The sequence below is a fragment of the Hydra vulgaris genome, chromosome 09 (genome assembly GCF_038396675.1).
Source record: "Hydra vulgaris chromosome 09, alternate assembly HydraT2T_AEP".
Taxonomy (NCBI): Eukaryota; Metazoa; Cnidaria; class Hydrozoa; order Anthoathecata; family Hydridae; genus Hydra; species Hydra vulgaris.
Genome location: NC_088928.1, coordinates 40,555,638 through 40,699,816, shown reverse-complemented (window position 1 = coordinate 40,699,816; position 144,179 = coordinate 40,555,638). Strand labels below are relative to the sequence as shown.

The following is a 144,179-nucleotide window of genomic DNA, read 5'->3' as shown; positions in this document are numbered from 1 at the left end:
TTATTATTTTTTCAATGTGTGGCAAAAGTGTCAAAGATCGTTGTTGTCTGTATATTAAAAGATGGATAAAAATAGTCTTCCAAATTCGCTTATATAATCTTACAATAATGCTCATCCGTTTAAAAAAAAAGCCGATAGTCAAAAAAAAATTCTATAAAATATGGAATGAGATCAAGCAAAAGCAAGATATGGAGGTTCAAGTAAAGACTCTGATCCAAAAGTATACCTCAATGGTCTTGAAACAAAAAGGTTCTTTAATGTCATTTTGGGCCCATTAAACAATCAAGCAATCTGTTCCTTTCCATGCCAGTTCTTCCTCTTTAGAGTTCCAGCTTTTTTCAGATCAATTTATTGAGCCAATAGATGTCATTTATACCACATCAGATGTCTCTCGACACGACATTTTGAGCACAGTTCAAATTGAGACGAAGAAGGCCAAGACTCATGCTCAAAACACAATCAAAGCAGAGATCGTTGTTTTGAATCAAGAAATAATTGCTATGAAGAGCAGAAAAAGAAGTGGCCTATGGACCATAGCTGAAGATGAAACTATTATAAAGAAGAAGGCCAATGTCCAGGAACTCACGAGTAATCTAAACAAGTTGATTGGAAAAATGAAGTCAAAACAAAAATCAAGGGCTGAAAAGAAAACTTTCATGAATCAGATAATATTGATTGCATCATATAATAATAAGTTACAATAATAATATTGTAAAAGATGAACATTAACTAATTTGTATAGTTCTTTCGGTACTGTAGGTGTTCGCTAACCACCTGGAAGTGAAAAAAGCTCTTAAAGCACGTGACGGAATTGGTCACCCTACTATTGAGTTAGAACAATCTAAGATAATGCGTGTCATCATTCAACCTGCTGAACATGGATCTCCTGCCCACGAGAAAAGACAATCTGAAGTGTATAGGGTCAGAGTATAACTTTAGATTAAAAAAATTTTAATGGGCTATATTAGGCCTCAAAATAACTTTTCAGTCTCTGAACTTATTCACTGATTATTTTTTAATTACTTTTAAAGAGCCTCAAATCGTTGGATGAGCATGGTGCCGAGCTCAAAAAGAAAGGTTACAATCTTAGCAGAAGTGCTTTATATACTCGTTTTCTGCCAAAACGGAGCAATTTGCTTGAAGGAAAGAGACACGTCCACACCGTTCCAGTCAAGTTGATGCGGGCTCAAAAAAACCTCCATTCAAGTCACGTGGATGGTCCATTTCGTCCAGCAACTATACAGAATATGGAAGAAGTTTGTTCTTTTTTGGGTCCCAAGGATATGTGCGTTATAAACTAAGACGATAAAGCTTGGATCCCTATTAAAATCACCGCTGCGAATGAGCTCTTACTTCCATGTTATTCCTGGTCAATTTCCGTCTCGACCTATTCCAATCAGCCAGTCAGAAGATGGCTTGAAAGCTGTATCCATTTCAGACGTCGCCAGCAAGAATCGTTTTCCTTCTGTATTTTTTCTTATCGCTTCCAATATTCAGAGCACCATTCCTTGATCATTGAAATCATTCAAACCTCCTCCTTACGATCTGTTTTGTCCCTCTGTACTATCAAGTTTGTCTCAGAAAATCTGCTAGCATTGTAACTTGTACTTTGCCTCCCAAGTCATGCTCAAAAAGCATGTCAACGTTACTCATTCCGATGTTATTAACCGAATGGCTATTACTATTTAGCAAGTAAGGCCTGTTCGCATTGCCGCCAAGCACAAAAGATAGTTAATGACCGTAATTGCTGTAGAAAAGAATGCGGCCTTTGCTGAATGGCTCAATGAGGACAAAATCAAATGGAGGGCCTTCATATTCCGAATTATTCAACTATTTCAGACGAACTGGACTGCTCTATTCCAATTGTATCAATTAACGATCACTTAAAAAAAAATTCTTGGATAGATGATGATTGGGGCAAGTTCCCATGATACACTTTGATTAAATTTAATATGTAGGATAAGACTAAAGTAATATTAAATAATTTTTTTTTTCAGAAAGGCAAAAGAACAAAAACATACGTGGAAATACCTAATCAGATTTTGAATGATATTTATAGGAGGGGAGAGGGAGCTGACTTTTATGACGTCTTTTTTAATGGAAGTGGGTCTAGGAAAAAAGGACAATCGGTGACAAAGGGGGGAGGGGGTCAAAAATGCTTAATAGATGATAACGTTGTTTATAGACGGCCCCTTTATACTTTTTAATACTATATATTCTTTATTCACTATATGTATTTTTAAATATCATATCTTCTTTTTTGACTAATTGAAGGTGTTTGTACTTTTAATTTATACATCTTTTTTTTTTTATCTATTTTTATTTTTAAATATTATATCTTCTTTTTTACTATTTCTTTTTTTTTCCCTAAATTTTCCACTTGATTTATTAACCATATTTTACTATAATTGTTATGATCTGTAGGGGCTCTGTGAGGAGATTAGGTTGGTGTTTTGCCATCCATATCTTCTTTGAGCCCCTGTCTGTTTATTATTTAAACATTTGTAATTTATTTTTTGTGAAATGAAATTGTAATTTATATAAACAGCAAATTAATATTAAATTAACAAATAAAAAAAAAAGTGTTTAGAAATTATTATTTAGAGTGCAATTTTTTTGCATGACATTTGTTGTTTCAATGCCTCGAAAAATTGAGACTGTTTTAGAAGTTTAAAGAGCACAAAGTACAAAAACACGTTTTATACTACAAAGCAATAAAAAATGTTTTATTCTCATATACGTTATTTTTTGAATTTTCTTTTTGCGTTTTTGCGTTTTCTAGTACGTACACCATACAGTACAAAAACGCTTTTTTGCTATAAATATTAGATAATCGGTTCTTGTTGATTATAAGTATTGGATGGCCAGATCTTTTTGGCCTTAACTGTTGTATCAACGACTATTTATTATATAAATCAACTCAATTTTTAAAAAAAGATGCTTTCAGTTTATATTTTAAATTATAAAGCTATTTTTGTCAAATCGATCTTATTTTTTTTCACATACAAGTCTACTACATCACACTTCTTTCAGAAATATGGTTGAAACACACATTTCCGTGAGAAAAATACTAAAGTTTAAACTTGAAATATATTTTTACATCTATTCCCTTTTAAAGAATTAAAATAAAAAATTATATAGAAAAAAGCAGTTCTAAATAAAAAACAATTTGTTAAAAGATTTATGTTAGCTAAAAATATTATTTTAATTTTATGCATCTTATTATAGTTATTTAAGTCTTATGCAATCTAATTATAATTATATACTATTATATTATACATAAATTGATATATACTAAGCAACAGTTGGCTCGTATAAGGTAGAACTTTTCGAATGATAAAAAATAGGTTCATCTGTTTTGCATCCATGCTCACAGTAACCGCAATCGATTTGTTCTAGTTGTTTGTTTAGGCAAACGTAACCAGCAGAGAGAACCTGTTTGGAGTGCTGGAAAAGAAAATGGATTAATTTAAGCGCTGGTGATTTTTCCATTGAACTTCAGAAAGTTTTATCTCTATTAGCATCATATTTGGATCAAACTTGAAACTTAATTTAAAAATCCTTTTTTTAAATAGCTACCTATACATAATTAATATATATATATATATATATATATATATATATATATATATATATATATATATATATATATATATATATATATATATATATATATATATATATATATATATATATATATATATATATATATGTGTGTGTGTGTGTATATATATGTGTGTGTGTGTATATATATATATATATATATATATATATATATATATATATATATATATATATATATATATATATATGTGTGTGTATATATATACACACACATATATATATATGTATATATATATATATATATATATGTATATATATATATGTGTGTGTGTATATATATATATGTATATATATATATATATATGTGTGTGTGTGTGTGTATATATATATATGGACCATTATTCGCAGCCGCTATAAATGGAAAGCCAATAATTTTACGACCTTTTAATAGTGGTTAATTATCGGCAAGCCAATTTTGGCGGCTGTCACTAATGGTCCACTAAGTATCCGATGACCAAATCTACAACGGTCCGCTCAAAATGCGTATGTAGGTCCACGGAAATTCTGCTATAGCATGTTTGCTGGGTGTATATATATATATATATATATATATATATATATATATATATATATATATATATATATATATATATATATATATATGTATATATACATATATATATATATATATATATATATATATATATATATATATATATATATATATATATATATATATATATATATATATATATATATATATATATATATATATATATATATATATATATATATATATATAATGAATCTAGTTAAATTTCTTACCTTTATACCAGAGCATTCAAAACACACCTTTGCAGAATATCCACTTTTTAATGCCTCCTCAATATCAGAAAACTATAAAAAAAAAAAAAGTTAAATAAATAGAGCCTTGTTAAACAATCCGTTTATAAGTTGAGTTAAAAAACATATTCTCTCAATACCAAAATAACAAAATTTGTTTTGCAATATAAACCTGGTAGCTTGAATCAGTTGACGGAACAATTTTGCTTTCGCTTAAAACTCTAAATACAAAATTTCAGCATTTGCAAACGTTACCAAAACATGTAAATAAAACGTATCAATTAACTGAGATGCCATTAAATTAACTAATCAATTAGCAATCTTATTTAATGGCATTCATTGAGGCGTACAAGTAGACGTTTATACTCAAATAATAAATAACATCATACCTCATTATATCAAACTTTTCCCTCAATTCTAAAGCTTTTTGGAAGTAATCGTGCTCTGTCTCAAAACCTTTAACACTTGAAGCACATGTTCCATGCTTCTCGTATTCGTGTTTCCTTAGAGTAAAGAAATGCAAGATTAACTATTTTTATTTTAAGTAAAAGAAGTTTACGTCAAAAGGCAAAATCATACCAAAAACTTTGTGGGGTAGTTTCAACAAAAATATTTGGCCAATACAACTCCAGGTTACCTTCTAAATCCTAATAAGAGTTATTAAGGTTATTAAACTATCTTCTAAAATCTTTATAATAAAATTTTTATTAAAACAAAATAAAGTTTTTAAAAAAAGTTGTTAACAATGCACTTAGATGATAAGATAAGGTAACACAAAATTTACGCTAACCATGTAAGAGTTTTTAAATATACTCTGTGGCAACAAAGTTTAAAAACTTATAATATTTGAAACACTTATAATTTATAACCATTAATAAAAACTTAAATTATTCAAGTAACTTATAAAAACTACATATTACTTTCACTTTGTCTTCATCAAACTTCCACGGTTCACAAAAAAACGGTTGCTCACCCTTTTCAACAGAGGGCCATAATCCATGAATTGTCCACCCGTTAACAGCATCAGGTATAATACAAGTATGGTGCTGATGAGTAGCCTAAAAGTAGATAAAAAGTAAAAAAGTTTAGATATGGAAATAAATTCGTTTTTCAAATTAAAAAGTGTATTCAATTGCTCACATTCACATATTCGCATGAAGATTGCGGCCATTCTGTAACAAGCATAAAATAATCCCATTCAATTGCATTCACTTTGTCCGGATTGGATGACTCTTGATGAATTCTATAAATAATTTTATGTTTTATGTATTATTTCTTAAAAAATTTGTATGAAAAAATTAACTCATCAACAGCCATATTTGCATTTCTTTAGCTTAACTGGTTGTTATCAAGGATTTAGCTTTAAAGTATTTTCATTAGGATCATAAAAATTACCGGCCGGCTTGTGGCAGACCTTCAAACATCCTCATAAGCATTGCAATTACAAATATTGTCAATTGTTGGAATGCAAACATTTTACTATTTTATCTAAACATAAAATCAAAAAATAAAATGATGTAGTTTATAATAAAGTAATTGGCTATTATAAAGTATATTGTTGATGTGCGTTATAGTCCTATAACTCTGCGGAAAAATAAAAAAATCAACTCATAACTAAACCATTAATAAAACGATAACTTAATATTAAAATATATAACTTATAATAAAATAGTATAATAGTATAATGATAAAAATAATACAATAATATAATAATAAAAGGCAACTGATAATATAATATATAACAATAAATAAATATTACGTCAATTAAATATAATTAAATATAACAATGAAACAGTTATAAATAATAAAGCAATTATAAATACGATTTTATAAATACTGAGAAAATGTAGAACCAAAATTTAGTATATATATTTTTTGTGAGCATACTATTCAATTAATATGCATACGTTTTAGTCTTATCTTCTTTGATTTATATTTTATCCTCTGTAATTTGGTTATACTTTTATTTTTAATCTTTTTAATTACCATTTAACAATAATTATAATATAAGAAAATTCTTTCTAAAAAAACATTTCTTTATAATATAAAAAACTGATATGATTTTATGAAGTTTTAAATCGGTGGCTTCTTAACAAATGTTTAAAAAATTGTGGTGTGATATGAAGTTTTAAATCAGCAAGTGATGTATGAAATACTTGTAAAAAAAACTGTCTTTTGACATAGTTTCAAAATTTGGAGTAAAATGAAGTCATTTGCAAAGCCACTCAAGTCATGAAAAGTTTTTACAGCCATTATTATATATAAACCATTTAATATTTTCGTTTTTTATGTTTTTTAACGGCTCTGCTCTAAATCAATGTAATGTGATATTATGTTATATGAAAGTAAAAAAACAAATGTATTAGCAACTTTTTTACAACATAAAGATATATCAACATCAAAACTTTTAAAATATCTAAACGTTCCCGATTTTTTCTTGTCATAACATATGAACTATACCAATAAAAACTCAAAGGAAATAAAAAATAAACACACAGTTATTACCCAGTCAAAGTTGCACAGCGGTAAAAGTTATTGTTGTAAGCAAATATGGAACATAAGTTTATATCCTTTACGTGCCAAAGTCAATTTGTTAAAATATTTTTTAATTTCTATGGAGATAAGGTTTTTGGAGATAATCTCTAAAAACGCAGTGACACTTTCATTTTTGTTTCACATAAGAAAATAAAAAAACAGATAAAAAACAAAACAAAAAAACAACAAAGTACTACATCGTAATGGTCTAGCAACACTAACCTTGACACGAACTCGATCTCTAATCTGCTTTACTTTTTAAATAAAGTTATAATGGATATAAAATTAAACTAGCATAATAAATATAATATGGTAGAATGAAATCAAGAATGTAAGGAAATAGTTATAATAATGTTTGTTCTTTGAAGCCTTTATTATAATTCCATCTTATTATATCTTTAAATACTTGAATCTTTAAAAAGCTCTCGAAAGTGATGCTAGTGATCAGTGAACTTAAAAGGTATACTTTTATAACTTACTACGTCGTCAAAAAAAATTTTTCAACTAAAATTGCTATTTCTGTTAAAATGTTATGAGTTGATAACGGAAATGGAAACTAAGGAGTTAAGTATGCTAATGCGCTAATTATTAACTTGTTGAACGGGGTTTTTATTTATTAATTATGTCTGAACTAGTTTGTTAACCGGAAAAGTTTAAACAATTAAATCTTCAATATTGCAACATAAACTTAAACATTTAACTTTTGAAATAAAAGTGAAAAAAATTATTTTGAAACAGTAAATTGCCGAATAGTCACTTTCGGAAGAAAATTAATAGAACACCTCATAATAATTGAATTGGTGAAAAGAAGAACAGTACTAGTCCAATATTTTCATTTCGAGATAACCAATGTTTAAGTTTTAAACAGTTATAGTTTATAAACTATTTATCAATCTGCTTTATGGCAATAAATAATGAAAGAAAGATGGACTAGTATTATTTTTATAGTACATAGAGAGATCGACATAAGTTAAATGAAATTTTTTTAAAAAGTGCAAATAACAAAAAATGGGCTATTACTGTTCTTTTTCTCACCAATTTAATTATATTTAAATAAACTTTGTAAGTTAAAAATGGCGGAAGAGTTTATTTAACGGTGAAAAGGAAAAGAAAAGAAAAGGAAAGGCGAGGGAAATTTTTTGAAGAATAAAAAAGATTAGTTAGAAATAAAGTAAAATGAGCAAATTATTGAAAGGTATAAACAAATTGGAGGATTGAAGAATAATAAAACACGAAAGTGAATAAAAGAATTAAAGAATAAACGGATTTAATAAAATAAAAACAAAACAGAGAAATCGGAAGCAAAGTACCAATTTACAAGAAAAAGGTTCGAAAAAAGTTCGAAATAATATTAGAAAGAACTAATTGGAACGTAAAGATAAATCGCTACCAGTTTTTCTACACTTTTTTTTTCCGGCAAAAGTGGCAAAAGTTTGTTTTTTTTTATTTTATTTTGTAAGGGTTTTTGTGTTTGCATTTTCGTTTTGTGGTTTTTGCTTTCATTTTGTGGTTTTTGTGTTTTGCCTTTTTATTTGTGTGGGGTCTGTTTTTGTTTGTGTTGATTTGCTAATTATTTTTGTTTTTGTTTGCTGTTGTTATTGAGTGTTTTTTTATTTGCTGTTGTTATTGAGTGTTTTTTTGTTTGCTGTTGTTATTGAGTGTTTTTTGTTTGCTGTTGTTATTGAGTGTTTTTTGTTTGCTGTTGTTATTGAGTGTTTTTTTGTTTGCTGTTGTTATTGAGTGTTTTTTTGTTTGCTGTTGTTATTGAGTGTTTTTTTGTTTGCTGTTGTTATTGAGTGTTTTTTTGTTTGCTGTTGTTATTGAGTGTTTTTTTATTTGCTGTTGTTATTGAGTATTTTTTTGTTTGCTGTTGTTATTGAGTGTTTTTTTATTTGCTGTTGTTATTGAGTGTTTTTTTATTTGCTGTTGTTATTGAGTGTTTTTTTGTTTGCTGTTGTTATTGAGTGTTTTCATATTTTTTGTCTTATTATTTAACTTATTATAGCTTTGTTGTTCTTATTTTTTTTTTTTAAATTAATTTAGTTTGCGCGTGCTTTTATTTATTATTATTGCTGTTAATTTTTTTTTTGTTTGTTTGTTTATTTTATTTAGGTGTCACTCCAATGACTAGTTTTTAACTATATGAGTGACACCTAACCTAACTTTGTTAAATTATAAAAAACTTGTAATTTTTCAATTTTTGGTTGAATAAATGGATAAATGGATAAAAAAAAAAAAAAAATACTCTTAAATAATAACTTAATGTAACCTATTTATTAATATATGAATGGTGTGCAAGCCAATTAGACTAACCAATTTAGACTAAAAATTATTGAGAAGACAGTTTTTTATGACTAACTTTATTATTTATTTTTTTTTTGTCATTTACTCTTCACACTTTTCAAATTTCATTGCTATTTTTAGACTGATATGATTAAATCTTGGTACCGCCTTTCAACATTTAGGGCGTGAAAATAAACACTGACCAAGATTCAATCATAAAAAAACTATTCAAATTTTGTGTATTAGTACTCTTGACTTGCACATCATCCATAAAATTCCGTATACTTTTACTTCAAATCTGAAGTCCTGATGACTTTTTTTTCCCAAAAATGGAGACGTTAGTGTTATTTATGTTATTTTCATTATTTAATACTTGCTGATAAAATGATTGAATTTTAGTAGTAAATTATATTTCTTAATAAAAATGTATACAAAATACTTTTCTTTTTTTTGTTGCACTGTATACATTTTTTATGAAGAAATGTAATATACTTCTAAAATGTCATTCAATCAACAATAATCAAATAATGAAAAAACATAAATAGCACTAACGTTTCCAGTTTTGGAAAAAAAAATCATCAAGATATAATTATGAAAAAAATGTAATATACTTCTAAAATGTCATTCAATCAACAAGAATTAAATAATGAAAATAATATAAATAACACTAACTTTTCCATTTTTGGGGTAAAAAGGTCATCAAGACCTTAGATGTGAAGTAAAACTTGAATTTTCAAGTTTGTTTCTCGCATTCGGAATTAATTTTTGCTTTTTTAAGTCTGAATCAAAAACCGCCAGTTTTTAAGTATAACTTGAGTTTAAAATTGCTCTTTATTAAATTAGCTTAAGTCAAATTTAAAATATGACTTCAAATTTCAAGTTCGCTTCTTTCATGTAAAACTGCAAACCATTATTTATTTCCTCATTATATCGACCACCTTGCGGCAAAGATTAATGTCTTTATCTTGAAAAACATTTCATAACAAATGAGTAGACATAATAAATGTATACTTTTTGCAGGTGATATAAACATGGATGCTTTAAGTTACAAAAAGTTTTCCAACATTAAATGTTTTTTTAATTCATTAATTTAATATAACTCCTACTACTTTTAAACAAACAAGAACCGCAAAAAAATTTTTGTGGCATTCAATCTCATAGTGATAATAAAAAATGCCTTGTTACTAAAAGAAACCTTACTAAAGTAATTTAGACAATTTAAAAAAAAAACTGTTTGGGGAGTCCTAATGTAATACTCAGCTAAGAATGCAAATCAGGCATTTAATTATTTTACAGTTACTTTTTAATGTATTTTTGATACTATTTGTACAATAATAACATCTGAAGTAAAAAATTAAGTCCATGGACGACAAGTAACATTATAAATTCATCTATAAGAAAACAAAAACTTTATATAAAAAATAATACTTTGATATAAAATTTTTGAAATCAAAAGATGAATGTTATGAAAAAACACACAAAGCTTTTAAACAGTTTTTTCAAAAAAATGTCAGACAGCTAAAATAATGTATTATTGTATTCTGCCATTTAAAAATAAATTGGACATAAAGAAACATGGTCAATTATAAGCGAAGTAACTGCTAAAGAAAAAAAAGAAATCATTTAGAATACTGCAAAAAATACTTTGTATGTTCTCTAAAGGTTATGAAAAAGTAATCTACAATCGAATTATTAATCGAAAATTAGTTTGTTTACAGATTTCGTTTTAGTTGCCAACTGATGAAATATGTTTTGAATTTAGTAAACTTTCATGATTTGAACTTTACTTTATTGATCATTTAGAGGAGAGTTTAGGATGTTGAATACAATCAAGGTAAGAATAAATTTTTTTATTTGAAATGCTAAACAACTTTATTACTTAAATACCTTAATTGTATTCATAACAATTTGTTTTATTTGCTTGAAAAGCTAAACAACTTTTATCAAGCGTTTTAGTGATTGCAATGATTATTAAAATCATTGTTTACCATTTATTTTTAATTAAGTAGCCATTTTGTTAAGTAGCCATTATGCGTGCCGCTCCAAAAAATAAAGGAGCGGCATATAAAATGTCAACAAAATTCGTATATTCGGACATCTTTAAAAATATTCGTACATCTATAAAGCATACCAAAGAACATGTTACCAACCAAGCAGATGCTTTTAAACTTATAAATATAAAGTTAGATTACACTGCAAGTACTGTTGATAGTTAGTCTTCCCAGAATCATTCCAGTTCGCATTCACAGATCATTAATCAAATTAGAATATCAATTATAATAAAAAAGGGTATTTTTTTATTTACAAATATTTTCTTTTCTTCATCATATTAACTTTAAATTTTAAACAATTTCTTTCTCTTTAATCATGGTAGATTATTAACAGTTGTATAGTTTTTACATTTCATGCATGTAAGTGTAAAACACAGTTTAAGGTTTTATGAATCTATAATTTACTTGAAACTATATGTTTATAAGGTATTTATAAAAAAGATCTCGCTTGGATAAGTGTTTTACATAATCAGATAATTTTTACATAATCTCAAGGAGCATATTAATAAGCATTATCAATAAGCCCCACTTGGAGTTACATCACACCAAATATCATAACAAAGCAGTGAATAAAAGCTTAATAGGATTGTAAAAATATTTTCACGAGTACTTTTACATTAAAGGAATGCAATATCTGCTTTTATAACGTATTTATGATTTAAAATGCTATTTGTGACATTTAATTTGCCTGAGTTTCTACTTAGAGATATGTTTTAAGCAGAGGCTGCCTTTGAACTTTGGAGGCCCTGGGCAAGATCAAAATGTGCGGCCCCACTGAAATGAAAATTTTTTTTTTTTCATTATTTTTATTAAATTATTATTATAGTCATGGCTTCATTTAAAATTGAATTTACGAGCTTTAATATTAGCAAATGTTTCAACTAATGCACTAATATCTATGTTCTTTAGCTCGTCAATTTCAATTGATATCTCAGGTAAGCCTGTAAGTCTGCACTGTGACATATTTGACCTTAAGTAGGTTTAATTAATTAAAGTTTTTAGAAACTTCTTTCTGCGGAAGCAACAGTGAGTGACAATGTCAATAAAATTCGTAATGCTATAACTAAGTTTGGAAAAGATTGTTCGTAGTGATTTTCTAAAATAAACTTGATCAGTGCCTTAGGGAGCAATTTTCCTGTAACCATACTGGATATTGCTTTAATTTCATCAAATAATTGATTTGAAATCACATCTGAATGTCCATCTTTAGTTAAGGCAACCTCTAAATCATTGCTATGTTTCTTAAGTGCTTCAGTATTTTGGGTGACTTCTGGAATTTTATATAAGAATCCAAAAAGCTCAGAAAGTTCTTTCAGTTGATTAAATCGACTTGTTAAAGATGATAGCACTTGATCTACCAGTACATTGAAAACTTCCACCACATACTGTATTTCTGGATTCAAGTTGGTTTATCTGCAGATTCACAGGAAAAAACAGTTGTTTTTTTTCGGGGACGAACTGTGTTTTCAGCTTCAAACTGAGGACTTACTTCTAATTATTCTGCAATTTCCATAGCAAAAAGTTTGGCATCCTTAATTCCATTATCACGAAAGTCATTAAAATACTTAATTAATTGGTCAATTTCGGTTTGTGCTGTTGATAGATCATAGTCTGGAGACTGCATTTTTTTGCTGACCAAATTTACTTGAAATAATATGAGGCGTTGCGAACGAAAGGGGCACACCAACCAAAACCAAGTTTTGAGTAAGCGCGTGAAATTACATTTTTTCCTACCACGAGGTAGAAGAGTTTACACTCCCTCCCCCTTTGTGGTAGTTGGTGGTTTTTTTCAGACCCCTTCTCCCCCTCCCCCCCCCTAAGCTACCACATGGTTTTGAACGCTCCCTAAATCGCGTTTGAAGTTTCTAGACTGAAATTTGATTGATTTTCAGTCAGAAAGAGGCCCAATGACACGTTGATCTTGTATTACATTGTAGATGACAGACTAAAGTAAAAAATGGTTAAAGAAAACGGATTTTCGAAAATTGGTTGGTGTGCCCCTACGTTCGCAACGCCTCATATGTCATATCATACACTCAAGCTTACCATGAATGTAAATTTGCACATTTGCTTGGAAAGATTATTTGCCTTAAATTTGGTAGATGTATCATACTCTGAACTGTTAGCAATTTCAATTAGAGCATCATAAACTTTGGAATATTCATATTTTAATGTCTTTAAGCTTTCCACTCGAGACTCCCATCGAGTATCAGAAAGTGGCTTCAAAGTCAAAGTTTGCACTGATTTCATTTAAATGGCCCATCTGATATTAAAACCTGAGAAAAAGTTATAAACTTCTTGTACCAAACCAAAAAATGACACTGCTTTTGAAGAAGATTTTGCAGCATCACATACCATCAAATTCAAACTGTGGACACTACATGGTACAAAAAACGCTCTAGGGTTAATGTCTTTTATTCTTTTTTGCACTCCAGAATGAATCCCTTTCATGTTTGCTTCATTATCATATGATTGACCTCGACAATTTAATATATCTAGGCCTGCTTCTGTCAAATGTTTCACGAAAGTTTCTGTTAAAACTTCACCGGTTGTCCTATTTACATCAACAAATCCAATAAAATGCTCTTCAACTGCAAATAACTTGCAGTTGTAAAATCTAAGAACTAGGGTTCTTAGACTTGTAAAATCTAAGAACTAGGGTTCTTAGATTTTATTGTTCTTGGTGAGTTACGTCTGTAGTGCAATCCATAATCATTGAATAATATTTTGCATTCTGACAATTTAAAATTATAGATTTCTTTCTCTCTGAACCCAAAAGTTGAATAATTTGGTTTTGAATGTTTTTGCCAAGATAGTGATCACTTACTTCGTGTGATTTAATTTTTCTTAGATGCTCTTGAAGTATTGGATCAAATTCTAAAATCATTTCAATCAAGCCCAAAAAATTTCCATTGCCTTTAAAAAATGATTTATCAGTGTGTCCTTGGAATGCTAAATTGTGAGAGGCAAGAAATTTTATAACTGAAATTATTCTCTTCAAAATGTTTTGCCAATACTCCACTTCTAATTTGATTTTTTTTAAGTTTCATTCATTGACAGTCTCATTTTCCTTCATTCTTGCAGCCAAATTCATCCACTTTATAAAGCATTCCTTGTGGTTTACGGACTTCCCATGGTCCTTGAGATCTAATGTTATATATTTCCAATCAGAATATCCATTTTCAGTTAATTTTGTACTCTTTTTTCCAATAGAAAATATTTTGGAAGGAAAAAAAATGCTGTTTGAATGCTTGGAATAAACTAACCATATTCTTTCATAGGTTTCCCTATTTGGAAAATGCCCTTTATAATACATCACAGAGAATTTTCGTCCATGGTCATCTTCTGGAAAATCTTCCTCTTTCAGTTTTAAAGGACTTTGTTGAACCAGAATTTCTCTATATGAATTCATTAAGATTTTGGACCAAAGAACAGGGTCCTCAATTCTGAAATCTTCTCTTATGAAAGATAAGAAAGATTTATACAGTAGTGTCTCGATTATCCGAATAATACGGGACCAAGAGGTGTCGGATAAGAAAAAAAATTTGTCAGATAACAAGGATATGGAGAATGAAAAAAAAAAAAATGTATACACATTAGTAGGTTACAGTTCTTAATGTGATTGTGCGTATTTATATTATTTAAATAACGCAAAACAAGGCAAAAATATGCAAAATATCAATAGAAACTATGAAAAGGAAAGGTAAATTAACAAATAAAAAAACAAAAAATTGGAAAAAAAAATTCTTTTCGGATAACCGAGTGACGGATAACAGGGACTGTACTATTTTCATACAAAAATAATTTCCTACTTATTGTGATGTTGATGGAAACGTAATATTTTCTTCAACAAGATTATCTTCTGGAACATAGAGGAGCTATTGATCATCTTCGGGTTGAGGGACATGAATCCCATTATCATCTTCTTCAAGCTATATTGGACCTGGATTGTCTTCTCCATGATAATGAGGTAATGTATCTGGCTCATCTTCAAGCGCAGGAAGATAGTCAAGATCATCTTGAGGTTGTGGATCTTCAAGATGAGGGGTATCATCAGGATGAAGAAGATGTGCAACTTTAGAAGTAGCAATCTCTTGAGTATTTGCATCACTCAGTGGCTTAAGGTGACGCAAAATTGAATTCTTCTGAGTGGCGAGGTATTTTTCTTCCTCGAGTTTTCTTTTTCTCTTATTATGACCAGATTCAAACTTTCTCCCAGTCATAATTACTGTCTGATGAATTTTGATGCAGCAAGCAATTTCCTTCTGCGCCAACAAGGATGGAGAAACAAAACAGAACTGACTGAATGAAAGTAAAAAAGCCAAAATATTTTGGAAAAACGAGTATATTAAACGAGTATATAGTTATAGAATATTTATTCCGGTTGGTATGCTTTTCTCATTCAATTTGTTCAAATGTTCAAAGTTCGCAAATCTAAAGAAAAAGATTTGACAGACATGTAAAAATGTTAATATTTTTATTAAAAAATATATATTTAAATTTTAAAATTACGAGGCCCTAAAAATCCTTAGGCCCCGGCAAAATCCGGAATTCCCCCCCCCCCCCCCCAAAGGCAGCCTCTGGTTTTAAGTGTGTTTATGTAGCCAATCATCTTTTTGCATTTCAAATACGTTTTTTGTCATTCATGGAGAAAGTTTCAATTATTTTGCGCTAAAAATCATTCAAATTCTACTGAACACGCTACTCTCCAAATAACGCGCAATACTGGCGATTCCTTTAAGAACTCTAAACAATTTACACTAAGCATATTCATTGATTTGTCAAAGGCTTTTGATACTGTTTATTAGCATATTTTATTGAAATGCTCGAATGTTCTGGTAATAAAAGAAAAAACACTTATTTGGTTCAAAAGCAATCTTAGTAATTGTAAACAATTTAATTGTAATAAAGAATCTCTGTTGCAATTATTAACAAATAAACATTCTTAATATACATAAATGATCTCTGCAAAACTTTTAATTCAACAACCATGATTTTTACGGATGATATGAGTTTATTCCAGTCACACGAAGACATAATAATACCTTTAAATAATATGACTAATGAACTAAAAGAAACATTGGTTTCAAAAAAATAGGTAATCTTTAAATACCGATAAAACAAAACGGAAACTTTTTTATCTAACCTCTGAAAAAAAGAAAATGATTTTTTTATGGACAATACAATCAAAAATTTATAAGATTCCTATTAGTCATTACAGATAAAAAGACAAAAAGAAAAAAACTTATCTTGGAGACAACAAATTGATAATATTTCCATAAAAACTGTTAAAAGTATTGGATTTTATAAAAAATTGAACATATATTAAATAAGCGCTAATTAACACAACTATGTTATTCATTTAATCATTGCCATATAAACTATGCAAATATAAACGTTGGGTAAGCGTTCGCGAAAAAAAACTTAAAGAGCGTTTACAAAAGAAATTAATTAAAATGGCATCAGAAAATAAAAAAACCGTAACTAAAATTAGACGACTAACACTTTATTCAAATATAGATAAACTAATTACTTTTCTTTGGATTGAGTAATTACTTTTGATTGGATAGAGAAATTACTTTTGATCGGATAGAGAATTCTCTATCCGATCAAAAGTAATTTCTCTATCCAATCAAAAGTAATTTAAATTACTTTTGATTGGATTGAGTAATTACTTTTGATTGGATAGAGAAATTACTTTTGATTGGATTGAGTAATTACTTTTGATCGGATAGAGTAATTACTTCAATAGTTAACAAAAAAAAATATAGCAAAAATATAGCCAAAATCATCAAATCAATAGTCAAACTATTATAATCTAATAAAAATAAAGCTTGAGTGAATTGGACCCGTGAAAAAGTGTCTTGGTCTAAGTTAAGAGATTTGTGATCTATTAAAAGGATACCTTAGCTCCAATATTAGCAAAAGGAAAATTAAAAAAATAAGTAAGGCTCAAAGCAAAATTTTTAGTGCATGGCAATCAAAAATAGCTTTTTTTTTTTTTTTTTTTAGCTATTTACTCTTTATTTAAATATTTAAGATTCCAAATATATAAAAAAGAAAAACTACAAGTAAAAGTATCGTAAAAAAGTAAAGAATAAAAGTACAGGGTTATGCGGAAATATAAATTAAATTATGCGAAAATATCAATCGGAAATATATATGCGGAAATATGCTTTATGTTAAGCGGAAATATGCTTTATGTTAAGTTTTGCGGAAAAATTCGGAATTGTAAATTTAAACAAGAAAATCAAAGTAAGAAAATATAAATAAGAAAGTATGAAATTAAAATAACAAATACAAAATAAATAGTATTTTTAAAATTTAAACTCATATTTCCTTTTTTATATTTTCTCATTTTGATTTTCTTGCTTTAATTTATATTTCCGCATTTTTTAGTTTATAATTCAGCATAGTTTAATTTATATTTCCGCATAAACTAATTTATATTTCTGCATAATTAAATTTTTATTTCCGCTGCAGATAAGGCGATTTACAAATCATTCGAATTTCTTTTAGTTGCAATTAGCGAGATTTTATCAGCGTATCATGTCCTAACAAGAGCTTTCGGTGTTGAAATTTTTTTTGCTTCAGGATTTTTACTATTCAAACGAATTTTTCTTTTTTTATATATAATTTTCAAAACCTTTTTACTACCCCTAATAGTGAGTCCAAGAAACGCCATTTTGGAGTCTTTAGATCACTTTTGCTCATTGGCGTTAACAGGAACTTAGTTAAAATTTTTTGAAAAATTGTCTTAACGCACTATAGATCTTAGTTTTAATCGGTTCTGACGTATATTAAATATATATGGTTGTCAAAAACATTATTTCTACCAGTTTTTACAAAAAATGCTAGAATTCCGACCAAGAAAGAGCTTATAATTAATAAAAGTTGCCAATAAAGGATCAGAACAGATCATTGTATTATTAAACTATGATTTTCATTTTACCAAAAAAATGTGTTTATTTAAAATTTTATTCAAATTCGGACAAGCGATTATGATTTTAAGAAAATTTCTTTTTTTTAAAAAAAAAAGAAATTACGAAAAAAAAGATTTTTTTAAAAAAAAGAAATTACGAAAATTAAGAAAGGAACCTTTGGACTGTTTTTTTTTGCTACAAACATTTATACTTTATGATACCGCAAATTTATCTTTTTAACTATTTTCGTCTTTTTATAATTCACAGACCTGATCATTTAACGGAAGTATGTCGTGGTCAACAAAATATCAAACAGACACTATAATATTTTAAAATTGCTTTAACTACACCGAGCCTGTAATAAACGCGAATACTCAAAAAAGACAATCAACCAAACTACTGAGACTTTTGAATCGTTGACTCATGTAAACAATAATAATTTTCAATAACAATTTTAAATAATTTTTAAAATAAATATCCCTTCTTGCCACCATTAAATTTTTTTTGTTAAATATAATCTTTGAAATCTCATTTGTTGAATATAATAAAAATAGTTTTGTACTGAGGTGCTTCGATGGAACTACCTCATGGAAGTACAACTACAGTACAATTATAATTTAAAATACTGTATTACGAAATTATTTATACTTTAAAATTTAAGAAGTCAATAACAATCTGGAAGAGTATTTGGATCCAAATACACTGTACAGCATAAGTAAAGTGACATTCATATGCAATATCAATAGAACAGCATTAATTAACCATGTTAAGAAAGTACATTGAAACAATTTGGACACCCACCCATTTTGAAAAGAGAAGAAGAAACGTTCTTTATACAATTCAGAAACTTGGAGACTAGGGCTTTTAGGTAGATTGTTGCAATGCTGTGAGTATTTTGCAAGATTACATAAACAGTTGTGGTAGAGCCAACAACTTTAAAAATGGTAAGCCTGCAATTAATTGGATGCGTGTAATAAGGAGAGATGGAAAAAAAAACTTACTCGCCGGATCGGATCTTTTCCTGCTAACCGTGGGTATGCATCAATGTTAACATAGTTTATAACTTTTTTGAAAAACTAGCAGTTGTTATTGAGAAAATTCATCTACAGAGAAAGCCACAAAATATTTTTAATGTAGATAAAACAGGATTTCTAACCGAAATTGGCAAGCAGAAAGTTCTCTGCAAACGCGGATAAAAGAATCCACATAAAACAGTCAATACTATAACTAAAACACAGTACAGGTATATTGTTTTGCTACCGGTCAATTTCTATCATCATATATTGTTTATAAAGGTCTTTACCTTTACAGTACCTGGTGCTATGGCGGCCCGGAAAATGCACGTTACAACTATTTTCCTTTAGATTGAATAGAATCTCCCAATTTATCTAACGGTTTGAAAAGAAATTTATTGCCGAAACGAAATAATTAGAAGGATAGAAGCTTCTAATATTTGACGGACACAACTCTCACATATCAAAAACTGTTGTAGACTAAGCTATTGCAAACAACATTGAGCTATTTTGTTTACCTGCCCATTCAAGTAGTATTTTACAGCCTGTAAAATACTACTTGTATGGGCAGGTTAAACTGTTTGAAAACCTTTTATGATACAACACGATACAAAACTATAGATAAAGCAACTTTTCCACAACTGCTAAAATTGATTACAGACAGTGGGGAATTCGGTCGAAGCAATGGTATAATGGCTGTTGAAACTTGTGGAATTTTTCCACTAAAAAGCGGCTTCAATTTACTTTTGTGGATACTACTATAAGCAATGTTAGCATAATTAATATGACAGTGAATAAAAGAGTAACATAGCTGAGTTTATAAATATTTGTCTTAAACTCTTCTCATTTTATGTAAAACTCCAATACCAGAGGCGTAAAATGCGCTGGGGTTCTGGGGCTAGGGCCTTTTGCGGGAATTTATCGTTGCGGTTTAGCTCCACCCGGAAAATTTTATGAAGCATTTAAAAAATTATAAAAAATAAAAGTCATTATTTACTTAAACATAAATAAAAATAATAATTTAAAAACAAAAAAAATTATATATAACAGACTATTCTTAGAAATTAAAGAAATGGATAAATTGTCTTCAAAAGCTAAAGTAAACCTTGCCTAAAACTAGTAACAAAATTTGCCTAAAACTAGTAACAAAAAGACTTTGTTCATACAACGCTTTGTAAGCTATGCGAAAGTATTATGGATTCACAATTCTACATGGTACTATAGAAAACAATCCATTATAACTATCACCAGTAACCATTCCACTATCATCAGCTCGTTTGAAGATTATGAAAATCTTTCTGATAATTTAACCAAAAACAAGTTATAAGCAGCAGGTTACCTGGAACCTTTTCGTAAGTTCGACAACTTTTTCAAATTGGAAGTTTTCCAAATGATCTTCACAATAATTGAGGATGCTAATACGGTAATATTATTTATTTTTTAATAAAGGTAAATATTATTTATTCTTTAATAAAGTTTTTTTCAACAATATACTTTATTGAAAAACAGCTCAATTTTTGCACAGTAAAAAAAAAAAAAAAAGCTAACAACGCGCTAAAGAAGGTGTTGAAAGTAGGTCGGAGTGATACTTGCTTCAAATTTTTATGGAATGCGGCCGTTCTAGTAAAAGAATGTAGTTGACAAACTGAAGATGCCACAGTACGTAAGATTACATCATAATTTAGTGGAGTTCCATACTTTGCTACGATAACTTAAAACTGGATTTGCAACCCAATTCGTACCGATAGAGGCCACTAAGTATTTAACCAATGATAAGTTTAACGAAAAATTTATCATTGGTTAGTGCTTGAATGTAAGATTCTTTGAGGCTTCTTAAAAAAATGGCTTTGAAGGTTATCGAAGGCTAAAATGGTATCGCGATATAATCGTGAACCATGCCAAATTCAATAACATTGAACTCAATAACATTGAAACACTCTTGATCTTGATCCTTTGATCAATAATTTTGTAAAGCGTGCCTCTACGTATGAACGCAATTTACTTGGCAAAATAAATTACGTTTTTTGTCAATTGAAAAAACTTGTCATTTTTTATTATAGATTTTCAACTTTCACCAAACAGTTTGAGCATCATCCGAGTAAAGTAAAACTATAAACCTATTTCCAAAAACTTTTTGCAATTTTGGTTGCATAAGTGTCCGATGTAAATCTTCTACGATAGATTTTCATCTATAATGATACATCTGAAAGAAGATTGCAAGGATCTTCTCGTCAGAACCTTAAATAGGCATTTAACAAAGATAAGATAAAAATAAAAAAAAATAATAAACTTTTACAAAATTGCAAACAATCTGTGTCTGAAAATAGATCAATAGGATCTTCTCATCAGAATTTTATACAAGAGTAAACCAACATATAAATTCAAAAGTAAAAAGTATAAGAACAATAAATAAATAGGAATAAACTTCTATAAACGTAAACATGTATAAAACAATAAAAAAAATGTAGACTAAATATATCTTTAACTTTTACTACTAATAATAACTCAATGTATTATCTAATGAAAGAATGAAGTTTTTCAGTTGTTTATTTAAAAAGGCAAAAAGTAATAGGTACTTCAAAATTAAAATTTGGCAAAACAATTTTTTTCCAAAGGTGTGGCGCTCGATAGGTAATACAATATTGATTAAAGTTTGTTTTACAAAAAGGTTCATTTAAAAAGTTATTATTTCTCAAAATATATTTACTGATTGGTTTAAAAAAGAAAAAATCTTTGAAGATAGCTAGGGATAAGTTATTTATCCACATATATACAAAACATAAAATATTAAATACATTTAACTCGTATATATTCAGAACTCTCAATTTTGCAAATCGCTTCGAATAAGGAAAGCGATTTGCAAAATTAATCAGGATTGCACGTTTCTGACGGAGCTAAAGACATTGCAACTTTTTTCTGTACTTCCCCAAGTAATATTGGCATAATTTAAATAACTATGTGTAAATGAGTAATAAAGTTGGATTAAGACTTTTTTATTGAGATAGACTCGTGATTTATATAGAATCCCCATATTTTTAGAAATTTTTGTGCTTATATAATCAATATGATGATTCCAAGTAATGTTTTCATCAAGATAAACACCTAAAAATTTTGTAACAAAATTTCAATACTTTTTAATTTATTTTTCATACAATAATACATTTTAACAAAGAGCTTCATACAATAATATTGAAAAGTAAAAGCCTAAGCTTCTCATTTTAAATAATATACAACATAAACAGAAAGGGACTTAAAAATGGCATTGATGTCAAGACTATTACCTCAATCTTTTCATAGAGTCCCTTCGACAACTTTTTATTAAAATTATAACAACCTGTTGTTTTTTGATATAACAAGACTTTAAAAATAAAATTTTTAAGTAACAATATTTATAAAAACATAATTGAAAATAGAACATTAAAAATAACATAAAACGAAAAATAATAATTAAAAAACAAACAAAAAAAACACTTATGAAATGTGTTTCCGTTATACACTAAATTTTTTAATTAAAAAAATTATTACTGCAAAATGAAAAAGAAAAACAAATAAAGAAAAAAAAGAGAAGAAAAATAAGACCGGGAAAGATTGCTAAATGATGTATGTCAGGAATTGAAAAGTTCTCGTTTAAACGAGGACATGTTATTTAAGTCTTTTATACAAGTATTTTTCATTTGATTCCATAATAATGGGCCCAGAGTCTTTATAGAAAAATTTAATTGTTTAGAATTTTTCAAATCTAAATAATAGTCTTGGTATTTGACCGATTGTACTTCTAAAAAAATTTAAACAAAAAATATCGGAAAAAACGTTTAATAGTAAGTTATTTTTGTACTTATGCATAAATATTAATTTCTTAAAAGAGTTTAATTTAACTATATCTAGGACTTTCATTATTTTTATTAGATGGGTAGCATTATCTAGTTTATTTAAATAATTAATTGCTTTACATGCATGGAATTGTAAACTTTGTAATTTATTTAATTTTGTTTTGTGGGTGCTTGCCCATACAGTATTAGCGTTATAAAGATGACTATGAATAAGGCTAAAGTATAGCTTTTTCCATGATCTATAGGCGTGCTATATAAATCAAGATCAAAAGATCTTGTTTTATATGGCTCACCTATTGCAGAGGACATTTTTGTTTCTAATAGACCTATATGATTTTTCCATGATAAATGTTCATTAAGTAAAGTTCCTAAAAACTTTTTTATTGATAAACAATTTTAGTAACTTTAATGGAAGGTTAATTGTCTTGTTTTATGAAACAGTGTAAAGCTGGTTTTTTTCACAATTTAAAGACAGTTTATTAGCCCTAAACCAGAGGTTAAAAATTTTTAGTTCCATGTTCATGGTTTTGAACAGTATCTTTGTATTAGAGTGATAGAAGGACAGGTTAGTATTGTCAGTATAGGTTATAGACAATATTTTAGATAAAGTTTTATGTGTATCATTAATTTATATTAAAAATAACAATGACCCAAGGATTGATCCCTGTGGGACACCACACACTATATCAAGAGTTCTTGACTTTTGCTCCATAACAAATTGTTTTCTGTTACAAAGATAGTTTTTGATCCTCTTATAATTCAGACCAAAAGCCATGTAAAAGTTTGGTTTTGCAAGTAAAATACTGTGGTCCAAATTTTAATCTCGAGCAAAAGTTTGATAGATTACTTTCATAAGTTTGAAAGATAAACCAGTCAGAGATAGATAATATTTTTGCCATGAAAAAAACCATTACGATATCCTGTTTCATTTTTCTGGTTTGCATCGACTATATGAACATTGTCAATTTCGTCCCCAAAAAGCTAATAACTATTGTAATTAGTATTCCAAAGAATAAATAGATATAAAGCTATCCAATACAATATCTTTTCGGATAAATACACTTCTGCAACCTTTTTTCAAAGGTTTGACAAGCAATTTCTTATTTAAAAAATGCATACACGGAATAAACCAAAGCCTTAATGAGGAATTAAATCGTATCATATGGTCACGAAAGACGAAAACTGTTTTTGTTAACAACGATATTATCGATTTCAGTGTAAATTCAGATGTTAATCAATACTTTGACGGTTGCTATGGTGTACTTGCGCGTTTAAAGCACTTTGATTTGATAGTAGTTTTTCCAAAAACTGTTTAGTGTTTTAGTCATTTCATGACTAAGATATTAGACAATTTGCAAATAAATCAAAAAAATAAAAACAAAAAAGAACACTATCCTCAACTTGGACTACTCAACTTGAAAAACTTTTTCGGCCATTATGGACTTGTATGAATAACTTTTCTAACCGTTTTTGCTGAAAAGACGCAGGTGGTATCAATATTACCGTTTTAGCAAGATAAAAAATTACGTACCTGATGTTTCGTTTTTTACAGCCTTACAACTTTTCGAAAGTCACGGGCCCCCACCTTCCTGCGGCCGAAAACGTTTAAACAGTACGAAAAAATTCCATCGAGTTGTGTAAACTAACTCGAGCTGAGCATTAAGAAGATTTAGGGGGTTTTATAACATTTTATTAAAAAAATATCAAGCTTTAAAAATAATTAAGTTTATTGAAAAATTTAAATTAGAGTGATAATTAAATTTTTAAGAGTTTATTTATTTAAGCAAATTAAAATCTTAAACAATTTTTTTTTCAAAAAAGTTTAAAACGACTGTATTACTCTCGGGTTGTTTTGCAAAGTTAAACATAGTTGTTCTTCACGCCATGCGTCTATAAGCCTTGTGTCATTGAGCGAAGATCTAGGGCCGACCTGGTAAGGCACAGTTCTTGTGGAAGGTTAAATTAAAGTTATCATCTTTATGTTTCATAGTTTATGATATACTGAAAATAAGTCAATACTCTTTAAATATTGCAATATTTTCGGTAATGTAATTAAATTTAGTTAGCTAAAATTAATTACTGCAGTTTCATTTTCACCTTCAAGATGCCTTCAAGCGTTGATCTTTTGCTTAGCATTTATAAACATATTTTGAAGTTCTCTGTGTACTTACCCTTGTATATGTGTAATTACCCGTTTATCTACAATTATTATTATAATATTTATTTTGCTTGAAATTATTTAAAAGCGAAATGTGTGTAGGTTTCATTAGTTAGTATTATAAGTTAAATAGTTTACATTTGCATATAAAGTTTAACGCAGTAACTTACAACAAATCTATTTTACTAAAAGTTTATAGTTCTGTGTTAATTTTAAAATGTTTAACTTTCAAGGTTTAATTAAAAATGTCTGAAGAATACTCTTATCGAGAAGATGATGTGCCAGAAGAAGGTGCCTACACTTCCTCAAGAAAACGTTCATATAATGATGAAGGATCAGAAAGGCACAGTTCAAAAAGAACTCATACAGGTAGCATGCTATAATTTTATAACTAAAATTTTGTTAAGTTTTAACACTATTAGGGCTTATGGGGCTTATTACAATTTTTAACACAAAGGTTAAGAATTGTAATAAGCCCCAATAGTGTTAAAACATTTGCTATTCATTTTTCCAATTTTTATGATTCTAATTTTCTATTGCAGTTCTTAATTGTCAACTTAACAGTGCACATTATTATTAAAAGATAAACTATCACTATTAATCTTAGTAACATATTGTTATTAAAAGATAAATTATCACTGATAGTTTACCTCTTGACAACAATGTGTTAAAAAGATTATTTTTTGTTTTATTTAATTTTGTTGGTAAATAAAATGTTCATGTATAAGTATATATATTTTTATTTATAAATATATATACAGCTATAAAAGCTTATATATATTTATGCATAAATCATGCTTAGATCAGCCATCTGACATCATGCTGAATGAGGGAGGTGTAGGACCTTTAATGCATACATTGACTGACAGGGAGAACATGCAAAGAAGTTGCTTTTAGAAAAAACTGAATAAGTTTAGGTCAGCAAAACAAAGTGAATGTATATCTACATGCGCTATAGTATAAATATATATACACATATTCATATACAGGGGCTATTCTAGACTGTTTTCGACAGCATCAACTGTAATTTGGTACTGCCCAAATTAAAAATTAAAGAGCTTTTTTTTTCTTTTTTTTTATGCAAATTTTATGGTAAATATTGCTTTTTCCACACAAAAAAACACCTATATATTCAGCAACATTTTAGCTCAACTTCGCTGGGATGGTTGTTCAGCTGTCCAAATTTTTTCCTAGAGTAATCCCTGATATATATGTGTGTATATAAATTTACTTGAAGGAAAGGCCTTTTGTTTTTAGTTTTTTCTTTAAAAAAGTATTTTCTTTAGTATTCTAAATACAATCAACTAAAACAAGTTCTATAGAACTATGATTTATTAATCCATCTCAATAAGTTGAAACATGTTTCCACATTCATTGACTAGTTTTCCTTGAGATATCTTTTATGAGAGCTGCCTCTCCTACTGATAATGTATAAAAATTCCAACTATTTTATGAGCTTTACTAATTAATGTCACAAAAATTGTTTTTGTTGTAGATAGCCGATTTCACATTTATAGTTTATAAGCACAGCAGCCTAACCAATCGATTCCAAAAAGTTATGAATGTTAGGGCTCAAATTAAGGGTTTCGTGATTGCTTTTTGTGCCTGTGCAATCAAATTTTTATTTTAAAATTATTTTTTATGTTTTGTTATCTTTTTGCCTTTTCAAAATTAGCTTTTTTTGGCCATTTTAATATATCTTTTTTTTTTTCAGCCAAAAGTATAGAATGTTTTTGTCTTAAATTTCATTAGGGGTCATCCGTAAAGTAGTCACGCTTAATTTAACTTTAAAATAGAAATATGATCAGATAGTGTTAGTGAGGAGAAAAGTTTTTTGAATTATAGATATATTTTGTAAATGCATCATTAGTTTTTGTTTCTTAAAAATAATTTACAAAGTAGAAACATTCTATTACAAACAATTAAAAAGTGAAATTAAAAAAATTAGTAATTCCAGTGGCATGCTGGTTCCGAAAAGCCCTTGCAGGGTTTTTCTTTAAAGGCCTAATCATGCAGAATTTTACCACAAATGCATGATCTGAAAGTCCACAAATATATAATCACTACTGTTTTATAATAGTATATAACTTAGAGTAAACTAATTAGAGTTACATTGCATTATAGTAAGAGCTGACTTTTATCATCATTATGGCTTAAAAATGTAATAGTGATAGATTTAAAAAGGTAGAAAAATCAATAGATAATTTTTATTGCCCATTTTTTTAACTTATTACAATTATTAAGATGTTAGATCATGTTCGCAAATTACTATGCAAAATACTAATATACTTGCTCTCAAACTTAAACACAGACCAGATAATTAAAGAATTCAGTTTGTGAAAGCACAAATACAGTGAATATAAAATTATTTATCATTAAAAAAATACAGTAAAATAATTTTTCATTTCCAAAAGGCCCTTCTAAGATTGAGGCTCATGCGGAATTCCCACATAGCCTCTGGGGCCAGAACACCACTGAATAATTCTATTTGGTATATATATACAGCGTGGAAGATAACAACTAGTCAACAACTACCGGAAAAGGCTAAAGTTGCTATTTCGATCTCCCAAGATGAGTTCTTGCCAGTCATGTTTGACCAGTTTTTGACAAAAAAAATCAGTTGCAAATTTTAATAATGTAATGAAAATTGTATATACCAAAATTTCATAAAATCGTTTAAATTTTAAATAAGCGTTTAAAAAAGTTTTAGTGTTTACAACATGCTATTTTAATTTGCTTTGTTGAAAAGTTAATTATGTAACTAGATTTTTTTTAAAGTTCTTAAGTTAAATTTTTAAAGTTCTTATTTTATTATTGCTTTAATAAAAATCAAAAAAAAAGTTATTCAAAAGTATGTCAACTGGTTCTCAAAGGAAGCGTATTTTCATAGAGACATGAATATTTTTCCTTAAAATTTATTGACAAAAAAGTAATATGTAAAAATGCTAGATTCTTAAAAAAAATTTAACAAAATGTTTCTCAGCAATAATACAAAAAGTACTTATTTTTGTTACAAAGGAATAATATTTTTAAAATCTCTATGAAAATATGCTTCTTTTGAGACCCAGGTTGACATACTTTTAAATAACTTTTTTTTGGACAATATTAGGGATTTTACCCCAAATGCTAAAGATTTGAACCCAAATATCTTTACAAGTTGAGTCTAGATTCTCTTTAAAAATCTGGAGTCTCTTTAAAAAAGTGGTTTTTATTAAACTTGTGTTAGATTAGAAAAAAATTATGACCTCCTCAACTTTAGAAAAAATCCTAAAAATGTTAAAATACATCAAAATGAAACTAACTGTAGCATTATTTTTTGTTCATCCACAAGTCTTTACAGATAAGTTTTCTGATTAGCTACTACTGTCTCAAATAAATGGGCAAAGTTTAGAACTCAAATATATCTCAAATGTCCACTTAAAGCCTAAAAAGTCCAATTTTCAGCCATTTTGAGATGCTTGTAAATTTTTCTTACACTTTGTTTTGATCTTAGATTAACAGCATATAAGACCATTAGACCCAACAATCTGAAAATGCAAACATTATAAACTTATCAAATCCACACCAAAATGCCAGCATTTTTAAATCACCCTATTTTTCAATTATCAACGGTTGAATGTGTTACAAGAAACCAGTGCCCCTCTAATCTGCCAATTGGCCTATGTGAAGGGTGCAATTAATTTTAAGTCATTTCTTAATAAAAAGAAAGATATGGTTGGTTTTCCTCTCCTTGAGCTGGTCTTTATAGTAGATAAGGGCACATATAAAGGAGGCAGTAACTGTTTATTATGGTTCAAATGAAGGTCTCTAAATTAATTTAGATATTTAGATACTTGACCCACTAATATTAATTTTGTTTTTGCAATAAGTCAAATATAAGTTATACTTTTAAAGCATTTACTTATTAAGCTTGTTATTTCTATTCAGTTACATGTTTTATAAATGGTTAAATATAAAAGCATTCATCTATGTGAAAATTAATTTTAAATGGGAAAACTCAAACAACATTTATAACTCAAGTTTAAGTTATTTTAAATTTATTATATTTTGTTAACATCGATTAACTACATAAGCGTTAATCACACCAGTATTTAAAAAAAAAAAAATTGAAAGAGCCAGGACTTACCTGCAAGGAAAAAATTTTTTGTGCTAATATTTCAATAAATACTTTGCTTTGTAATGTTCAATTAATATATAACTTGTTTTTTAAGGAATATTTAAGATCACTTTAATTATTTTGGGGTCATTTCATATAGTCGCGGTCGTGACATTTCTACTGCAAAAGATGAAAATATAAGCAAGGAACTTAGTATATCTTTTTTTGTGTGGAAATATGTACATTTAGTCACAATCTACTATCTGGAAAATTTTAAGTAAATTTTATGCTTTAGTTGCATTGCTATGTCAAAATAAAATCAGTCGCAGTCGTGACAGCTGCAGAAACAGAACTTGTTTAAGTCATTTTGTTTTTCTGTAGAAAACTTTCAACAAATAAAAAATTTAATCTTTTTAATTATTTTTTATAGAATGTTATATTAACTATAATACAATTTTTTTATAATTTTTTGTTTGTTTATGTTTTACATAAAATGGTAGCTAGCAAAAAGTCGTGATCGTGACAAAATATTGTACTATCAGATGACATTACATTTTAGATACTTTAAAGGTATATTGCATGAAGGTGCATTGCCAAAGTTTTTAAAAATATATAAACAATTTAAATGTTTTTAGTTATCCTTAGAAAAATAAAAAAAACATCAACATGTTTTTAATAAAAAATGTAACAAATCACATTATTAAATTGCAATATTTAGGACATTTAAATAAACTAAACAAATCAATATACTAAATGACTTTTTGTTTGCTGTGTTATTCGTCTGATAGTAATGATATTTTTTAATCCTAAAAGTTTCATTCTTAATTTTCCAGTAATGGTAAAGTCTTAGTACTTTCTTTCTCTATAATCTTTACAAACTTGTTTGTGCGATTTCAGCATTGTTTTAAAATTTATATCTAACCTGTATTTTTATTTAGAACCTTTTCTGCTTGCAGTAAAGTTTTGCTTAGCTGACTTTAATATTGATTGATTTCATCTTCAGTCAAATGAATTAAATTTACAGTCGAATCTTTGCATAGCTTCATAAAACTGCCATGCATTTTTAATAATAACTTGTCTTACTTTAACCTTACTTTGCCATGCTATTCTTTTTAAAGTTCCTCGTACCCCATCAATGGCTCCTTTTCCATGAGCTGTAGCAAAAAAATTCCACTCGAAAGTTAGAATATTAAATGTCACTGAATATTAAATGTCACAGTTGGAAGATTATATGTCACAATACTTCAGGAATTTTACCATAAAGCGGTTTTTAAATTGAGAAGATGAACCATCACTCCACAACGTTACTTTGTGTATAATTGAATTCGTTGCATAAGTCTTTAAAAGTATATTACAAATGTTATGCATCCCTCGAAAATAAAGAATAAAAGATATACAAATTAAACTGTTTAAGAAAAATTCCTTTAAAATAATTCAAGGAAAACACTGTTGCATGTTTTGCTGTGATCGTTAACTGTTAAATAAGCAACCAAATTTTTTAAACCTTTGTCATTAACAGCTGAGGTTTGTTATTTGAGATTGACTCCAATAAGCACTTTGAACTTGTTCCTAATGACTACAGCAATAGTTTAAGCTAAAATCAAAGTGTATTAAATCACCATCCATAATATTATCTATTTGGTGGCGATAAACAGACGCTTGGTGACATTTAATTAAATGGTGAAACTGATTAGCATTTTTAAAAACTCTGTACATGTTGCATACAAAGACTGTTTTGATCAATCCCTGCTGTAGACGATTTGTAACCTTGTCTTTGTACCAATTTATGTAACTGACATCAATGCATTCTTTGTTTTGTTCTTTGGATGTTGGTAGCATTCGGTTGTTAGGACATTTAGCACAAAAACTACATGATAGTAAGAGGCAATCTGGAGTGAAAGGGTTGTTAAGAATTCATTTGTTTACCCAGTTTATATTATAAAGTTCAAATTTAAGGTTTGAGGATAAAGTGTTACATATATTAGTAAAATTTTCATGAATTAGACAACAACAGGCTTCAAGAGGCGTCTCAGAATATGTTAGCCGGACGAAGTGCGCAAAATTTTATCTGGCTACCAAATTTTTCTGCGCACAGGGCATAACATTTCCTTAATTTAATTAACAAGTAACATTTTTGAAATTTTTTACCATCAATTTTAATAGTCTTTCATACCTGGAGTTCATTAAGATATTTCTTCGCGGTGGTAAAATTCTAGTACATGATTGAATACACTATAAGATAAACGGATGTGCTTTTTTGTCTTTGATATATCTGATAAAGCGATGTTCATTTCTATTGCTAACTGTTTAATGACATAATCTGCTTTTCGTGGCAACTTTAGTAAAGCCAATTTAACTTGGTTTACAGCACGTGCTTTTAACAAACTTAATGATAGACAGGTTCTTCCATTTGAATAAAAGAAGAACAAGGAATATCAATGATACCTTAAGCTTTTTTAATATCTCTGTTTACGCTGTCGTTATTTAGCAAGCTCCTTATTTTTCAATTCTTGCTCTTGCATTAAATGTTGGCAGCAAATATTACTTGGTTCTTTTTCTATTAATTTTAATTCAGTTTACTTTCTTTCTCTTATAATCTTTACAAACTTGTTTGTGCGATTTCAGCATTGTTTTAAAATTTATATCTTACCTGTATTTTTATTTAGAATATTTCAAATAAGTTATTTTAAATTAGTTCATAACCTTTATATTAATTTAACAGTATATTAAATTAACATATACTAAATTAACAGTTACATCAATTGTTAAAATTACTCTTTATAACACATGTTTTAATTAAGGTTTTTCAAATTCAAATCTTCTTCCTTGATACATTTGAACAATCGAAACATCCGTTACGTCGTGGTCGTGACAAAAAAGAAATTGCATTTTACATTTTTCTAACTTATTTAATCATTAATGTTTATTCTTAGAATTAACAAAAACAAAATAAAAAACATTTAACTCAACTCCATGTTAAAAAATCCATGTTTTTTATATCATAAAATATTAAAAATGCTACCAAATTTTAAACATCTTCTATGCATGCATAAAAATAAATGATTTAGATGCACTAATGTGTCTTTTAAATTAAAAAATCTATTTCTAATATTCAGTTTAAATATTTTTGAATTATGGCAATTTTATATGGAATGACCCTTTGACTATTTTCCCTAAAAATCTAGTTTAGTTTAATTTTTGGATAATCTCTCCAATTATGTTTTTATGATATAAATTTTAACGCTACACAATAGGTCTACTGTACATTTAAATTTTAAAACCATGTTATGGTATGATAAAATGATTTTTCTCAATAACTTTTTTGCTTAAAAGTATTTTTATAGTTAAAAAAAGAGTTATGGAGTTTACTATGTGTTTTCATAACTTTTTTGCTTTTTACTCTTTCTTGCAGAATTGCCTATATGTATATGTGTATATATATATTTGTATATATTTATATATATTTGATATCTTCACTTTCAACAAAGCTGCAAGCAACCACTATTAGAGTTGGAAGTTACTGGAGGAGAAAAGATAAAATTCACAGAGCAAGATAACAATTGACAGATGACTAGAAAGGTTGCAAGTTATGTGAATCAGGAAAACAAGATAAAGGAAGTGAATTGCTAAGACTGATGTTCAAAGCAAAAAACTTGAAGAATAAAGATTTTTGAAGCACTTAATAACAGTTGCAGTAAAAAGATAAAGCTTAATTGAATGACGAGTAACACAAAAATGAACTTTAGTGGTAAAGGCCCAAGAGACGCTAGCTCTTTAGAGCAGTGCCCTTAATAGTATTTATAGAAAAGAGAAAGAAAAATATTACAATGATGTGATTATGGTTTATGGAAATATGGTAAAAGATTACTACATCTGTCCTACAACATCTGTAGAGTAGTCCAATATCATCTGTACACTTATTCCAAGATAATCTGTATTTTTTTTTACTCCAACATCTGTCTAATATCATCTGGAAGTTTAACGATCTCTGGCAACATCTTTAGGAAGATGTAACTACGTCTGGTAATTTTTCTCTTAGTCCATTAACATCTGGAAAAAGTTCCTCCAGGTGTATCTAAATCTGAAAAATAAAACCATATTTGATATTGCATCTGGTTAAAATAATGCATTATAGTTTAATGTCATAAAATTCTGTAGTTATATTTAATATAATATATTAATGCGGTAGTGGTATAGTGGTAGAGCGCTCGCTTCATAAGCAAGAGGTTCCGAGTTTGATTCCCACCACGTCCCTGGTAGTACCGCGCTCAACTTGTTTCTACGTGCAGCAGGCTTGTTCCTCAAGGTTTGTGTTTCGGAGTTGTAGAGTTGAGAAAGGGTTATAACCACAAGTAGCCTCCTCATCTGTAGTGGCCTTCTCAGCCTTGGGGAGGTGAATTATAAAAAAAATAAATATAAAGATGTAACTACATCTGCAGGGGGGTGTTAACCAGGAATAAATTTGATACAGCGTTTTAACAAAATTAGGAATTCGTCAAAATATTTCCCAAAAATTCCCCCTCCCCTCACTGTGATTAAAATGTGTACCGGGAATGAGTAGGGTCCTTTTCTTATACTCTTTCTTCTACTCTGTTTCAGCACTGCATACATTAATTGGAAAGCGCATAAATAAAACAAAATACTGTCTAACATCAATCTAGAAAATCCCTAAAATCGCTTGGAAAATCCCAGTCTCTAAAAGATTTTCCCAAGACACATTTTTGCAGTTATGCGATCGCGTAATTATACCTATGGCAGCAATTTTATTTCAAGTTTTACACAATAAATTAGAATTTTTTATGTCATTTTTCTATTAGTTTTTAATAATTAATTTTCAATAATATTTAGAATTATTATTTAACTATAATTTGGCAAACTTTTTTTTGGAGAATTTGCTTTTTTCACTATTAAATTAGGAACTTTAAATTTATAAGCATTTGGGAATACCGCATTCAATGGGGCCCCACAGGTCTAGTTTACACCCTGACCTGTAGAATTTACAAATGTAGTTATTCTTAACATAATTGAAAAGATGTAATCTTTACATATGTAATCTTCACTGGAGATTTTAAAGATACTTCTTTAAAATCTCCAGGTGTAGTTGCCCGATGTTGTTATACATTTATATGTTATAATTTAAATTACAATGCTAAAAATAGCAGATTCAAAAACAAGTTTAAGATGAATCTAAAAAGTTTCACATGTATATATATATATATATATATACACACACACACACACACACACACACACACACTGGCGAGCAAAAAAAAGTGAACAGTACAATTTTTCAGTAAATTATGTATTATTATTCAATTAAAAATATAATACATAAAATATAACATATCGCTTATGTTAAATACATATACATACACATATATACGACTCATTTTGAAAAAAAATTAATATTTTGTGTAGCCACCACTATTTTTTATCACTTCATTTAATTGACGTGGCATCGACTCAATTAAATTTGCTATCAAACGGTCAGGTATCGTAACCCAAACTTGTTTTATGGTTGCCCAAAGATCATCCAAAGATGAAATATTATTTTTATGGACCTCTTTATCCATATAGTCCCACAAATTTTCAATAGGATTAAGGTCTGGACTTTGGGCAGGCCAATTTTCAAAAAGGAAGATATTGTTATCCTTGAGCCATTTTTTAACTTGTTTAGACGTATGGGCAAGGAGCATTGTCATGTTGAAAGTTAATTTCATCCTCTTCTAATTCTTCCAGTGTGGAAAAAAAGGTTCTGGCAGACCAAGAAAAATGACGGAAAGAGATTGTCACAAGTTAAAATTAAATGTTTTAAAAAATCGAAAAACCACTATGACGCATATCGCAGAAACTTTTACGTGTTCTGATGATAAAAAGGTTAGCCGATGGACAATTTTGAGGCGTCTTGAAGATCAGGGGTTCAAAATACACCCATGTAAAAAGTACCTCTTCTTACAGCACGCCATAAAAAGGCAAGGTTAGCTTGGGTAAAATATAATAAAATCACAGACTGGACAAAAATAATATGGTCAGATGAATCAAGATTTTGTTTGCATTCAGATCGTCCACAGATGTGCATTAGACGTAAGAACGAACAATTAAATCCAGATTGTATTCATCAAACGGTAAAGGGTAATCTTGGAATTATGGTTTGGGGTTGTTTTTCTACCAAAGGTGTGGGCAGATTGCATAGAGTCGAAGATGGATTACGAATAAATTCCAAAGAATACATTAGTATTCTACAAAAATTTTTGCTGCCCACACTGGAAGAATTAGAAGAGGATGAAATTAACTTTCAACATGACAATGCTCCTTGCCCATACGTCTAAACAAGTTAAAAAATGGCTCAAGGATAACAATATCTTCCTTTTTGAAAATTGGCCTGCCCAAAGCCCAGACCTTAATCCTATTGAAAATTTGTGGGACTATATGGATAAAGAGGTCCATAAAAATAATATTTCATCTTTAGATGATCTTTGGGCAGCCATAAAACAAGTTTGGGTTACGATACCTGACTGTTTGATAGCAAATTTAATTGAGTTGATGCCGCATCGATTAAATGAAGTGATGAAAAATGGTGGTGGCCACACAAAATATTAATTTTTTTTTTCAAAATGAGTCGTATATATGTGTATGTATGTGTATTTAACATATGTGTATTTAACATAAGCGATATGTTATATTTTATGTATTATATTTTTAATTGAATAATATTACATAATTTACTGAAAATTGTACTGTTCACATTTTTTTGCTCGCCAGTGTATATGTACATACACTTACACAATAAATAATATATTTTGCACATTTTTATTCACTAAATGTAGACTTTAATTTTTTCAGAAAATTAAGGAAAAAACAAACATTAATGCAAAAAAAACTTTAGCTGTTCTGAACTGTCATTCAATGTACCATTTCTCCTGACAGATAATTATTTAGTTTATAGTATGATGTCATCAGTGTGTATCTAATGCTGCATTTCTCTCTATATATATTTTATAAATATATGTACATACATACATATATATTCATATATACATATATATGCATATATATATATACATATATAGTTATACATATATTTATTTATATATATATATATATATATATATATATTTATATATATACATAGGGCTACCATATGAAATTTTGGAAAAATCAGGACATCGTGTCTTTTTTAACCTGTCAAATCAGGAGAAATATAAATAAGCAGAAAGTCTAAATCAGGACAAAAGCTTGTCACAAATGACAAAAAATACAACATTAAAAGCCAGCTTTATTTTACATTTTTGTAATGACTACAAGAATTATTTCTTTTCTTTGCTTTTAAACCAGTCATATTTTTCACTAGAGTGTACTTTTTTCAGAAACAACTGGTCATTTTTTATCTTTTCATAGAACTGTGAGCAATTGAAATCAATATTTAACTTGCAAAAAAGCAAACTTTTCACAGTAGAAACTAGCAAAGAACCTCTTTCAGGAGACCAAATATTGTTCATCATTGAAAACACCCTTTCCACAGCAGCTGAAGTTCCAGGAAGACTGAAAATGTATTCTAACAACAGTGAAAAATTTGCTACTGAAATGCCCTTTTCTCCAAAATGTTTCATCATCAGGACCCATTTTTCTTCACAACTCATATCATCAGATTTCCAAGTTTCAGAATTAGTTGACAAGTATGCCTTGACCAAAACAACTTCATCAAATAGTTCATCAAAACATTCAAAAACTTCATCAAAATAGTTCATCAGTATTTATTGCTGTACGTCCAATTTTTCGGTTAATTCTTTCTGCAGCTTCTTCCAACTCCGGAAATGTTATTGCACTGTTTTGAATCCACATGAACTTTTCAGCATCAGCAAAGCTATCTTTCCAAAGGTCAATATAAGAAAGACATCTCTCGTAAAAACCAGTAAATTCTTTTTTGACAGCAATTTCGTCAATAATTCTGTCTTCAAATAGTTTTGCAAGTATATTTTTAGCTTCCAATAAGTTTATTCAAATTATTCTCAAATCTCTCCTCCAGATTATTCTGCAATACTTTTATCTCATTAACAATATCACATGCACTTGCTCTTGTTTTTTCAATTCTCAGAATTGTTTTGTTGAATGTTTGAAGCTGACCATGAACAAACCAAAGATACATTTCACCACGTTCATCGCTAAAGAACTTACTAATTATCACTGGAGATTGCTCTTGAGAACAGAAGAAAGATTTTAGTCCCGCAAAGATTTCCAAAATTCTCTGAATTGCGGCTAGTAAAGAAAGGAATCTTGTGCTTCCATGCTGCAAAACTCTCTTGTAGTGAACATCAGCAAACTCGCAGAATTCTTGCAGTTGAGTAACTCTGACAGTGTAGATGTGAACATTTTCACCACAAGAGCTTCAACATCAATTGGTAAAACATCGACAGCTGTTTGAATGCAGTTGTTAACTATGTGAGCTCCACAGCCAATCCCAGCTATCTCTCGACCAAAAAACTTTTTCAACCGACTGTAAACATTGTTTTGTCCTCGTCTTTTCACTCCACCAAAGTTTGTGTTGCAGTTGTCATCACAGAATCCAATCACTTTCCTTGATAAATCTTGGCTATTGATGGCAGATTGCAGAGCATTGCACAAAATTTCTGATGTTTCACTAGGTACATTTTGAAATTCCAGTAATTTAACTTTTACTCCTTGATCAGGCACAAAATATCTAACAAAGACAGGAAAAAGTTTCAGTTCATTTCGGTTAGATGTATCAGTTGCAGTGGTGATGAAAGTAGCTTTCTTCAACTCCTCCTTAATTTCTTCAGAAATCATTGGTAGAATAACATTGAGAATAATAGCCTCGCATTTTGTTCTTGCAAGTCAGAACTTTGGTTCAAAAAGTTTTGAAATTAATTTGATAGAGCAATCAGCAGTTTTAAAGCTCAAATCATGAACTGCAGTGTGAAAAGCAAAAGCAGCTTCCTTTGCTGCCAGAACTAGATCTTTATCTCTTAAACTATCAGTCTTGAAGAACGATGTTATTGATGCAGAACTTGCTGATGCTTTCAAAGCATTTGTGTCTCTCCGTTGTTAAATGCTTGGTGATGTCTGTCCTTCCGTCATTTGCAACAGAAAATTCAGTCTAACAATCTCCGCATCTAACTTTTTCACCACTTTCATAAACTTTTTTCAGAAAAGGAAATTCATTCTTCAGAGTTTCATTAAAATGGCACTTTCTTTTCGACATTTTAACTTTAATAAGGGATTTTTTTTTACTTTAGGTTAAAGTAAAAGTTTAACACTAAAAAACTCTCTGTCACGAAGTAGAAACTTTGTAAAAGTGGAAAGTACCAAACCAGCAAAAACAAAAGTAAAGTACTGCCTCATCATGTCTGCTACCACTGCCATTTTTTCCAGCACTGCCTATAATTGCAAGAAAATAGTAAAAATTGAATGGAGAAGTTGGAGTTGCCAAGTCAACATTTTTCTCTTTGCTTTTTTTTTTTTTGTTTTTGTCAAAATGATATTTTTTACTTTTTTGTTATGGTTTTTTAAAATCAGGACATTTTGGTATCTGATCAGGACAGTCAGGACAGACCCTTTAAATCAGGACTATGGTAGCCCTATATATATACAATTTTGAATGTCTTTAAAAATTTTAAATGTATTCTACAAAATAGAGTGCTCAATGTCCTTGAACAGAGAAGTAATAAATTTTAAAAGTTTGACAAGTGGTTTTCTACTAATTTATCTATATGTGTGTATATATATGTGTGTGTACACGTATATATGCAGGGGGGCACCAAAAGCATTTTTTGGTCTTTGAGATAGCTAACTTCAGATGTGGAGCAAACTCCAATCATTTATATGTTTAATCTTATGTCAATTAAGGATGCTTTGCAAAAAAATTGCGATGATTAGAGCTTGGCAACAAAAAAGCCCCAAAATTTTTCCAATTCCATCACACACCCCCCCCCCCCCCTTTCCCCTATCTATCTGCATAAACGCGAGAGCAACAAGTTGCTCTCGCGTTTATGGCACAAGGTGAAATATTTTTTGTACTATTTTCAACAAGACTTATATTCATTGATAAATTTTCATTGAATTTCTTAGTAAAATATTTTAGTTTTCAAAATTTATGACCATATAAAGTTCAAACCCCCTTAAAATTTATCAATGAATATAAGTCTAGTTGAAAATAATACAAAAAATATTTCATAAATTTGTTGCTCTCGCATTTGGGGCAGGGGGGCATAATTTTGGGGCATTTTTATTCCCGAGCTCCTATCATCACAATTTTTTGCAAACCATCCTTATTTGACATAAGTATAAACATAAATGTTTGGAGTCTCCACGTCTGGAAGTTAACTATCTCAAAGACCAAAAAATGCTTTTGGTGCCCCTGTATATATACGTAAAGATATGAATATGGATATATAGATATAGATATATATTGAAAATTTAAGTGATTCAAAAATTATTTATATTTTAGAGAACTGATATATTTTTTTAATTTTTATTTTAGAATCTACTCCTTTATTGAAAGTTTTAATTCCAAATTATGCTGCTGGAGCTATAATTGGTAAAGGGGGTGCAAATATTGGAGAGCTTCAAAGTAGATATGGAGCAAAAATTCGATTGTCTCCAAATGGTGAGTTTTATCCAGGGACTGAAGAGAGAATCGTTATTCTTACTGGTGATGTTAGTCAGATAATTGATTTGCATAATTATATTATCGATAAAGTGCATGCTGATTCAATGGAGGGTCCAAAGGGTATGCGTGATGAAGATCGAGGACAAAAAGTAAAAATTGTTTGTCCTAATGCTACTGCAGGATTAGTTATAGGTCGTGGAGGTTCAACTATTAAATCTTTACAAGAGGAAACAAAAGCTAAAATAATGATATCTGGTCGCGACGAATCGAAAGTAATGGGTGAACGTATAATCACAATAGCAGGTAATACTGAACAAAGAATCGAAGCATCGAGACAAGTTATTGGCAAAATTGCCGCAGACGCTGAAAACATGAGCAACAAAAATTTAACTTACTCTGGTTCGGGGAGAAATTCCAACGGAGTCTCAAACTATTCTCACCTTGGAAATAATGATATTGGTCAGACTTTGCAAGGAAGTTTTTCTGCTTTAGGAAGTATGCTCGGAAACCTCCAACACAACCAAAAATCGCAACAGTTACTCAGCAGTCTGACTCAAAACCCTTTAGCTCTTCTCTCACAATCTGGACTTGCTAATCAACTAGGTTTAGGCGGCTCGAATTCAGGCGGTGGTTTTGGACAAATGGGACAAAACTTTGGTAGTGTAACGAATCAAATTAAAACCACAGTTTCAATTCAAATGGAAATTCCGGATGTTCTTGTCGGAGCTATCTTGGGTAAACACGGAAAGACTGTTCATGAGTTTATTCAGTTTAGTGGTGCGAAAATTCAGTTCTCTGCTAAAAACGATTTTGCACCAGGGACAACTGACAGAATTCTCACGATTCAGGGTGATCTGAATCAGACACAGATAGCATACTTTCTTATAAACCAGAAAATAATGCAAGCAGAAAATGAGTTGGGTAGTGGTTTACAGCAAAGGCGTTGAGTCTTTTTCTCTTAAGTTTTCCTCAGTTACTGGGGATTTTCTGCCACTTTTTTTTTAATAGATTGATGCCAGTCATTCTGATCAGGATACATCTGACCCTACATACATACTTTTAGTTCATATGCTTGTTTACCAATATAAACTGCTCATGGTAAATGACATGCACCTGCGTTTAAATTGTCCTGCAAAGTCATCTATATCAAAACATTAACAGACATTTACATCAGTTATCAAAAGGACATTCATAGAGGAAGTTATGAAACCTGAGACATTTGGCGGCATCTTTTTTTTTTAACATATCACGGAAGTTGTTATTGTCATTATTCAATTATGTTACTTATAAATTTAATTCTCTTCATGTGCATTCATCCACATTTTCTTTCACCCATTTAATGAAAGAATTGCATTCCCTGGGTAACTTTTACAAAAGTTCATTTTGGAGATTTTTCTTATCAAATTTTAAGATTTTGTTCACTGTTCCACAAACTATTGCATGTTAGTTTTTTAATAGTATTTTCAAAGAATTAAGCGCGTGTCTAGTTCACTAAGTTAACAAAATGAAAGCGCGTGCGTTCGGAAAAGCCTCAACTTAGCTTAATGCGTATAGTTGTTCACCGCGAAGGTAGAATATTCTCTTGCTATTAATTTTTAACCTCTTAAAAACTATTTAGCTCTACCTTAATGTAATGTTAAATGCGTCTTTCGGCAAAAGCGCTTTTATTAAACTGTCCTTAAAAAGTTTTTTTAGTTGTTTATACTTTCTTGTAAGAAGTTAAAGCCATGTTTTATTTTACTTAAATTTTAACTTAAAGTCTTGTCATCGCGAAATTAAAAAAAAATTATAACCTTGTCTGTCTTGCGTCAAGACCAGCTGGGGATTTTTTATTTCTGGAATGTGTAGTGTAATTAGCTTTACTATTTTGACATCAAGAATAAGGCTTTTAAAAAGTTTAGTTAACGTCCCATAACAATTTATTCTACATACTAGTGATGTTTTCTGATTCATTAGTCCTCAACTTTTCAATAAAACAGATTTACAAACAAATTTCGTGTTCGGTCATGTATTGAGCAATTACATAGAAATCGGTATCTCGACGGAACTATTTAAAAATTCATAATGCAAATTCGGGCATATAACGGTGTATGTGTAATGTATAAATTTTTTTTTCTGAATTCGTTAGTTTGATCTATTACTCTAATAGAAATAATTCAAGATTTTATTAAATTAGTTGAAAATTTTTTTTATTGTGTCTAAGGTCTAGTAAATTTTTTAGTTAAATTTATCTACCCCATGTCAAGAAAACACTGTCGCGCTTATTAGCGCGTGCGCTATTATTCTGATGTCGGTAACTTATCGTGAGAATTATGATTGTGCGCAATTAAGTATTAAATTATTTAAGAAAAAAATCCAAAACTTAACGCACTTATCCATATTGAAAGTGTCATCTCGCTTTGTCGTCAGGAAAAGTACTTCGTTGATATATTAGTCATCTTACTATCCCCTCAGAACTTGGTTTCGTAAATTTTTATTTATGGTATAAATATTTTAACATTTAAGCGTAATGAAATTGTTTTTTATTTCATGCGTTGGAGAAAGAAAAGGGAAATTTCTCTAAAGCAAAAAATTGCGAAACTGTTTTGCATTGCTTCAAAATTATCAAACGGATTTATTAGCTCCAAGGGAGAGACTAATAGATTAAGGAACGTTTCCTCTCTCCTTTATTTATTTCAGGTGGGAGTAAGTCACAAAGACATATGGAAGCCTTAAATGTTGGAACGTTTTAATGATTTCAAAAAAAGGTCTATTAAATTTTTTAGTTCTATAATATTGTGTAAGATTAACCAAGAATGTTTGCTGTTTAATTACTTTTTTTAAACTCCATCAGCTTAACAGGTACGAAATATTCAAATTCTTTATTATTTCTACAAGTCACAGTAGGTTCCAATAAAAATATAAGGTGAAAGTTACCTTGGTTCAAGGATAGTTGTAAATTAAGAACGTTTGCATTGTTTTTTTGTACCCTAAAATCATATCGAGTTATACCACATCAATCTTTCCATCGTGTCGCATAGCGTTTTAGCGGCACTAATTACTTTGCAGTCGCAGTAAGGGCCGCCGAGAGCCTCTAAGGTGGTAGTCTACCTTAAAATATGAAAATTTCAAATTGTGCTGTTTTACCCAATATTACCAAATATTATACCAAATATACGTAGTAAATGATGGTGACATTTGTTTTTCAAAAAAAATACTTACAACTTATATGATTGTATCATTAAATATAGGTGGTATTTTTTTTTTTATAAAAATCGCATAAATTTTGCGATTTCAGAAAATTAAAATCGGATCTTAAAAAAATTTAAAAAATGAAGCTTACCTGAACTTGTTTTAATCATTGGTAAGCATCTAAAAGTAATCCAGGACATCCACATGTAGTTTTAAAGTATAACCAAAAGTATATCTCGAAATATATTCGAAAAGATTTAATAGAAGCATGCTTTTGCTGCTATATTTTTGCTGCTATATTTTGCAGATATATTTTGTATTTATATATTATTATAATTCTTAATTTACTATAACTTATTTGATTCGTGCTAGAAGTCCTACTTGTGTATTCAGTTAGATGATTATGATTATTATTCAAATTTAGAAAAAAATAATAAGTATGGAAAATAAAAAACTTGATGCTGGAAAAAGACGAAAGGCAGGAGGATCAAGAATTTTCAAAAAACGACGTTTTCATGGCAAAAGTTTTTTTAAAGCTCTTGAACCCAACATTGATTTGGAAAATAGTCTTGTTAATAACATACCTTCAACAAGTAATTTAAATGCTTCAACTTCATCAAAGAAACTTACATTATTAAATCATAAAGCAACAACAGTATCAACGAAACGAACTTCATTACCTAATAACAAATCGAATTTTCCACACAGTCACATCATGTTGGATAGCTTTGTTTTAAAAAGTAGATGAAATTGCTATGTGCCCTGAATGTCAATCGAGGAGTATTGAACTTTCTATAGATTTATCAAGAAAGAAAGGACTGTCTGTTTTATTAGAGTTTACATGTACAGCCTCAGTCTGCTCATGGAGTAAAAGGGTTTACAGTAGCCAAAAAATTGATGATGAATCTCGTGGGCAATATCAATCGGTATGTAAATATGAGATCCATTATTGCTATGAGGGAAATAGGAAAGGGGGATGCTGCTTTAACAACTTTTTGTGGTTTTATGAATTTACCTCCACCAATGCATAAAAAAACATTTCATGATATTCAAAGGAATATATTAGTGGCTTACAAGCAAGTTGCTCTAAACTTTATGAATAAAGCAGCTGTTGAGATTTAGCAAGGTCTTTGTGAGAACAAGACAGATATTACAGTTTCATGTGATGGTATCTGGCAAAAGCGAGGATTCTCTTTGAATGGTGTTGTAACTATAATTTCAAGCGATATGGGAAAATGCATTGACTACCGCATTAAATCTAAAGTATGCCATCAATGTGATAAATGGGAAACAAAAAAAGACACTGATGAATATGATGAGTTACTTAGTACACATGAATGTAGCATTAACCATAAGGGCTCATCAGGCGCAATGGAGGCAGCTGGAATTGTTGAATGTTTTACATCATCAGAGTCAGTCAGAAATTTACGTTATGCTTATTATATTGGTGACGGTGACTCAAAATCTTATCTAGAAGTTGCTAAATGTAATCCATAAAAAAATCTTATTGTCCAAAAGTTAGAATGTGTTGGACACATACAAAAAAGAGTTGGTAGCAGACTTCGTAAATTTAAAGCCACTTATAAACTAAAATTGTCTGATGGGAAACCACTTGGTGGAAAAAATCGTCTTACCGAAAAAGAAATTAATAAACTTCAAAATTATTTTGGAATTGCAGTACGTCAATGTAATGGTGGAACAGTTTACCAGTTAAAAAAGCAATTGGTACAGTACTTCACCATTGCTCAGATGCACTTACATTAGATAGACGCCACCAAATGTGTCTGAGAACCCCTGAAAGTTGGTGTAAATACCAGTCTGATAAAATAAATGGTATAGCCCTGTATAAAGAAAAACCAGGACTACCCATTGTTGTAAGAGATATAATAAAACCAATGTTTCTTAGTTTACGTGATGATGATTTACTAAGTAAGTGTTTGCATGGGCAAACACAAAACAACAATGAATCGTTAAATGGAATTATTTGGAAAAGATGTCCGAAGGATATTTTTGTTGCTAGAGACACATTAGAAATTGGTGTCTCATCTGCAATCATAAATTTGAATGAGGGAATAAATGGAGTTTTAAATGTATTGTTACATATTTGCTATGCTAAATATGTATGATGAAAAATTTACGCAAGAGTTTTGCTCAAATAAAGATTTTGTAAGAGTCGCTAATAAGTCTACTCCGAAAGTCAAGCTTAAACGGAAAAAAAAAGAGCCCAGCGTAAAGGATTTGCAGATGTCAATGAATAAATGAAAGGAATAGTATATGAGACTGGTCTTTTTGAAATTATTTTTTTCTACGTCATTATACAATTTTTTCTACATTATTATATATAGCGTTTTACTAATTTACAATTTACTAATTTATTGCTTTATGTATTTTTATTCTTTTCTTGTTTTTAAAGTGGTTTTTAAACTTTGAAGTCTTAAAAAAACATTTCCAAAGCCAATAATGATTTGAAACAGTTTGTTTTTCAAAAATAATGCTTTGTTAATGCAATTTGTGAGTTTTTGGCTTAAATTAGACTAAAAGAGTTGGATTTTATTTTTATTTTCTGCTTTTCTCAAAATAAGGTTTTTTGAAACGGTGCGATAAATAACTTTTCTCAATTAAATGCTATGGACCTGAAATTTAGAACATTGATTCTTTTATATATAATCTATCAGCTGAATTAAAAAAAATTATTTGACTTTTTTGGTTCTTTAGTTAATTGGGCTCAAAATCTGTATTTTGGGTCAAAATTTTGCTGCCATTTTGAATTATCATTTAAACAAAAACTTTTTAATAATATTTTTTTTCCTTAATTCAGCCAATTCAACTTCCTTATTAGTTTAAAATTCCCAAAGCAAATTTTATTATTAGATGTACAAAAAAATCCAGAACTTTATCTTTAATCGTTCTTGAGTTATTTATCGTAGCGTAAATGACCTTTTTTTGGTCCCGCGGACCAAAAAACAGTGTTCCAAAACCAAATTTGAAAATTTAAATTCCTTAGTTTTGTAAGGTTTTTTATATTGCAGCTAAAAATTGGGTTTTTTTATACAAAATTCCAGGATTTAGGTTTAAAGGTAGACTACCACCTCAAGCCGCCCGGTACAAAATTTATTTGGCGCCCTTATAGTTTTCGCTTCATATATATACTTAGCATAGAAGCAAAAAAATTTATTATGCCTTTATAGCTACTTTAACTTTATTTCATTTTTTGCTAACTAACCACAGCATAAACATTTCCTAATTAAAATAAAATTTTCGAGCTTTTTTCGAGGCAAAATTATAAATTACTTTATCACATGACAATGATTTCGCGAGATCATTTTCAATAGACAACATAAGATTTGAAAGTCGCTCTTGTCCCATGGTGGCTCTGAAGTAGTTTTTTATAATCCTAAGTTTACTAAAAGATCTTTCACGCTCTGCAAAGGATATTGGCATTGTGTGAAAGATGCGCAAAAGTATGCATATCGACGGGAAAATTGATTGTAAGGAATATATCTTTTAAATCAAATATATTCTTTGGAATATACTTAATTTAAAAGATAGAGTGAGTTGCTTCTATTGAACAAAGAAAATGCTTTCAAACGGTCAAAGTGACAAATTTCCTCAGCAAGATCATCTTCTTTAATGTCATTTGAATAGAATTTCGCAAGTTGACGTGCTTTGTCATCTTGTGAAGAAGGGTCTTCAGACTAAAGCCAGATATAGGAAAACTGAGAAGAAATCTTTTTCACCACATTAAACCTTGATTGAATTTGTAGAATTATGTGGTCCAATGCCACGTTGAAAATATTTACTTCAAAATTCTTTTCTGTATTGTCAAGGTAGTGGGCTGTATTTGATGGTTCCTCGTGGAATTTTTTCACTCTTCTTGTGCGTTTCACTTTAAATTCTGTATCAAAGTCTAGGTTTTAGCCATTAGTTTGCTTCAGTCAAAATACAATTCCACGACGAACAAATGCGACCTAGGTCATCTAGAAGTTGTTAAATGAGGATGACTTCTTCAATGGTGGTTGACTCCGACTGGAGACATCGACTAACACCATCAATATTTTGCAGTGTCTTATACCAAACGGTCAGGAGAAATACTGATTCAAATGATTTAAACTATTTTCCCAACGATTTCGCTTGATTTAGCATGTCCGCAGTTAGGTCAAGTTGATTAACGGTTCTATCCAAAGCAGCAATGATTTCTCGTGGTTTTTTCACTTAAGGTTTTACAGCTGCAATGTGGGCTGACCATCTATATCTGAGAGCTTGTGAAGTGATAAAGCAGTTTTTTCAAGAAGAATTTTCTATCTTGCTGGGCTGCAACTAAAGAACACGTAAAGGGCTTGGATATTGCCAAAAAACGCTTTGATCTCAGCGCAAGACTCAGCAGCATGAACTCCAGCTAAATTTAAACTACGCGCACCGGAATGTATAAAGCGAATGTATAAAGAAAACGGATTTTTTTCCAGTATATGAGCTTGGGCTCCATTATAGATTCCAGCCATATTAGAACAATTGTCGTATCCTTGGCCTCTCAATTTTTATAAATCTTAAGTTCTATTAAGCAAAGTTTAAGAAAAAGAATATAATTTTTCTTTTGGATTTTTTGACCAAGTACGTAAAACTAAACAAAAAAAGGCTGTGCTAATTCAACACTTTTAATAGAGTTATAGTTATTGGAAAAAGGCGGATAATACTGATATACACTTTGATTTAAAGTTTAGCCATTACCCACAACTGTGTTTTAAAACTGATCTAATGCCAAAAGAAAACAAATTATCGTTGCGCAAAGTAGTTCTTTCTGCAAATGAAAGTAAAATGTGTCTGACCATATTTGTAACACTGGTAAGGATGAACATCCCGGTTAAATGCCATTCGACGGAGCTCAATGATAAAACCGTTAGGACTTCCTGGAGCACCTAAAATAACTAAATAAAAATTGCAATAAAAGCTTTTAGGTGGAAATGCTAAAGCTTCATTAAAGAAACTGCGGTATTTCAATATCTTAATAACCTAATGTATAATTAATTTTGTTCATCTGCGTCATTTAACATTTTCATTAATCAAGTGCCATGCAATTCAACATATTGTTCTTACAAGTTATTGATCAACATAAAACTTGTTATCCAACCTTATATAGTTTTTGAGATTTTAGAGGTGTCAAAATTGATCTAATTTTTTCCCCTAAAATTTCCCCAAAAGGAAAGTTCCCAATGCAAATTTTAGCTTTATTCAATTTTTGGCTTGTAATTCTTTATGACAATGAAAAACTGGTATAAATTATTTTGTACCATTTGTAAAAAGAGAGTTTTTTAAATCAATTTTTAATCTTCAATAATAAAACCCCGCCATAGGTTTTTTTTGTCGCGGTAACTTATACACTTTTATAAACATTTATTTTATAACTTATATAAACATTTTATTTTTATAAGTGACAACAACAACAACAACAACAACAACAACAACAACAACAACAACAAAAAGTAATGGATGCTTACTAAAATCCAGATTGACTTTAACTGACTCTTAAATGCCACAAACTAAATTATTTTTTAATGCTCATTTAATAACATTTAATAGCTCATTTAGTTCTCTATACGTTAATTTAATTGTATTTAGATACCTATCAAAAATTAAAGAAATAGTGTCCAAGTAAGAAGAGTTAAAAAAAAAAAAACAGATTTATAAGTACTATTTGAATAATATTAAATTAAAAGCTTATCATTTTGGCGACGAACAAATTTCAAAACACTAACTATGATATAGTTGTACGTGCTGTAAACAAATCTGGACTCAAAAGTGTGTAAGGAAGTGTGTGTAAAATGCAACATCTAGTGGCTGTTAGCCAAAAAGTGTTGCATTTTACAGACCGTCAAAAATAACATGGAGGTCAATATTAGATAAATGGAAAAAAAGTTCTAAGAAGTGCATTATAATTACCAAAGACAGGTTTCCTTTGCTTTAAAAAAACTTTGTTTAGAAGTATGCGAACAAGATCAAAATTTTAATTTAGTTATTATTCAAATTTATTGGTATGGTTTTATGTATATATATATATATATATATATATATATATATATATATATATATATATATATATATATATATATATATATATATATATATATATATATATATAAAACAATACCAACAAATTTAAATAATAACTAAATCAAAATTTCGATTAAAAGCAAACATCACTTTAACTTATTCTTCATTTTGCTTGTTTTGCTTATTTTATTTTGAGACTTATGGGTAATATTCTTTGATATTGAATATAGGTAGTATTCTTTTGATATTGGAGATGCCTTAAGAAATAATTTAAAACTCTTCGTACTTTCAAAATTTAACTGATAAACAACGGTTTGCATCTCAGACAAATTAGTTGATAAGTTCAAAAAATAAATTAATAAATATTTATTAACATGGAAAAACGTCAAAAACTAAATGTATATTTATCTAATGAACACTTGTATTTTGCTTAATTGCACAATACAAGTGTTTGTAGAACTTATTTGAAGTAAACGTTTTATTTAAAACATTATTGTTAGGAGTAGTAAAAATAAATAATGGAGGATTCCAATGAAAACAGATTTTTAGAAACTATTATAGAAAAAGCTAAAGATATGGGTTAGATTTTTAAAGATTTCTATTTTTGTATTCTATTTAATGATTGCTTTTAAAATATTTAATCTTTTAGGAAGTCTCTTTATAATTGCCAGCTCTGTTACGCTGAATCGTTCAATACTTTACTGCAGCGTACAATTTTCGGAAAAAATAAAACTTTTACGTACTGTAGTACTTAAAAATGATGCTTATCTCGATTTCATTTTTGGAAAACAAACTAATATACATTCGATTAAAAGATATAAGGAAGCCATAGATTTAAACAAGAAAGAAAATGTGGAGATGGTTCTCTATGATGCGTCAGGTATTTTGATAAAAATTAAAACCTTAAGATCCAAAAATACGATATTCTATATATTTATTTCATTCAATAGGCTTTAAAGCATGGTATTTAGTGTCGACTATTCCTGTATTCAACTGCAACCTTGAACCAACGCTTATACTGATATTTTTCAACGAAATAGGACATTTAAAAAAATCTTTAAACGGTGAGTGCCTTTTTTCTCTAGTCAATTTAAAAAAAGTTGTATCATAATTTATTAGAAAACTGCAAATATTTATAAATGACCAATTTTTATCTCAAATACTGGTTTATTATTTGATCGTTTAATAGATTTCAAGATTTCTAATGCTTGTTCTAATTTTCAAAAACAGGATACATTTGACTAAAATTTTAACTCTTCTAAATATTTTAACATAAACAACCCAGCAAACATTCGGCCAAAAAAAGACGTCTACCAAGCGTATAAAAATTGTCTAATATATTTAAAAGACGTATTAAAAACGTCTTTTTTAAATGTTTTTAAATTGTCTTAAATCTTTTAAATATTTGTTAGGAAATATAAATTTTACAAAGATTATAGGTGTCTCTTTATCTATAAAATATTAGTTTGTGCACTTCTCATCAAAAATTCTATAACGGAAATTTTAATAGACCTATAAATGCATTTTGAGTGGTTCACTGTAATTTTGCTAATGGACTACTTAATGGACCATTAGCAGAAGTTGTCAAAAATGGCTCGTATGATAATTAGACACTATATAACATGTTGGAAAGTTATCGGCCGGCCATTATTTGTGGATTTCACTAATAGTCCACTAAATAACCAACGATCAAAACTCCAATTAATCTCGAAAAAAAGCCTATATAGGTCCACTGTAAAATCCACTTTAAAAATGTTTGCTAGGTTGTTACTTTTTACGTAAACCTTTATTTTACGTACTTACTTTTCAGAGCTAGAATCACCTAAAACAAAATGGCGAAACATTGCTAGGCGTGTAATGGCAAAAAACAAAATGAAGTTAGAAAATAATAATTTTGATAAAAAGAAGTCATTGGAAGAAGTAAGTTTTTTGTTTTTTTAAACATTATTTTGTTGAGATTTACAATGTTTTTTTTTCCTAATCAAATTTACAAACAATAATTACAAAAATAATCAATAATAATGTTGCAATCAACAATAATGTTGCAATCAAAAATAATGTTGCAATCAATAATAATGTTGACCCCAATAATAATGTTGCAATCAACAATAATGTTGAAACCAATAATAATGTTGCAATCAATAATAATGTTGACCCCAATAATAATGTTGCAATCAACAATAATGTTGAAACCAATAATAATGTTGCAATCAATAATAATGTTGAAACCAATAATAATGTTGAAACCAATAATAATGTTGCAATCAATAATATGAGGATAATTGTATTTAGTTTTCAACAAAATTATTATTATTATTTTAAAGCTAATATTAAAAAAAAAAGACACAAAAAACAAAGTTAACAAAGTTAAAAAAACACACAGGCAAAGTTAAGAGAGTTATCAACTCTACATGTGGTCAACACCTCTAACACACAAATAGATTTTTAATAAATTTTAAATGTCTGAAAAATAATAAATATGTTGCATTGAAAAAATTAGCCTGAACGTAGTTAAAACAATGTTTGATATTATTGAGTTGTCACATTTTTTAACTTTCATTAAAATTTAGCATTGTACCGGAGAAATTAAAAAATTGCAAGTACCCCAAACTCTTTTAAAACTAGTGACGACACAAATAACTCCAACTATAGGCCTACTTATGTCTTACCATGTTTCTCAAAATTATTAGAACCAATGATGTATGTATGAAAAATTTAATGATTATTTAACTGAGAACAATATATTATATAATAAACAAATCGAGTTTAAAAAGAATCGTATAACAGATCAGACAGTAATCGAACTTATTTAAACATAGCGGAGGAATTTATGACCTTGAAATCGTTAGCTCTTTATTTTTATTGTTAACTATATTTTTAAATAGTTCAAATTTAGAAAAAAATTTTTCTTTACTTTTTGTCTTTCATTAATCAATAACGTCTTTAAAATACTTTGTAAAATACTGTAAATATTCAATCAAATCTTTTTATATATAATTTTGACAGTTTTTAGTAACTTGTAGGTCAATTTAATAGATATTATAAAATGCCCCTTCCCCTTCAAATTATTCTAAGCCTTAAACAAAGCTTGCACAGCAATGAACATCAATATGCTAGCAAATAACAGGATAAAATAGTTTTATAACTCTTTTAAAAAATTTTGAAAATAAGTTATCATAGTCGCTACTTGAAATTATAATAAAAAAACTCAACAAAATACCCAAAAAAGTGTTTTTCAAAGGGGGCTTTGTAAAACTTTTATAATCTATTTCACAATATTTTACCTTAAAATTTTCTATAACAACTGCCTAAATAAGACATAAAATTCTACCTTTTTACTTATAAAATAACTTATCTTTTATTGAAAATTTCCAAATTTTTCTGAGTTGAAAATTTCCGGGAAATTTTCAACCCTACCCTAGAATCTTATTTAAAACTCGGTTCATTTTAAATTCAATATTGTGAAACATTTGTATGGAAAAACGTTTTAAAAATATTAATTAAAAAAAGACTCTATTTTAAAGAATTCAAAAGAGAACTTAAACATTTCTTATTAAAAAAATTTTTTTAATATTTTTTTTAAAACTAATGCTTAAAGAGTTAAACTGGAAAAAGTCACCACTGCTCATTTTTTGCCTCACTTATTTTTGACTTAATATTATTTATTTAATATTAAAATAAAAAACATTATTTTACTAATTTTTGTAAAACCTAAAATATATTTTATCATTTGTAATATCTGTGAGGAAATATATTGCATTTTAGTTTTTAACTTTCAACTTGTAATTTATATCACAAATCCACTTTTAACTTCAATAAGTATTTCTCGCGCAGTAGATAGTAGCATAACAACAGGTATAACTTATTAAGGTTTAAGCAAAATGAAATGTCGTTCAAAGTATATTTGTTTGACAGGTTGGTTAATGTCTAAATTGTTTGAAGCATTAAGTTGATGCCTTAGGGCAAAATTTTTTTGTTTTTTCTTTTCTTTGCTTTTTTTTCTTTCATACCTTTTATAAAACTTTTAACTTGTTCATTTCTTGTTGGTGTGTCAGTAAATATCAGAGTTTATAGAATTTTTTCTTTTCTTTCTTTTTTTTTTTTTTTATACCTTTTATAAAACTTTTAACTTGTTTATTTCTTGTTGGTCAGTAAATATCAGAGTTTATAGAATTTTTTCTTTTCTTTGCTTTTTTTTTTTCATACCTTTTATAAAACTTTTAACTTATTCATTTCTTGTTGGTGTGTCAGTAAATATCAGAGTTTATAGAATTTTTTCTTTTCTTTGCTTTTTTTTTCTTTCATACCTTTTATAAAACTTTTAACTTGTTCATTTCTTGTTGGTCAGTAAATATCAGAGTTTATAGAATTTTTACTTTTCTTTGCTTTTTTTTTCTTTCATACCTTTTATAAAACTTTTAGCTTGTTCAATTCTTGTTTGTCAGTAAATATCAGAGTTTATAGAATTTTTTCTTTTCTTTGCTTTTTTTTTCTTTCATACCTTTTATAAAACTTTTAGCTTGTTCAATTCTTGTTTGTCAGTAAATATCAGAGTTCTAGAAAATTTTGTTTTTGCACTTTTTCTCTTGACCACCTCTCTCAACCGTTTTTTGAAATGGTTTATTATCTAATTAGATACATTGGATACATAAAAAGAAAAAGTTATTTGGACTGCAGTCCGACCATAGTTGGTAAGAAATACTGCTGGACAAACTGGGTGATGAAGTAGAAACGGGAAGTAATAATCACATAAACTATTCAAATTTTCATAGACCAATACTGGTATGTTAAGTGGTTCGAAAGTGGATACTGTGAAAGTTTTTGAGATATTTTTACTTGCTCTTCCTTCACTATTGACAATATTTGAAATTTAACAAGATGAATGTAGGGACAAGGGTTGACTCTTACATAATTTAAATTCAAAATTATATTTAAATAAAAGGATTTTGTATAATATCAGTTTAAATAGTCATTCAAAGTTACCCCACAAATTTGGTAACTTTGAATGCGTTTTTTGTAAAAACAAAACCTATTCAAAAACGCATTGTTTTGTTTTAAAATTTAATAAAAACAACAGCCTATTTTCACATTAATTTATTATTGCTAAAATGATATGATATTATTTCATAACAAACACCCATTTAGTATTTTATTTTGTTTTAACGGGTATGTTTTAAGTGGACTAGCATAAAAAAGTCTCATTTACATTAGTTTCACTAACAGACTATGCAAGTGGAACATCTTTACATTTTGCCAAAATCCTCAAAAAAAATATTTTTAAAAAGGGCTAAAGTAATTTTTTTTCTTCCCTTTGAGCCTGCTTTTTCCTTGACATCAACATGAAAGAATTGTTAAAGTACATTAATTACTGCTTGGCTTACTAAAATTAGAACTAACATCTGGCAAATGATTGAAGATGATACTTATATCTAATGGGTAAATCCCATATTTTTTCAAAACTAATAAGCTACTAAGTTTCTGATTACCTTTTGACCTGAAAAATATGTTTATAAGTAAAGAAAGAACAAAGGAGATTTGATTTTTGTAATTGCCTGTGCTTTTTTTGGAACAAGAGGTTTTCGATTGATCAAGTATTTTCCTCTAATACTTTTTACGAGGTCCATAAAATGTAACATCAAGAGGTTGCAATAAATGGGTAGAGTTACCAGTTGTATAAAAGAATACTGTTTTCTTTGCAACAAGATACTATTTTCTTTAGTAATTTCAAGTACCTTTTTACAGTAAAGATTGCTTAGATTATAACTAACATGAACTTTAGTTCCTACATTTTGACAAAAAACAATAATAAACCAGTCAAAAATGTGAATATAATCAAGCCGTCCTGACTTTCATTGTATTGTACATTTGGTGGTTCACTTTTGGTCCTTGTTGTCCATAAATGGTCAGCTTTATAAACGTAACCAGAGACAATTTGACCAGAGACACTAAACATGATTGACATTACAACATGTTGTACAACTGCTAATTTTTATATATTTGTAAAAACTATGGATTTTCCATGTTTTTTCGGGTAAAGTTTTTTAACTTTATTATACAAAGTGACAACTTGCACCCAATGAATATCGCTTTCATCGAATAATGTTTATTGTTACCATAAAATTTGAAAACTGTGACTCAGTATAGTTTATACACTGCCTTGTATCAATTTATTTTCGTATAAACGTGGAATAGTAATGCTATAAACTGCTGAATAAAAATAAATTTAAAGATGAATAACAGTACTTTCAACAAATTTAATTCAACACAATATTGAATGTATACACACTTAATATATAACAAATTTTTTATACAAGATGTTAAATTTATTAGTGTTCTGAAAAAAAAAGCATATACACTGCACACACACACACACACACACACACACACACACACACACACACACACACACACACACACACACACACACACACACACACACACACACACACACACAAAAATATATATATATATATATATATATATATATATATGTATATTAGGGTGGTCTATAGGTTTATGGAAAAAAATGAACACTATGTTATTGCAAGTTGGAAGGTGCTAAATGAGTCCAATATATAAAATATTAAATCTGTTGAAGTTTTGTATCATTCGGTGAATATTAAGAGGTTGCACAGAGTCTTTGAAGTTCCACCGGACATGTCATTTTGCTTTCGATCAGTTCGCAAATTCGCGTTATTAGATGCGTTACTGGATGACAGTTATGTAAGTATTCACCATATTGTTTTATATAAGAGTTACTATGAGAAGTCCATTAATGTTTATGATTGCTTTGTGCAGAACTGCATTGCTGCATAGGTTAACTGGTTCATTCAATGTAAAAAAGGATAAATTTAATAATTTGGGTTGCTAAATTCAAATTGAACTGCTGTTACTGCATGCATATTGCAGGTCACTATAGTTGTTTAGTTTAATATATCTACTGCATCAAGTTTGATTACTTACTTAGTACCTGTTGTTTACTATGTACTATTGTATCATTCATTAATAATTCAATATTCTATGATGATGTCCGCAGTAGCAACAATATTAAATGTGTAGATGTGTAGATAATGATTATCTGATTCATATAATACAATCAAAAAAGTTGGATTCTGAATTATTACACAACTTACACAAGTTATTACACTACATATTATTGTATAACAATGTTTTTTTTTGAAGCTTAAACATATACAAAATATCCATGACAAACTCTTGTAACTATTATGAATTTATACACAATGTGACAGAGTAAATCAGCTCCACGGGGTTGGAGAAATTACAATTGAAAAGTATGCTCTTTTGCTAAATTATCAACGCTGTATTATTTTTTTGTTTTTTCAGCGGTCACCGGTTTATAATGACCACCACCACAACTACAAATGATGAAGCCATGAAGAGAAGACATCAGTCTCTAACGTGGCTGATTGGAGAACCAGCTTCTAACCTTAACCAAACTAAGAAGTTGCCCTTATTGCAAGAGACTTTGTCAGTCTTCTTTTATTACCACAAAGAACTGAAATAGTGTTGAAAGAAAGTGCCGAGGTAACAGTGCAACAAGTTCTTGACGTTTAAGAGAAAGCTGATATCCTAACTGCCCATTGGTAGGATTCAGTTAAACGAGTTCTGAAAATCCACAGCGAATGGCAAGGGCTAAAAAAGGCATGTAAACGTCGAACTGTTATTCAAATAAAAAGGAGGAGGCATTTTGTGAACGTTTGGACCAGATTTTTGATATCGCTCACTAGAATGCACAAGTACTGATCAAGATCCCCGAGGATTGGGCCTTCTTGAACGCTCAGAGATAAGGCAGAAGGAGTTACATAGCAGAAGTAGATAATAATTATGAAGCAGAAAGTGGAATCAAAAGAAAGTAAGAGGAAAAAGGAGGAAGCTCATCTTATGAAATCAAAGAAAGATATTGAAGTTCTAACTAGCAAGGTTCCATTATTGTTGAGCAGTAGCACTGAGTTAGATGAAAATGATGCAGCAAGTGAGGAAGAACCAGTTGCTTTTAAGAGATTGAAAGAGCAACCATGGTCATTCAAACCAAGCAAAATCACACTTATTACAAAACATGTGGCGGCAGCTTTGGATCGAACTAAAGTAACAGACAGAGAAACTCCTCATCTGTTGGCTGCTACAGCTGATGCTCTTGGCAATGACATTCAGGAGTTGCCACTAAGCCGTGGCTCCATCCGTTGAGCCAGGATGCAATATAAGGAGGCGTTCACAATAGACCTGAGAAGTAAGTTCACTCCTAGTTTTATGTTTTGACACAACACTGCTAGCAACACAAATCAGTATGCAGGTGCATGCAGTCTAATACAAAAAGCTCTTTTACATCTTGCATGTAGGCATCATATTATGGATATTGTAGCTGATAAGGCCTTTATTTAAAGTTACCCTTTAAGTTACTACCTTATTTAAATTTACTATCTTACTACCTATTTAAAGTAACTACCTTATTTAAAGTCAGCTCTTTATTTTAAACCTTATTTTAAGTTATTTAAAGTTATATTTATAGTTGCATAGTATGCAAAAAAATGTATACAATAAAGTATGTTATGCTATAGCAATGGAACATAACTATAGTAGGCTAACAAACTTCTTTAGATTTTACATGCTCAATAAATATATAAACAAAAATTAAGTAACTTAAACAACAAGCTGGTACACTAGCTGAGGAAGTGTACAAAGTGTTCTGACTAATTTTTTTAGAAAAATATCCGAAATATTTAAATCGTTTTTTAAGGAACAATAAAAACCAATAAACAAAGTAAAACTTTAAATAATAAAAATATAAACTATTTTGAATACTTTGATTATTACAACTTGAAAAAAAAAAAAAGATTTGTATTCAAAGTCACTCCGGTATTCAAGTAACACCGGTTTACGGTACGAGAAAATATCAAAAACGATCAATAGAATTTTCAAGGGGCATTTATATAACCCACCATTTTGACTATGGTTCCTTTTTCAGCAAAAGTTACCTGTCATAATTGCTTTATCAATAATCATTTTTGGCGGCTTATTTGCATTATTAATACTGTAATGCAAATATTAGTTATTGTAAAACCGGTTTCACCAGTACTGTAAACGCAACCACCAATAAATCTAAAGCGCTTCTGAATATTATCAAAGTTTTTGAAGAAGACATCTATATTTGTGCGATTGAAGTTAGTTGTTCGGCTAAGGCTGGTAGCATCTGATGTACAAATAGTTAACTTTATGTAATTTAAGAACAAATAAAACCATTCAGTGCAAGCTTTTTCATTCTTTTTCCAGTCTAGAATTTTAATGTTATTTTTAGCTGCATATTGATATAAAAGTTACTTTTTTGGTTTACATCAAGTCCGTAATGCATAGCAGATGCTTGACAAAGATATATGGAAATTTCATTTTCCTAAGCCTCATTAAAAAAATACTTCTTTTTTTTTGTTGTTAAAATATAAGATTCTGAGACGTTTTTTTATTAATCTTCATTCCCCGATGTAAACTTGATTTTAAAATTTTATCTTAAAATTAATAATCTGCTGCTTGTAGTGAGAAACTGTCAGATTCGACAGCCATCACACCGGAATTTACTGAATGAGTATCAGATTTTAGTCAATTTTATAATCTCAATTGTAATTTTAATCTCAATAAATTTCAATCAACACAAAAATTAAGCACTATTTATTATCACTCCATAAATTTTGACTCTAAGCAAAATAATATAGTAGAGCAAGCCTATAAAACTTTAAATAAGATTAAATTAAAACAGTGAAGACCCTACTGCGATTGAGCTACTTCACTCCGTCGCTTGTAGATTTAATATAAAAAAATAAGATAACATTTTTCTTTGCAGTTGTCTCAACATAATCTGAAACATGTTTTATCAATAATTAAATTTTACATCCATGCCGACGAAACTAGTTTCGAGGTGGATGGGCACAATCGTCAATTTTTAAAAAAATCCTTTATACCTAGAAATTTCTAAAATAATAAAAAAAAGGTCTGTTAGAAAAAAAGTGTGTGTGTGTCGTCGGCCCTGTACATTACAGATTAACTCTAATATTTATAAAAGTTTTTATGGTTAATCTGTATGTAACAAAAATATCTGAAATACAGTTCAATAAAAAATATTTAGACAACAAAACATTTAACAAAATATTTAGACAACAAAATATTACTGTTAGACAACAAAATATTTCCTGTTAAAGAGTCTTCGTTAATCACGGTAAAACTTCATGACAAAGCAATCCTATTTTTTATTTATTTTTTCCTGTAATTAAAAGCACTTAAGCATTTAGGTTCATTAAGTTCTTATCATAAACATAAACAAAATATATCTGTTTACCTGTCTTTTTTTACAAACAATTTTATTAAACTAAAAGTGTGTTAAATTAAAAAGGTGATGAAATGCTCCTTTTTACTCTAATTCTTCTGTCAAAAGCCACCCCATCACAAACAGTTGCGAGAAAATCTTTATTTTGTAAAATTTAGATGTCTTGACCAAATACTAACCAGTAATTAAATAAGACATTGTGGCACTTTAAAAAAAAAATGTATATATATATATATATATATATATATATATTAAAATATACAAAGCAAGAAATTTGGTAAATAGACATGAATAAATTTAACTTTATTACTCACTAACCAATGTTATATAAACTATGAATATTGCATAAAGTAGTGCTAAAACAAGTCTATTTGGATGACAATAGAAGCATCTAGCACGTCTAATATACTTTAAAAATCGTTATATTTATTTTAAATGTTTTAATGTAATTTAAATGTAAGATAAACTTAACCCCTTTATCATTCCAAAATTCATATGCCCAAAACCAATTTGACCAAAAAAATGACAATCTTATTCATCAACAATATTTGTCTAAAAGATCTCTTATATCATATTGCGGAGCTTTAATTTGGAACCAGATAGCTTTAAAAAATGTTGATTTTTCCCAAAGTTGGAATAATCCTACTTTCAAAATTAAACTGGAAAAATGGATTTTCTTAATTGATACAATCTTTTAAGAAAATAATCTTTTCAAGTTCTTTTGATCTTGATCCTCTAAAATAAGTGTTTCCTAAAATTAAAATACTAGGTGATATTTATATTGTATTATTAAGCATTATTTTTTATGTGGTTAAATGTTTTATTTGGACTTATGGAATGTTCAGCAATATTGGTGACTGTGCAACCGCATTTAAAATCAGCAAACCAACGTTTAACGGTTGTTGTTTATAGATCAGACTGAGTAACGCTTTTAAAGCATTGACTGAGCTTAAACAGTGTTTTCCAAAAATTAAGCGAGACTGCATTGCGTGTAATACAGTTTCATTTTGTTTAGGAACTTCTTTGTAAAGTTTATGAAATGGGAGGAAAAAGAAATCATAGCCTAATATTTAATTTGCTTCTGAAATAGTAGTTTCTATTGCAAAAGCTAATTTTTAGGCTTTAATAATAATAGTTTTTAAACTGACCTTTGCAGCTTATAGTTTTTGCTTATAATTATACCGTGCATGATTTATTTTTAACACTTTTTAAAAAAATTTTTATGAATTTCTAAGCCTGCATTTTTATGAATTTCTAAGCCTAAATTTATTACATTTCCGAAGCATCTCTTGCGATATTGAATGATCGATTTTTACATAGCATAATGCAGTGATCACATTTTAAATGTTATTCCATGGTATTTAATACAATGAAGATAAACTTTATCGTATATTTAAAAAAATTATTATCAGTTGTTACACTATAATACGTCTATAATACTTTAGGTGATGAAAAGTTTTCTGTTTTCTTAATAAATATTCCGTTACATAGTTTAGGTTAGGCAATTATGTTAAAATTTGAGCTTCTTAGTTTTTTCTTAGCTTTCATAGTTTTTTCTTAGCTTTCATAGTTTTTTCTTAGCTTTCATAGTTTTTTTTCAGCTTCGTAGTTTTTTCTTAGGGTACTCTAGATATTTGGGCGTTGTAGAAGGTTTTTAGCTTCGGACATCTATTTCAATGTTGCATAGCAAGCATTAAAAATGTGTTCATTGTATTGATCCAATTTAACATATTTCTTACATTCTAATTGTTCCTATTTATCTGACACTACTATTTTTCTTTTAGTAGCCATATTTTGTTTTGGAGCTTTTTAATGACAGTTAAAAAGCTAGTCCAAAAAGGAAGGTCTTTGTGTTTTTAAAAAGAAAGGCCGTTGTGTTTTTAAAAAGGAAGGCCGTTGTGTTTTTAAAAAGGAAGGCCGTTGTGTTTTTAAAAAGGAAGGCCGTTGTGTTTTTGCAATTTAGGCCTTTGGTCAATAACTGAAGCCTGCACGCTGACAAATTAAAGGCCTCATTTTTTACCGATGTAACCCCTCCTATAAAAGTGTATAAGCAAGAAAAAGATACTTTTGTCTTATTGCTAATATCGTGTTTCAACTTCATAAGCTGTAAAACGGTCAAACGATATAAGATTATATTAATTAGTTTATAAAATCCTAAAGAAAAAAATGTGTAACAAAAGTTATAATCAATATTTTGATAATAATAATAAAAATTTATAAATTAAAATCTGTGCGCGCTAAGTAATAATAAAGATTTATTTATTTAACTTGTTGAATCAAAACCGGTTAAATACGGTTTTAATCCTGTTTTAAATTGTTTAAAAGGAACTTTCTTTTCGGAAGCATATGTTGGAACATATTCCTACAAAATTTTCAGTTTTTGAGATCGGCCCAAACATTGCTGCTGAAATTCCGACAAGTAACCATAAACTTTGAAGTTTATTTCAAAGCGACTGAGACTATTAGTTTTGACATATTAAGTAAAGTAACGTTGTTTATTAATGTTATAATTGAATCGATGTATACAAAAACGTTCTAAGTCATAAAAACTATTTTTTCGGGGAAAGAAAAAAAACTTATTAAACCAAAAATTATTACTTTAATAAATTCAAAAAAAATTCAGGGTGCCTTTTGACATCTTTAAATATTAGATTTGTTAAAATATATATCAAAATTTGTGATATATATATGTGTTATACATAGTTAAAGTTGTCTGACTTAGAACCTTTTTGTTTACATTTGTTAAGGATAATAACAAAAAGCTTGTCTTTTATATATTTATTCATTTTTTGTACCAAAAACTATTAAAAATCAAAGTTCAAACTAATACACATGTTAAATCACACAATGTATGAAAGGACCGATTACAAAGCCTTTGTAGACACCTCACTGGATATTGTGTTCCTCTTCCCGCCATTCGCCTCGTCGGTTCATCATAAAAACCACTGAAGTCATCCAGAACATATTGCATTTGCTTCCTAATATCCTGCAGTTTCACTCTTTTTATCGGAACATTACCCAATGGGTAGCACACATTTTGCGGAAACTCGACGATGCGATCGACGGCTTGAGACATCTTGTAAGTTTAGACCATCAGCCCATCAATGAATGGCCTACAGACAATTACACCTGGAGAAGTCCCGTAAGTAAAGTGCATTCGAGAACTTATTCTAAAACTTATCTTATCCTTAGCAGGAACTTAGCAGCACTTTCCCCGTGTTTCTTCCGAAATGCAAGATTTTTTGTAGAATGTTGGCCACCACTTTTGAAAATCTATAATATCTTCTGATGCAACTTCTTCAACAGTAAACTTACCAGTAATACTAGAAGTAATGATAAGTTCAGTTATCTGGTGAACAGTGTATACCCTGTCATACTTTTTCAGTTTTCTCTTTATTACAGCGAAGTCCCGGTCTCAAGGTAGGTACGAGTGACCTCTTATCGGGTAGTACTGCTCGATTCGATCAAATCGGCCAGTATCTGTGAGAGCCAAAAAGACTCTGTTTAGTGTATGGTTTTTATTTTGGCCTCCACAGTTATCTGAGTAGACATGGACTTCAGTAAACTGTGGTGGAGCAGACATTAGGTAATTGTATAAAAAAGAGCACACCTAATCAGGGCTTTTTCTGGCTGTGCCTTCATGGTACACATAAACATGAACTTTATTGCATTTCACATCGTGAATAGAGAAGAGGTTAACAGATAGCTGTCTGAGGTAAAAGGTTTCCTGGACTGGTATCATCGGTAAAGGGATATTCTGCATGTAGTCAAATGCGATCGCTGAGACATGCAGCTCATTTAGCTTAGTTTCTGGGTTGCTTTCATTTTTTGAGTTTGTTGTAAAACTTTTTTGATCGACATTTGTGCAGCATCAGTTCAGCAGCAGCATTTCTCTTTGCTGCATCACTGAGATGAGGGCTTCGTAATTTTAAATTAAGCTCCTCACAGGTGCAACAAGAGTCTATCTGGGGACGGCCAAATCTTAACGTAAAGTTGTCCTTAAAGTAGCCTAGAAAAAATTTGTAGCTACATTTTGCTTCAGGATGTTTTCCTTTAAACATTGAATACAAAATTTTAACGTTTAGTCTACCATCTAGATAATTGATAGTTTTACCAGCATATTTGCTCTGTTTCACCGGATAACTTTCGATATGTTCTCTTATGAGAAGTCTTACATTGCCCCTGATTGCATTCGTTCCTAATATTTTCCCTCTAAGGTCCTTTGGTGATTTTCCTAATACCAACAGGGAGCGCAATTGTCGAATACGACTAATTTTAAAACCATAAAGGCTTTTAAAGGCATCCACACAAACCTTTTCTTTGGCATCCCCCACCAAAACCTCGTAAGTAAATGAAAAGTCATGAGCTACTCTTCTTTCGGCACCTTCCTTTCTGGGTCGGTGAGTTTTTACCTTCATGCTTGTAATCAACGATTGTAGAAACATATCTTGCTCGTTCTTTGTCTCTAACGATCTCATGCGTGCGAAGATCTCGTCGCTCTGGTTTTTTAGACGTTCCGTACATTTCTTCGAGCATCTGAAAGCAAAATATTTCATTAGATTATGCTGATATTAATGTTCGAGGTAGGCCTAAATGCCATAGCCAAACTCTAAAAAATGATGTTTGAGTAATTCGGCTTTAACAATTGGCTACTGTTTAAGGTCAATTCACTAGCCTAAATGGAACGATATGGAACGTGTTGGATTAGTTTTGTCTAAGACGTTTTTATGAAAACATGTTGCATGGTATGTAATAAAAAAATTGTTAAAAGGCTAATTGGGTATCGAAATTGCAATACAAATTTCACCTGCAATCAGTTCCAACAGTAATAGCAGGTACAGTTCTTCCCTTGTAGTCAATGTACTCTTTACCTTTCATTCTAGCTTCTTTAACAACATTCCTTTTCCACATAGCCTCATTTTAAACCTTTCTTCCACTGCGAGTACTAGGTTCTTCATCGAATATAAGTCTTTTTTATTAAAACAACGAGATGCATTGTAATAATTACAATTCATAACGCAATTTAAATATTAAATTGCGTGGGAGAAACCCTGTACGGCGGATTTGACTGACGTAGTTTCCTTGTGGAAATATAAATATAGTCTAAACGGTTTTTTTACGAGCATATTTGAGGTGTTTTTTAAAGTATAAGTTGAACGAGGAATTTTTGTAGAGTTTTTTTAATAAGTAAAAAAGATCTGAAATTGAAACATTGTGTTCACTGCGATAAAACTACATGAATAATAAAATAAGCCCAAATAACCTCAAACTCGTAACCAAAACAAAACAAAAATTGGATTAAAAACATCTGAACGCTACCAGCAGAACACAGCTCGTTTTCTCAGTGCTGCCAACAAAAACCTTCTAAGTCACTGACCTAGAACCTTTTAGTTTACAGACGATATTTCAGCTCTCTATTTAACGTGTACGGAGAGGTCTGATTTAGAATGTTTTACTATACAATGGTGGAACTGTCTTCAAAGAACAAATTTTCATCAAAAAGTCAAATATTAAAAAAAATGACTTAGAACGTTTTTGTATACATTGATTCAATTGTAGCAACGTAGGGTATACCGGGGCAGGCCTGTAGCAACCGGGTGGGCAGCAGAGGCATTCCCCTCCCCCCCCCCCCCAATAATTTTCTAAATAATAAAAAAAGGTCCTTAAAACTATTTCGGGGTAGTACTGCCCCCCCAATATAATTGTTGTTCCTACGGCCCTGCGGGGCACGTTGGTCATTGATAGTTTTTTTTTGTTTTTTTTGTTTTGTTATTTAGGTGCCCCAAGAAGACCTAACGGTCTTGTCACAGAACACCACGGAAGTGCATTTAACCAGGAAGTTCACGCCTCCTTCCTAACCTAAAAATCTTCCTATCCTAAAAATACGTCTGAAACTCGTTTCGAACCTGGATCTCCTGCTGATAAAGCAAGCGCTCTAACCGCTGCGCCACGGCCGCTTTAAAAATATATATATACTCTAAACAATGAGAATGGGGCAGATCGGCATAACGCAAAAGGGGCATTCTAGCTATAAGTGAAAAACAAGATTGATTTTTCAAGATCAAGTTGCTTTTTTTTTCAGAAAAAGTCACACTGAAATTTTGATCCAATATTTTTGACGATTGCTGTTGCGTAACAACGAATTTGCATTGCAAAACCTTTGCTAACAAAAAGTTCGAGGAGCAAACTTTTTGTTGTCATGGCGTGATCTCTAAAACATTACGAACATTATAAAAGCAACGCAGAAGCATTATTTTTATCAGTTTTAAATCGATATGACTATCGATTATATTAATAATATGGCTATCAAAAAAGTTGTTAGAAATTTGGACAAAATTAAATTACAAATGTCATAAAATTTATTTAAATTGTTCATAAAAAATTGATCCTTAAGAAACACTATAGGTAATTGTCATTTAATTTGATTTTCCAGTATACCACCAGGGGCAGCTTTTTTTTTTAAGGGAAGGAAGAGGAGGAAGGGGTGTGTGAGGTTTTGCGCCGCACGAAGGAGGTAAATTAATAGGGACGGAAAATATTATCAGTCACAAGTCTTAATTTTCTAATAGTAAATTAAAAATGAATGATTTAACCTTTACAAAAAAAAAAAAAACGCGATTTTAAATCTGAACGACAAAAATTACTAAATTTACTTAACAATATAATTAACGCACGATTTTCTATTGTAATTTGTAGTATCATTTGTGCGTTATTTACCCTTGGAGCCATTTTGAAAAGTTGCACAATTTTTTTTTTAAAGAAGTTCAAAAGTTCATATTTTTTGTTTATAAAAGTTGACTTGATTTAAACAATTTTTAAAAATCAGTAAGTTCTGTTTTGTTTTATCTTTTCAAGAATTTTATCAATGTTTCTTGAGAACTCTGTTCAATTTTTTTTTCCAATTATAGAAAAAAATTTTATCTTACGAATAAAAAATAATCTGTCTCATGTCACATATTATTTCAAATTAAAGGAAAAAGTTGTCTGGGTTTGAGTACAGAAAAAGTCCGAGAAAGATTAAATATTTGAAAAAATTAAAAAATTTATGAGCATTGAAAAATATGTTGCTTATAAAAAACATGACTTGACTTAAACAATTTTTAAAAATCAGTAAGTTCTGTTTTGTTTTATCTTTTCAAGAATTTTATCAATGTTTCTTGAGAACTCTGTTCAATTTTTTTTTTCCAATTATAGAAAAAAATTTTATCTTACGAATAAAAAATAATCTGTCTCATGTCACATAATATTTCAAATTAAAGGAAAAAGTTGTCTGGGTTTGAGTACAGAAAAAGTCCGAGAAAGATTAAATATTTGAAAAAATTAAAAAATTTATGAGCATTGAAAAATATGTTGCTTATAAAAAACATGACGAAGGTCGTGAAGATTTTAACCCTGATGCTTCAACTATCTCTACGACTATGTCCAATGAAGTAGATGATGAACCAGTTATTTTAAAAGAATCAAATGATTTTTCTAAAGATTTTTTACAAGAAACACCAAATATATTGGAGGTAAGTAGCCAGTTTTTCGATCTAGCAACATTGTGAAACATTTAATTAAACTTGGTTCTTTTCAAATTACAAAGGAAATGGTTGACATTTTTCTAGCGTTTATTACAATAGAAAGCTTGCAAATGGAGAAACCTTTTGCCGTAGATAGTTAGTTTATTCAGATTCTGAAAACTCCGTATTTTGTTTTTGCTGTCAGCGTTTTTAATAATAATTCAAAGTCTATGATGGGTTAGTCTCTGATGGCTTAGTCTCTGATGGGTTCAATAAATGGAGACATTTAACTGAAACATTGGGAATTCATGAAAATAACGTCTCCCATATGAAATGTTATCAACAGTGGGTGGAAACTGAATAAAGATTAAAAGCTGGAAAAACTGTAGATAACGAAGAAGTTAAAATTATACAAAAAGACAGTTTGCGATGACAAAATGTTCTTCTTTGGTTAATGAATATCACTTTTTATCTAGCTGAAAATGATATGGCTTTTTGAGGGAGTTTAAGTAAACTGTTTACACCTCAAAACGGAAAAATTTTAAGGACTAATGCAGATACTTGCAAAGTTTGATCTTGTGATGCAAAAACATTTAGCAATTGCAATAAAAGTTAGCACTTCAAATCATTACTGCGGGAAAAATATTCAAAATGAGTTAATAAATTTAATGTTGCAGAAGGTTAATGATGAAATAATAAACCGAGTCTTGAAAGCCGTTTACTATTCAATCGTTGCCGATTGTACACCTGATATTTTTAGAAAAGAACAACTTTCTCTTGTAATTCGAATTGTTGACTTGTCATTAGACATTCGAGTGGAAATTAAAAAGTACTTTTTAGGATTCTTTTCTGTTTCTGATTCTACAGGCTTAGGCTTACTGAAGTTTTAATCGAGTTGCAAACTAAGTATGGACTTGAAATCTCTAACTGCAGAGGTCAAGGGTATGATAATGGAGAAAATATAAAAGGAAAAATTAATGGGGTACAAAAAAGGGTTTTAGATCTTAATCCTTTAGCATTATATGTTCCCTGTGGCAACCATAGTTTAAATTTAGTAATAAGTGACTCGGTACGGTCTTCAGTAAAATCTATAACTTTATTCGGTATTCTCCAGAGATTGTTCACTCTATTCTCAGCTATTCTCAGTCGATGGAAAATTTTAAAGCCGATGTAAAAAATTTTTTGAAAGATTTTAGCTTTCTTGTCTCTTTAATTGTCTGGTATGACGTTCTTTCTCAAGTCAATATTGTTAGTAAAACTTTTGAAAAGAAAAACATAGACGTGACTCAAAGTGCAAAATTAGTGAAAAACTGTTGTTCATTTTTAGAAAACGACAGAAAATATGGTTTTAAAGATGCAATTATAAATGAAAAGTATTTGGCCGTAGAATTACAAGTGGATCCTACTTTTTAGACCACTTAAAAGAATAATACGAGTGAAACGCCATTTTGACTAACCAGCCTAAGATGGAATTTATTCATTTTCTCCTGAAAAAAATTAGAAATCAATTTCTTCAATCCTCTTTTAGACACATCTCTAATTTCAATGAGAGAACGATTTATACAGTTGGAGAATTTTTCAGAAGATTTGGAGTTTTTGTATAATGTTGATAGTTGCAAAAAAGAGAAGAAATTCTAAAATCATATTTAGCTCTTCAACGTTAACTTACCGTAAATCTAAAATCGGACATTAATGGTATTCTCCTTTGCGATGAACTGATGAGCATTAAACCTTTTCTTTCTGAAATGGTCAAGGATAAAATTACTCCTATTATTGTTTTAAACTTTATAAAACAGCATAAAATGCAAGATTTGTATCCACAAACATGGATTCCGACAGCTTAAAATGCAAGATTTGTATTCAAACACACAGATTGCTATGCAAATTTTGCGAACAATACTTGTCACTGTAGCGAGTGAAGAAAGAAGCTTTTCCAAAATGAAACTAATAAAAACCTGCGGTCAACATAGTTGCAGGATAGACTTTCAAGTTTAGGAACCGTTTCAATTGAAAACGATATTACTGAAAACCTTGATTTTTTTACACTAATCAAAGATTTTGGTTATAAAAAGGCCCGAAAGATTAATTAAAAAAATTAAATGTACTTTGTGTAAAACACAAACAAAAAACGTTTCTTTGTATTTAGCATTTCATTGCTAAGTATTATTTTTGAATTCGATTTTTTATCATTTTGCATGAAATTACCAGCAAGTTTATAAATTGTCAGGGGTGGTAGGAAATATTTCGCACGAGGGCGGGAAGAAGGTTAAGGCCGGCACTGTATACCACATACTTTGATGCTTTCAAAGAAGTTGCCTTTTAAGGTAACTAAAAGCAAGTTAATTATTACTATTATATATAGTTATGAACAAAGAGATCCGACCGCCCAATATTAAATGCAAAAAATAAGTTTTTGTGCTGTAAAGTGTACACATTTACGAACATATGAGAATAATAAAGCACAAAACATGTTTTAGTACTTTGAAAGGCTTCTCAAATTTTTAGAACAGCTTTTATTCTTTGCCGCATTAAATAAAAATATTTTGGCGGAATTTTATTGTACCACGACCTTATTATGCCCTCTGTCAGACCTATTTTCAAGGTTTCTGTTTAAAAGTTTACTGGTTTCAATTTTAGCCAACAATGTTTGATAGGGTTAAAATTGAACGAATTGCCTGGTTACGAGAGAGACAAAAAAAATAAAAACAAAAAAAATATTATTTGCATTTTTTTGAGTCATGTTCTAACAATTTTATCTGTACAGCAAATTTCCTCCTTGTAATTGAAAATATCACAGTTTTTAATTCAAACGTTTGAACACACTATTCTTCAAAGCTTTTTAAAAATTTACGATTTGAACAGTCTCTCCATGTCGTAAATAGTGTAAACCATTCAATTTTTAGTGCCATAGTTTTTGGTCATCTACAAGATTTCTCTGGATTGATGCTACTTTGTCAGCCAAGAACCAAAAGGTCGTATGTCCATTTTTGTGTTTCCAAGAAAATTAAGTTTTAAAAATTGATTTGTAAAGACTTTCTGTCAGAATGCCCAGCTAATTTTTTATATATTTTAAAAAGTTGTATAAAAAGTTGCCTCTTGGTTCTCGGCTTACGATTTGTTAACTTGGCGGGCTGATTGACATAATTAATAGATGTCTTAGGTTCTTTCAAACGTGAATCTGTCGCAAGTTTAGACTAACTGCCTTTTGCTAAGAGCTGTACGTTAGCAAGTTTGGCCATAGATGTTGTAGTCAATATTAATGATTGAAATACACATGGTTTTTATTATAAAGAGCATATAAAATGTTTTACTATTGGTTAACAACTACTTTATCATCCACGGCTTTGTTGTTTAGTGTATTGGCAGCGCGCATATTTTGCAACTATAATTATCTATAATAATTGTGAGCGTTCAGATATTTTGGACCATGACCTTTAAATAGATGTATTCTACAATATCCTTTTAACTTAAAAGATAAATACCTTTTTTTTTAGATGACCCGCTTTTATGAAGAAATGTTTATACCATTCTATGGACGAGAAAAAGTTAAGTTACCACGGTATGTTATTTCTCAGGATCACACTTTGAAAAAATGCTGGGATTCATTTATGCTGTTCATTATCGTATACACTGCAATAGTTCTTCCGTTTTCGATTTGTTTTAGAAAATATACTAAAATTCTCAAAGTGTTTGATACGGTTTTTGACATGGCGTTTTTAGTCGACATTGGGTTGACTTTTTTTACCACGTATGTAGACAAAAAGGGTGTTCTAGTCACGGATTTAAAAAAAATTAAGTCAGATTACTTAAAAGGATGGTTTCCGTTGCATACTGTTTTTGGGTTGTCATGTTTGACATCATCTTTCTTCTATAATGAACGCGTAAGTTTTTTTCTGTTTTTTTTGTTACTATTGTGATTTTATTTTTACTTTATTTTTCCCTTCTATTATAAATATAGCTTAAAATAAATTTCAAGATATATAAAAGCAAAGTTGTTTGTGAACAACCACAAGAGTTTGAAATAAGTTATAATTGAAATCATGAAGCTGTTTTTTTTTGTTTGTTTTTTTGAAAGGCTTTTAAAAATTTGGGTCTTATTATTAACTTATAATTTATAAAATACCGAGACCTATATTTATAGCTATAAAAAAATTTAAAATGATTTTAAACAGTTTTTATCTATATTACATATAGTTCAAATATATTTTCAAATTTTTTTTCTATCAATGTCATGTTCAAAGTGTTCTTTCCAACTTGTTTGTTTATCAAGTATAACATCGAAGAATTTAAGAATTTGTAACCTTTGAGGGAAAAATGTCAGATTTATAAGGTTGAGAAGTAAATTGGGCACCGGCATTGTTGCTAGTTTTGTTTTGTTTTGTTCATTTTTTATTATAATCTTTGTATAAATATATAATGAAAAATTACAAATGAAGATATCATTACAAATAAAAAATGAAAAACCCAAAGAAGGCCACAAAGTTTTTTTACCGTGAACGGCTATAACTAAACTACAACAATTTCAATGTATTGGTGTGTAGTACTCAGGTTTCGATGCATAACATTTATGTAGTCATCGTCCCACATCTTCATCACACCTCACATCATCATCACACCCCACATGTCATCATCACCTCACACTAAAAACATTATTTAATTACTGAATCTTCCAAAATCAAAATTAAATAGGCATAATTGAATTTTACGCGCATAGTCTGTAGCCTGCACTTTCTTTTTAACTATTTTTAAAACTGTATAAATCCATAAAAAAAGTTCCACGAAAGGAAATGCAGAAGACGCAGGAGATGCAGAAAAAGTGATGGGCATTGTATCAACACAAAGTCTATAAACCGTATTTAAACATAAACATTAATCATATTTATGAAACGTAATTAGGGATGCCAAATATTTGGGTTTTCAATATTTGTACAAATACCAAATAGTAAAATGTGTGAAAAAAACCACTTGATTTCAATTCAAATTTTAGCTTTAATTTAAGAAGTGATACTTTAAAAATACAAGCATATTCAATTTTTCTTCTTTCATTCTATTACAAAGTTTAGTCTTGAAGTTTCCAGCTACAGAAAAGACTCTTTCAACGTCTGTTGATGTTGCTTGCATAGTTAATAAGGCATTGTAGATCATCTGAAGTTTATCTGTACGTTCTTTTGTTCCTTCAAACACCTTAATTTCATTTTCGATCAAAGTTTTGACTGTTTTCTGATGGTTTACAAAGTGGTTGTGTCATCAAGCTTGGATGTTGTATTTGAATCATTTTCATCATCATTTTCCTCCAACAACGATTCTGCAAATAGTCTTGTATTAAGCTCCTTAATTTCTTTTCTAATAGTTAATTTTGACGAATATTCAAAATAATCATTTTCCTTTGGATAATCATCAGTGTGAAGAAAAATCAATGTTGATATTAAATCGATATTTCTTCGTGAATCAATTCGAGTTTTTAAATTTTCCAGTATTTTTTGCGAAATATCACTTTCCTGTGCGTTGAGTGGGTTGAATAAATAGAAAAATGATCCTTCTCCCACCATCAAATTGCAGCATTTAGTGCCTAATTTTATAATAACTTCTTCAACAGGAATCAAACAATCTATTATGTCTTTAACTTTTGTTTCAATGCTGTCTTCATATGAACCTTCAAATTCAATTATTGCAGATTTTACAATTTCTTTCAGTTCATAAAATCTCTGCAACATAGGAAGTACATTATTCCATCTTGTCTTGCAGTCAATTAATAGAGTTAACTCTTTTCCTGTTGTTTCTTGGACATTTTCTTTAAAGCGAGCAATTTTTAATGGAGATTTTCGAAATTTTCTCATATATCCTCGAACAACTGATATATCATCAAAGTAGGATTTTTCCATTGGTAAAGAGCTTTCTTGTTCATCAAAATCTAGTTTTTCATCAAAATCTTCATCTTTATCATCAAGTTCAACATTATCATTATATTCATCCATCTCTTCACGATCATTTTGATATAAACAGTCAACAATAGCTAAATTTATTCCATGATTGTAACAAAGTTGACTTTCAAATGGCATCAAGGTGGCATATTTTTTCATTACGGAAGCTCCATCGTTTATAGTTGGGACAATATCTTCTGAAACGTCAAGTTTGATGTCCTGGAGTTTTTTTCTGACAGTTGTTTTTAATTTTTTAGCATTACAACTACCTGACCCAACAGAGGTTAATGCATATTGCTTGGATTCAGTGCCGTTGTGAATTTTGATATTTATATATCTCTTGAATGTATTATCAGTCCACTCATCAATTATTGTACTAAATTTCTTTCCCATAACTTTAGACTCTTGAATTTTTAACACAAACTCATTAAAAGCTTCTTCGTAGTATTTTTTAATGCCTTCCCAAACTGTTGATCTTGATTTAGGCATTTGATGACCGCGTGATGACAAATATGATTTAGTAGCATCCGAATTTATTATTTGATTAATTGAAAATCCATCTTTGGCTGCACATTTTGATATTAACAACTCTCTAGACTCTTGAACTGTAAAACTTGTTATTGGACGTTGAATTTTTTGATTACTTGGAAGTTCTGTTGATTCTGATGTATTCTTTCTTTTAAGAGATTTATCCATGCCATGTTTCAATTTTAAATGATTCATCAAATTCGTTGTTCCATAATTAACGATCGTACAAACTTCATTACAGTTGCCAACTTGACATTTTGCCTGATTTTTACTGATTTTTACAAAACGTTTCCACACTTCACTCATCATTTTCTAAATAAAAATTTAGTTTAGTCAACGGAACCTAAAAAAGCATGAGACTCATACCTTATAGTAGTATTTATCGTACTTTTTTGTATAATTTCAATAGTTACTTGATTAAATTCACAATTAAACATAGATAAATTTTAAAAAATTTCAGTAGTAGTGAATTTATTATGATATAAAATTCACGGAAATTGCGTAACTTGGAAATTGAATTAAAGGGTTCGAAACAAATTAGATTTTTAAAAATGTGACAGTTATTTTTTAAAAAAATGCTGAAAAATAATTTAAAAATTTTTGCACTATTTGCATACAAATATTTGGGTAAAAATACAAATATTTGTGTTACCCCAAATAATGCTATAAACACCAAATACCCAAATAACAAATAATTGTGTTCGATATCCCTAAACGTAATATGTATTTGACATTTCGGAAGTTATAATTAAGAGATAAAAGGTATTTTTCAAAACATTGCAAAAACGCTATGTGTAAATAGAAACTCATACGATGTAACTGCAAAAGACATAGTTTATAGAACTTTTTTTTTTATTACGAACTTTTATAATAAATTTTAATGCTGTATAATTGTATTTGTAATATTTGTCATGATAAATACTAAGTGCAGTGGAAATTTACAAAAGTTCAAACAACAGATCTTTTGAAATGAGTTGGAACTTTCAGAAATGAAAATATCTTATATACCACATCTACAAAAAATAGTACCTTCTGTTAGTTGTCTTATGCCTAAAAATTTTTCAATTTTTGCACAGTATTTCTAAATATAGAGCTATTACTCTCTGGCCTTGACCTTGGCTTTGTCTTAAAGGCCAAAAATTAAGGCCTTGGCTTTGGCCTTAGCTTTGAAACTCTTGGCCATAGCCTTGGTCTTGGACTTGAAAACTTTATTTTAACCATGTTTTTTGATAAAATTTGAATTCCCGCTGACGACCTAATTATATGCTGATTAAGAACAGCGTTAGTTTTAACGAATCTTCTTTTTCGTTCAACAGATTTAACTAGCTTATTACTGTGGTTTAACGATGATAAAGCATAATTTTTTTGTAACTAATTTTGTTGCATGTGTTGCATGTCAACATGTTGGACAAGTTGGTCTTTAAAAGAATCTGTAGAATCTGTATAACTTATAGGTTTTACCCAACTAGCACACATACATTGAAACAAATATAGGTATGGTATTGACATGTAACTAGGGATGGCACTTTTACTTATTTTGATGTAAAAACACGATTTCCTTTTAAGCGTAAATTACTTAACATAACTCATCTAAAAATGTCAAACATGTAAAAAATATGTAATGTATGATAAAGTAAAAATTGTAAAAAAAGTTATTTATGAAGTAAACTTACGTAAATATAATATTTAAAAGACATAACACTTACTTTACAAAGCAAAATTAAACTGCATCATTACAACAAATTACGTTAACGTGTAAAATTAACTAGTTAGCAATAACAGCTTACATAAAAGTATTTTGAAAAAAATTGTTATTTACTTTTACAAATAAAAGTAAATTTTTTCTTTGAAATTTTATGCTTTACTTTGTAAGTAAGTAAAATGTAAGTTATATTATTTACTTTCTCAAAGAACAGTCATTTCATGTTGATTTAATATAAATTTTGAGATAGGTGGCGTATTCAAATCCATTGCCTATTTAAGGGCACTACTGGGTAATACTTCAGATAATACTCTGAGGTATGTGGGCAGTGTTTGTGGTGGGGCATTGAGAAAGAATTTTTTTCACGTATATCTTATAGGGTAATTCTATTACAATTAGGGGCAAATATAGTCAACATGCGTCTATATCAGTAGTGTAGAAACGGGCTCCCTGCCGTATGATTGCTAATAGCGGCTGCTAAATAATCATTGACTTTTTATTTCTTTTTTTTTGTTGAGCAGAAATAGGTTAATGGCCATAATGAAACTTTGGCGGGAGGGGAAAGGGGCATAATTTCTAAGCTATGGTTAATTCATGCATGTGTAAACCTTAACTAAGTCACTGTTCGTTAAAGCGCGCTTTTTCTCCAGTTTTTTTTCTTTGTATTTGCCTTTTCAATCAAGTACTTTGTTATGGTAATATAACACAATATTACATTTTTGATTCCTTAAGGACATCGGCAGCTAAAAAAATTTTCAAAAAATTATGTTAAGTCAACATAATTATATTAAATTAAGTCATTTAAACTATCTGATATAATTTATATGATTAAAGGATTGTTTACCAGATATAATCTTTTGTTACGTTTTATCATATATAATCCATTTGAAAAAAAAGGTAAGGAAAGCTGTTTAATCTTCTACCTTCTTTTTGTTGTGATGGTGTCCAAGCCGTAAAAGGATGATTAGAAAACCAAAATCTTATTCAATTAAAATAGTGTTTTAGAATAAACTTACATTTTTTTTTCAAACGTCAGTTTGACTTCACAAGATGTTTGTCGGTTATGGGGGGAGAAGACTTCCTTCACCCTGCGTTCGGGACGGCTCTGGTTGTAACAACTACTCTAACATAAATAATTTTTTTTTTTTTTTAAATTTATTTATTAATAGCTATTCATAAAACTGTTGTCTGGAATGAACTAATTTCAATTAGTCAATTCCAGACAACAATTATTCCTTTATTATTCTATCTAACAATTATTCTAATTAGTCATTTCCAGAAGTAACTTTCATTATGGTTAGATTAGTTTTTAACAACAACCACGCTGAATAAATGAAGCCAAAATACAAAACTTAAAATAAAATACAGAGCCATTTCCAAAGCAAGAACAATAAACCAGACAGTCTTTTAAAAATAATTTTAAAATAACTGATGTAAATAACATCAAGATTATTTAAAAAAAAAAAAGTTAAAGTTAAAAAAGTAAAAGTAATGAACTTAAAATTTATAACTTTTCATAACCACAACAACCGCTTATTTTAATTTATTTAATATAGCGAATTTAGAAGGATGGTTCAAAAAAGCACAATTTCAAATTTAAAATTATATGGTCGATTGCGGAGTTGTTAACAAGGCCAAATGTAGGAAGGCCAAGGCCACAAGTTACAAGGCCAAGGTCAAGACCAAGGCCAAAAGTTACAAGGCCAAGGACAAGACCAAGGCCGCATGTAACAAGGCCAAGGTCAAGAATCTGAGTTTCAAAGCCAACGCCTATGCAAACATTTTTAAGACCAAAGACTTAAATTTTTGCCTTAAATTAATAAAATAGTTACATAAAATAACGAATTATTAATTGCGTAACTAATTACGTAAAATAAAGAATGAAAACTTTTAGTTCTTTATTTTTATGTATTTTTTTTATAAAGGCCAAGGCAAAAATTTTCAAGGCCAAGGCCTTATTTTTGGCCTAAACGGCAAAGCCAAGGCCTAGGACTAACAACTCTGGTTGATTGTGAAGAAAAGTGTCTTGATGTTATTTATCATACAGATGAAAATAACTTCAAGTTCTTTTAATTTCAGTAAATTTTTGTTACTTTTTTTACTTTAAATTTTCAAAAATTTAAAGTAAAAAAGTTAATAAAAGTGCAAGTCACAGTGTTTAAACAACCAGATTCCAATCAGATATTTAAAATCAGGCCCGTAGCAAGCTTTTTTTTTTTTTTTTTGAGAATTTAACGTTATGTAACTACATGGAGCAAACTCCAAACATTTATATATTCACGTTTATGTAAAGTTTTTCAACGGTATTGCAATAATCAGAGCCTGTTAACAATAAACCCCTAAAATGTTAACTTCCCTTTTATGTCATTAGTGTGAGAGCGATGAGTTTATAATATTTATATATACATTTTTTTTATATTTTAAGCTAAATTTAGGTTCATTAACAAGTAAATAGTGTCATAAACAAGTAATAATGTCATGCAATAATCTCTTAGTGTTCAAAAACTATGACCATATAAATTTTGAGCAACCTCCCCAATTATTTAAGGGATTTAAAATATTATCTTTAATTAAGTTATAAGTTCGTCTGACAATCAAATCCTGTTCCTCATTCAAAAGTTTGGAGCGAAAGTTAATTTCACCGAAGAATAACGAAGAAAATTAAGTTTTTATAAGTCTACATATATTTTTCAAACAATATTATAATATTGTTCAAATTATTCTTATTTTTACTACTATTAATTTGATAATTATTAAATTAATTCTTTTCAAATTTAATTTCCTCATTTATTTTGTTTTATTTATTACATAAAGACATTTTTAATGCAGTGGTTGATTTTTAATTTTTATGGTTTTTTATTTTTCTAAATTTGCCGTTACAAATAAATACTTTTCTTTTGTAAAATATACGAATGGCGGGGGCAAGAAGAAGACAAAAATAGTCTTATTGCCAAACCCCTAAATATTCGTCCATAATTAAGTCACTAAAAACTTGTCATTAAAAATTGATGGTTTTGTGTTTTTCTGAAGTTTGAGTTTAATAAATTTATTTTAGTTGACAAATATAGTTTTGTATTTTTGGGAATATATCTAAAAAATTTATATATATGTAGCTGAAATACCAAATTCTGCTGTTTTAGTATGTTATATTTAGAAAAAAGAAATCTTTTTCTAAAATCACATACTTAAACAGAAGAAATATTGCATAAATAACAGTAATTTTGAATAATTTTATTTTTTTAACATAAAATTAAAATGATTTTAAAAAATATTATGAAAATGTAAATTAAACAAAATACAATATTCAATTTTAAATTGATATAAATACAAGTATTGAGTGGTATTATACCACGTTAAAAGCAATGTAAAAAAGGTTTCATAATTTGAAAATGCGGCGATTCCTTTTATCACCAAACTGATTAGAATAACTTAATCAACAGCTTCTTTAACTCATAATATTATTAATAGTTACGTACAAATGAGGTCTTTTAATGTGTTATTAAAAACCATATTAAACTCATTTAAAGACTTTATGGTAACCAATAACATGATGTCTACTTGCGTAAATTCTGAGATGTAGGGGAGAGCAGGGTTGGTTGTCATGCGGGGTTGGTTGTCACAAATGTTATTACAGGAAATGTAGATAAGGTTTAGAACTTTAAAATCGCACGATCGAAATTTTATATAAAAAAAACATTTTCACTGTAATTTTCAGCTTGTTTTAGCGAGTAGGAAAAAAGATATTCGTTTTTATAGGTTTTTAATATGAAAAAAATAAATTTCGCTCACTTTAAGAACAACAACAAACAAATAAAAAAGCATAATAAAATAATTTTCTTTTACCAAACGAAAATTATTTTATTATGCTTTGAATGTGCATTTTTAAAGTTTTTTATTCATTCGAGTAACTTTTTGGTAAATTTACTGGTGTTTTGCAACTTGATTAGAAGGGGTTGCTTGTCACAAAATATATGGGAATGGTTGTCACAGTTTGAAAATAATAGGCTCATGGTTTCTTAAATAGTTATAGATTTATGTCTGATAGTTGAGATGCTTTATCAAAGAATTTAGCAAAAGACCAGTGCAAAAATATAGGAAAGTTATATTCAGGTGAAAAATTAGATTTGTTACTAAGAAAAGGTATATACCCATATGATTCGGTTGATTCTATTAAACAATTGATTCTATTAAAATTAATTTAATAAGACAAAATTACCGCCAAAAGAATCATTCTTTTCGAGATTAAACGGTGAAGGAATAAGTGATAACGATTACTCGCATGCGCAAAATGTGTGGAAAAAGTTTAATTGCAAATTATTTAGAGATTACCATGGTTTATACAACGTTTCAGATGTGCTTTTGCAAGCTGACGTCTTTGAAAGTTTTAGAGATCTTTGTATTAGAAACTATGATTTAGATCCTGCTTGGTACTATACAGCGCCAGGATGAGCGTGAGATGCTGCATTAAAGATGACAGAAATAAAATTAGAATTACTGAGTGATTACGATGTATCACTAACGATAAAGAACGGTATAGAGGTGGAATTAGTATGATATCTAATAGATTTGGAGCTTCTAATAATAAGTATATGGGTGATTCGTATGATTAAAGCAAACCATCAACCTATACACAGTATCTATACAGATGCTAATAACTTATATGGATGGACAATGAGTACACTAATTCCAACACATGGTTTTAAATGGATGAATGAAAATGAAATAGAAAACTGGAAATCAATTCCATGTATACTAAAAGTCGATTTAGATTTTCCTGAATATCTACATGATGAACATAATGATTATCCGCTCGCACCTGAAAGAATAACCATTAATAGTGTTGAAAAATTAGTTCCTAATTTAAATAATAAGAAAAATTATGTCATTCATTATGATATCTTAAATTGCACGAAAGATTAGGATTAAAGATTACTAAAATTCATAGAGGTGTAAAGTTTCAAGAAAGAGCGTGGTTAAGTGAATACATTGATAAAAATACAAAACTTAGAACTAAAGCAACTAATAGATTTGAAAAAGACTTTTTTAAACTCATGAACAATTCAATTTTTGGAAAAACAATGGAAAATATTGAAAACAGAGTTGATATTAGATTAGTAACAGACAGAAATGAAGCTATTAAATTAGCATCAAAACCTAACTTTGAAAGTAGAACAATATTTGATGAAAACTTAATAGCAGTACATATGAAATGAACAAAATTAAAATATACTAAACCAATATACTTAGGAATGTGTATATTAGATTTGAGCCAAACACTAATGTACAAATTTCATTATGATTACATAAAGAAAAAATATGCTGAGATAGCAAAACTATTGTTCACAGATACAGATAGCTAATGATATTGAAAGCAAAATTGATACAAGTGAATTTGATGAGAATCATCAAGCCATTAATAAGATAGGTTTTAAAATTGGAGTAAATAACAAAGTAGGACTTAGATCAAAGTTGTATTCTTACAAAGTGCACGGAGAAGAGAAAATGTAAAAATGTAAAGGAGTAAAGATAAATGTTGTTAAAAAATATATAACACACGAAGATGACAAAGATTGTTTATTAAATAAAAGAGAACATATTAAACTGATTACAAATACTACTATAAACTGATTACAAACAAGTTTTCAAGTTTAAAACTTTTGCAGTAAAAAAAATTTTTTTCATTTTCTTTGTATAATTTTTTCCCATTCTTTTTGATGCATGTTTCACCTCTAGTAACATTTATAAAGACTTTAAATTGTATTTAGTAATTTTAAATACAATTTAATTAATGAGATTTTTTAAAGTGTTTATAAAAAAATGAAAACAAATTATTAATTTTGAATATAAAAACAATTTAATAAAAAGTATTCATTTTTTTCTTCAGAACTCGATTTACGTAGTTCAAGCATTAATATTGATACGATTGTTACGATTAACGTTTGCTCCTAAGAAGTTGGTTCCATACTTGGATAGCAACATTTTTACATTAGTTTTATGGATGTTCATCTTTTTGATATGTGCTCATTGGTTGGCTTGCATATGGTATTTTAAGTTATATTTTTAGCTTCATTTGAAACTAGGATATACATATATATATATATATATATATATATATATATATATATATATATATATATATATATATATATATATATATATATATATATATATATATATATATAGATGCTATATTATATTATTTTTTAAAATCCAGGAAAAAAGTGATTAACATTTTCAACAAAACCTAAATTAGATTGATGTCCAAATATTTCAATTCAAAGTTTTGATGTTAAAATAATGTATTTATATTTTCATCAAGAAATTATGTTAGCTAAAAATACGTTCCATTTTTATTTGAAAAGCAATGCATGAAAACATTTATTTTCGATTATATTTAAAGATTTTTGTGTAATATGAGCATGCACAAGTTACCCATTGTTTTGTTTATTGAAATTACTTAGTTTTTTCTCCTATATTTGCAGTGATTTTAATTGCTTTTTGAATAAAAACAAATCAAAGTAAAATATTTAATATTTTAACAATACTAAAAATCGTTCTGTAATTTTAATTCAAAAAATTTATGTTTTTATCGTTTAAAGGTTTGAATTAATAAAATTGAAAAAATAACTAACGATTTTTTGTTCCTTTTTTTTTTTAAAAAAACAAACAAAGTAGTTTTGTTTCAATAATAAGTGGTTTAAAATTTGATCTTTTAATGATAAGTTTTGTTAATAACGAATCATTATATTCCACAAATTAGTTCTAACTATCAAATTGGTATTTTTTTGCTTAATTATTGTCATTTTTGAGTTTATTTAAAGTACTTATATTACCAAATTTATCTATTATAAGCACTTTTGCTACTCTTTTTAAACCTCTGTGTTTTTAAGAAAAAATTTTGAGTGCCCAAATATCTAAGTGGATCATAAGAAGTGATCCCTAAATAATTTTTATTCGCCAAAATTTTAGATTCAGCATTAAAATTTTGAAAATTTATTTCAATTTTTGCTTAAGGTACTCATAATACTCTAATCTTTCATTTTGTTCAAAATAAATATTAACTAATGCGGTAAGTTTCTAAAGTTTTATAAATATACTAAATAGCCGAAATGACTCAAGTCTTTCATGACTCAAGTGTAGTCAAACTGATGCTTTTATACTAACAAAAACAAACTGATGATCTTATTATCGTTATTTATTTCGTCATTTATAAAGATTTTACAATCTTTTTATTTTACAATTTTCATCAATAAAATTTAAATAAAATATTCACTCTCTGGCCAACAATGATATTAACTGATGGTACTAACAAGCTACTTGGTTATTTCTCAATCATTTGAAGACGTATTTTAAAATTTTATTTTTCAAGGTGAATCCTTGAAAATTGAATTTATAGATTAAAAAAAACTTGTTCTTGCATTTATAATACTCAATGCATTTATAATATTCAATTCAATTTGACAGATATGAAAATGAGAGAATTACGAAATAATCAAAATGTTAGTTACATCTAAAGCTCATGCGTTGAATATAAACATACCTGAGTTTATTAAAAATCAGGAAAAAAGGCATAGCATTATTCAGCACAACCTTCCTCCAACTTAACAAAAAACATTTTCAAAAGATTTCAATCTTGAAGTAAGCAAGCATAAAAATTAGTTCATGAAAATTTTATTCTGCTATTAAAACAGTGCTATGCTAAACAGTCACTTACAAACATAATATGAGTCATAGAGCAAGAGTGGTGGAACATGGGTACTTCAGGGGTTTCAGAAAAACTAAATTCTGCATATGTTGAAGCAACCGAAATACTAATGGTAAACAGTTTAGATCTTTCAATGAAAAGTGGATTATAGATTACCCTTGGATCCATCTGTATTATTCCAAAAAGGAATTGTTTTGCTATATTTGCACTGGTGCTATCAAGAAAAAAACTAGTATCTTTTTCCAAATAAGGTGAACAAAATTTTTTTATGATCGGTAATGACATTTGCAAAAAAGCAGTAGAAAGATTGCGAAAACACAGTTTATCATTATTTTATAAGCAGACACAGGAAAAGTTAATTAAACTACGTGCATCAGGCTAAAAAGTTGTACATCAAATGATAATTGAAATTCGTGATATGCAATGTTACACTCATAATGCTCACATTATTGGTACCTAGTTCGTGTAATCACTCAGCTGTGGAGCAGTAGTTAGTGTTCTACCTTAGAACCAAAAAAAAATCTTTACATGAAAATGTGTCACTTGACAAGGCTTAGCTATTTGACGTATGACGAAATTAAAGGCAATCTTAATTAGTTACTCTTAATAAGGAACGAAGAACATCCACCTCTATTGAGCTGGCTGTCAAACAGTAAGTACATGCCTCAGTACGTAAGTAAGTACATGATATTGTTAACAAGATGGTAAAACGAATGGCAAAGTATGTGCTAAGAAATGTACTTAGCGCTATTATATCAAGAAATATTTTTGCTATAATACGTGATAAAACTCGAGACATTTCCAATATTGAACAAATGGCTATGTAATCGATCTGTTTCTGAAAACTTTAAAAAACACAAAGATTTTCTTTGTTTTTATGCAGTTGAAGCCACCAACAGTAAGTTGCTATTTTGAGCACTTTAAATGATTTAATAAGATGTGGTCTAGACAAGAAAAATAATGCGTAGAAAAAGTTACGAAGTCAGAACATCTAAGTTGTGCTTCAATTCCAAAACATCTAAGTTGTGTTGTCAAACTATTTAAAGATGACGTCAATGAAGCAGTTTTTATACATTGTAATGCAACGTTGTTTTTCAAGATACTTGTAAACAAGTTAGATATATGAACAAGGGACAAGAGCAGGGCCGTCCTGAGGAGATCTTAAAGAGGGATGGGGGGTGATGTATAATTGCCGACTGCTAACAGATCTCTACACCTGCCCCCTTGGAACGGCACTGGACAAGAGTTGTGCTACCAATTGTATAATTTCATTTATTTAGAGATTGTTTAAGAGGCTGGTAAGATTTTGAAAATTACAATTTTATATACCTGACGAGGATTACAAGCAAATCAATTTAAATACTCTTTTTTCAATTCGTTTTGTCACAAGGACTGTGATGAAATGAGTTGGACAAAGTCGTTTCGTCACTATTATATGGCTCAATTCTGAAAAATTTTCAAATAATTGTTTCAGAGCTTCAAGAAGTTTCTGAATCAAATGATCCTAACAGCTAAAACAGAAAGTTTACTTGAAATTTATTATCATATATATTCCAACTATATTTCAAGCTTTGCCTGACTCATTACGTATTTGCAGCTGCAGAGCAAGTCTCTAGACATTTTCAATCCGTTAAAGTAAATGCTCAAGCAATTGCTTCATCACTAAATTTATTTAAATTTCATATATCAGGTATGAGGCCAGAAAGGCTTTTTAAATCATTTTTTGAATCTTGTGTTAACAAAGGCAGTTCACTTCATGATTGCATTCTTCGCAGACATTTTCACTTAATCTCGATTCAAAAGCAATTGAATCATCTTTTACTTCTTCAATTTTATAAATTGAACACCGCCGAAATTGATCTAAAAGCCATAGTAAAAGATTTTATAAATAAAATAAGAAAAGACACCAGAATTTCTTACTTTGTAAATTGTTAAAGTTACTTCTAATTTAGCGCCATTTTTTTTTTGCTTGTTGTCTTAAAGATTCATTTAAGTTCTTTTTAAAATTTAATTGAAAAATAGAATTTTCCTTCCCCCTCCTTCCCCTTCACCCCTTTCTCCCCTCCCCCCTCCTATTCCTTCCCCCTCCCACAAACACACATTATTTCCATTCCGCCACTCCTGATCTAGAGTACTGCAAAAGCTAATGAAATGAGCTACTGCGGATTGGCCAAGACGCCACTGAATATTAAGAGTGAATAACCAAGTCAATATTTGTAACTAAAGAAAGATGTATTTCAATCTAATTTATTCTTTATATAAAATAAGTTTAGGGCGTATTCCTATTTATATTATATTTCCTTGTGGTTAGTAACTTGATTAAATTAAAATACATTTGCATATTTTACGCTAAAAAATATGTTTACTAACCTGAGGTTAAAAGGCTCATTTAATCTTATTGATTTATTATTTAAAAATTTGTTAATATGATGTTATTTATTTAATTTTTTTTTCTAAAAATAAAAGTAAAAGCTATGTCTTATGGTATTGTACACAGTATTAATGTAGATAGATTGCATAAATACTCTAAAAAACTTTGGTTAGTCACGTTCATTTAAAAACTTTGGTTAGTCATGTTCATTTAAAAACTTTGGTTAGTCATGTTCATTTAAAAACCAAAATGCTAGCACAATAGTATTTTAAGAAACATTTTTTGACTCTGTTGGCAATTCCTTATCATTGTGTAAAGGTAGTATTTGTAACGAATTTTTCTAGGTACCTGATTGGATTTCAAATTGATGTCGTTGTAAAGCAAAATAGTCATGGATGGTTAAGTTATCTAATGTTAATAGAATATTCATATGATGGTATGAATGTTACAACATTAATTGCTGACGGAAAAGGTCCACCTATTGCAAATTGCTACGTTACAGCTTTATACTTTGTCGTAACAATTTTGTCAACATGCGGATTTGGAAACTTGGGAAATTCTCCAAATACCTTAACAGAAAAAATGTTTACAATAATTGCAATGGTTTTTGGTTGTGAGAATAAAATTTTTGTTTAATTTTCTTTTAATTAACTTATGTTAGTTTTCCGAATTTTAGAAAAATAGTTTCTACTTTTTAATAGAAAAATATTTTTGGGAGGAAAAAATCATTAAATTTAATTTAGAGATTTTTTAACTAAAAAGTTTACACATTCGACACACTTTAAACTTGGTCTTTTATTTTCATGTTGATATTAAAAGAATGTTTTGCATAAGTTTCAGTTAAAATGTTTCTTAGAGGAAAAAAAAAGTAAAACAAAAAAAGCTAGGGCTTGGCAATAGTAAGCGACCGGGTTTGATATTTGATTTTGACTGGGGCCCTGATTACTTCCTACTTGGCAACCGGTGAAAACCGATTAAAAACCGATAAAAAACGGCTAACCGGTTTTTGTCCAGTTTTCTCGAAACCGAAAACCAGTTTTTCTTTCGGTCGTTAATTATGCCTCACTAAATAGATAAATAGTTTGAAGATTTAATGAAGTGAAAAGCTCAAATATTGTAAAAATATATAATTTTATAAAGCACTTTAATATTGCATTTAGTTTTATTCATTTTTTTTCTTTTATTTTTTTTTCTATTTGGTACTTTGAATTAAGCTTTACAATGTTTATACAACATAACAATATAAATTTTGAAAAATTCCAACTGGAGCTGGCAGAAGACATGGTCTTATCATCAAGCCCCGTTGTTACAAATTTAGATATAATCTTGTGTATAATATATTAGCGAAAACTTTTTTTTTTAATTTAATTTAATCTCTTTTTTACGTCAATATAATAACATAACTTGTAATCCATACACTTGGAAAATAAAAATAAAAACATATTGTTTCAACATATAAGATACTAAATAACTAAGGTTAAATAAAGGTTTTAAAAGTAAGTTAATAATTGTTATAATCAAAATCAAATATGTCTTGTTTTGTTGCAAGTTTAAAATGTCGAATGGAAGTTATAGTCTTTTATTACTTTTAAGAACTGAGTTCCACAATCGTGGCCCTCGGCAAGATATTAAGAAGCCAGGTTGTTTTAATAAAGTTTTAGTTGTGACAAAGTTGTTAATTGGATTCTTTGTATGGTAACTGTGAGAGAGATAAATATTTTTTAAACAAGTTGTATTAAAAAGATGCTTTGATTTATGCATAATTCCAACAATTTTAGAAATTTTCTTTTCCATTATTTTGATATGATTGCTTTAGTTAACAGTCTCATAAAGAATTATACCTAAAAAGTTGATTAAGTATTCTCTTTTAAGTTTAGTTTTGTAAATAATAAAAAAAGTTGATTAAGTATTCTCTTTTAAGTTTAGTTTTGTAAATAATAAAAAAAAATTGATTAAGTATTCTCTTTTAAGTTTAGTTTTGTAAATAATAAAAAAAAGTTGATTAAGTATTCTCTTTTAAGTTTAGTTTTGTAAATAAACAGTTTAGGAGGTTTTAAGGGAATGGTGTCTGAATCAAAAAATTTTGTAAATAGATTAAATTTGCTTTTTTCTACGTTTAGCGAGAGTTTGTTGGCTTTAAATCATTCGTTTAAATTATTTAGTTTTTGATTAACCGTATTAAACATTAGGTTAATGTTTTTGTGGCTAAAAAATACTTGTGTATAGTCAGCATTAAAAATAAAGTTGAGTTTATTGAAAGATGAGAATGTATCATTAATATAAAAATGAATAAATTTAATTCTAAATTCTTGGGGCATTGCCCCTATAATTTAGAATGGCCATACTTCAATATTTTTTCTACTAATTATTATTAGATTACAAACTGTCAGAACCTTTCAACAATATTTAAATTTTAAAATACTTATAATAATTAAAACAATTCAAAAAAGACAAGTACCACTCAACTTTTTTTTTTTGATATCTTTATTTGTTGTTTCATTACGTTTGTTGTTTAATTATTTTAATTTGAGATTGTTAAAATAAAAAATAAAATAAAAATAACAACCTCAAATTAAAATTATTAAACAACAAAAACAAATTTGTTGTCAACAAATTTGTAATTTTAAAAAAGAATAAGGATCGGAAAAGAAAGAGTTTTAAAAAAAAATATATCAAAGTTCATTCAATTTGAACTAAATTAATAATGAGTAATAAAGATGTTAATGTTACATTGATTAAAATTAATGTTTAATAATCGATAAAAATAAAAAAATGTTATTTTAAATTTTTTATTTTAGCTGAAGTATGAAAAATTTTCTTTAGTTTACAGCGCTAGTTCCAGTATATCAATTCCGTAGGTTACATTGGATTTATAAAGCAATAATAAAAATTTGCTTTTATGTTAAAAAAACCGGTTTGAAACCAGTTACCCGATTTTACAATTTAAAAAAACCAAGAAATGGTTTTGAAGTTTCCCAGCTTTTGCCAAGCCTTAAAGAAAACATTGGCTAATATTATTAATATCAATAATAATAATAATATTATTATTATTATTATCAATAATGTCATTATCATTATCAATAATATTTATATTATCATCAATAATATAAATATTACTATCAATAATATTAATATTATTAGCAATAATATTAATATTATATTATTAACAAAATTATAAGTTTAGTTTTCAACAACCGTAAACAACAGTAAAAACGTTTTAATCAAAATGAAAATATAATTGGAATATAGCTAAACTTCTTATTAAGTTTGATTTAAAAAACTATTAAAAATATATGAAAACTGTTAAAATTATATTTGTTTACGTTTTTAAATTTATGTTTGCATATTGCTAAAATTTTATGCAAAATTTATTTGTATACAATGTTTTGAAAACAAGATCATTATTATATTTCATTTTAGTTTATAATATTAGCAGGGTTTAAGATGCTATCGAATTTTTATTTTTTCAATTATTATTACTATAAACAATTAAACTTTTCAATTAGTATTACTATAAATAAGTATACTGTGGCCAACATTTACAATAAAATAAGCAATAATAAAATTAGCAATAAGTGACTTTGTATTTCTAACGTCTTTCGTAAATACATCTCATTCATCTAACAACGAAAAAAAATTAATAATTTTTATTTTTAAATTGGTGTTTCCACTCCTTTTCCACTAAAAATTCTACAACAGTTTTTTGAATGATCAGCGACAGCTTTTCTCATTAGTTAATCTGTTGTTAAATTTTTAAAGTTGAATATTTACAAATAAAAAATTCTCCCGCGGAATCAAATTTTTGGAGGCTTTTGTTAATTTGACACCAATACAAATACACAGTATAAATATACAACCTTTAACAAAAATATTTTACAAGCGCTTATAGTATATTCAGAAAACGTCGTATAGACATCTAACGGGAATAACACGCATCTATGCAAATACATTGCATTTGTATAGATTTCTTACAGATTTGTTTTTAAATATTAAAAACGTCTGAAAGAAATCTATTATTCCTTACAAACGTTTATCTATATTTATTTTTTTACATTTTAATTTAATAAATGAATATATACCAAAAAATAAACGCACTTAGGGGAGAGTGGGGTATCGGCGAACACCTAAGCGGGAATGCGAATTAAAGACACCATTTCTACAAAATTGATCATATTTATTGCTTATCAATTAGTTTAACTATTCAGTCACAAACCATCAAAAGCAATTTTTAAAAATCTTTAAATAAAATAAAAATATATGGCAAAAATAAAACCATTGGTGTTCGGAATTACCCTAGCTACGTGGGGTAATTCCGAATACATCGGGTGGAGGGGAGGGGGGCAATTACAAACACTGTTGTGTAATAACGAATAAAATGCAAATTGTAATAACTAAGTCTAAAAATTATATTATGCAACAACAACAACAAAGAAAGGAGTGGCTTTATTTCCATAGAAGCTACAACAGAGTGTTACTCAAAAAAAAAGTTGCATAAAATTATTAGAAAAAGTTAAAATCAAATTATAGTAAACAACATCCGCAGCTTTATTACACTGCTGCACGTCTGGGCAACTGAGCATAGGATCCCTTCTCAGCAGGTAAAAAGAAATTGTCGAATTTATTTTTTTACAATGCTGTTTTGACCATGTTCGGATTTAACCCGCATTCGCCATGACCCCACTCTCCCCTATATACTCAACTATGTATTGAATGTGTCTTGTACTTTATGTTTTTAGGTGTACTGTATGCATTCATATTCGGAAAAGTTAATAACATCATTGCACAACTTTACCATGCAACAAATAAATATTCAGCACAATTGAATGCAATACAACATTTTATTAAGACATATAAAGTCCCAAATAGCATAGGATCTCGACTTAAAGATTACTTTATAGCTACTTGGACCGTAACAAAAGGAGTAAACCAAGATAGAGTATTTAAATTCAAAATTATTAAGTTTTTAAAAAAACATTTTTTTAAATTTTTAAAATTTTTCTTTTATCTTTTTTTTAGATAATGAACAGGTATCCACGTGACTTGCAATCTGACCTCTGTTTATGCATTCATAAAAAAGTTCTTGAGAAAGAACCATGTTTTAAAAACATGTCTAAAGAAGCTCAGCGATCAGTTTCTCGGTTTTTTTGGGTCTTAAGAACACCCCCTGGCGACATACTTGTTTCCTATTGTGAAATGGTAGACTCTATTTACTTTGTGATTTCGGGAGCTTTTGAAGTTAACTGCAACGAAGAACTCATTGGTCTCATTGGTAAAATAATCCATTTTAAGTATTTATGCACTAGTTTTTAACACTAGTTTAGTAAATGCAATTTTGAATATTTTTTTTAATTTTTAGATTTGAATAAAAAATACCGCTAATAGTTTTATTTTGGTAAACTGAAAAAAGAAAACATTTAAAATTAGTTTTTGAAAAAAAATAAAAATCTTATTTTTAAGTTTTGTACAAATAAGGTTTTAGATTAATATAAGAAAATTGACGATAAGAATCTAAGATTCAGAGATTGCAAACAGTTTGACGATAAGAATCTAAGATTTAGAGAAAACATTGCATTATTATTATACTACAATAGACAAATCACACAAAGGATTGAACTCGGTCCATGCTTTTTTATATTAAGTATTAGATGAGGAAACTTATCTATAACATATTATGTGAAATAATATAGATAACATACGTATTAAAGATTTTCAGGACCTGGCGACTCGTTTGGACAAAGACTTGTTGCTAAACCAGAGAAATCAACTTGTGAAGTAAAATCTACATCTTATGGTATTGTACACAGTATTAATGTAGATGGATTGCTTAAAGCTCTTGCAATTTTTCCTGAAGAACTAAATAAAATGAAATATACTTTAAAATTATCTGTTGACATAACAAAAAAGGTATAAGCTTCATTTATATTTATCACAAGTTTTATTTTGTTTTGTTGTTTGGTTTCTATCCTTTTTTTATTCATTTAATATGCTTCATTAAAAGGTTACGTTTTTCACATAATGTAGCCTACATATAATGTAAATTAGCAATTTTTTAAAATTTTTATAAAAATCAATTGGAAAAAATTAAAGTTAAAATGTTTAATAGAAAAAAAAAAAAAAAAAAATGTGCTAGTTATAGATAATTTTAGAATCATATTATTAACAAACTTATTGGATGTGTGCACAATTTTCTTTTACACACACCTTTTCTCAAAAGCCAATACCGACTCCAAAACCTGAACTTCATCCAAAAAATGCTTTCAGTGTGGTGCGGCGTAACTGGTATTGCTTAATGGAAGTTGTTTCCAATAAATACAAAATATATATAATATAAAATATATATAATATAAAATAAATATAAAAGGTCAACTGTGCTCAACTAAAAAAGCCTTTGCAAAAATTGTTACTTTTATTTTTCTCTCCATTCTTTGCATACATGTTGGCAAATAGTCTAGACATTACTCATTTATAATTAAGATTTGTTTGTTTATTTTTTATTAATAATATATGAAAAACGCAAAAGTCTCAAATTATTTTTGCAAAAACTGTAGACACGCACCAACTTTAAGCTGTTTAGCTGACAAACGTAAAATAAGTAAAAACATTATTACCAGTAATAAACAGACAAATAGATTGATTGCAACAGCAACGTTTATGATATGCTTTTTTATTTAATTATATTGTGTTATAAAACTGTTTTTTAGATTCAGAAAGACCGATACAAAGTTAAAGAAGTCATTTTGAACAACTGGGTAGCATCAAAAAGTCAATTAGCAGATATTTCACTTGAAACTGAAAATCAGGATGAGTCCACGTCTAAATTAAAACCGGGAAGTTTACTCAATGTGAAAATCCAAAAACTACCAATTGAGCTAAATAAAAAAGTTGCTCAAGAAACCTTTGATGTCAAGACAAAATCAGTTGCTATAAAAACACAAACAAAAGATGCACGAAATGTTATAATTAAAAAATTTAATAAAGTTACCCCTGAACTAGCGAATCATCCTATTGAACTTGAAAATAATTCTAATGAGTTAAACTGCTTTAGAAATAACACAGATAAATACTTCTTTGCAAATGGTGATTCTTCAGTATAGCGAAATTTTCTAATCTACTGGCATAGTCCGAGAAATAGGTTTTCGATTTTGTCTCTCAAAATAGTGATATATTTGTCAACCAATCATTACAAAGTAATCAATATAACATAGTTTAAAGTTAAAACTTGAAAAAAAAAATGAAAAGTAGAAGTATTTAACAACTATCCACCGTGATCAAACACTTTTAAGCTAGGAGAAAAATTAAAGTTCAAAAAAAAAAAAAAAACAACCATCATTCAAAGCTTTGTTCAACTTTATACGTTACTTTTTTTTTTATTTAACTAATTTTAGATTATTTATTTTATTTTGGTTTATTTAATTAACTTAAATATAACCTGCTATTTTTAATTTGTTATAATATAACCTGCTATTTTTAATTTGGTTTATCAGTTTAAGTATTTGTAAACTTAATATAACTTTTAAAATGTTACTTTTTAACTTTTTATTCACAAATATTTTGATTTTATTACAATTCAGGGCTAAATTGCACAGTTTTGCTAATGAGATAAGCCAAAGACAGTCAGTTTAACAAGCGGAGCTAAAGGTCGAGTTATTGGGGTGGAATTAAACTTTTCTTCATTTGCTTGATATCTTTTGGGTGATTTAAATTCTCAAGTTATCTTGTGAGCAAACTCTTAAGTAGTCTTTGAGTTAATTAAAGTTAAAAAACTTTCCACTATGTTTGCAATTATTTAAGTATTTTTTTATTGTCATTTTTGTAATTTAACAAATTCACTAACTAGAAACAGTGCTGTAACATGCTGTTATTAAGACGAAAAATAAAAAAAAGCTAATTATTTAGGAGCTTCAAATAAATTTGTTCAATTTTAATTATAATTGATGCCTAGAACTATTGATATTAATATTAAAGCCCGGTCAAAATAGATATTCAATTTACAATAACTCGCATAGAGCTGAAATTTGTTCAGACCTTGGGGACATTATTACAAATAAAGTATTAAAAGTCCCCACCGACCACCGAAAAAAGTTATTCAAGTTCAAAGGTTGAAAAAAATAGTTTTTATATTTTTCTGGTAAACGGTAAGTTTTATCGAGAAAAATATAAAAAACTATTTTTTTTTATATTTTTCTGGAAAAAACTTTTGCTTAATATTTTTTTTTTTTTTTTTTTTTTAAAAAAAAAAAAAAGAAGAAGAAGCAAAAGTTTTGGATCATGAAATTAGCTACCAAAAATTGTCTTTATACTTTTTTTACTAAGAATTACTATTTCTGAGATTGTAAACCTTAAAATTGAAGAAGTCTAGTTCAACATAATCTGTATATTATGTTTTATATATTAGTATTATTACTATATATTATTATATATAATAGTATGCTATATCTTCTTCGCTTTGTTCTTCTTCTACTTTTTCTTCATCTTCTTATTGTACTTCTTCTTCTTTTTTTTTTTTCTAGCTGGAAATTTGAAAAAGATACATTAGCTGTCTTATCATTAATATTATCAAAATCTTTATTTGTTGAAATTGATTCAACACAGAGCAAGACTGGCTTCGACAATTAGTACATACTGGTAAACACAATAAATTGACTTTTATGCAGCTACATTTTGCACTACAACCCTTTTTTGTAATTGAAAAAGATGGTGTTGAAAAGTCTTTCCGGAGATGGTGGGAGTAAAGTTTGAACTGGCTCTAATTACCTACTAACTTCCAACTCCAGTCTGCTGGATTCAGTTGATTGCCAAGCTATACTTAAACTTGATAGTATACTTGACATAAGTGTTGACAAGCAGAAACAGATGTTGGATGAAGACAAGATAATTGCACTTTTTTGCTGTTCCGTGGATTTTTTACAAAACTTTAATATTTATATTTGTCTATGCAAACAACCTTTTTTTTTAGCTCCATATAGAGCAAGAAGAAAACGAATCCCGTCTGTGATGGTGTCTTGTGGATTAGAAACTTTTTAATAAACTTTTTGATGAATACATTTCTGTTGGTTGTTGAGCTTGTTCTGTTGAGTTGTATTCGATGTACTTAATTGTTCTCTATAGCTGTTTCAATTAAGAGGGCATCAGCGTCATTATCCGCTTGCTTCACTATAATATTTGCAGTTGATAGCTTTTCTTATAAAATGAAGCAAGACCTGTTGTTAGGTCTTGGAGTTAATTTTGGCTTATTTAACAAGGAGTTAATTTTGCCTAGTTTGCACCGTTACAAATTGATCACAAATGAAATCTTAAGATGACGATGTTCTGCAGCTTTAACATTATTCTTTTATCAGTATAACCGTCAAATGCTCTTATAGGGACTTGATGACCAAAATGTCTATGTACATACTAAATTTATTTATCAAAAATAACGTTGAACGTTTCTTCTCGATCCCACACAACGTGGCGTAATAAATATCCTTTATCAATAATGTAACTGGTATTTGTGTTGTCAATTTTAATGTTCACTGACTCAAATCAATCGTAAATAGCTGATTTTTGTGTTTTTTGCATTACAGTTTCATCAAACAGTAATAATGGATAGGGGGCTAATTCACATTCAAAAAGGTTTTTCAATTTCATCAACAAATGTCTAAGTAATACTCATACGTTGAAATAACAATATTTGATCTACAGGTACTTTTTTTATCAATAAACCTTTAAAATGTTACTCATGGTTAAAAAAGAGAGTATTTTATCAGTGCGTTTTAATTTGATATTAAACGTTTTTCCCGCCCATTTAGACATTTAATAAAACCACTCAGTATCTCTAGAAGCTTTCTTTACTCGTGAACCACTCAGGGCCGGTTTTAGGACTTTTTTTTGTATATGCCAGATCAAGGTTTGGCGCCCCTTATTATAAAAAAAAGTATAGTCATTTAAAACTCTAAAAAGTATTTTTAGGGTTTAATATTTTTTTAAGTTTTTAAATAATAAGATGAGTATATTTGTATGTGATTGTTTCTTAAAAATTAAATGAACAATCAAATATATTTTAGTAGAGTAGGTTATATAAATAAACCAATAATTTTTCACGACAGTTGTAATAAAAAAATCAAAATACAATGGTATGCGTATCATTAACTTATCATAAAATGTGTTTTCGGTAAATTGTGCATACTTATTAAAACCTCTAGAATACATCACAAACATAAATAATATATAAAGTATAATAGTAAATATCATACTTTACACAATACATAAAGTAGAGCTATATATTATACAAATATATTTTAGTAGAGTAGGTTATATAAATAAACCATTAATTTTTCACAACAGTTGTAATAAAAAAATCATAATGGTATGCGTATCATTAATTTATCATAAAATGTGTTTTCGGTAAATTGTACATACTTATTAAAACCCCTAAAATACATTACAGACATAATATTCTATTAAATGTTTACCGTACATTACTTAAAAACTGAATACATAATTAAAAGCGCCGTAAAATTAATTTTTAAACAAAGAAATTAACAAAAAGATATATTAAAATATATATATATATATATATATATATATATATATATATATATATATATATATATATATATATATATATATATATATATATATATATATAAACATGTTGTCTATAAAACTATCCAATGGAATAGTAAATATCATACTTTTTATGAATAAATAAATAACCCTAAAAGTATATTTTTTAGGTAGATTAATAATACAAAGTGACATTAAACAATAAACATCGTAAAATAACTTTTATAGACAATGTAAATAGTAAATCAAACATTGTATTGAATAATAATTTTAAAAAGTTGTAAAGCCTTTAACAAACACAATGCTTTTAGAAACTTTTAGAAATAAACTTTTCTTGTCTTAACTTTAGCAAAGTCTTTTAGAAATGAATTGGTTTCATTTGTACTCAGAACCTGGTGTTCAATTGCTAATGTGGCCATCCCACTAAGGCGGTCCTGAGAAAGAGTCGATTGAAGGTAATTTTTGATAATTTTCAATTTAGAAAAACTTCTTTCTCCACAGGCCACTGATACAGGGAGGGTAAGCAAAATTCTCAGTTCTAGATACACTTTGGGAAAGATGTCAATCAAGCGTTTTTTTGTAATATAAGACAATGTTGTTTTGGGGTAGCTATCGTTTGGCAACATTGGAGCTAAAATTGCAATTTCACAAAACAATTCATTCCCATTGATGTCACTCTTGCCATCAACTGTCAAAATGGATTGCAGGTTTTTGCACTTTTCTTTAATTGCATATGTTTCACATTTGCCTATTTTTTTCAAGTTATAGAGGAATTCGAAATGTTTGCTGCGATTTTCCATCAGTTCAAATCTTTCTGACAATAAATTAATTGCAGTGTCTAAAACTACAAAAAAGAAATTTACTTAGAAAGACTCTTTTGTCGACTTCAAAGGTTCATCTTTGCTTTCATAGAAAAATTGCCTTTTGATTTTTCTTGGCCTAACCACTACTTCATCAGAGAAATTTGGATCGATGTTCAGTTTTTCGGCTAGTTCCTTTGCATCTTTAATAACGTTATTCAGTCCATTTTCTGATCTCAAGTTCTCCAAAAAATACTTAACACTTTCAATTAGTTTCAAAGCAATTTGCAAATCAACAGTTTTCATCTGAAGTGTTTTGCTTACTAAATTAATTTTGAACAAAACATCATACTAAGTGATCAAACAGCAGAGGAATTTGAAATCTGTGATTTTTTTGGCAATTTTCATAGCGGTACATTTTCCAAAAGCATCAATCTTAGAATCTAACGTTGATTCATAGACAGCGTCATAAATCTCATCAATGTGGTATCGCAAAGGTTCAAGGGCGTCTATCCTGCTGTCCCAACGGGTTTCACTTAAAGGTTTTACAGTCAAGCTAGTTACATGGTTTGTTAAAATATTCCATCTATAGTTTGATCCAGAAAAAAAGTTATAAAGTTCCTGTATATTGTTGAAAAAGTTAACCGCTAAAGTGCAGGAAAGTGCTGCATCATTAACAACAAGATTTAATGAACGACTTCCACAAGGAACAAAAAAAGCTCGTGGGTTAAGGTCAAAGATCCTTTTTGTACTCCTACATTCTTTCCCTTTATATTTGATCCATTATCATAACCTTGGCCACGCATATTTTGTAAAGATATTCCTTTTTTTGAAAGCTCGTCTAACAAGCAATCTGTCAACCCTTGCCCAGATGTATCTGAGACCTGAACAAATCCAAGAAAATATTCGCTTACGTTTACTTCTTCACCTGAAACTGCATAGACAAACCGAACTACAAGAGTCATTTGTTCTTTACGACTTACGTCAGGAGTGCAGTCAAAAATTATAGAATAATACAAAGCTTTTTTCAGTTCACACACAATATGCTCTGTAACTTTAAAGGAAAGAAGAACAATAAACTCATTTTGAACTCAGAAAGGACAGTGTCAAATTTTGCAATGTGTTCAACAAGTTTTAAAATGTTTCCATTGTTTTCTTTGAAAACTATTTCACTTGTTCCACGAAAAGCCAATCCTTGAGTTCCAAGGAATTGCACAATACAAACAAGTCGTTTTAAAACTGCATACCAATGGTCAGTTTCAGCTTGAATCATACGTTGATGTTGGGAATCAATAGTATTGCCTAATTGCAATCTCGTGGCAAGTTCTCGAAAAGAAATGGTCGCATTTCCGTGAGAGGTTGACCTTTTATGTGTACGTAAAACATTTGACATGTTTTGCCAATCAGAGTACCCCTCTGTTCCAGAAAGATATATTTCATCAGTACTAAATAGCTTTCAAAAAAAACAAAATACTGAATTTTTAGATATTGAATACACTAGCCAATCCCTGTCAATGTCTTCTCCATTTGGCAACTTAGTTTTGTAATTGACAACTGTGAACCGTCTGCCTGAACTACTGTCGATAGGAAAGTTAATATTTTTTAACCTTTTTAACCTGCACGGGTCCTTTTACAACAAGCACTGTGTTTCTGGCTGACCACATTCCGCAGTCTTCAAGCGAGTCCCATGATAGTGACGAAGTGACCGCATTTTCCTCGGCACCAGAGTTCTAAAACAATAACGATGATTATTTTACTAAATGAGGTTTTATACAAAAACAACATTATTTTTAAAGTTCATTTTTAATAGTGGATGAAGGATGATTATTACAAAGGTTTTTAGTTGATTTTTTCCAACTTACATAACCCTACTTTTTTCACTTTTTTAAAATGACATAGAAATCTTTTGTTTGTAAAATTTGTTTAAAGTATTTTTTTATATTTTATCTTTTATTTTTGTATTTTTTGTTTGTTTTTTATTTTTACTAATTTCAAGAATTGTAATATATGCATATATTTATATGCATACAAAATAAATATACAACTGTATTTTGATTTAGTTTTTTTTAACTCACTTATTTGTGTGAAGAGTTTAATTTGTTGATTTTAATTAGCTTATATATTTTATAAAACTATTGTAAACATTCAACTAAAAATAAAGTTTTTAAATAAATAAAGACTAACGTGGTGGAAAAGTCCGCTTAAATTCTTTGTAATCTTATACAATTTACACTTGTTTAAGCGATAAACATAAATAAATGGAAAAAAAAAAAAATACCTTGGCATTATATACTTATATTTTTAAAAACATTTTTAAATTTGCGGCAGATTTTTTTAACTAAATTCAAAATAGATTTCATTGGAGAGGAGTTAAAGTTAAAGTTTTAATTTTAAAACAAGAAACTTGGTACTTTCGAAGACTTGGTACTTTCGAAGGCCTTTCACTGTATTTTTATTTTGAAACAAGACTTGGTACTTTCGAAGACTTGGTACTTTCGAAGGCCTTTGACTGTATTTTTATTTTAAAACAAGACTTGGTACTTTCGAAGACTTGGTACTTTCGAAGGCCTTTGACTGTATTTTTATTTTAAAACAAGACTTGGTACTTTCGAAGGCCTTTCACTGTATCTGAATATAATTTTGAAACAAGACTTGGTACTTTCGAAGGCCTTTCACTGTATCTGCATATAATTTTGAAACAAGACTTGGTACTTTCGAAGGCCTTTCACTGTATCTGTATATAATTTTTTTAACTAAAATGAAGATGGTGAACTTGACGTACTCGTACTTGGTTGGTAATGTAAGCGTTCTCTTAGAGAAAAAGATTCAACTCCTTCTACAGGAATGTCTTTTAAAACTTGAGACTGCGGACTTTCTTCTGACATCTTCTGCTCCTAGAGTGCAAGTTATTTTTTTTTTTTTTTTTTGTTGTGACTTATAAATATGGTTGAAAGTACACCCAACACCCAATATCAATAAAAAAAGTGTTGTGAAAATAGCACACAATGGTTATTAAGGCTTAAATAACGGTCTATTATCTCTCTAAATTATTATTATTGTATTTATTAACTAACTTGATAATAATATATGCACTCTTGTATTATTTCTTACCTGAAATTGAAATCTCTCCATATCTGATTTGCGTTTTCTATAAAAGAAACCCGAAGGTTTCTTTTTTTCTGCCATAATAACTCACCCACTTATTTTTTCAAATATTTAACTAACGATTACTTTTAGCTGTAATTGTTTTTTCATTTAAGTACTGAGCAAATACTTACAAAATCAATAGTTTAAAATATAAACTTTGGCGCCCCTAATATGTAAATATACAGTTACAATAAACATTTAACACACAAAAACACGGTGTATATAAACAATAAACTAATAAACTTATTCTTTCAAACAATCACCTAACTACTACTTTTTGATTTAATTATTTTTTTCATTGACGTGCTGAGTATTTACATTGACGTGCTGAATATTTACAAAATCAATAGTCTAGCGTATCAACTTTGGCGCCCCTAATATGTACACATTAAAGACGCCAAATATTATTTTTAACTTTTACTTGTTTAAATCCAAATTAAAATTAAAAAAAAAACGAAAAGCCAGAAAAGCCAGCGCACTATGCGACCCCATAATTCGCATAGCCCTTGCACCGGCCCTGGAACCACTTGCATCTACATGCTCAACTGTTGTTTCCATTCTAATATCAACAAGATCTTCCAATCCTTCACGAATAGTATTTATTGTATGCATGCCATAAACCTATTTATTTATAACACTGTCTTTTTTGCTTCTTCCTCGAGCAATACCTTCATTTTTCTTCATTGATTTCATCATTGGTTGCTCGATTATGGTGATCCATTGAAATACCACAACTGGGTTTATCTTAACGTCTAACAGTTAAAAATCCTTTTTTTTATTAATTTTATATAGATGAACTTTTGATAAACACTACAATTCATTAGCTTCTCTTATTGTAGCATATCGTGCAAATACAAGTGCGCAGGCTTAGCATAAAGAAAATGTCCTGATGCGTGGAAATTAGGAAGCATTTCTTTAATGCTCTTCAATAAGCTTGCCAAACTTCCATGCGTTTAGCTCTTATAAAATTCTTTGCAATCGAAACCGTATTAAAATATTGTATTCATAGTTTTAATGTTTTTAAATTATTTTAGTTTTCCATTGGTAAGGTGATCCTTTGCATATTTCATTATCGTCACCACTTTTGATATGAAATTATATGAAATTATATTATTTATAACATTTTTAATATTTGATATTAAGAATTGCATCTAACTCGTCATAAATAACAAATTATTTTAATATTGTTATTGCTAAAGTGAGCTGAAGTAATGTATGTGCTCTAACAGCTCTCACTGTGAGAGCCCATACAATGGTCATTGAGCATTTATTCTAATGACTTAGATGCATAAACTAACGAATGCACCTCTTGTATGCCACTACCTTGCATAATATAACAAATTGGTGCAAAAAATGAAATAATTAAATGAAATCCTCCAAGTCTTATTACGATCTTCAATAGTTCAGATCCGTCAGGTGTTTCAAATACAATTTCTCGAGCTTTTGCATATAGAGATTGATCGAAAGTAATAATGCATACTTTGTGGCCATAATTTTTTGCACTTTGTAAAGCACAAAGTAACGTAGTGCATACTGTAGTTACTTGTTGGTTGGTGAAATGGTAAAAATAAAATTTTGGATTTAGAAAAACTCATCATATTACTTGTTAAACGTTCAACAAAACCATTCTAACCGGGTAATGATAAATTCTTGCTTTTACCATAAAACTATATGACGTCTACTTTTTGAAATAAAGATACTGGTGCTTAACTTTCATAAGAGAAGTATTGCACATTTATTTTACTATAACCGACTACACCATCATTTTGATAGATTTGTATTGGCACATAAGCTTTTGCTGCGAAGTTTTTTGCTGAAGGGATTAGGGTCAGGGTTAGGGTTAGGATTATGGGTTAGGGTTAGGGTCAGGGTCAGGCTTAGGGTTAGGGTTAGGGGCTTATTGCAGAGCACCGCGCATGTGCATGTACTAAGAAATTTACGCTGCCTAGTTTAGTGCCTAGATTAGCATTCAAACTTCTTTCTTCTCTAGCTCTCTGTACACGCCTAATTATTGGATTTCTTGATCTTGTGATATCATTGCCAGAAGAATATTTTCTTGATGACCAAAGAATGCATTTGTTTGAATAACTTTGTCTACTACCTTTTGTAATGCATCTGGCCTATCGTGTGATTTGGCTATTGTGCTACATAGATGTTTGCTGCCGTGAAAAATAGAAGACTTCTTCTTGATAGCCAGTTTTCCTGGGCTGCACTATTGACATAACAAGTACCACTAGGTACAGCTTGGCAGATGTTAAAAATGTAAAGCTGATCTGTAATGAGCACTTTTCTGTCAACCTCCGGCATTTCTACATTATGGTTTATAGGTTGAAAATCAACAACCTTTAAGATTTCACAAGTTTCAAGGGACTTTCCAATAGAGCCTGAATAGTATCTAGGACCAGATGTTATTCCATCCAATTCTGAAAACAAATGACATAGTGGAAGCTTATTTTCCATGTAATATAAAAATTAAAAAGCCCCCTACAGGTTCTTAAATCAAGAATGTGTACTCTTCAATCACTATGGTTTTCTTCTTATTAAAATTATTTAAGAGTCTGGTTTTTTTTGACATCAAAATAAAACGCTTTTACTTTGGCTTCACTAACTTTCAAGTTATCCATGGCTTTCATGCGCTCACGTTTTATTTTGCTCCAGTCAATAACATATTTTTTGTCATCATTTGAAATAATGCCAATATCTTCAAGTACAGCTGATGCCCAAGCTGCAGCAGATCTTTTTGAGAGTCCATAGCTGTCGCAGACTTATGAAAGAGAAGGGAGAGACAATTGCGTTTTGCTTTGAAGATGATAATGATGATGGTGGAGTGTTTTCATCTATAGCAGGCCGTTTTAAAGTAATAGGTGAGAAAGAAACAATAGAATCTTGTGGAACTGCATCGTTAAGGCTTGAGCTCTGTTTGCTTTGGGTATTCTGCAATTTTGCTGTAACTTCTTTGTCAATTGATCCAATACCCATATTACATTTAATCTTTTGATCTTCCAGAAAAGTGTGCTCCATAGCTGATACCATATTAACTTTTGCACAGCAGCATTTTTTAAAATCTTTGCATTGGCAAGAAGATATATCAAAGAGTTTAGCTAGTTTACCCTTATAGAACTGAACTTTTTTTTTTCTCCGTCAGCAATTGGAATTTTTTTCAGCTTTTTGCTCTGCTCAAATAGGTTATAAACTTTTTCAATGATGTAAATGATGACACAATAGGTATGTTTTATTTTTCTCAAATTTTTAAGACCTGCATTGCTGTTAAAGCTCGTTCATTCTTTTTGTTGGTTTTTCCTGGAAATTTCTGTAAAATTTTATTATATATTTAACTTAAATATTGTTTGAAAAAATGATATGTAGTACAGGTTGCTTACATTTTCTCGCAAATATTTCATATGCCGCATCATATTTGTTGGCAGTTACACTACAAAGAGCGGCTTTGAAAATCCAAACAAGGGATGATCTGTTTTAGATCTTAACATTCTATTTACTGAAATATATATAATAAAGTTTTTGTATATTATAGTATTACCATTGTATAAGTAAACATGGCATAGTATTAAACTCTATATAAAAACATAACATGTCAACACAATCCATATTCGACTAATTAAAATTCATAATAAATATATTATACATTATAATAAATTTGTTATTCAATTATTAATAATACTATTAGTTAGTTAGTTAGTATTTGTTGCTGTAACTAGATTGGCCAGTGAGCATGCTTTAACCACACTGTGACAGCCGCTTCAATCGGTTGTTGTTCGTCCAACAGTCGAACCCTGCTTTAAAGGAGTTTACAGACGATGATTTGACTAGTTTCAAAGGCAATGAGTCCCACAAGTTTGCCGATCTATCGTAAAAAAAATTATGCCTTTGTAGATTTTTTGTTGTTTCCCTATGATGTTTAAAACAGTGACCTCTAATATGATTTTGAACAGTTTTTATTTTATGTTCTGTCTTTTTAATGTTCAAATTTTAAATAGTTGGATTATATCACCACTTTCTCTTCGTTTAGTTAGAGTTTTCAATTTCAAAACTTTTAATCGATCTTTGTAACCGAAACACCTAATTGATTTAATCAGTTTGGTTGCTCGAAGCTGAATTTGTTCAATTACTTTAAAGTCAACTTTTTGATACGGCGACCATACTGGTACTGAGAACTCTAGAAAATGACGAATAAAAGTTACATATATAGTAATTTAAGTAAATTTACAAACAAAATATTCTAACTAACATTTAAAAATATGGTTTGTATTGAAACTTGTAGAACATGTATTTTATTAAATTTTATGCCAAATATTCAATCTTTTTCATTGAAATATCTTTCTTTTAAATGTATTTTAATATAATTTTTTAATACAAAAGTGATTATTTTGGTCATAATACTAATGGATAATTCAAACAATATGTTTTCTCTTTGTAACTTCTACATAAAAAAATAATTTTTAATGCAAAATTTGCGCTGCCTTTAATAAATTCTAGTCCAATTTTGCTCATTTTGGTCTCGTTTTTTTAGTTTTCTTATAGCTAATATAAAAATCAGGGAGACAAGTTGTATTTCTGAAAAATGTTATTTTCACTCCACCCTAATGTGTAATCGGTGGGGACTTTATATATTTTATTTTTAATAATATCCCCAACGTCTGTACCAAGTTTCATCCTTATGCAAAATATTGCATAAGGATGCAATATTTTGCATAAGGATGAAACCTACCACTATTTTTTTGACTATTTTGATCGGAATAATTACAAGTAGAAAAAGGACAAAAACAACGCTTTCTTCTACGCTTTGTGACGAAGAGCGCCACTAATACCATTATTCAATCGTCAGAAAATGATTACATAACGGTTTCATTTCTTAAACCGAATTTTTTATTTTTTTATTTGCTAATTCACCTCCCCAAGGCCAAGTAGGCCATTTCAGACGAGGAGGCTACTTAATTATGGTTATAACCCTCTCTCAGCTTTATAACTCCGAAACACAAACCTTGACAAACAAGGCCGCTGCACGGAGAAACAAGTTGAGTGCGGTACTACCAGGGACGTGGTGGGGATTGAACTCGGAACCTCTCGCTTATAAGGCCATCGCTTTACCACAACGCCACTACCGCATATGTTGGTCTTTTTTAATAACATTATCATAAGAAAAAGTTTCTAACTTCTTGATTAAGTTGCATAAAAGTTGCATGTTTTTTGGGGCTCGGATATTGAACGTGCTTTATAAAATTACGCTTTTTACGCTTTTTAGTATTAAATAATTGAATGAATAAATAAATAAGCAAATACATATATAAATAAATATGCATAAATAAATACTTAAAATAAAAATTGTATTTTTATTGCATTAAAAGTATTTATACAGTAACTTAAATGTATTTATAAAGCAACCCTACGGGTATTTGTAATTTTTAAAAACAAATACCCGTTAGGAAAAGTGTGGGTATGTAATTATAACTTCTGATGACACGAGAACTATTACTGTTTTGTTTACAGAATATAGAACCAAATATAAGGAAGCATTTCAACTATAAAATTATTTTTCAAAAAGAAAGAAAGCTGGTTTCATAAACAAAAAAATTTTCAAATTGATGCAAAGCGTGAATAAATCAACAAACCCGCCGGCAACATTATCTGATAAGTCAAAAAGAAGAAGAACTGAGGAAATGAGAACAAAGTTCAGTCCGGGAGGTTTACTGTTTGTTACGCAAATAAGATTTTAAGGTTCAGGGCACTCAGGCGATGTGAAACGAAGATACAAGAGACGATACACTTTTAAGTCCATCCAAGACAACAAAATATACGAAAGACTAGTATCTGGCACAATTGCCAGCCTTTTATGATGCAAATGAAGTTCTAGCACTTCTATTTGACTTAAAATCGGCATAAAGTTTTTACCAGCATTTGAGTAATCAGGTAAAAGCAGAATGCATAAATGTACTTTATTCACCATATTAGACTGCATTGGCAGCAAAAAAATGTTGCTACTGAATAGACAACACCCTAAATTCAATCAGAAAGTCGAATATGACTTTGATTTATAATTTGGGGCTTTGACTGAACCTCCAAACAAAGCATTTATTAAATGACTTTTGAAGATCCAAATATATCAAATGCAAGTTTATTTTTTACTTTGCTTCTTTCATTGCAAATTTTAGTTGTAAATCAAAAAACGAAAGAAAAAATGATTTTATGAAACAATTCGAAGCCGTCTTCAACTTTCTGCTGCAGATCTCTGAAGTTAAAATTTACAAAAGAAACCGAGAAAACTGAAATGCGCTTTTTGACAAACAGACTGAACAACTCTAGCTATTAATATACTATATATAGTATATATAATAAACAACCTTTCATATAAAAAAAAAATTTGGTTCGATACAATTTAAGTATGACAATTATAGATGGTTAAGTATATCATGCGATCACCAACACCAAATCTATGCAATGGTATTATCTTTGCACGTAACATCTAAGCAATTTAATAACAAAGTTTAAAAAAACCGAAAAAAAGGCAAAGTTTTGAAAAGACCAAAAAAAATAAGTTGGTTAACAATATCGTTTGAGTTTTCATCAAAAGTTTTCAAGAATTGAGACTATGAAATAAATTTTTAAGACACTTTTGGCAACCACAGATACCTACGTTTTATCTATAGGAAAATGAATATCAAAAAATTAAAAAGTTCTGTGGTAGAAGATTATAAAAATTCCAATGCAGATAATGAGGAAATAAACATTGTGCAGGCGATGAGGAAACAGATATCAAAATAATGAAGATTTTTTAATTTTTTAATTTTTTTATTTAGGTGCCCTAAAAAGTCCTTACAGTCATATTACAGAGCACCACGGATGAGCGTTTAATTGGATGATCATGCCTCCTTCCTAACCGGTGTCGTAAAACTTGCCCAGAGATTGAACCACGGATCCTTTGTTTCTAAGGCAAATGCGCTACCCCTGCGCCACGGCTGCTTAAGATTTGATTGATGAGGCAGAAGAAAAAGAAGAAGATGATTAAGAAGGTGCGGCCGTGGCGCAGTGGTTAGAACGCTTGCTTTATAAGCAGGAGATCCAGGTTCGAAACGAGCTCTGGACATATTTTCGCGTCACGGTAAGGAAGGAGGCGTGAACTTTCTGGTTAAATGCACTTCCGCAGTGCTCTGTGGCAAGACCGTTAGGACTTCTTGGGGCACCTAAAATAAAAAAATTTAAAAAAATTAAAAAGAAGAAGAAACTGTAATAAATTAATGTAACTGTAACGGAAATAAAATGTTTTTTTTTTAATACTTTACAACACTTGATCTATTTTTTAGCAATTATGTTCACCATATTGGATTTGCCTCAAAACATATTTGCTACAAAATTTAAACCAAATCAAATAACATCTTCATATTTTGATCAGCTTTTTCGAACGACAATGCTGGTTTTTTTTGAACAACAATGCATCTGTGCAATGTTAGTTTTAGGTTAGCGGCGCGGCCAACGTAAAAACAACGTTGCTTCAACATTGGATTGACGGGGTCGATCTGCGATGTTGAAACAACATCGAAGCATAAAACTTGCTTTTTAGTATTAAATAATTGAATAAATAAATAAATAAGCAAATAATTATATAAATAAATATGCATAAATAAATACTTAGAATAAAAATTGTATTTTTATCGTGTTAAACATAAAACTAGCTTTTTTGACTAACGTTGTATTTTATCTGACAAGATCTGATAAAAATACATTGCGCAGATGTGGGTTTGATATAGTTTTTTTGTTGTAAAAGTTTTTGAAGAGTTATGTTTTTTCCACCAGTCTCACTCGTCGCTATGAGATATTGTGTAAAGTTTGGAAATAAGAATACAGCAATTGTGCATGTGTACCTATAAAAATCAGTTCAACGCGTTGGAGTTACAGAGCAGGTGCCATTAAAATTCTTGTAAATGTCTATTTACAGATTAGAAATGTGCTATACAAACTTTGCTATTCGCTATTAAGAAAGATTATCTAAGGGATCTATGTCTTTATGCACGCATGCTGCATCTGGAAACCAGAATATATGCAATATTTTCATATGACTTCTTAGAAAGAGCCGATATAAAAAATAAAAATCCTTTAACAAACTTTAAAGTCCACTAAAAAATCAAAACTACAATTGAATACCATAGTGAATACCAGTGGTTGTATACTAGCATGCAACCACTGAAGGAGTTTGTCATGTCAAAATGTCAAAACGTGAATATTTTTAAAGAATATGAAGAAATGGTAGCAGAAAGGTGTTTTTTGATAAAGATTAAATGGACTTAGGCATGGAAAGTTTTCTGTTCAATTATACTCAAAAAAGGTGCGCAGGATGAGCTCTCTAATGTTGTGATTGCGCTCCGTATTATCTCCGTATAAACTTTATGCTAATCATAACAACTACTCGAGAAAAGATTTTTCTAAAATAACACTGATCAAAAATATCTGCGTAACTCAATGCTTCAAAAACGGTTCCCTAACCTGGCTTTTATAAATATTAAAAGTAACATCATAAGTGAAATAAACTTTGAAAATATCTTAGACTTTGCTAACAGAAAAGCTAGGAAAGCATGTTTACGATTTATTTTTGAGACAATAAAATATTAAAGCTATTCAAATCTAGCAAACTGACAATATTCCTATAGAAAGTGTAATACTATTGCGAAATGCACTCTATTTCCTTTATCATCTAATATTTAATTTTATCGATAATAAAATTATTTCATTAATCAAATCACTACGTTGGGTAATGCATTACTAATTATCCTGAAAGACAAAATTTTAGCCCGGGCCCCAACGATGGTAAATCTGGCCCAGCTTACAATTAAAATTTTTCAATAAAAAAATTAAAAATAAGTCCACCGTTTTGTGCTGTTATATTTACTATTACGCGGATAAAAAGAAACATAAGACTCTAGTATCTGTTAATATTATTTAAACAATGGTCATCCGGTGACACGTAAAAATATTAAGCTTAACACCTTTCAATGTTACTCGCCTATCAATTTTACCTTGAACATTAATAAATTTTTTTTTAAGAGTGCAAACTTAAAGAAGTTTGCAACCCCTGCTTCTATATATTTTGTTTATTTAAATCAAAATGGAAAAGTATTTAAGGTGAGTGAAGTAAACCACTCAACTTAAAGTTGCTTATGTGCCTAGGGTTTATCCATAAATTACGTCACGTTTAGAAGGGTCATTGGTTTTGTGAAGTGATACACGACTTAGTAATAAAGATTTACGATGTTGTGACGATGTTAGAGGGGAAGGGGGGGGGGGGAAAGGGATTAAAAACGTTCAAATACTGCATGACATTATTTGGAAACGATCCCCTATTCAAATTGCCTTAACTTCTCTTGAAGGTAAACATAATATATAATATATTATTATTTTATTTTTATTTTTATATCATTATATGATATATATATATATATATATATATATATATATATATATATATATATATATATATATATATATAATATATATATATATATATATATATATATATATATATATATATATATATATATATATATATATATATATATATGTATGTATCTATATAAGATATATATAACTTCGTAAAAATTCTCCGCAAAATGTGTAAAAACGCATTTTAAAGCCATATTCGATTTTGGTCACGGGTTATATAACAATCACGGGTTAAATAACAAGCAGACATTTAAAAATTAAACACTACTTTATTAATAAATAGTGGAACAAAAATTTAAAATCAGCATTGATCCTTAGAAGTGGTTCTATAAATTTAATTGTTTTAGATCATTAGGTGTATAAATTATGTTGTATTTTAAGTACATAACATTTGTTTAAAATTAAAAAAACCACGAAAATGAGTTGAACCCTAGGAACAATGGTCTTGTGTAAGACCATTCCTGATCAATTGACCAGGAATGATCTTGATCAAGAGAGGCTATAATTGCAAAACCTACAAAAAAATAATTTAAAAGTTAATAATTTTATATATAAATATTACGTCACGTTTAGAAGGGTTATTTGTTTTGTGAAGTGATACAGGACTTAGTAATAAAGATTTACGATGTTGTGACGATGTTGGAGGGGAAGGGGGGAAAGAGGGGATTAAAAACGGTCAAATATTGCATGACGTAATTTGGAAACGACCCCCTATTCAAATTGCCTTTACTTTTCTTGAAGGTAAACATATATAATATATCATTATTTGATTTTTATTATATCGTTATATGATATATGATATATTATTGTGTAATTATATCATTATATGATATATGATATATGATATATATATATATATATATATATATATATATATATAATTATATATATATATATATATATATATATATATATATATATATATATATATATGTATATATATGTATATATATATATATATATATATATATATATATATATATATATATATATATATATATATATATATATATATATATATATATATATAATGTATTAAATAATTTAACAGTATTTTTCATGAATTGTAGTTCTTTATGTAATTACTAGTGTGCTGGTGCATATAAAATCCTGGTAATATTTACTAAACATAGCCTTGTTTTTTACCTATCAACAATATTGATATCACAAAGAATTATAATTTTTAATAGATAAGTTGAAGCAAAGCCTGTGTTATTTTTGTAAAATAGGACTATACACTGATTATATAATAGCTACATAAAGAAGACATCTAGAATAATATTTTGGAACCTGCACAATTATGAAGCTTGCGTGAAAAAACATTTAGTCATACCTATTATTACCAAAATTATTTAAATGAACTTCTTGACAATGTGACAACGATTTTTTCCCCCAGAATTTATTATTTTTTGCATAATTGTGCTTTAAATTATTATCGCTTTGACTTATTATACAAGTATCATACAAGTTCTTCTTTGAGTATCATACAAAGAATGACTTCTACAAATGTTACTGTTATAAATGATCAAAATGAAAATCAGTTATCAGAAAAAAATAAAGTAGTTCATCATGATAATGAACATAAAATAGATAAATTAGAGAACAGTATTTTGCCACTTTCTTCAGAGTTGTATGATGCTGATGAAAAAACAAAACTTGATAACTTATCAACATTTTATAAAGACCTTGAGAATGACCCTAAAGATTTTTTTTTATCTACTGAGGATGAGACTTATTATTTGAGTAGTCGACTCAAACTTGTAGAAGATGAAAAACTTGCCTTGATGATTGATCATAATAATTTGATTAAAGAATTTAATAAACATATGGAAAGTTATTTAGAAGAAATAAGAAATTTAAAGGAGTCTAAACAGTTAATTGAGCGAGAAGCTAAAGAACTCAGAGATCTATGCTGCTTACTTGATGATGAGCGTAAAAAATGTAGACAGCTAGCAAAAGAATGGCAAAGATTTGGTAGACACTCTGTTTCAGTTATGCGAAAAGAAGTCCTTTCATATCAAAATAAAATAAATTTAGTGGAAGAAAAGCAACAAGAAATAATGAAAGAAAATGCAGAATTGCGTGATCTATGTGTTTATCTAGATTCTCAAAGATTACCCAATGAAAACCAATTTGCTATTTCTTATCAATGCTCTAAGTGTTCAAATATGTTAATTCAAAATAACAGTCTGCATATTGGTATATATATTTTTATTTATGTTTGAAGTTATAAAAAATTTTTTAAATTGTTTTTTCTTAAAAATTTTATTCAGCTAGATCTAAGATATATGTATACTGAAATGAAGTAAAAAGTATACTTCTTTTTTTCTGTAAACTTTCTAGTTAAATGCTCTTCTGCAATGCTCTTTGATAAGACTGTAAGGACTTCTGGTAGCTTGTTATTAGTTTCAAAAAAAATTAAAAGTCAATTTTTAAAACAATATTTTCTTAATTTAGTTGCTCTCTATGAAATAAATTTACAAAGCATGAAAATAGCAGTTGTATATTTTATACAGTTCTTAAAATGTTTTTAAAATCAATTGCATATTATGTAAAATATTTTTTTTTTAGTCTTATACATAGCATTAAAAGACCATTTTCGACATTGCCGACCGTATTTGGACACCACCTAAATTCAGGCATTGAAGACATTTTAATATCTTCATTTGGATGCAATATCTATATTTACAATTATTTTTTTTTAATACTTTTTAGTATTGTAACCACATTTTATGGCTTTATAATGTTGATTTATTTAACATTAACTTAAGTAAGAGGTATAAAATGATGGCAGAGCAACTAGAGATTTTAAGGTTTTAAATTAAATTATATAAAATAAAATTCAAGTAAGATGAAGTTAGTTGGCAAGTAAATTTAATTTAAAGTAAGATTAAATTAGCTTGATAAATATAAGAATTAGATACGTTGCTAATCTTTTCTCTAAAATTTAAACTATTTAATTTTTAATTTTTTTAAAATTTAAAATTTAAATAGTTTAAAAAAATTAGTTAAAATTTAACATACAATTTTAGATTTTAAATTTGCTTTTAGATAAACCAGAAGTAGTCAAAGTTTCTGATCAGATACACATAGAGGTTGATATTTTACATTTACATTTTACATGTTTTATTTAAATCTGATCTTTTAAATTTAAATTTTTTAGTATGTTACTTCATAAGTTAATCTAAGATCTAGGAACTACTTAAAAGGCATCATTAAATCTTTCAAATTATACTTAAAACTCAAGTTAAAAATTTAGTTAAAAATTTCTTGGTTAATTATCAATGACTTCAGAAACTAAGGGTGCACCAATGCCTACTTTTTCCTGAAACCGATGTTATATGTCAATACCAATGAATTGGCATGGACCCTATATTTAAATTTACATTTTTAATATAAGTTATTATTTTAGGAATCGGAAATGAGAATCAAGTGAACCAAGAGCACATTAATTCATATTATTTTGTTTGATTTAAAACCTCTCTTTTTGTAAAGTTTAGATAGGTGACACAAGAAATCTGTTCAAAATGATAGAAATCTGTTCAAAAATATTTTTAAATGTTTAGTAACTGCACATGTATAATGTTTTAGTCTTATACATAGCGTTAAAGATAGTTATGGCATTATTTTATGTTTATATACCAAATAGATAAACAAAAGTAAAAAAATGACATTCTCAAAACAACATTGTCCTTGGTAACCATCTGTCAATGCCGATGCATTGCTAAGCCGATGTCAGTGCGCTCTTATCAGAAAACAAAGATGACAAACAATATAATTAAAATTATAAAATGAACAAGGAAAGAAATATCAATGAAACTTAGAATTACATATTATTGACACTTAGCATCAGGCCTAAGTTATATTAGATTATTTGAGTTGGTACAAATCTGTTTCATCGCCTTTTGATCATTTTCATCATTTTTCATCAAATTTAATTGATTTGAAACTTAGTTAAAGCTTTATAAAAGATTTTAAAAACTCAATATATACAAAAATTGATGCAATAGTTAAATGTAATTAGCAACTATTATCTAACAACTGTTACTTAAAGATAAGATATATAGAGTGATAAATATATATCACAGAGAAAAATGCAATAATTGTTAGCAGCTTTTCTTTTTACCCACATAAACATCCTCCATAAATATCCTTGAAAAAAAAGTTAACATTTAGTTGGGTATTCTATTCAGGCCAGCTTAAATAAAGTTATTTTTCGGTTCTTCTACAGTTTTGGTTTCGATAACATTCCTGTCACAATCAAATGTGTAGACAGAATTTTTCGGTGTTCTAGACATGAACCAAACTCCAGATATTTATATGTTTATACTTACGTCAAATAAGGATGTTTTGCAAAAAATTGCAATGATTCAAGCCTGGGAACAAAAAAACCCTACAATTTTAGCCCCTCCCCCATCCCTGCCCATCTTTCAGCATTTAATTACTATGAACTTACATAGTTTGAACCCTCCTCAATTTGAGGGGTTACAAATTTTATATGGTTATTTAATTATAAATTTATAATAATTTTAGTCTTGATAAAAGCTCTTATATGATTTTGATTCTTCTGTTTTTTTATTGTTGATTTTTATACAAATTTTCTTAAAATTTTAGCAATTCAAGTTGAAAAGTTCAAATGAAAAAAAAAGAGTATCATTTACATTTGCGTCAGAAGATGACAGTGACTCTTTCTCTGTAGGTGCCATTTTTTTTGTTTTTTAATGAGAACTTGTTTAATTGTGTAAAAAATAAAAGATAAATTGTTTTTTTCTTTTAGTAGTTGAAATAAAAGTTTCAGTTAAAATTAAAACATGAAATTTTATATATAATATTATCATATATTAATGTGTATCAAATTTCAATCAAATAATTAAAGAACATGAATTATATAAGTATTTTTTTGAAAATTTATGTTCATTATTTTTTGAGAGTCATAAGTAATAAATATTAATAAAAATATAAATATATACAGAAAGAATAGAATTTGTGTTTGTGGTTTTTTCTGCATTATATAAAAATAACACTTATTTTTATAGACAATATCTGAAGCTGATAGCAGGCTAGATTTCCCTCCTTCATTTGATAGTGTGGAAAGTTATATAACATCAGGTAAAAAAAATTTAATGAAAATATTGAGAGAAGAAAAAGCAAATGGCTTTGTTAGGAGTACTGGGCTTCTAACCCTGTGTAACCTTGTCTGCCTCCAGACTTGTGTAACTTGGGCAAAACAAGCCATAAATATTAAAAAAAAACAACAACTAAATATAAAGTTTTTTATTTAGTCATTAAAAATTAACAGAAATCTCTGTTGAAATTTATATCATATGATGTAATTTTAACATTGATGACAAATTTGAGTTTGAAACTAATGTTTTTAAAGAATGCTAAAGATATTGCTCAAAATTTTTTCTATTATTGTTTTCAGTTTTTTTTGTACATTATTTATAAATATACTAATCTACTAAGCATTATTTATTACATTAAATAGCTACATATTACATTTAAAAATGTATTATAAATATTAAATTAAACATTTAGAATTACGATGTGTATAGCAGGTATAAAAACAAGTTAAACAATTTTTTTAAACATTAATAATTTGGATCTCCTGTTTCCATTACATGAAAATCATGATAAGTTAAGCATTTCAGTCTCTTAAGCATCTATAAAATATCTCTGAAATCTATGTATTGTTGTTAACATGTTAAAATGTTTTTTTATTGGTATTGCTATTACATTATAATTTTTATGTTGCTTTTATTTTTAATATGTTTGATAACGATAATTCTCTTACAAAATAAATGTGCATTCCAAAATTTTCTACTATCTACTATTTTCAAAAAATACAATACAATATTTCAATTCTTTTAAGAAATAAATCACCAATAAAATGAGAAGGAAAAGAGTTTAAAAAATGTTTGGGCTTAAAGAATCTCAAAAATCATTTTTAGAAAAAAAAATCTAACAAACACAAAGGTAGAGTATGCCAATTTTTAGCAGACTTTGGTTCGACAGTTATAAAGATTGAAGCCAAGTCATTCATTGAAACTATATGGTTTAATGGCAGGAGAGAAACTGTTTTCATGAGAGAAAGGATTTTAATTTTAAAAGAAAGAGACCGGCCTAATAATGTCTCGAACTTCTCCCTGTCAATGGTGAATGTCAATGGCAGACCATGGCAATTAAAATGTTAAATATAAAAAACATTTAAGCATTAAGCAAACAAATTAATTCAATTTAAAGTGCAGCATACAAATGATGCAGCCCTTAAAAAAAATTTATTTACTTGTTAAAAAATTTTAAGTTAAAAATTAATTTGTGTGTTTCCTGATAAAACCAATTATAGTTGGAATTTTGAAGACCTATTCAATGTCTAATCAGTCACCTGAGTAAAAGGGCCATTTTAAACAGAAAAGACAGGAATAATAAAAAAGTGGTGGTGTGTGTAGGTAGTGTATGTAGATAAAAATATTAACTCATGAAATAAACTTATGTGAAAGTGCTTTAGAACAAGTACAAGTTGTAATTTTGAAATCAATGCTTTCAGTTGCTTTTACGTGGTGTGTGTAGGTAGTGTATGTAGATAAAAATATTAACTCATGAAGTAAACTTATGTGAAAGTGCTTTAGAACAAGTGCAAGTTGTAATTCTGAAATCAATGCTTTCAGTTGCTTTTACGTATAGACCAAAAAATGGATAAGTATTGATAATTTGTCAAAAATCTTCACAATTATAAGTTCATTAATTAATGAGAAAAGTTTTGTTGATATATTAATAATGTGATACAGATATGTAATTGTCAAATGGTCTTGTTTAACTTATTGAATTAACTGGGTAAGATATATATTGGCTTCGCTTAACTGAATAAAATATATATACTATTCAACTCTTATTTAGTAATTCAAACTACTATAATTTGAAAGATCGTTTAAATTGAACAAGTTTTTCGGTCCCTTCAAGATTTGATATTAAGGATTGAACTCCGATAATTTGAAAACTCTTGTAACTCACGGCTGTTTCAAACCAAGCTTAACGGCTTCTTGTTATTTTTTGAAAATATTGACTTAAGGGGTGTTACTAAAACTTCTATAACTTTTAAAATATTAAAGATAATTTTGTTTTGTAAAAAGAATAAAAACACCAATAAAATGTTTCATCTTACAACATTTAATGCATTAGTAAAAAAACTTCTTCAAGTTTAAAAAAAACCCGACAAATGATGAAGTTGGCTGAATTCAAGTAATTTGATGTTACTTTTTATCAAAAAAAAAATCAGAAAAATTTATTTCTGATAGTTATTCTCAAATATACCCATTGTTTGACTATTATAAAAATAAAAAAACCTTACTTAATTGTTTAAGGATAGCTAAAACAGACTTTATTGAGGTCTGAAAGCAAACCGCACTTTTTGCAAAGTTATGAAAAATGTAGTTAAAAGGGGGTTTAGCTGTTAAAAGAGTACATTTTTAAACCTAGGAGTTCTTGTTTTAGAAACTTATTTTCCTAAGCCAATAAATTCATTGCATTGCAAAATAAAGCCAGATTTTGGAATATTTAGTCAAAACATTTAAAGCTTAAGCATTTATTTTTTTCTGTGCATACAGTTCTAATAATATGGTGTTAAGTTGTTAATAAATAAACACTCACCAAGTCTAATAAAATAATTCATGACCAAATTTGAGTTTAAGTTTTTGAATTAACCTCCCTTTTGGTAGTAGAATTATTTTATAGCACTTGAATCTATAGTCTCTTCTCTCAGTAAATAAAGTGTTTGAATATACAAATAGCTAATTGAAATCTTTTGAAAATTTGTCTTTATTCCCATTAAAAACTGTTTTATAATCAGTTGGTTTACTGATAGGTTCTTTAAGTAGTAAACTATCTTTGTACATCCAATTGATATCAGATTCATACTCATGCTAAACCAGAAAAACAATTGCTCCACTCAAAATTTTGATAACGTTTACAAATTCTTAATTTATTGAACTAAATTTTTACACCAACTTGATATGAGATTTATATTCCATTCTTTAACCAGCGACGAGGTATGTAGAGCAGAGGTACTGCAAAGGTAGAACTAACTTCTGGTGATAAACATCGAATGGATATGTAATATATCTATAAAAAAATGTTACATATAATGAAGGACAATACATTTTTTAAATTAAATACACAAACATACAAGATCATACCCAACCAAGATACCAGTTGCTCTGATCACAAGTTAATATATAAAAGCTAGATTTTTACATACATTTGATGCAAGACTAGTATTCCATTCTTTAACCTGAGCGAAGGTATTGCATAGGTATAAATAACTTCTGAAGATAGGAACAGAATGGGCACCTACCTAATATGTAAAATCAATATATTAAAAAAAAATATTTTAAACTAACATTACACAAATATTAGAACAGAATAAAATTATCTTATATATAAATTAAAGATCTCATATAATTTATCTTACTTGTAAATAGTTTTTTTTGTTGTTTTTAATTTTTTAAATATTTTAACTAAATTTGATGACCACAAACAAGACAAAGACCTTGTCTATAAAATGAATTTTCGCCACGCTCAGAACACACAACACACTTTCTCACCTTAGAGGCTTGAAGCTTCCTATCAGCTTTGCTGTGCAATTCAAAGCGTTTTAAAACAAGATGCAGCTTCTGCTCCTGATTTCTTACTGAATGCAACTGTCTTAATTCCTTATTTACGCTATTATGCAAACACTCTCCCTCCTCTTCACTTAGCAACTCAATAGTTTTATGGAATTTTACAAATAGTGGCACATTAAAAATAAGTTCATGCATTTCAAACCCACAAAATAATTCAGAGGAACCAATGTTGTCGTAGTCTAAATAAGAATCAGCCACAACTAAATCCTTATCGCTACTAGCAAAACATTTGCAAATTTAAATCATCTATATTATATATTAAATCACCTCTTATTTTAAAGACTGTCATTAAAATGGAAATGACATTGTTACTGATCTTATCTGTCCTAATTAATCGCTTAACAAAAGGAAAGTTACACCTATCTTCCCAACCATTTTTCCATCCAATATGTTGTTTTAGAATTTCCCTCTCAGTTGAATACATTGTTATCAAAATAATATTGACTTATTAATAAATTTTTTTTTTTTTTTTTTGTTATTCACCTCCTCAAGGCCGATAAAGCCACTACAGATGAGGAGGCTACTTAATAGTGGTTATAACCCTCTCTCAACTCTATAACTCCGAAACACGAACCTTGACGAACAAGATCGCTGCGCGGAGAAACAAGTTGAGCGTGGTACTACCAGGGACGTGGTGGGGATTGAAATATAATAAAAACAAATAAAATAATATTAATTAACAAATATATGCACTAGATAAAAGTGGATTTAACAACTTATCTGATATTAGTTTGATAATCCAAAGAGAAAAATTCCGCGTAACTTTGTTTACTTTTATACTTCAAAAATTGACTCGCCGAAACAGTTGTTTGGAGAATATTCGTTAATAAATAGTTTGGGACGTAACGCATAAAGGTTACGTCATCGCAAAAAAACGTCAACACAAATATACGCCTAAAACTAACAAGATTAGTTGTAAAACATGACATTTTTGAAAACATATTTCATAACATAGCTGAAGGCACGTAAAATAATTTTTTTATTTTCATTTGCATAAAAGGTTGAAATTTCATTAACTTACGTCATCCATCAAAAAAGTTATGTTTTGCATTTAAAAACGATCAATTAAAAAATATAAATGCTTTAAAAACAGTCTTTTTGTAAAAAATTCTCTAGGATGACGCAGGAATCTGATAGAATGGACATTTAGGGTTAAGTGTTCCAAATTTCAAATATCAAGCACAAAGCTATGTTATGAAATCTTAGTTGGCCCAACTCATGTTTTCCGGAAAATATGCGAAAATTAGAAAAGTGGTTCTAAATTATTAAAAATATTTTGGCAATATTTATTTTTATACCAATTAATGTAAATATTTATTTAACAAGGAAAGATAGATCTTTTATATTTTTTTAATTGCAAGATGAAAGTATTTATATAAAAAAGTTACTATTAATTTAAAGTTTGTGAATTTTTATACTTTTTATGCGGAAATACTTTTTTTTTTGATAAACTCATGACGCCACGCTCGTTTTTATATTGAGTGAAACAGCCGTGAATTGGAACAAACTTTTAGAACTCTTGAGTATTCAAATTACATGAGTTCAACTGTAGTCTCTAACAGTTCTTTATTTGTTTGTTAAACTTGTAATTTTTTTACCAAGATTAACTCTTGATTTGACTAGTCACAGCATTTTAAGAGGATATTAAGAGAAGAATATATATTTTAAGAGGAAAACCATATGCTTGTAAAGAGGTTCATAAATCCTCTATAAATAAATATATTCATAGAGGATTCTCATTCTTGCAAGGATGCTCGTAGAAAAAACAAAAAAGAGTCTGTTTTTTTTTCAATAACTTGTTTGGAGCATTCTCTAAGTGATTGTTCAACTTTAATATATTGTCTGTTAAAATCAATATGTAAAACAGTATATTAATACCATTTAGAATATTATCTAAAAATTTATAAATTATGAAGCTTTAATTAGAAACACACGATCTTGACCTAGATTTAAGATAATTTAATATTTTTCACAAAGGTTATTGTTTGAAAAAAAATTTTCTCATTTCAATTGTTAAATTAATTATTTATCATATAATTATTTAAAGGTGATACTCAAGGTCTTCTTCGCAACCTTGATAGTCTACATCGAGCTACATACAGAAAGGTAATATGTTTAAGTCTCATGTATATATATACCATGTGTTATATGTATACATATATATATATATATACATATATATATATATATATATATATATATATATATATATATATATATATATATATATATATATATATATATATATATATATATATATATATATATACTATATATATATATGTACCATAAATATATATATATATATATATATATATATATATATATATATATATATATATATATATATATATATATGTATTTTTGTATATACAACATGTTATATGTATACATATATATATATATATATATATATATATATATATATATATATGTGTGTGTGTGTGTGTGTATATGTATATAAGATGTTTGTTTATTCATATATATAAAAATATATATATATATATATATATATATATATATATATATATATATATATATATATATCAGGGGCTATTCAAGGAAAATAATTTGGGTGGCAGTCCCCTCATACCGGTACCTGCTGAAATGAAATTTGGCAGAAACATTGCCATATTGTCCCCTCAGTATTATCTTTTTCTATCTACAAATATAATAAATAAAATGTTCTATCTAATATATAAAATAAATACAAAATATATATATTAATAAATACAATGTTCTACCTGATATAATATATTATATTATATTACATAGAACATTGTATTTATTTATACATAAGTTTTTTTTGTATTTATTTTACATATTAGATAAAACATTTTGTTTATTACATTTGTAGATAGAACAAGATAATACTGAGGGGACAATATGTAGGCATTTTTTTTCAAAAAAATAACAATATTTGCTGTTAAAAAAAAAAAGGCTCCTTAATTTCTGAATTTGGGTGGCGCCAAAAAACAGTCCCTCTCTCTCTCTCTCTCTCTCTCTCTCTCTCTCTCTATCTCTCTCTATCAATATATATATATATATATATATATATATATATATATATATATATATATATATATATATATAGTCATATACTGTCAATATTCATTCTATTAAGTGAAGCAAAAATAGATTTTTTTGCATTCCAAGTAAAGCCGAGATGATTAAATTTCTCATGAGGTTTAATTTGATAGTTGTCTAGGGATACTGTGCAGTTCGTTATTTGTCTTTTTTCGGAGAGTAAAAGTTCTGTTTCGACAGCATTAAGCTTTATGCCGTTTAAATTGTTGTACATGTTACACAATGTAATAAGTTTTTTTAGGCCTGAGAGAGTAGAGCTGAGAAGAATGGTGTCATCAGCATAAGCTGCAACACCTGTCAAGTTTCCACATATAGTAGTACCGATAATGTCATCATTTTTTATAGTTTTGAGTAGCTTTTGTATATATTATATAGGTAGGGTGACAGAATCGATCCTTGTCTCATTCCTTGCTTAAGATCAAATGAGACTGATTTGGAATCTAGGTATGAGACAGTTGCATTACCATTACGGTATAAAGAAGATATAGTGTTATCAAAATAAAGTTTATTAAAAAGAATATCCCAGTTGCAGCTGTGTAAAGCCTTTTCTGCATCTAGTGAACATAAATAAATAGGCAAGTTGTTACGGTTGTAATGCTTAATTGTTTCTCTTACAACAAATTCAGCAGCTCTTATTATTAAAACCAAATTGAAGTTGGTGAGTTTCTTTTATCTCCGGTAATTGTACATACCACAGTAATTGTTTGGATCGGTAAGTGATTTTTTATAGGATTTAACTAGAGGTATAATAGTTGATGTTGACATTGATTTAGGGGTCTATCTATGATTAATTAAAAAGTGAAATAATTTTTTTAACCATTTTGCTAGTGGGTCACATTGGGCATGTTTTTAATGTTCTGCAGAGATATTGTAATAATCCTTGCATTTATTTGATTTTAGTCAAGAAACAGCTGTATTAATATTTTCATCAATAATTAATATCTCATCAGCATTTTTGCAAGGTGAAGTTCGAAGATTTGTAAATCCATCAGTTATTCTCTCAGTGTTTAACCGTTTTTCAAAAATAGTAGCAAACTCTGTGGTGATGGATTCTTTATATTTTTTATTGTTTAAAGTAAAAAGTTTTGAGTTTGAATCCTTTTTCTATACACCTAAAAGTATTCCAGAAGTTTTTTGGGTTAAAGTTCTTGAGTTTTTCAATTTTTGTGTATTTTTGATATAGTCTATTGTTTTGGGCTGCTTTGGCAGCTTTGCGGAAAGTCTTCCGAGCAAATAGATAGCAATTAAAGATAGAAGAAGTAGAGTTTTTTGTGAATCCTGCTTCATTCCATTTTTGAAAATGAAATGAAAGAAAAAGTATTTACTTTAATAATAATTTTAGGCAAAATAACTAATAGTATCTTTTTAAATATTTTAACTATCAACATATTTCATTAGTTACAATTAATAACATCAACATGTTTCATTAGTTACAATTAATAACATCAACATGTTTCATTAGATACGATTAATAACATCAACAAGTTTTATTAGTTACAATTAATTACATCTGGTTAAATGACAAATTTTATAGCTTGATAAAAAATAATTTTGGTACATTTATATATATAAACAATTTTAATATTTGTAGTAGTAACTTATAAGTAAAACAACTGGGATAGGGATTGAGTTTTTTGGCTTATGTAGTGTGCCCTATTATATTGCAATATTGACTAGCATGACATAGAGTGCAGGTGGTGAGATCTGTTGCAAGGACACGCCCCTAACAAGTGGCGTTAGTGCAGATCTAGGGCTCCCCAAAATGTCATTGGTGATTGCAGTGCATTCCTGAGAAGGGGGATCACCATTAATCCACTACTTAATTCTAATTGGTTATCATGGCACCAACATTTTTTACCTCTTGTACCCATATATTTTTATGCTTTGATAGCTTTTTATTATGTATTTGTTTTATTCACGATATTTAAATATTTTGCTGATACACAGGGAGTTGTCAGTTTCTTATTTTTTACTGTTTAGTACATTAATTATACCAAATTTACAAACATTTTGCAGCGGACAAAACAAATGCAACTTTTTTGGTTTGTTTCATTTTCTTAAGTCTGGTCCGTGTCAACGTCACAGAAGTTTTTTAATAATTAAAGGAAGTATCCAGAAGTTTCCAGAAACATGCAGAAGCTTCCAGAAGTTTCCAGAAGAAGCATCTGGAAGCATCCAGTAGCATTCAGAAATATCCAGAAACATTAAGAAGCATCCAGATGCATCCAGAAGCTTCCAGAAGCATCGAAAAGAAGCATCTAGAATCTTCCAGAACAGGTTCACACAGGTTCATTTTACTATATAAGAGACATGTAAATCGACATGTAATTCAGTCAGTATATGGAAGTCAATCAGACAGTATTATCAAGACAGTTTATCGAAGTGAGTTTTATTAAAGTGTTTTATCGAAGAACATCAATACAAGAAGTGAAATACAACAAGTGTTTCATTACATCAATACAGTTCACATCCAACCAAGACGTTGTGTTCCACAGAGCATTATTGTATCATCACAAGGTAAATGTAACACGGTAAGCCTTGAGAAGCGTGATTATTTATTTTTATTATTTTTATGAATTCAAGTGCAAAAATGGCTCCCGACAGTCTTGGATTGGAACTAAGAAAAAAAATTGTTGGCGATTATGTAAGTGGAATGTCACAAAAAAGTATTTGTGATAAATATTGCTTGGAAAAATGGATCGTATCAAGACTATGTTCCAAATATTGTTCTACGGGGAATTTAACAAAGCAGATAACAAAGCAGATAACAAAGGTGGAAGACTGCGTTCCACCACTTCTAGAGAGGATTCTATGATTGTCAAATCCGTCAAGAAGGATCCCTGGATATCATCAGTCGAGATACAAAAGCAATTAGAGCTGCCTGTATCGGACCGAACAATCAGACAACGTGCTGTTGAAGCCGGATTGTTTTCTCAACGCCCTGCAAAGAAACCGCTGATTTCACTAAAAAACCAGAAAAAAAGACTCCTGTTTGCTACATCTCATATTGACTGGAATGTGCAGAAATGGCGAACTGTCCTGTTCAGTGATGAATCCAAGTTCAACATCATTGGAAGCGATGGCATTTGCCGTGTACGTCGACCGGATGGAAAACGCCTCGATTTACGTTACTGCCATAAGACCGTGACGCATGGTGGAAGCAATGTAATGGTGTGGGGGTGTTTTTCTGCTAACAGTCTAGGTCCAATACATCCAAACGATGGAATAATGGACGTTTCATGTATAAAAATATCCTGAAAGATGTTATGTTACCTCATGTCGAATGGAATATGCCAATAAAATGGGTTTTTCAGCAAGACAACGATCCGAAATACACTGCAAAAGTAGTCAAGCAGTTATTTCAAGACAACCACCTATCAGTGATGGATTGGCCGCCTCAATCTCCAGATCTCAACCCTATCGAGAACCTGTGGGAGATCGTCAACCGCAGAGTTAATCGTGAAGGTGTTTGTAATAAGGATCAACTGTTTGAACAAATCCAAAAGGCCTGGACAGCGATTCCACAAAGTTTCATTGATCACCTGATCGAATCTATGCCTCGAAGATGCAAGGCTGTGATCGACAACAAAGGATTCGCCATGAAATATTGATAGCGAAATACAGCTTGGTCAACATTTTGTCGAGTTGCACTTGTTTTGTCTTGAAGGAAATCAACTTTTTTTAATACTTTTGATTAATTTATTAATTTTCGTGTACAAATAATGAACTTTGTGATGAATAAAACTTGAAGAACTTTGTCTCTAAACAGTTACATAATTATTTCTCTAAATTGAAAAAATGCAGCACTTTTATATAAAGAAACTAAATTAGCATTATTTGGTTGCACTTGTTTTGTCCGATACTGTAAATATATCTTATTTACAGTATATTATTTTTTATATCTTATCCTTAGGTATAATTTATAAAAAATAAATGTCTTATAATTTATACCTAAGGATAAGATATGCGATATACCCTTAGTAAGGTATAATTTTCTACCATTTAAGGTAGAAAATTATACCTTTAAGGTAGAAAATAGTATGATAAATCATTGTTTTTAATATAATTTTCTGCCTTGAAAGTTTTACTTATACCTTACTTAGAATATATCACATGTCCTATTCTCCTATCCTATAAGGTAGAAGTTTCTACCTTTTTGTTAGTGTGTAATTAATTTAGTCTTAATAACCCAATTGCCTTTTAAATAATTTAAATTTAATTTTTTCAATTTCAATTTAATTTTTAAATTTGTTTATAAACATGTTAAAAGTTTAAAAACATTTAAATTTAATTTGGAACAACACACACTTATAAATAAAAAAGGCTTTCAAGATCTTACAATAGAGGCTTATTTAGGTGTACATATATTAAGATGCTTTTGTTCTGGCAGAGTTTTTATTTATTTAATTTTTAATATTCACTAGAATTTATTTTATAAAAAACATTTTTATACAAAAATACTTTAGATTTACAGAGTTTTATAATTTTTTCAAATTACTGTAAGCTGTGATAACAAGTTGATGTTAAAAAAATTGTGAATATGTGAAATAGGATAACCTAATGCTTGTTCATACTTTTTACTTTGAAATTTTATGTTTATTGTGAATGCAATTTTATGAGTAGTGTTTTTAGAATATGCGTTCAGATATTTCTCCTCGAAATAGTGGATTAGTTCGTTTGAGTGATCCCAGTTTAATGTCTGGAATTCAAGTTGATGAACTAAAAGAAAAAATGGCGTTAACTCGTTGTGGGAAAGCAACACTAACAGAAACTGATATTACAAGACTCAAAGATATGTGTCATGTAAGCATGTAATTATGTTGATTTCGACTAATTTTTTATGCTTTAAATAATAACTCAAGGAATTTGTTAGAAACTGACATATTCTCTAATAAACTTGCAAAGTCTATAAGAAACTTATGGAATTCATTAGTAAGGTGCTATCCATTAATTGTGTCAATAATTTTTTTGCAATTTTGCCCCCCCCCCCCTCCTTCTTTCCCTACTCTATTATGTCGATAATTATGTCAATTACGACAAGTTATTATTTTTTTACATTTTATAAGTTATAATTTTTTAGCAATTTTTACCTCCTCCCCTACTTCTTGTCAACAACTTGTCAAACTTCCAGAGACCACCTCTCCCCCTCCCCTATGATTTATGTCATTATTTTAATACCACCCCCTTTCCCCTTTAAAAAAAAATATAAAAATGGAGAAAAAAATATCCTTTTTTTTTCTTTTTTTTTAAGTAATTAAGTTTATTAAAAAAAAAACATTGTTGATGTCAGCTTTTCTTGATCCTCCCCTTGTCAACAATTGTCAAATATTTACAGACCTACCCTCTCTCCTATTTTGTTGACATAATGGACAGCCCCTAATTGACAAAGTTTCATTTAAGTTATCAAGACCCAGTAAAAACAACAAGTTTAAGATGTCTAAAAAACGTATTAAGACGATTTTTTGAACGTGTTAAACATGTCTTGTGGGTATTAAGCTTGATTTTTTATTATTTATTTTCTCAACATAATAATTTTAAACAAAAAATGTAAAAAATTGTTTTCATAATTTTATTGAATAGATTGTTGACAAGGATCCTTCCAGTTGTACCAGTATTGGTAATCTTGCAAATTTAACCTCGGAAAATACTTCGCAAGTACTAAAACCTCAATTGAACACTATAATAAATATCTCCACTAATGATATTGATGAAGCATCAACTGAAAATAATATTAATAACTCCAAAAGGTTTACTAAAGCCTCAGATGATAATAATCTTAATACGTCGGATAAAGTGTCATTTGAATCATCTCAGTTAGTTTAAAGTTCGTAATTATTTTGACTATTTCCTTTCTCTATTGTGTTTTTATACTTTTAAAGCATTTAAAATTATGTTATGCTATAAATAATGATGCAAAGGGATAGAATATGTTTTTACAATCTTTGTCAAAACTTTTTTTTCATAGACTTAATTTTTGTATATTTGTATTTATAGTTTAACGGCCACCTTGTAGTTTATGTAATTGTAAAAAATTGAACATTACTTCAATATGTTCTAGTAATATTCTATATTTGTCATAATGTATGTAAATATTATTTATGGATTAAATAAGAAAGACAGTTATTGGTAAGCATTGTGAAAATATTTGAAAATATATTGCAAATAATTAAAATTTATATTTCATCGGAAAGTACCATACCGTTGGTGAAACTTCATGAGCAGTTTAAAAGATTTTGCATAAAACATGTCATATTTGTTTAACATAAACAGTATTTTTAAGGAAAGTGACAAATGATATCCTTTTTATTAAAAATATCTTTTGTCAAACAAATAAAAATAATTTTTTATTTGTTTGACAAAACAAACAAAAAACAATTTAAAAGATTTTACAAGAGGCATATTTGCCTCCTGCAAAATCTTTAAAACTGCTTGTACGTGATTCAACGGTTTCACCAACAATATATTACTAATAACTTGTTTATTCCTTCTTTTTTTTCAGAGGTAGGGAGGTAAGCTAGTTAGACGACGCACAGTGGCTCAAAATCCTTAAAAAGTGGTAAAAAGGAAAATAAATTAAATCTTTATTTTCTACATACAAATAACTTTTAATGGTGGTAAGGCCATCATTAAAAGTTATTTGAACCTTTTTTGAAGCCATTGCAAGGTTGTGTAATAATTTGAAGCACTTTTGTATGCTTTTTTTATAACGAAAAAAAAACCGGAAAAATCTTTCAAGTTAATTTTATGAAGAATAGTTAAATAGTAGTATTGTAGTTAAAGTGTTGGTATTTTTATTAATTTATTTAAATTGTGTCAATTCAAAATGTAAATGTATTTTTTTCTAAAGATTATTAGGTTTAAGGTGGTAGTACAGTATTTAGAAAAAAAATTTGTATTAAACTTTTACAAATGTTTTTTTTTTCCTCAAATTTTATAATATACTTTTAGAAACCTAAAAAAAATTTAAAATTTTTTTTTATCATTTATTAATCGTTAAAAGTCAAAAAATGGGGTAAAGGGCGACAAAGATTTTTCGGCAACTGTTCATAATTTATGATTGAAATTTGGTTTGTGATATATTCATTGTGTCGCGGACTAAAAGATTTAAGTTAGGTTTATAACTCGACTAGCATAAGTTACCCGGCGTTGCCCGGGCCAATATTTAAACTGGCTTACCTGATATATGTACACATAAATCGGCCCAAAAATGGGCCCAAAAAATGGTCCCCCTGACCCCGGGGTCAGGGGGGCCCATTTTTAGGCCCCCTTGACCCCGGGGGTCGGGGTACGGGGTCAAAACCCAGCTAAGAACCTTCTCCCTCTCGAGGACTACCCCCATGCCAAATTTCATCGAGATCGGTCCGGCGGTTTGGATTTCTATAGAGAACAAACAAACAAACACACACACAAACACACATTGCCCTTTATATATATAGCTGGAGTTACCCGGCGTTGCCCGGGCCAATATTTAAACTGGCTTACCTGATGTCTGTACACAAAAATGGGCCCAAAAAAGGGGTCCCCTTGACCCCGGGGTCAGGGGGCCCATTTTTGGGCCCCCCTGACCCCGGAGGTCGGGGTACGGGGTCAAAACCCAGCTAAGAACCTTCTCCCCCTCGAGGACTACCCCCATGCCAAATTTCATCGAGATCGGTCCGGCGGTTTGGATTTCTATAGAGAACAAACAAACAAACACACACACACACATTGCCCTTTATATATATAGAAGATAAAATATTACCATTTTTGTAAATTTGGTCAACAATGGGGGTAATTAAGGGCACAAAATCTTTGAAAAATACTAAACGAGAAAAGCATTTTAGTGTATGTTGTAAATGCTAATACAATAAATAAGTGGGCAAATTTTAATATTGCCAAATTGTAATATTGCCTGGGCAAACAATCATTCATCTTTCCTAAAAATTATTTATACAAAACAAAAGCAAGCAAGTTGATTAGTTTTAGGCGCAAATAGATACGAAAGTGCCAAGCCGTTACTCAAGGAAATAAATGCTCTAAACGTATACGAACTAAATAAATACCATAACTTGTTATTTATGTTTAAACTTCAAAATGAAACGATTCCAAAATATTTTTTTAAAGTTTTACTCGAATTAATCATAAATATGAAACAAGACACTCAATGAGTAATTACTACATCCCACTAACATCATTCTAAAAATCTGACTTCTCGACTATATGCCGGGGACCACGCTTGTGGAATTCGGATCTTGACGAAAATATGAAAAAAATAAAATCTATTGATAAATTTAAAAGAACTATAAAAAAATACTTACTAAATTTAAACATGTACATTCTCTCATTTTTTTAAGAAATTGAAATAATTTTGTATTTTTAATGTATTTTATTTATTTTTTATATTGTATTGAATATGTATACGAATATGTACTGATTTGTAATTTTTTGTTTGTTACTTTTAATAATTTTTTTCAATTATTTTTTTTTTTTTTCCTTTCTTTTTTAATTTTTTTTTTTTTTTTGTTTTATTTTTTGTTTTATTTTTTTTTGTTTATTTTTTTTTTATTTCTTTTTTAACTTTAAATTCTTTTTTAACCTTTAAATTTTTATTTTTTTTCAAACTTATTAATTTCACTCTTTTATATAATATTGGAAGATGTAAAATTTTATTGTATTTTTCTGTATTTCACGAAGCAGCTTGATGATAAGACATTTTGACTTCTACTTGCCTCAGTCAGCTTGTAATTATATATTTTTGTTTAAATTTATAAATAACATTGTAAAATGTGTAAAATGACGAAGTAAATTATAATAAAAAACATGGTGGCAACATGCTATTTACACAAGGTCTTTCTTGAGAGTTTTTTCAATAATTGTGCGAGCTCCAAATTTTAAGTCAGTATTTGAGGCTGTTGTATCGAACACAAGCCTACGTATTTTGTCTTTGAGATGCCAATTATCCAATAGTTTAAGGGAGGCACTAGCTTGCTCCTCACCTGTTTCCCTAATTTTGGGAACCCCAAGTAAATTTTCTTCTCCAGCTCCAGAAACTAGGAATGCAATTCTGTCTACCTTTACATTTGTTTGGACAATATCTGGTAGGAGTTTTCCATCCAAGTGCAACAGAAGTGGTACCTGAGTTGAATATGATTTTTGGTCTTCGACTGCCTTGGACTTGTGTGTATCCATTCTAGAACGACGGATAGTGTTGCTAAAAACTGAAATTCTATCCAGATCATGTCCAAGGGCTTAAGCAGCTGCAGCAATAACATAAGTAGCTTGCCAATCACTAATGTAAACGTGGTCAAGTGTGATATTCAAGTCTGGAGTTAGAATGTTATTCCTTGTCCTTTTTGGAGCTGAGTGAGGTAGCTTTGTGGAAACGCTGAAAAGTTTATCATCAGATACAAACTCAGTTTCAGAAACGGAAGAGCTGGAAGAATGTTCTGACAGTAGAGTTAAAGCGACCTATTCTTGGTTTTTCCTGGCATCTTCAGCATCCCTTTCTTTTTATTTTAAATATTTTTCTGTTTGTTTAATATTTCGAGATTCCTGTTGGGCCAAATGCTAATCCATACCTCCAAAACTGGAACTGGAGAAATCTTCTTGCTGGGATACCAGAAACGCTTTGTCTTCCTCATTGTGGATAATCTGCAATGCATCTGATCTTGCAACATCAAAAAGTTCATAACAATCATTTTTGAAAATTTCCTCTTTCGTTCTGTAACCCTCGAAATTTTTTGTGCGACTTTTTTTTAATGACTTGTAGACATTATGTAAATTCAGCAATTTTTTGGCAGCATATTCAACTGGCGTAGTCGGAATCGTAACCTTTTTCCAGTAACGAAAGACGGATAATATGGTAATATTGGCACTTGAGGTTAATGATTTCTTTTCTTCCTTGTGATAGTAGAGGAAGTTTGCCAGTACTTGTTGATTTGAAGGAAGTCTGAAGCATTCCAACATTTTGGTTGATTTTCCAATTAACCACACACTGTCAGAACTTCTCGTTGTTGGAGCTTTTGCTATTTTTACCTAAACAATTAATCAACAACCATTGCCTAGAGTTTACCAGTTCTGTTTATGTTATAGAAAAATTCTGTTTCATGCAAACATAAAAAAAAAATTAATGAATGATTGAAATAATTAAGTACTACTACTAGTAGTCTACTACAGAATGATAATTTTTAGTTTAATAATAAAAAATTTCAGTTTGAACAATCAAAATATATAAATACAATAATTAAAAATCATTTTAACAATAGTGGAGACTCATGCAGGAAATACAAACATGAGAAGAAGTGAAAGCAACTAAAAGTTGACTTAAATTAAAATTAAGTAAGTAAGCAAAAAAGGTTGCTATATAAATAATATATTTCTTTTTAAAATCTCATTTTACATTAGATTACTTTTTATTTATTTTGTTATAAAATTATTATACATTTATTATATTTACCATATTTCGCATGAACTAAAACTACCATTACTTAGTACTTACTCTCACACTTAGAGGTTGAAATATATAAAATGAAACCACCAAACAAAAATTGAAATAACTTCAGATAAGCTAAAAAAAATTGAAAAATTACATAATATTTTTAGTGTCCGCTAAAATTGTTCAACTTTGCGTCACCTCTAAATATTACTGAATCTGTCTCATTTTTGGCTTAAGGACTCCTCTCATGTATAGAAACAAGAGCAAATATGAACCAAGTTGATATAAATAAAAAAAAATTTAACACAGTAACTTGGACCACTCTAATATATATATATATATATATATATATATATATATATATGTATATATATATATATATATATATATATATATATATATATATAACTGAAACTATAGAAGAAGAGTGATAAATGAAGACCTGCATATAAATGAAGATCTGCAAAACTAAATAAATGATTTTTATACGTTTTAAAATAACTTTTATCTTGTCATAGTGGTTAGAAATAATTTGTTTTATATTAGTGACCTTTGTAAATTTTTATGCAATAGTTTTAAGTTTTCAGTTGGTTTCAATAGGTTGAGGAAAAAGAAGTTGCAACTAAAAAGAAATGTCTAGATAAGAAGGGGAGAGGTAAAAAAGACTGTCCAAGCAGGTTGCTATCACCATGAATCATGTTTATAAACAGTTATGAATCATCTTTATAAACAGAAACACAAACTCTTATTGTCTGTTTAACAGCCTGTTCAACACTTGGTGTGGCATGGTATGGAACCATGGGATTAGGCTTAAAATCGACAATGTTCTCAATGGTAAAGCTACATGATTAAATTGGCTCAAATACATTATGAGTCCGATATCAATATTTAAAGAAAAAGTATGAGTTCTTTTTTAAACATATATTTTTACATTGTCAAACCTTTTCTGATTTGAAGGATACAATCCATTACAAAACCCCTTCCTCTACTATAGCAGTGCAAAGCATTGTTGTTAGAACAACTACACTGTAAAATAACTATGCTCCTGATATAATATTTTTCAACAATACCCCTGGTAACCTGGTTCTGCATTTTTACTAAACTTAAAGTTTCTAGAACAAGTCTTAGAGCTTCTATAAAAGAGTACTTCACCTTTGTATCAAACCATATTGGATAATGAGCCCCAACAACATGCTGAACTATGCAATTTAAATTATTAAAGTTTATCGCGCAGACAGTACATTAACTGAGAGCAAGATTCATAGCAGTTTATTTGCAGTGATCAGCTGTTTGCTGTGATTTGACAGGACCACACTCCATCTTCTTAAGATTTATAGGTAAGTTACCTGAACGTATAGCTAAAATTATTTTGTAGCCAAAGAGCTGATCATTTGAAAGATCATCTATCACACCTTTACTTTATTCAATTGGTCTTTTATCAATAATTATCATTGAAAAATTTGAACAACTAGAAGTAATGTAGCACAACTTAATTTATCCACAACTTCACTGAACCAATTATTGGAAGTTGTTTTTCCATTAAGATCTTTGAAAGATGCCAAAGAGGAAGCTCATTTGTATACAGCATATATATAATCCATGTTAACTTTTATTAAGAAGATCTACTATTCTTTTTATAGCCCCATCTAATCTACCGTTGTTAGTTGCTTTACAATCTGCTCCAATATACTGTAAATTTATATAAATTTTTTTTAACCAATCTGCGATAGCAAATTAGTGTATAAATCTATAGTTATAGATTTGGCTATTATTAATGCAGGTTTTTCTTTAAGGCTAGGCTTAAAATCAGAAAAAAGTGGAATATATTTTCCACCTGCTTCACTGATGATAGTAAAGAATTCCATCTTCATTGTTTTTGAATAGTTTTTTAATGCTGTTATATTTTGTTTGTTAATAAGAGTCAATATTTTGTTCCCGTCAAAAAACAATGCTTTCATTTCAAAAGTTCAAGAAGGATGATTTACAGGATGAAAGCTGTAAATCATCCTTCTTGAACTTTTCCATTACTTTTTTCTTTTCCCTATAAATCTTGTAGCGGTCAATAATCAGTTTATTGTCTTTTTCATCAACAATTCCAAGATCTAGAAGAAGTGCAGAAGAAATAGTTGCAACTTCTTTGCTACTTGTTCCATATCTCAAAACTGTTTGAGAATAAAGAGGAAAGTGATTTGTATTAATGAGGACTCTTTTATTTTATCATCGATTTTGACATTAATAAATTGATTGGGAGATTCGTTTGTTTTTGCAATAAAATTTACATCCATTTCTTCATTCAAAAACTGGTTAATACTTAACTCTACTTTCTTATCCTGCTCCTCGTATAATTTTTTAAATTCTAATTCTTTATTTTGTATTGTTTAGTTAGTCGAGTTTGTTCTTTTTTGTCTTTACAATGTATTTGGTTAGCGTTTTTCATTTTAACTCTTTAAGCTCTGATAAACTTAAGTTCTATTTCAGAAATTTTAAACTCGCAGGACAATTACAGATTGGAGAAATAACACAATGAAAACACTTAGAGCAAGTTGGATCTTCCTTGCATATAATTTTATGTTTGCAGCTAAAAATATCAAATGTCAATTTTATTATGTAACTTATCTTTGGTAGACCTTTTCCCTCTTCCCCAAAAAGTTTTTTTCCATTTTTTTTCTCCACACGCACTAAACATCCCATACACACTTATCTAGTTTTCTTGCTATAGATTTGTCGCTATAAAGTTACGTTGCTTTATAGCAAATGACAACAAAACTACAAGTCTACAACTAATTGGTGGCTAAATATTGTAGCAGTATCGCTACTAACAAAGCCACAATATTTAGCCATCAACTTGCTGAAGATTTGTTCTAATAGTTAGCTAAATAGCTTTGATATGTAGTCTAAGTGTTGAAATAATTTCGCTAGCTAAAGCACTGCGATATGTGGCTATCTACTAGCTGTAGATTTCTCATTATGTTTTAGTTTGTAACAAAGCTACGATAAGTAGCAATCAATATGTCGTAATAATGTTGCTAGCTAAAACGCTACGATATGTTGCTATCAACTAGTTAAAGATTTGTTATTATGTTATAGTTTGCTACATACCTATAATCTGAAGCTATCGATATATCATAATAATATCGCTAGCTATAAAGCTACAATATATAGCCATCGATTAGTAACAGATTTGTCGTTATGTTATAGCCAGCTACGATATGTAGCTAGCAATATATCCTATATAGCAATATATCAATAGCTACAAAGCTACAATATTCAGACAGCGACATTTCTTAATAAAATTGCAGTGTTATAAGTTCAATTATTTTTATAAATATATTAGATCAAATGACTAAAATACGAATTTTTACGACGTAAAAGACAAAATGAAACAATAATAAGAGCAAAAAAAGTTGCTCAAAAATTGCTATAAAGCTTGTTGCCAGCTAGTTGCTAGCTTTTTTTAAGAAACTTTTTTTTATAAGTAATTAAAAAATATATATATTAGTATAAAGTATATAACGTTATATTATAAAACTGTCAATTCATGCAAATTTTGTGCTATTTAGGGTAAAGGCACAAAACTTGGTGAACATGATATCAAGGTTAAAACAATCGTTTTAAGACTGACTCACTTTCAAAACGATTATAAATGGTCTCCATGGAAACTAGCACCTGTCCATAGCAACAACAAAGAAACTATTCAAAACCTAATAATTTATAGACTAAAAGAAAGCTCAATAAAAATGAAGCAAAAAATATAAAAACACTATATGAAAAAAATTAACTGATAACAAGTTAAAGCGCTATAAATCCAGGGGGTAAAATAAATTACAGTTATTTTTTTTTTTAAATGACAATGCGCAAAATTTAAAAAAATTTTTATTTATTTTAAATATAAAATAAGTTTATTTTTTTATTTTTGCTTATAAAAAAACACTTTGTAACGACAATTAAGCCTATAGTCTTTTCCCTGAAAATATTAAAAAATTGAATAATTCCTTAATTACACGGAATACGAATGGAGATCTTCCTTTTTAATATAACTGTTCTATCGATCCCATGGGGCTGGTTATAGGTGATTTTTATGATTTTTTTCGCTTTAATTTGTTACAAAATTCTTTAATGTACATACAAAATTCCAAATTCAGCATGACAGTTGTTTACAAAAACTTGCAGAAGAAGATCTAATAGAAAAGAGTTTTTTCCTGCATTTTTAAAGTCACTTGTTGACACGGTTTTACACGGGAATAAAAGTAATGAATGTAGTCAAGGTTAAGAACAAAAATTTTTAACAATCAGTCAATTAATAATTTACAATAGTATGAAACGTGTTCATCAAAATCAACAAAAAACTAAGATTCAAAAAAGACAAAAATCTCGAGAAAGTTCCATAGGTATTTTATGTTGGCATAATGATTCATACAAAAACTCGCAAAAAGACACTTGTTGATAAATTTTATAAACTTGGGATATGGATATCTTATAACCGGGTTATGGAATTATCAACACAAATGGGTAATAGAGTTTTGAACTACTTTGAAAAAATAAATTGGTTTGCCAAACGCGCTTGAATCCTAACGTTTTCACAACTGCTGTTTTGGATAATATAGACCACATTCCAAGTTCCACAACAGCTGAAGACTCTTTTTACAAAACAGGAATGTCATTATTCAAAAATCAGCATCGAAAATCAGAGAAAGTTGTATGAGATCTTGAAATTTCTATTTAAAATTTTCTGAAAAAAAAACAACAGTTGTCAAACCTTCCTGATTCATACACATAGATTCGACCAGTTTTGAATTTTAATGAAAAACCCGAAATGGAAAACTATTCCAACGTCTTTCTAAACACTTTCTTTCGGGAACTTACACCCAAAATAGACTTGGAGAAAACGTAAGACTTGTTTGCACACCATCTTATGCATATTATATGTTTATATAGTTAACCAAAGATATATATGAAAAAAATTTATTTTATTTCAGATGGTTGTACCGCGTTGAAGATGTACCACTAATGAGAGAAAAAAATCAAAAACAGCTCCGACATAGCTTAGTCAGCATTCAATGCATAACAGATTAGTCAGGTCAAGTAATTAATCATTCGGCATTGCTCCCGTTATTCCGCGAATCTTTTAAATCTGCTGCTATGATCAAATATAAAATGGTTGTGATCAAGACAGCTGTTGATTTTTTAAATAAAGGTCAAACACCTGTCATTATTTTTGACCAGCCATTGTATTCCTTGGCTAAACTGATACAGTGGAATTGGAAAGAATACTACGGAGAAAAAGCTTTTATCATTATGATGAGGTCACTTCATATCAAAATGGCGGCGCTTAAAATAATTGGTGTTCTGGTTTAGTTGAAGCAGAGATTTTATCACCAGGGAAAGCTGAATCATACCTTAACGCATCACATGTATCAAAAACAAGAAATGTGCATCAGGTAAATTTTAAATTTTATTTTTTCATTTTTAGGTAGGATGAGTTTGATTTTGTGATATACAAACAAATACTAAACACCATTGTTGAGAAAATCTTGAGTTATAAACGCTCTAAGTAAAAAAAAAAATTCCGTAATAGATAACTGCTGCTGCTCTTCATATTTTGATGAAACAAGCTTTTCAAGACTATGTAATTCGAAATAAAAGATGTGAAAAACCTTTTGATGATTGTGAACAGGTTTATCTTCAATTTAGATTTTGGTCAATAACACTCAAATTTGAGCTGGTTATATTAGCTTTTGTGCAATCATTAAGGACTGGAAATTTTGATTTGTAAAAGCAATTGCTGCCTTGGTTTTTTGCACTGGAGCATACGCATTACTCGCGCTGGTTATCCGTACATTTAGGAGATATGATTCAACTAGAAGAAACAAATCCAGAAATTGCAAGACTATTTCAGAACGGCATGTTTGTTTTAAACAAAACAGCAAACAAAACAAAGAGTAAGTTTTCTTCAATTAACTTAGATCTTGCACATGAGCAAAACAACAAATGCATCACAGGAGAAGGAGGTTTTTTTTATTACAATAACAATAAAATGCCCATTTAAGAAGCTTATCTAAATATTTGAAATTGATTGAAGTTGTTTTGGTAATAATTTTTTCTTATTTATAAGTGAAACATTAAAAATTACCATATGCAGAAAATGATGATTTCGTGGAAAAAAGTTTCAAACATCATGAGCAAAATAAAAGTCATCAAAACTGGTTGGCGTCTCAAGTTACGAATTTAGTTAACGTTATTTCAAACATGGGTAATCCACTTAAAGAAGAAGACCTAGATCTTCTGGTGCTTGATACCCATGATATCAAGACAAAGAAGTGGTAAATACTGTTAATTCAATTGAGGCAATCCAACCTTTATAATTATAATTGCTTGATCTTTAAAGGCTTCCATCAACAGCTCCAACGCATTCGGGAAAACCAAGAGTAGTTTCGAAATTTCTTCTACATTTATTTAAATTTTCTTCTGACAATGAAAATTTAACATATTTAGGGAACAAAACGTCATTAACAGCGCTAATAAATTCATGAACAAGTAAATTTGCTGTTGACTTTCCTATGCCAAAAAGGCTGGACACAACACGATACTCTTCACATGAAGCTAGATAATGTAATGCAACTGCAACACATTTTACTACTGAAATAGGTTCTCGCATAGTTATGGTAGTTTTGCATAAATGTGGATGCAATTCATTAACTATGAAATTAAATGTGTTACGATTTACTCAAAAATGTTCTATAAATTCACATTCCTCCATTTGAGTAAAAATCTTGTAAAAACATTGAGAACTTTTAGGCTTAACCCAAACCTTTTCGTTCAATTAGATCCCCTTGTTGGTTTAACTTAAAGGAAGCTAAATTTGAATATGAAAATGGGTAGGTGATTGATTCATCATCAATTAATGTTCTACTTCTTGATTGAAGTACGCCCAAAACGCTTTCCATGTTTTTCCAATAGTTTTTTCCTTCACAGATATCTCCCTAAAAAATTATTAAGACTATATAAATACATTATATAAATGTAATATTTATTACATTACAATTCAAGGGAAATTAGAACACATTTTTAAAAACCATTTTGTTAGAATTAATGCAGTATGATCTGTTAATAATAAAAAAAATGAAACATATAATGTAATTTGTATAGATAAAAACATGCACGCTGGCGTAATAAAAAAAATGTTACTATAATTCATTTACAGGCTTGTATCATATCTCAAAGAAAATATTTTTTTGATTAAAAATACTAAATATATAAAGCATAGAGATACAAAAAAAAGTATTCGTACTATATAAAATACACATGTTAAAATAATATGACAAAATTAAAAATTATCCAAAAATCCATTTTAATGCTTGGAATTACAAAGTAAAAATTCCTTTGATAATAGTAATATGGTAATATAAAGAACATATATAAATAAAGATTCATCTACAAGCTTGTACAATATTTCACTAATATAAAATATAAATATAAACGGAGATTCATCTACAAGCTTGTACAATATTTACATCCCTTTGCATAGATATATAAACAAAGCATACTGTTGAAAAAGATATTGACCTTTTGACTTTAACATAATTACTAAAGAGACATCTTGACTGATAGAACACCTTATTTTTTCATTAAGAATTTATAATATTCTACTTGGGTTTTAGAAACATTTACTTGGGCTTAAAATGCATTTTTGATTGCATTGCACATACGCTCTAAAGCAGCAACCTCTCTGATTCGTAGCTCTAGATTTTTATTTGCTATTTTTAAATATTTTGAAGGAAAATTTGCTCTTTTATTTGTTCTTACCGGTTCAGTTTTTGCTATTTTATTTAAAGTTTTTTCATCATCAGAGCTCCTTCGTTTATTGCAGCCGGATGTAGATTGAGTTGGTTCCTCATCAGAAATAGTGACAATAGATTGCACATCACTTGTATTATCCAAACCTTCAATTATTAAAAATACCATTAGTCTCCTTGCCACCCTCCATTGTGGCAATCTGAAATTAAAAAATACACATTAAAAAAAAAATTCCACATATAAGAAATGATTATAAATCATATTTCAATCAAAATTTATCTCTTGACTTTGAGAGACTTGACTTCAAGCCATAAATTTTACTAAGCTTACCTGACCATCTTGAAAATCTTGACTAGAAAAGTTTTGATTTTGAGATGAAACGTCATTGTCAAGGGAAGCTTCACCATCTATTATTTTGGCAACAATATCGAAAGGTCACCATTTACTAGGAGCTCCTCCCGATGAACCTACTTGAAGTTTTTCTCGTCTATAAAAATATCCAAATATTTAAGTTGATATAAGCACATCATTAACGCAATATAATATGAATCAAATAACTTTAAATGTGACAATTAAAAAATAATAACGAGCTGTAAATCTTTAATAATGAATAAGATTTTAAGTAATTTTTAATATAACACTCAGTTACAAACAAAATTTAAATTAGATATTATTACATTGGGTTGAGGAATAATTCATGAGCGTTTTTTTCAAATTTAAAAATGCACGCAGAAATAAAATGCATTGGCAAAATGTTTTATGTTGTTTGAAAGAGAATGTTTTGCTCTACAAGATAGTGTTTTGATTTGTTAGTTTTTTTTGTTTTTGTGTATTTTCAGATCATTAAAATGGAATGTCAAGTGGACAAAACTGAGCATTTTCGACACCATTTGCTTTTTGCATTTAATCGAGGTGTTAAGGCCGCCGAAGCTGCTCGTGAGATTTGTGCTGTGTATGTAGAAGGAGTAATGCCTGAAAGTACCGCCCGCCGTTGGTTTTCGCGCTTCAAAAATGGGAATTTTCACCTCAAGGACGGATCACACACCGGTCGACCAATTGAGTTCGACGAAGAGCGATTGAATCAACTTCTTCACGAAAATCCACGTCAAACGACCAGAGAATTGGCGGAGCAGATGGATTGTGATCAAAAAACTGTGGTGAACCACCTTCACTCAATGGGCAAGGTTCAGAAACTCGGCGCTTGGGTGCCACACTCTTTGAGCGAAAACAACAAAAATCAACGTTCCACAATCGCCGCCGGTTTGCTCGCTCGACATCGCTCAACACATGGTCACAAACAGCGTTTTCTTTACCGCATTGTCACTAGCGATGAAAAATGGTACCTTTACGTCAATAGGAAGCAGCGAAAAGAATGGCTCAGCCCCAAAAAACAAGCGACTCCGCGAGCAAAAAAAGACCTTCATCCTCGAAAGATCATGTTGTGTGTATGGTGGGATTGGGAAGGCATAATTCATTACGAACTGCTTGAGCGCAACCAAACAGTCAATGCGGAGCTCTACGTTCAACAACTGCACCGACTCAACGAAGCAATTCAGCAAAAAAGACCAAATAGGCGAAATGGCGTTCTTCTGCAACACGACAACGCCCGTCTTCACATCGCCAATATGACCAAAGCCGCGATTCAAGAACTCGAATGGGAAGTGCTGCCTCATCCTTCATACTCTCCAGACTTGGCGCCGTCAGATTTTTATCTGTTTCGATCGCTTTCGAACGCTTTGCGCGGTGTATCCTTCAATAATGACGTGGAATTGAGGGCTTGGTTGGACGAATTCTTTGAGTCAAGACCGGGAGATTTCTATCGCCGAGGCATCGAAAAACTTATTGAACGATGGGAGGAAGTCGTAAACAACAACGGAGAGTATATTATTGATTAAATCGTTGCAGTTTTTTTGTTTAAAATAAATTTGAAAAAAACGCTCATGAATTATTCCTCAACCCAATACATGGTTAATTTTGTTAAATACTTTCAGCATTTCAGTAAAGTATCATACATTAAATATAGAGTATGTACATACCTAAATTGATTCCTCAAATTACTAATTTTAGATCGAATTTGAGATCCAGTTAAAGGAGGTACGATATTAAATGTGTTTGAAAATTCCGCTGCCATTTGTTTGTAAATATTTGTGTTTCTTCTTGCAGATATTAACACTTTTTTAATTATCTTTCCATAAATCTAATAATACTCCTGTGTTAGCAATACTCCATACAAACTTATTTCCAGGAGATATGCAAAGACCAGTATGTGTTGTGCTGGCGTCAATACTGTGTTTTATCTGAATGCTGAGACATTGTGTAAACTTAAAGTTTTACCTACTAAAAAGGATAAGTAGGATAATCTACTAAAAAAAATAAGTAGTAACCTACATTAAATCTAGCAACAAAAACAACAACAACAACAAAAAAAAAGAAAAAAATACTTAATAATAGAATAAATAATAGAAGGTTAAATTTTACAATTTGTATAAATGTTATGGGCTTATTAAATAATTTAATGATAGGGGCTTTAAATAATTTAATAATGTTATGGGCTTGATAAATTATAGGCTTAATAAATTGTTTAATAAATTGCTAAAAACAGGTAGCCAAGGGAACAGAAACTTTCAGATGCTACTTTTGTTCTTATATGTACTTTTTCATGCAGTGTAATAATTATGCAATGTAATAATTATTTCATTTAATAAAATTGATTTGTCAACACTATTGTTTGTTTTTATTATTAAATGTCAATAATTGTAGCACATTGTGGCAACAATTATTGACATTTAATAATTAAAAAAATAATATATGTTACAGCCGTATCAATACAGTCAATCAATAATATATATTCTGAATAAAGGTCTTGCTTTCACAATTATTCAAAAACAGTAAATTAGCTAATATAAGTAAATATGGAATATTTATGAGGAAAATACTAATGGTAATGTTCACAAATTAAAATAACAAGATAAGATAAAGCTAATATAATAAAATATATGACAAAGCTAATATAAAACAATATATACCAATAATAATATCATAAATAATATTAATATAAATAATAATAACAATGACGATAATAATAATAACTTTAAATGTTATTATTATAATAACATTTAAAGTTATTATTATTATCGTCAGGGTTAGGGTTAGGGTTAGGGTTTAATTATAATAATTATAATTATTATTGTTGTCATTGTTGTTGTTATTATTATTATTATAATTGCAAGGCCAATGATAAACAATTCTGCTCATTAGTTCAAAGTTGAATTTTATATTTTATATTTTAAATAAAATTATATTATTTAAAATATATTTATATTTTAAATAAAATTCCTTTAAGTCTATTAAAAATGCATTAATAATAATACTTGCAAAGAATATAATTAAATAAAAACTAATAAACAATGAAAATTAAACTTTCTTAACGCAAATTAAATGTTACCTTAAATTACGCTTCTTTTCAATTCAAATTAAAACTGATCCCAATAAAGAATGCTACTAATTAAGAATGATAATGTCTTTGTAATAATGGTATATTTGAAGATTAACTTATTAAAGACTCACATGAATATAACTACTTTTTAAACTAATAATAAAGTAATAATAATTATATTTCTATTTATTTATACAAATTTTAAATGCCGTTAAAAATAACATCATCTTAACCAGAGTTTTTAGCTCTTGATCTCTGCATTAATATTTTTGCAACATCTGGTCTACTCATGATTGATACTCGTGTGAAATCGGAATTTCCTTGGTTGCATGCAATTACCACAAGTTTTTAAATCAATGAATAAAATTACGAAATAATATTCAAAAAAATGTTTTGAATTCAATGAGAAAGATGGAAGGCCAAGACTAAAAGTTTCAAGGCAACATGTTGCAAGGTCAATAGTATTGATACTCTTGTCTTGATATATGACCAAGACCAAGGACAATGCAGAGATCAAGGACTAAAAACTCTGGTTAAGATAACAACAACTTTATAAAAATAATAGTTTGAGCCTTTCACAACAAATTTGTGAAAGGCTCAAACTATTTTTATTGTGTCATACGCTTATTTTAAAAATAGTTGAAAATAGGAACCATTTTTTATACAAAAACTAATAAATGTTGCGGAGCATTTATTTGTTCTGGGTTAGCGTGACGGTATAAAGGTTCCTCAAATGCTACATGATTTTTTGTTTAAGTTGCGTTCACACGAGAGGATATTTGTTCATGTTCCATGCTCCACGGAATGTTCCGTCAAATGTCCCCTCGTGTGAATGGCCTATAAGGAGTCTAACTTCAATTCAAGAAAACAAAAAAAGCTACCACTTTTTAGTTACGTCAATACAAAAAGGAAGTTAAAAGATCAATTGCAATTATCTGTGCTCAAAAGAACTGCCAATTATTCTCGCAGCTGTACATTTCCTGACAGATCCGAGATGGCAACGTTAACGAGTTTTTTGCTCATGAAAACCACACTATCTCACTGTCTCTTCCAAAAGATGGACTGTTACGCAGTGGAAATATATCAGATCTTTAAACATCTTTCTATGTTTTGCACAGCTCACTTAAAAAATAAACTCACAGTTGAATGTTTGATTATTGATAGAGCAATAAAGATATCATCAGTATTTTCCACTTGATTGAAAGATTTGTTGTGCTACGATATGACTCTACAAGTTCTTATAGTAGTTTAAACAAATGCACAAAAGACTTATTTTTCAAAAAAGGACGTTTACTAGACGCCATACCCCCTACGCAAGACGCATTGCAACGACATATCTCTAGAGCTGTTTATCAGGCTTTGTATCGCTGAGCACAATCATTGTGTAAGAATCCATTATTGCCTAATCCATGTGAGTAGGGTTGGATTATAGAAGACAATATTTTGGACAACAACTCCGGAAGCTTCCACAATGCATTTAAAACCTTGCCTCTCGTTACCAATGCAGTTTTAACATATTGTGTTTTTATTTTTTTCTTTCTGCGTTTTTAATGAGCTTTTGATTGATGCTCATTAAAAACGCAGACACTGAGACACGTGGAGCTATTTTGGAAGTGGTTCTGTTTCTTTAAAT

At 29.0% G+C, this 144,179-nt stretch overlaps 5 protein-coding genes and 2 long non-coding RNA genes across 10 annotated transcripts; 3 read left to right on the top strand and 4 right to left on the bottom strand.

Annotated features, from left to right (window-relative positions):
- Window positions 1–2,971: 2,971 nt before the first annotated feature.
- LOC100196986 (ribonuclease Oy) lies at window positions 2,972–5,944 on the bottom strand. The gene is made up of 8 exons (XM_065805707.1): window positions 5,803–5,944; window positions 5,548–5,650; window positions 5,328–5,465; window positions 4,987–5,054; window positions 4,797–4,910; window positions 4,580–4,628; window positions 4,390–4,461; window positions 2,972–3,447 (listed from the first exon to the last, which is right to left on the bottom strand). The coding sequence occupies exons 1-8, from the start codon at window positions 5,880–5,882 to the stop codon at window positions 3,295–3,297; spliced, it is 777 nt and encodes a 258-aa protein (XP_065661779.1). The 5' UTR covers window positions 5,883–5,944; the 3' UTR covers window positions 2,972–3,294.
- Window positions 5,945–14,322: 8,378 nt separating this feature from the next.
- Window positions 14,323–14,688, bottom strand: LOC136085476 (zinc finger MYM-type protein 5-like). Its single transcript, XM_065806787.1, has one exon. It carries the CDS (start codon window positions 14,686–14,688, stop codon window positions 14,323–14,325), a length of 366 nt encoding a protein of 121 aa, XP_065662859.1.
- Window positions 14,689–24,669: 9,981 nt separating this feature from the next.
- Window positions 24,670–41,214, top strand: LOC100212418 (RNA-binding protein Pasilla). Its single transcript, XM_065805708.1, has 3 exons — window positions 24,670–24,975; window positions 25,434–25,569; window positions 39,795–41,214. Exons 2-3 carry the CDS (start codon window positions 25,446–25,448, stop codon window positions 40,868–40,870), a joined length of 1,200 nt encoding a protein of 399 aa, XP_065661780.1. The 5' UTR covers window positions 24,670–24,975; window positions 25,434–25,445; the 3' UTR covers window positions 40,871–41,214.
- An 8,357-nt stretch (window positions 41,215–49,571) lies between these two features.
- Window positions 49,572–92,722, top strand: LOC100213633 (potassium voltage-gated channel subfamily H member 2). 3 transcript variants are annotated; one of them, XM_065805706.1, is made up of 12 exons: window positions 49,578–49,718; window positions 49,789–50,019; window positions 50,090–50,203; window positions 50,950–51,059; window positions 70,466–70,530; window positions 70,636–70,852; window positions 81,007–81,164; window positions 85,543–85,811; window positions 89,935–90,134; window positions 90,215–90,467; window positions 90,912–91,102; window positions 91,900–92,722. In XM_065805706.1, exons 1-12 carry the CDS (start codon window positions 49,658–49,660, stop codon window positions 92,290–92,292), a joined length of 2,262 nt encoding a protein of 753 aa, XP_065661778.1. In that variant the 5' UTR covers window positions 49,578–49,657; the 3' UTR covers window positions 92,293–92,722. The 3 variants fall into 3 exon arrangements, 2 of the variants coding, with proteins under 2 accessions (XP_065661777.1, XP_065661778.1); XR_010640849.1 differs by having other exon boundaries at window positions 49,572–49,718; window positions 70,466–70,852; window positions 90,904–91,102; XM_065805705.1 differs by having other exon boundaries at window positions 49,572–49,718; window positions 70,466–70,852.
- Window positions 92,723–109,751: 17,029 nt separating this feature from the next.
- On the top strand, window positions 109,752–127,074 carry LOC100203232 (uncharacterized). Of its 2 annotated transcripts, XM_065805704.1 has the most exons (8): window positions 109,752–109,878; window positions 110,227–111,336; window positions 112,189–112,232; window positions 113,752–113,832; window positions 114,174–114,246; window positions 119,863–119,921; window positions 125,535–125,705; window positions 126,483–127,074. In XM_065805704.1, exons 2-8 carry the CDS (start codon window positions 110,631–110,633, stop codon window positions 126,723–126,725), a joined length of 1,377 nt encoding a protein of 458 aa, XP_065661776.1. In that variant the 5' UTR covers window positions 109,752–109,878; window positions 110,227–110,630; the 3' UTR covers window positions 126,726–127,074. The 2 variants fall into 2 exon arrangements, with proteins under 2 accessions (XP_065661776.1, XP_065661774.1); XM_065805702.1 differs by lacking the exon at window positions 109,752–109,878 and having other exon boundaries at window positions 110,201–111,336.
- On the bottom strand, window positions 116,704–118,270 carry LOC136084785 (uncharacterized). Its single transcript, XR_010640848.1, has 3 exons — window positions 118,083–118,270; window positions 117,392–117,487; window positions 116,704–117,255 (listed from the first exon to the last, which is right to left on the bottom strand). It is a non-coding gene; the product is annotated as an uncharacterized LOC136084785 (long non-coding RNA).
- Window positions 127,075–139,103: 12,029 nt separating the features above from the next.
- On the bottom strand, window positions 139,104–139,598 carry LOC136085100 (uncharacterized). The gene is made up of 2 exons (XR_010641078.1): window positions 139,441–139,598; window positions 139,104–139,309 (listed from the first exon to the last, which is right to left on the bottom strand). It is a non-coding gene; the product is annotated as an uncharacterized LOC136085100 (long non-coding RNA).
- Between the last annotated feature and the right edge of the window lie 4,581 nt (window positions 139,599–144,179).

Coding starts and splice junctions, on each gene's coding strand:
- LOC100212418 (XM_065805708.1), top strand. CDS start 25,446: ATGTCTGAAGAATACTCTTATCGAGAAGATGATGTGCCAGAAGAAGGT. Junction 25,570..39,794: donor TTCAAAAAGAACTCATACAG/GTAGCATGCTAT, acceptor TTTTTATTTTAG/AATCTACTCCTTTATTGAAA.
- LOC136085476 (XM_065806787.1), bottom strand. CDS start 14,688: ATGAATTCATATAGAGAAATTCTGGTTCAACAAAGTCCTTTAAAACTG.
- LOC100203232 (XM_065805704.1), top strand. CDS start 110,631: ATGACTTCTACAAATGTTACTGTTATAAATGATCAAAATGAAAATCAG. Junction 113,833..114,173: donor ATGACAGTGACTCTTTCTCT/GTAGGTGCCATT, acceptor TTATTTTTATAG/ACAATATCTGAAGCTGATAG. Junction 119,922..125,534: donor ATCGAGCTACATACAGAAAG/GTAATATGTTTA, acceptor TAGTGTTTTTAG/AATATGCGTTCAGATATTTC.
- LOC100213633 (XM_065805705.1), top strand. CDS start 49,658: ATGGAGGATTCCAATGAAAACAGATTTTTAGAAACTATTATAGAAAAA. Junction 50,020..50,089: donor GGTTCTCTATGATGCGTCAG/GTATTTTGATAA, acceptor TTCATTCAATAG/GCTTTAAAGCATGGTATTTA. Junction 85,812..89,934: donor AATTGCAATGGTTTTTGGTT/GTGAGAATAAAA, acceptor TTATGTTTTTAG/GTGTACTGTATGCATTCATA.
- LOC100196986 (XM_065805707.1), bottom strand. CDS start 5,882: ATGTTTGCATTCCAACAATTGACAATATTTGTAATTGCAATGCTTATG. Junction 5,651..5,802: donor GGTCTGCCACAAGCCGGCCG/GTAATTTTTATG, acceptor AATTATTTATAG/AATTCATCAAGAGTCATCCA. Junction 5,466..5,547: donor CTTCATGCGAATATGTGAAT/GTGAGCAATTGA, acceptor ATCTACTTTTAG/GCTACTCATCAGCACCATAC.